We start from the raw sequence: 131167 nt of genomic DNA, 5'->3' as shown, positions 1-131167 counted from the left end.
GAGCGAGGGCGATTTGGCCCCGCCTCCAGAACACGATCGATATATGCAGAATTTGTGGGATCAAAAAGCCTTCCACGCCCACTTTTTCTCGGGCCAATGGGGAGCGAGGTGAACAGGTCAAAGGGAGTGGGGTCAAAGGCGAAGCTACCGGGGGGGGGATAAAAGAGACGGTGTTCGTCAGTCCAGCAGGAACTGGGAGAACGAGGATCCAGGAAACGAGAACGAATAAATCCAGAACGAGAACGAGAACCGAGAACGAGAACCGGGCAGAACGAGAACGAGAACGAGAACGAGAACGAGAACGAGAACGAGAACGAGAACGAGAACGAGAACGGAGGGGACGAGGTGTGGAAGTCTGGAGCTCCGAAGCCTTCCGCAGTAGCTGGGAGGAAGCTGAAGAGAGCCTCGAACCGGAGGAGAGCCCAAAGAAGAGTCCGGAGGGTGGAGAGTCCAGAGGCGGAGGGAGGCGGCAGCGTGGCGAAGGCAGACGAGGGGGTGCTCAAGTGCGGTCGGTGCCGGGAGCTGCATCGCCTTCTGGTGAGGGAGGCCGGCAGCGCGATCCTGGTCCGAGGTGGGAGACGCACACCAGGGATAATAAAGATCCTCTATAGCCCCGAGCATCAGCAACCCCTCTTCCTGTTTCCCCCGCGCTGAGATAGTGCGACCAAGGGGAGTCCCCGTTCCCACCCCCTGCCTGACACTGTCCGCGAGGCCCGCTGAGTGAGGCGCCATCGCCGCTCCGCGTCTCATCACCAGACGGGTAGGCGCGACCCGGTCTCGGCCTCAGGCCCGCCTCATCCTTGAGGGTATTTCTTTTCCTTGGTTTTGGGTATGTGTTGTCGGCGCCGTCTGTGAAGTAGAACGTATAAGTGTTGCCGTGTGCTCGGTAGTCGGTATTAGCTCTGCACTGTGTTTTCACTTTTATATTTGCTTTTTGTGTAAATGGAATTGTGTTTTCTTTTTTGTGTGCTTTTGGTGGAATTGTATTTGTGTGCTTCCCGTGTGCCGCGAATAAATGTGCTTTATTGTTGAACTGTTCTCCCGCTTCGCTTCGTCTTTTCCCCATTGAACCCTCATCTTGCTTCACGTAAAGGGTTGGTAGTGGGCTGAATACGCCCGATAATTAATCGAACCGTCGAGGTCGACGATAACACCGCCGGTTATTCTGATAGTACGGAACGGGTCGCTTAAGTGGCCCGTGTCCGAAGTCGACCTGCGGCGAGGTGCGATCGCCCGGTCTACCCTCCGCGTGGGTACTTAGGTAGGTCAGTTTGGCGAGCAACCCTATCCCACGCGGGGCTGATTGGCTCGATCGCGGTGAGACCGAAAGGTCCACCCGTGACTGGTTCCCCGGCGTTAGTCCGAGAGGGTCACGACTGGATTGTCCGTCCGGTGGGCGACGTGCCGCGATTCGAGTTACGTGGCCGTCGCACGCCGGCGGGCGCGAATACCGCAACAATACGTTAACATCTCGCTTACCTGCTCAGCCACCTCCATCAATACTGTGGACGTCCACGGGACTTGAACAGTCCCGCCAACATAGAATGAGCCGAAACCATGGGAGGCGGTTTATTTTTTTATAACCCAAAGATGGCGGTTTTAATCGCTCTACAGCAAACGGGACGAGGAAGGTGGCACGAGTCGCTTTTCACTGAGTTAATGTTTGTTTTTCTAACCAGAACAATAATAAGAGGAGTGATCCAGGGGCGGTCGACGGGATGGTGGTGTGGGTTCGGGCGTGGGGGAAAACACAAACAATTCCAATGGATCTACAAATCTCAAACCCTCTAAGGCGTAAGGTATATACACACACACACACACACACACACACACACACACACACACACACACACACACACACACACACACACACACACACACACACACACACAGTAGCTAGTGGTCAGGCTTGCCCGTGGTGTCGACGTAACAGTCACTGGATTGGTGCCGGACGAGCTGGCGTTGCGCCCGTCAGGGGCAGGAGACACGGTGGTGCTGAGGTTCCGTCAGCCCTTCCACGCACAACTGCGGTTTCTGAACTGTGAGCTCCAACCAGCCACCGTGGTGCTGTTCCTGGTGGTGTCGACCTCCTGGTGTAGGCCCAACTCCGCTCACAGCCGCGAGGGAGCCAGTTCTAGCGCCAAGATGCGAGCAGGAGAGGGAGGCAGGTCCGCCCGCCGTTCGGTCCCGCACTCCGAGCCAGCAGAACTCCAGAGCCAACCGAGGTGAGGCAACTGAGGCACAGCAAGGCCACGAGACACACGGCCGAATCGAGGAACGAACCAGCGCAACGAGAGAGCGCGCTCAGAGACAAACAGCCTCGACGAGACCCTTTCTTTTTATGACTCTTTTTCCTCTTCTCCCTTTTTATACTCGAGTTCTCGTCACTTCCAATCGAGCCCTTTTATTGGCCCTCTGCCGTCGCCTTCCGCCAATCGTGATCAAGGGGGCGGAGCCATCCGCATCACCGCCCTGTTACGTCACGGCAAGCCAACAGAAAATACTAAAAGGGAATACGCATAAACACTTACCCTAACCCGTCTCCCTATCTAATTACGTGACAATTATCATTTCCCCCCTTAAAGAAATGAACATTTACAAGACAATTTATCACCACTGAATTGTTACTTATTACATCGAGATCCTGGTACAACTCGAACAGCATGGCATACCAAATTAAACATCCTAATTACCCTTTGAATGCATACCACCCCCTCCCCCCCAGACATAACAATACTCTCGCGTGCATATTATCTGGACCCGGAGCCTAATCTTCTCTTAAATTACCTCGCTGTTCCTTTACTTCCTCCACTCCAACCTGGATATTCTGTAAAAGCCCTTCCTCACCTCCTTGATAAATACTCTCAGCTATTGGCAATTCTCCTGACTGTTCTTGTATAAAAGTGGAAGAAAAATACCTGTTTAATAAGCCTGCCATCTCACCTTCATCACTCCCGGTGCTATTTCTCAATAGGGCCACACTGGTCCTCACCTGTTCCTTTCCCCTGATATTCTAAAAGAAAGCCTTGTTATTATGTTTAATATTTTTAGCCACGTCCTTCTCATACTCTCTCTTTGGCTTGCTGAGTTATTTTCTTAACTTGCCTCTGTTTACTCCGATAATGATATAAATCGAACTCCAGTCCTGTTATTTTTAACCTAATAAATGCCTTCTGCTTCTCCTTAATAGTGTTCCTTATCTCGCTGCTCAACCACCCTGGTCTCTTTCTACTTTTAGTTTTACACCTCATTAGAATGTACACACTCTGCACTCTGCACATTTGATCCTTGCACAACCTTTAACTCTTCCTTGTAAACTGCATGAACTCTGTCGATGATGAAATCAGATTAATTTGTTCTCCCAAATAGAATATACATTTTAATCTTTGTTTACAAACCTGGGGAGACCATTGTGGGTGATCAGAAGCCCACCCTGACAGGACACCAGAGGGTATGTGGAATAACAGGTCTTTTGAGAGATCACAACATATCGCTTGAAAGACATGACATCAAACTTTACATTACATCTTATCTCATGACAGCTTCAGTTATAACTCTCTTGGAGTATTGATCAGTCTCTCTCTCTCTCTCTCTATCGAGTGCAGCCTGTGGCTGCTGGTTGCCTCATTGGTTGGGACGTGGCTATGCCGCTGATGCAATGTCCCCTTACCAGTACACTGGTACTCATTTTGCCGACCTCGGAAGGATGACAGGCTGAGTCAACCTCCTGCTGTATATTAATTCAGCGGCCAACGGGGCTTGAACTCAGGACCCTAGGATCCCAAGCCGCCACCCTGACCACTAAACCAACACCAGGCTTTATTGATCAGTAGGAAAGTATGATGAACTTTTGGGAAGAAGTTGAGAGAATGACAGCAGATGGGAATGTGGACAGGAATTTAATGCAGTTCATCAGAACCACAAAGGGGACTGGATTCGTCCTTTCATTACTGCGCTGGATCTCATCTTAACGGTGAAGATGAACCTAAAAATCACATCAGTACAAAGCTTTAGCACCGAGTTCCGGGCAACTTGGTTTTGAGAATTTGGAATTCCATTACAATGGCTGAAAACAAGCACACTTTGTGAGTTCAAATGATTTTGTTTTCCTAAAAGCAATGATTAATACCTATGGGGTTGTTGAGGTTTATCATCCGAGATCTTGTTCATGTTCAACAAGTGCTTCAAAATGAGAACCCTGAACATGTGTTTCATGTTGAACTAGATGGTATTCATGGAACACATACCCTGCGCAGTGTTGAGAAGAACTTGGTGTGAGCAAACTCTTGTTTTATTCAGGTTTTTTTTTTTCTTTGATCCAATATGGCTGCCAGAACAAGTGACCGATGAGGTCATCTTTATCAAGCCATATTTCCCATGGGAAGTTGATCAGTTCGTTAAATCTTGCATTGATTGGTTTAATACATTTAGAAATCGAATAATAGTATGAATTTTTTAAAAAAAATCCAATACCCCTGAGAATACAGAAGTGGGTCAAACTGACCCGGCCTGATCTTTTTTTTTCGCTGTAACTGTTGTCAAATTCTTCTATGCATGGCTTTTCATGAATACTTCAAATCAATACACACAGTACCTAGAGGGGGAGCACTCGGGAGAGTGCAAAACCTCCGCTGCCAATACTGCTGGGTCACTCAAGTGAACCTTATATCTTATTCATTAAATATGATGTCAACAGTGCTGACAGAATTATAGTTCTTTTCTCCAACATTTTTTTTTGGGGGGGGGGGTTGGAAATCACTTAAAACATGTAAAATGGGAAAAAATTTTCTCAAACAATTTTTTTGGGGGGTTGGAAATTACTTAAAATATGTAGAAATGCAAAAAAAAAAAAGTTTTTCTCTAACAATTTTTTTTGGGGGGTAACAATTTTTTGGGGGTTGGAAATCACTTAAAACATGTAGAAATGCAAAAAAAATTCTTTTTGGGGTGGGGGTAATTTTTTTTGGGGGGTTGGAAATCACTTAAAACATGTAGAAATGCAAAAAAAAATTTCTCTAAATTTTTTTTTTGGGGGGGGGTAACAAATTTTTTTGGGTGGGGGTGGAAATCACTTAAAACATGTACAAATGGAAAAAAATTCTCTATTTTTGGGGGGGGTAAAAAAAATTTTGGAGGGGGGGGGTTGGAAATCACTTAAAACATGTAGAAATGCAAAAAAAATTTTCTTTCTCGAACAATTTTTTTTTGGGGGGTGGGGGGGGGGAACAAGTCCAAAATTTAATGGAATGATCCTTGGACCATACCTAACGCCCCCACCAAGTTTCGCAGAAATCCGTCCAGGAGTTTTTCCGTAATACTGTTCACAAACAAACAAACAAACAAACAAACAGAAAAGGGTGAAAACAGTAACCTCCATCCATCTTCGAAGATGGCGGAGGTTAATAAGTATTAACCTTTATGAGAGCATATATGATAGGTCATGCATGAAAATGCTTTGTTATTGTGAAACAAACAATCATTCTTCGCCCGGGTAAATAGAACCCACTTCTGCATGAGCGCAAAGTTGTTTTTTAATGACATTTTTCTCGTGATTCTGAAAGACCCGAGAGACAAAAAAAACAGAACACACACAAAGGAAAAAACTATTACTCTTTGTTTGAAGCATATATGAAAGGTCGTGGATGGAAAAAAAATTCTGTCAAAGTTGTGGCAAAACAAAAATCATGGTGGGTCCAAAAAGACCCAGGAATGCATTCATTGTGGGGTGTCGCGGAGAGAGCAAGATAAGGAGAAAATTATACATTAAAAATAAAAAAACCATACATCTCAAAGAAAGCAGCAATAAAGATAATTACATTTGGTTGTTTTTGGTTTTGTAAAAGTAACACCTGACAAATCTGTCCCGTCTTCCGTGAGTTTGCGAAGTCATAAATTCTGCATCGTAGGGTTATAATCAATGGTTTCTTTGAAATTATACTTGGTAGCTGTCTGGGTAGCTGACATGCAATTACAGAATCACAGAATAACAGAAAGCACAAAATCACTTCAGAACTGGTCTCCTCTATATACTGTCCCCCCCCCCCCCCCCCCAAGTATCAAATCAGCCTGGGAATTCTTCCAGAGAAACCTGCTCTCTCTCGTATGCACAGATCCATCGCATCTCATCTTCAGGTATCCTACAAGTAAAAAGGAAACATTTTTACCCTGTCCCGGCAAGGCGAAAAGCGGGGTTAAGCGATCGGTTACATACGTACGTACTTATGTCGTACGTGTCTGCGTTTTGTTAAGAGCATTCATCAAAAGTGGAGGAAATTGAAACTTTACCACACATGATATGTGACTTGGGCATATAGCGGACACTCTTTTGAGGTCAACATGAACCAGTTTTCTAAAAATCCTCAATTTTAATCCGATTGACTAGAAATTTGAAGATGATTTGCAGATCAAGTCCCTAAATTCAACCAACAACTATGTTTGAGGTCAACATAAGGCAAAGGATCAACATTGGCCGAAGTTTCTAAAATTGTCAATTTTCATCTGAATGACTTTAAATTTGAAGAGGATTTGCATATCAGGTCACTGAGTTCAACCACCAACTATTTTTGAGGTCAACATAGGGCAAAGGATCAACATTGGCCGAAGTTTCTAAAATTGTCAATTTTCATCTGAATGACTTTAAATTTGAAGAGGATTTGCATATCAGGTCACTGAGTTCAACCACCAACTATTTTTGAGGTCAACATAGGGCAAAGGGTCAACATTGGCCGAAGTTTCTAAAATTGTCAATTTTCATCCGAATGACTTGAAATTTCAAGAGGATTTGTATATCAGGTCATTACATTCAACCACCTATTAATTTTCAGGTCACCATAGGCCAAAAGGTCAACATATGCTAAATTTAATTTTTGTAATTACCAATTTACCTACAGAAGAGTTGGCTCACACCAAGTCCTTCTCAAGACTGTGCGGGGTATTCTATGAATACCATTTAGTGTCATAATATTTACAAGTTAGGGATGATCACAAGAGATTGTCATTTGAAACCATCCCAACATCTTACTTTGAACAATGGTTGATGCTTGTCCATCCCTCCATCCATTTGCATGATAGTACATGTTGATTGTCTCCATGTAAAAATTTAACCAGTGATTCATTAAATAGTTCGCACGCACACACACACACACACACACACACACACACACACACACACACACACACACACACACACACACACACACACACACACACACACACACACACACACACACACACACACACCTATTTTGTTTATGGTAATGGAGATACTGTATTGTGTAATTATACATACTGTATAATATCCTACATACGTACATGGTATTATTGATGCTCATCATATAATTGCACTAGCAAGGTACCCGTGCTATGCATAGGAGGTGGCTGGACAGCCGCTCGACAGCGGTTCGTGAAGGACTTGGGCAAAAAACTGACTGCAGCTGACCCCAAGAGAAGTAAAGTGGGTAATATTTCTATGATGTCACAATGGCAAAACTACAAATTCCGAATCCGCAAATGTCATGGGTTGAAACCCTAACACAATTTCCACATTCTGCTTTAAACTAAATCACTCTATATGTTCATTCCAAACAGCATCATTCAAATCACAAATTAATACTACACCGTTAATATAACAAAATACAATATTACAAACACTCATGAGGCAAACGAAGAGAAACACCGTTCTGACGTTACATCTGGGCAGGGAGCAGCTTCATATGGATCGAAAGTGAAAATCACAATTGTATTGAGGTATTTATGAAACCTTTCACCCACCTTCGGACACCGGCTGGGACCCCAAAACATTCCACAGGTTTGAGGGGCTAACCCCAAAAATGAGGGAGTAGTTTGGAGATGGACAGACAGACAAACAGACAGACACTCCTACTTTATAATATAGATACATGCAGACATGGTATTATTGCTGCCTATTATATAAGAGCATATTATGCGCATGCACAGGTGTATGTACGGTTGTGTCCGTGCCGTCCATACATAGTTCTCCACCATCCTCATATTTAGTAATATGCCTGGTGTTGGCTTAATAGTTAGGGTGGTGGGCTTTGGATCCGAGGATCATGAGTTCAAATCTCGCTCAGCTGTTGAATTAATACCAGGTGGGGTTAACTCGGCTTGTCATCATTCCGAGGTCAGCAAAATGAGTGCCAGCATGCTGGTATACTGTGTCAGAGTGGCGACCCATCCAGGATTGTGCCCAATAGCCAATGAGACTGCTTAAGCAGCACCAATGCTCTGCACAGAGTATGGTCCCAATCTCCTCCTCCTCCTCCTCCTCCTCCTCCTCCTCCTCATATTTAGGACCAATATGTGGCTGGCTAAAGATGTTATAGAGTTTTGAGTTTGAGCCCCTGTTGTGCAATAGAAATAACACCAGGTGGGGTGACGCAGGCTGTCATACCTTCGAGGTCAGCAAATTGGGTACCGGCTGACTGGGAACAGGTGCACTGCATTAGCAGCACAGCAGCGCTTCCAGAAATGATGCAACCAGCAGCCACACTCAGCATACGATACAGCAACAGTGCGTAGAGACCTGGGTTTGCTTACTTTTCGTGGAATCCTTTCAAGTTATGAAAATTTAAAATAATCAAGGAACTTCCCACTATAAAATATTGCCTCAATTCTGTGGTTGCTTCTTGTGCCCCAAACCCCTCGCTCTCTGTACCCAACCTCTCCAGTCACATCCAACTGTTCCTGGACTCCGTGCTTTTCACCTGTGAAGGTAGAGAGGTTTCTGGCACCCTGCTTTGCTGCTCTTCCACATCCTCTTTCTGCTCTTTTCACTCCATCAGTTGCCATAGGTTATGTTTCCTCTGCTTGGAAATCAGTCAACATCACTGCGTTACATAAACTAAAACAGAACTCAGTTGAGCACATACCTCTGCCCAGCTGAACAGTTGATATTTTGTATCCCACTGGAAGGCTTGGTGTTAGCTTAGTGGTTAGGGTGGCTGGGTTGGGTTCTTAAGGTCCTGAGTTTGACTCCTGTTAGCTGATGAATTCACACCAGGTGTAGTTGACTCATCCTGTCATCCTTCTGAGGTTGGATAAATGAGTACCAGTGTACTGGTAGAGGGGCACAACATCAGTGGCACAGCCACGCTTCCAAGAAATGATATATACCTGGCAACTGAGCTGCCATACTGAGCTGCCGTGACGTTTTTAAAATTAATTATTATTCAAATGAATTCAGAAAGGGATTCAAGTAAGTTCAAGTCAAATCAAAGGGAAGATGAAATAGGTACAGTACTGCATTGGAGTATTCAGAAGGAACCCAAACAAACAAATAAAAAACCAATGTCACCAGCAGGGTGACCCGTATCTTGCCAAAAGGTGACCACGTGTGACTTCTTTAAGGTCACACCGAGGTGAACAGAGTTGCTATCCACCAGGAGCGACTCCTTGAGGAATATCTGCCTACGAGAGATTCCGATGAGAATCGTTCTACAGAGTAACCATGAAAAATATGCGTTTTCCTCATAACGTCACCAAATGACGTCATAATGTCTCAAGCTTGACATATCTAGAAAGCACTCATCGAGGTGTTCAATTAGAGGTATAACATGATATGTTACCTAAGATTTCAAAATTTTACCTTAGGGTCAAAATATTTCGACCTTAGGCGCTAACCATGAAGGTCAAGGCCAATCGCCACCAAAAACTAATCAGCTGAGCGCCAGACCATATACTACATTCCCATAAAGTTTGGAGATGATTCGATTAAAATTACTCAAAAATAAGGGTTTCGTCGACCTCCATGATTTACTGCAAAGTGACCTTGACCTTTGACCTTGACCTTTATGTGTGCTGAAGGGTATTGTAATAATACTACGATATGTGTACCCACAAGAGTTTCCGATGAGAATTGTGCTCTATAAAGTGATATAAAGAGGAAAAATCCAATGATTACAGACAAACAAACAAAAAAACTTACCAAGTAACAGATCTTGCAAAAACGTTGTTTTGGCAAGATAAAAAAAAACCAGATGAAGTCATCAGGAGGAACCTTGATTGGATTCAGGTTTCAGATGCTTCTTCTCTACCCTCAAACCCAGACCGTCATACGTGTAAAGTTTCGCCTCGATCTGTTTGGCCACTTCAGAGAAGAAGATTTTTTTAAGATTGTTTAAAAAACAAAAAAACAATATGGCTGCGGAATCACGTGACCGATGACCTCATGATTTTTTTTTCTGTGGACCATTTTATCCCGAGATGACTCAAAAATTTTCATACTGTTCGGATGGGGCGTTCTACATATGCAATTATGACGTCATAACAAGGGCACCGATGATGGAATATAAAATCAAACTCATTTAATTCCCCATGAGGAAGGAGTACTTGCTATTTGCCAAGTTTCAATTTTTCCCTTGGTGCGGTTTCAGATACAGAGGTCCAACGTTTTTATAATGTGGTTGCCACACCACGTGACCTGTGATGTTATAATTATCATTAAAACATTCTACAAGAGTCATTGCACCAATCGTGAAAATTTCCTCTCGATTCGACAAGCGGTTGCGGAGAAAAACGCAAAAGTTCTGTGCGGACAGACACAGGCAGAGAGACAGACAGACAAACAGACAAACAGAAACACAGACAGATAGAAACACAGACAGACAGAAATAGACAGACAACCAAACGGAACAAAATGCAATATCCTCTCCTTTAGACTCGATGTATTTCTGAAAATTGTGCATCCTAGAAGCATTTTTTAGTAAAACTTGGGAACATGACTTTTTAACATAATTAAGGTATGCTGAATTCGATGAGCCCTGTTCCCAAGCTGAATTTTGAGTTTTTGACCATCTAATTAGCATAAACAAAATGGCTGCCAAATTGACAATTTTGGGCACTTTCTTGGGACAGGCACTACTACACCATTTAAATAAATGAACATTGTTCACATGTACGCATCCTAGAAATGTCCCTTGAGCAAAAGATCAAAGCTACAGGCTAATAAAATTCGTAACATGCCAAAAATCTATTATTACGCTAATTAGCTACTGCCATTACCAAAAAAAAATCAATTTTCTGCTGTAACTTTGTTACTATGCATGCAAACCTGACAAATGAGATGTCTAGACCTAAGTTGCTGGCATGCACACATTGATGTGCATCGTAATCCTGAATTCCGGCATGTGCAGCGTCGAGTCTTGCATTCTTTCTGACATGCACAGGCGACCATCTCGAGGCAACTGTCTGGAATGGGACTCAATGCCAACAATATGGGTTGCAGTCTTGATTCCCCAAGTCTCCATCCTATTTCAGAGGGTGCAGGGATCTCAGGTGTGGGGCAGTGGGAATTTCTCCATATCATCGCTTGATAGTGTACTCTCATCAAATGGAAACGGAGCGCATCACTTGTTTGGAGCCATGGTTTTCTGGTTTCCCCGTCTTGGAGAACAATAAATGCCGTGCTGCATCAACAGAGTCTGTTGTGTGCACATTGTATATTCTGAGGACAAAGGTTTCTGAAGATTCGATGGTTTCCTCTGTGAGTTCACCAATGCCCAAGTTCTTTAGCAATTCATGGTGCTCTTTGAAGACCTTCCATGATGCTCTTCGAAGACTTTCCATGATGATCGTTTGGTGTGATTCGCGATGTAGGAGGTGGTGTCACACCCAGTCAATGCGTGATATGCTAGCAAGGATGCTGCTAAGCATCTTGGTAGTTTGTTGAAAACTGCATCAATGGGTATATACCGCCGTTTCTTAGATGTGCCCGACATCATCCAGAGATGCTCACATTGCATACGTCGAAAGTGGGATACCAGAAGCAGGAGAACATCAGTGTCCCTGGAAGACACAACAACTGTATTAAACCGGCTGTGGACGGCATGCAGCACCAATCTTGTGTCCGCTTCTTCATGTGTGGATTTCAGAGGTGTCAAATCAGTTGTACCTTTTGATGACTTGACCTCTAGTTCCTCTCTAAATCCCCCGGCAACTACAATTTCTTTATCCTTAGGCGCCTGCGAACACGGTTCCTCAGACAAGAAATGTGCTAGATCTGCTTTATTATCAGCTCGTGGCAGAAAAATTGACCAGTTCTTTGGAAGAGGTACATCAGGACCTTCCACAAGCCGTGTGATTGGCCATGCTGCTTTACTGCACCGCGTTCTGGTTGTACCCTTGATTGTTTCTTCCCTGTATCTGTCGAACACAATATCAATTCTTTGATATTTGGAACCTGCTTTCAGCACAGTTTTCACGTACGTGTCGGCCAGATCTCCAAAGGTTACAGCATCATCAGGCTTTCCAAGAGCTACTACCAATGCTTGTCCATCAATGATAAGGCAAGTTGACGTGTCATGAATTTGAATTGTCTCAGGACAGTCTATTAGTTGGGCTCAAAACGCTGAATCAGTGGGAAATGGTGTCCACTTTTTTTTGAAGACGGATTCTAGGGTAAAATTTATCGCTGAGTACTATGATGATGCCGAGCGATTTTTTTTTTTTAAAGGTGCCCAAAACCGGTTTTTGGGCATTTTGGCCAAGTTTATGGACAGGACAATAGTTTTTTCTTCATAAAAAGGTTGATTTAGACCTATGATATATGTGTTATGAATTTAAACTCATGAAATAGCCCAGGGCCCATTAATTGGCAAAAAAGGGCCCATTGGCCCATTATGTGTAAATAGGCATGGGTGCAGGTGTTTATCCAATTTAAGAGTCTTATCAAGACAAATTTGGACCATATCTCTCACGCTGTGTACATGAAGTGGGCCTTGCTTGAAAAACGGATATTCAGATTGTGGGCCAGGTGCCCATGTTGGGCAATAAGACCAATTTTCAATATAAAATGGGTTTATAATTTAGGTTTTGATCTTCAAATTGAGCCAGATTACAAGTGAATTAGAACAATGAACCTACTATATTCTATTCCATCACCTGGGCACTTAAATGGGTGGGCTAAAGCGCCCACTTAAGTGAGCCAAAGTGCCACCAAAGGACGTAAAAAGGGCCCATGTTATAACTCTATGTAATCAACGGTTTTCTGCTTAATGCTATCCATTTTCAAAGGATAGGAAACTGGGAAGGTTTTCTTGAAATTATTGATCTCTTTCTACCGTGGTGTTTCGGACTAAACCACCAGAATTATGCAAGAAGTATGAGCTATTTCTATGTCGACATGCAGAACCTGACGGAGAGGAATCCCAATGCGTACGCATACTTGTCGAGTGGGGGCTTCACTGGATCCTTGTCTGGCAGAAAGCACACGAAAATCCCGATGGATTAAATAATGGAGATGACAATAAACAGACTATCAAAGGACACGGGAGGACTGTCCGGAATGACTGAAAATGTTGGCGCTGGTGAGCGTTGGATGTGAATCAATCACTGCTTGACAGCCCTGCAACACCATCTAGATACGAAGCTTGGAAGGTATGCTTCGTATTGCCATGAAGAGTTTGGAAACAAGAGAAAGGAAAGGGATGACAACAATGTATCAAGAGTTGTTGATGGTCTGAATACATGGGTTCTGACTTTGTGGGATCCTTCTCAACCTCTTGTGCATCTCAGTACTGGTGAAGTAGTGCCGGATTCAATGTTGAGAAACGTCTCATCCACGAAAGAACGTGGATAAGAAGCCAAAAGAGAATTCCTTAAACGTTTCTCAAAGAGTAAGCAAGATTATACCGCCACAAGAACAAAAACAGAATCACCTGCCAGTGAGAAGTCTGATTTCACGACACAAGACACGAGCTCTACGCCTGAAAAGGGACGATCGAAATACACTGACCCCATTAAACGGCAAGAAGTGATATCTTTCGATAAACTGAAATGCAAAATTCTGAAAGTGTCGGTTGTTGAGGCCAAAGGAAAGTCTTTTGCTGCCATATTGACAGAATATGATAGAAATCAGCTCAATCTGAGATCAATAATGGAATGGCCCATTACCAGTAAACCCTGGGCTATTTGCAATGAGCAAGGTACCAGTAGAGCTTCTTCGAAATCCCTCTTCCGAAACAACTTGCAAAAACTATCACCACAACCGGCGATGTCCAAGCCTCCAGAGGATATAGAATGTTGTGTCGTCGACGCAATGAGAGTTGTTCAGATAATCCCCATCACAGGACTAGAACCACAAACTTTCTTTTCATGGGCAGTTCGCATCGTAAACTACCTGAAGTCTCTTCCAGGGAATACTTTGCATCTGGAGTTTGACGACTACAGAGCAGTTCCAGGTCAGACTTACCTTTCTAAAGGTCATCCAAACAAAGGCAGAGAAAGAAGAATATCTGATCTGTGTCAACAGCTTCCAAAAACTGGCTATTGGAATGGTTTCCTCACCAATTATAGGAACAAACTTCAGCTTTCCAATCTTCTCGCAGATTTCATCATGTCAGAGAAATCCAGTATCCAGAAGGATGCATTTGTCACGAAAAGTGAACAGTGTCTCTTTTTGGCAAGCGATTCGTCTCGCCCTTCAACGCAAATTGAAGAACTGAGATCTTCCCATAGAGAGGCTGATCCCTGAATCGCACACCATGCCGTCTTTGCAGCAAAAAAACACAGTGAAACGTGTAGTTGCAGATGACATGGATGTGTATGTTCTGTTGTTGTTCTGCGCTGAACAGTGTGAAGGCAATGTCTATTTTCAGCAAGGTACGTCATCGTCTCGGGAAGGAATAACATATCACAATATTGTTGCGAATTTGCGCCCGCCGGCGTGCGATCGGCCGCTCGACTCGAATGGCGGCTGCCTCGCCCACCGCAACGGACAATTCTGTCATGACCCTCTCGGAACAACGCCGGGAGCTAGTCACGGGTGGGGGTTTAACCCTACCACGACCATGCCAATTGCCCACCCATGCAGGATAGGGTTGCTCGCCAAATTCGATCTCCCTAAGTACCTGCGCGGATGGTCGACTGGGCGATCGTACCTCGCCGCAAGCTGACTCCGGACACGAACCGCTTAAGCGGTCCGTTCCGTGCTATCGGGATAAGCGAGTGGTGTTATTGTCGGCCTCGATGGTTCCGATTAATTATCGGGCATTTTAAGCCCACTACGAGCCCTTTTACGTGAAGTAGGATGGAGGGTCAATAAAGAAAAGACGAAGCGAAAGGGGAAAACAGTTTACACAATGCACATTTATTACGCGACACACGGAAAGCACACATATACAGCCAAACAAACAGTCAGAATGCACCTATATCAGGAAAACAAAAGAAACAACGACGCAGAGTTACAACCGAATACGCGTACACACGGCAACACTTACACAGTTCTACTTTACAAGACACGGCGCAAAGACACATTCACTCAAAAGCAAAGGGAAGAAGCCACCCTCATAGACAAGGGGGCAGACGGGCCTGTAGGCCAATATGTGCACGGGACCTGAAGGAACGGCCAGGTCCGCGAGACCGGGTGGGTCCTACCCGCGTCCTCTTGATGCGTTGGCGGACGAGCCGCAGACGTGGCCGCGTGGCTGTGCCCCGACTCCGTGCTCCTTCGCGGGTTTTGTTGGCACGACGTTTGGAGTGGGGTGGGAACGGGGCCTCCTTTGTAGCACTGTCTCAGCGCAGGGGAAAAAAGGGGAATTGTTGATGCTCTGGGGGAGGGAGAATGGCTGGCTGGCTTAGGTCCCGCGACGAGCGATCTCCCACCACGACCTCGTCGCCGACCGCCGTCCTTCTCGCCTCGGACCCGAGCTCCTTGGCCTCTTCCCCCAACTCTCCTCAGCCGACTGCAGAACCCAACTCGGTGCCTTCGCCACCCGACTCCACTCTCTGCCACACTCCGCCGCTGCCACACTCCGCCGCTGCCACACTCCGCCCGATGACTCTCTTACCAAAACTCTCACTCTCTGCCACCAAAACTGACTCTGCCATGATTCGCCTTGCGCTCGGTGTTTTATAGGCCGGCAGGAGAACCAATATGCAAATTTCCGGATCAGGATGAGCTCGGGGGCGGAGCCACGCTCGCCCATTGGACGGAGGAAAAGTGGGCGTGAACCTCCCCTGATCCTAGAATTTGCATATTTCGATTTCACACGGACGCGCCTGGAGGCGGGGCCAAGCCGCTCCGCGCTTGCTGATTGGACGGATCAGAAGTGGGCGTGTAGCATTCTTGATCCGAATTCTCCCTTGGAAAGACCGCTATTTGCATTCGCGGCTCGGTGCGTATCGCTTGAACGAGCCCAAGACAGCCCGACGCTCAGTGTTCACAGGTGGTGCGGGAATGGCCGTAGAAGGAGAGAGGTGAGGGTGGTGGAGGGTTTTTGGTGGTGGTTTGATGGTCATGGCAGATGAGACGTGGTTGGTTCAAAATAAAGATAGAACAGAAAAACGGCTATCTCAAAGCGTTGCAGCCCGAAAGAATCACATAAATACCCTCTAAACAACGGGTTTGGGACTAACTTCACATGTACTTAAAGTTATCTCACCTACGGGACCTGAATGGTGGTTTGCGAATTTCCACAGCCGTAACAATATCAAGAGCCCCGCGTCACATCTCGGCAAGGACGTTTGTGGAGCTCTTCCGGCTTTTCATGCCTTGACAGGGAGCGACTATACCCAGCCATTCTATGGGCGTTCAAAGTTCAAAAGCTTTGAAAAAAATGAGACAGAATCCTGAATCAATCAGGCTCTTAAGCAGCCTTTCAACACAGACCGCTGATGTTGATCAAGTTGCCGACTTTGTGTTGCGTACCATATACCCAAGACGTACCATCGACCCAAGAAGGAGCGGACCCCTGGGGAAAGCAGGTATTCGAGGTTGATTTCTGGAAAGGGACACACCAGAAAATTCACTTCATTAAAAAGACTGCCTCCAGATTCTAATTCCTTGGGATTTCACATCAAGTGTGACAACTTCGTTATCTACGGGATGGCGAATTGCCTCACTGGCTCATTTGAGCAACCACATCCCCTTAACTATGGCTGGAAATTCGAAGATGGTGTCCTTGTTCCTATCTGGTACGAAGGGGATCGTGTGCCACAAACAGACCAGCTGCAAAATAAGCCCGCGCCACAAGTACTCGACTTCACAAATGAACACTGTAACAAAGAGATTGTTAACCTACAGCCCTGTGAAAACGAATCCACGAGGAAGGAGACATCGCAACACATGAAGAATCAGATGTAGCAGAAAGTGACTGCAGCTCTGAAAACGAAGATGAATTCCCTGAATGAGGATTTTTTCAGTTCACTTCCCTGATAGACAAAAGATACACAAGGTAATTTACCAAACAATAGAGAAGTTTTAAGAGTAAATTGTCCATTAATTCATTATGACATTTTTTTCTTTATTGCTATGTTTCAAATTTTTCTTGACCTTTTTATTCATATATGTTAATTCTTTATTTTCATTGTTATTTTCAGGCAGCAGATAGCGCAGCACATACCGGATTGCAGCCAACATGAGCAATTGATCGGGACAAACTTCTACACGACTCCTTATGATGCGCCTGATTAACGAACGTAGTTGACAAATATTGTGCCTCGAAGACTTTAAACCTAAATGGTATGAAAATTATATTACGAGAGAGGCCTGGTTACAATGGCTGTTTGCTTGCTCTGTTCGCAACTTACCCACGTAATGTGACAAATGAGGCGACGTAATTACAATGAGTGTTCGTAAATGTATTGTACTGCTGAAAAAGTTCATCGACATTTCTCGTTGTAGAGTTAAAAGAATAGGACCTTAAATATGAGCTTGCAAATATTTTTTTTATCTCTCCAATTTCAGCCCATGCTGTTGATGATAATGGTGAACTGTTGTTGCAATATAATTGTGCTCTGGTGAAAAAAAGAGCCTCACATGAGACGATGAGATTTAACGTAAGTAGTTTAGGTAATTATATATATATATATATATATATATATATATATATATATATATATATATATATATTCAATGTTACAGTTGATTTAAGGTAAGAAAAACATTGACATTATATGTACTGTAAATCAAAATGAAAGTTCTGTTTCTAAATAACCCATTCTTTAGTTTGAGATCAATTTCAATGAAATCAGCACCCCTCAAAACCTATAATTCAATCTTTGTTTTGGGAAAAAAAACAGTTGATTACTTGCATTTTAATCATGTGCCCATTTTAGGCCTTTTGCTGGCACTTTGGGCCACGTTGGCCCATCCTGCGTGCCCAGTGGACAGAATATTACAACACCTGTTTATAGTGCGTTAACGGATGTAATTGATTGGTAATCTGGCTCACTTTGAAGATCATAACTGAAATTATTAGCCAATTTTTATTAACATGTGGGCACCTGGCCCACAATATGCAGATGTATTTTTCAAGCAAGGTCCACTTCATGTACACCGGGTCAACAGATATGGCCCAATTTTTTCTTTATAAGGCTATTAAATTGGATAAATACCTGCACCCATGCTGATTTACACATAATGGGCCAATGGGTCCTTTTTTGCCAATTATCGGGCCCTGGGCTATTTTATGAGTTTAAATTCATAACACATATATCATAGGTCTAAATCAACGTTTTTATGAAGAAAAAACTATCGTCCTGTTGATAAACTTGGCCAAAATGCCCAAAAAACGGTTTTGGGCACCATTAAGGTCCAAAATGGGCACTTAAAAAAAAAAAAAATCGGTCGGCACCATAGTACTCAGCGTCAAATTTTACCCTAGAATCCGTCTTCAAAAAAAAAGTGGACACCATTTCCCACTGATTCAGCGTTTTGAGCCCAACTATACTCGTATGTCTTTTGTTATCACATAAGCAAGTAACGACTTGTTTCCAGTGCGTAGTGTACCATTCATTTCGGCAAGGGATACAGGGACCGGAAGAAGCTCATGTTTGAGTACAGATGGCAAATGAACTGGCCGACCCGCCTCATCTGCAGTAATTAGACGTTGGAGGACATTTCTGTCTGTCTTCAGAACAGTTTTCTTGTCTTTGTCCTTTGTGCGTTTATCCACTTCGTATAAAGTGGCAAATGTTGGGGCGTTATTCTTGTGCAGATGGTTCTGGATTGAAACATGTGGCTTATCACATTGCTCAGCCACGATCAACCTGTCCTGAACAAATTTCTTGACTTCTTCTTGTCCAAGTTCCTTGGCACGTAGTAGTGATTCTTGAGTTGACTCTGTTGCTCGGTCTTTCGGAGCAAGGTTTTGCAACGTACCTGGATGTGATACAGATGAGAACACACTGAATCCCTGGAAAGTGGAAAGTAAGGAATTATCGTCATCATTGTCTCTCCTTTGTCGTGATTTGGTTGCTTCGTTGTGAAGGTCTGTACTCCCACGGTGGAGAATGTACATTCCATGGGTTTGTTCTGCTGTGTGAGATCTCAGGTTAAAGCAGAGTGTCCACCGACACAGAGCTGATGTCGTCTTGGTGATAGCAATGATACCACCTCCTTTCTTGCAGGTGCCATTTATCCATTCCATGGCATGGTCAGGATCTACTTGGCTGAACTTGTGAGCAGATCTCTTGACTACGAAATTGCCTCTTTGGAACTCTGTTAAAACAGGTTCTGGAAGCTTATGCATCTCCACTAGATACACTGGACCCCATTGTGCATAGTTCAGGTGGTCATACCACTTGAAGTAGGGAAACATCAGACTGAAAGAGTAAAGATAGAGATCCCAGATGCCATCACACTGAGCTCGAGTCTATTGCAGCAGTAAAGTGACCATGTCCATATATTGCCACCAGAAGCTGAAGTTCCCATCATCAGATCTACTCTCAATAAAACCATCCAGGAGCTTCCTGAACTTTTTCTGATCCAGAAATGTTATCAGTTCTGGAATCTTCTGCGGGTCATCATCAGAAGCCATCCTGGAAATGCAAGCATAGCAATCCTCATCTGCCTCTGCAACAAAGGAGAGAAGGCTTGGCATAAAGAGACGCCACAGAGCTTGCAAAGTCAGTTCGTGTGCCCTCATAGCTTTGTTGTATGTCTTTCCTGCCAGAACACGTTCTACAGTGCCTTGCCCGAGCAGTCCCCTCTCCACCCACACTTGAGCTTGTCCGGAACCATTCATATGATCTCCTATGGCCTTGAGGAAGTTCATCGATACGTGAAGGCCACCTAGGTGAGGTATTAACTTATCCTGCTATTCTGGAGCAGACCACTTTAGCTCCATAAGTCTGCAGTGCAGCGCTTGGTTGACTGTGAGGACTGTATGTTCTTGTCCAAAATGTGAAGATATTGCCATGCATCTCTTCACGGCGGTATTCAAAGTATCCAACTCATGAGCGGAGCAAGGATTATAGGCAAATATCCTACTGCTGTCTGTTCTGGTTCCTCTGATGGCAATGACTGATTGAAAAGTGTCCAAGAAGGTTTTATCTCTGAATTTTGACGGCGCAAGAAGAAAGCTCAGTCTGTAGCTTTTGCTTGTCTTGCATACTCATTGTCCTCCTCAGATTTGCTGAAGCAGGCTTCGTCGACAGGTGCTGTGGATACTGGCTTGCATTTTCCACGAGTTATACTGACAGGATTCAGCTCCTCCAGGCCATTTGGCACAATTAAAGTATGTCTTGCGGATCACTCGAGATTTTTAAGAGAAGCATCAGTTGTTTGGCCTCGTTGCCATGCTGCCATTTGAGTTGCATGGAAGGTATTCTTTCCATCAAGTGTTTCATCAAGGATGTCAATGTTATCACAGGTGTAGTGGATGAATTTATTTGCTGCAATGTTTGGTGGAATGATGGCACCAGTTGCTTTGTCTAATGATTTGAGAGTGCTCTCAGCCAAGGAAGTGTCTACTTGCAACACCTGTTTGTAAAGGCCCGGTCACACCTTGACGTTTTCGCCAGCGATGGCAACGTATTAAAATGTATGTAAAACGCTGGCTTACGTTGAACTTTTGATGTTTTTTTTTTTAAGATTCGGACGTATTCATCGCGACTTGGTCTTATGTATAACGCATTGGTAACGGACACAGAACGTTTCGTTGTGTTATAGATAACTTATACCAACGAATGCTGAACCTGTTGTTGGCCTACACAACCGATGCCCAACGATAGTCTAACTTAGGCATAGCGCGTTGCACGCATCGCCGACGATGTCGTGACGTAGCCTATTAAAAGGCTGACGCACAACGATTCGAATCATAACTGCCGTAGAAATGGAAGTGTCAACATCGTGGTCACACCTTGGCGATCTTGCCAGCGTATGCCGACCTAAGAAAAATGTGTCTAAAACGTTGGGGCACGTCAAATACGGTATGAGTAAGTTTGGTATACGTGAGTACAACGCTAAAGTACGCTATCATACGTCGTAGTAAGTAGAGGTCGTCAAGAAATTTTAAACATGTTCAAAATTTTACGACGTACTCAGCGTATGACACACGTTCCGCATACGATGGGGATAGGTTGTACACACGATATGTGGACGCTTACACACGTCCACAAAGGCTACTTATAAGCTAGTCATAAGTCGAAACACGTCGCGGTAATGTCTTTTTTACGCGAAACTTATTTCTAACTTTATTATGTTTGACGTGCTTTGAACCAATTCTTTACGTAGTCCCAACACACATCGACGTATGTAGACGTATTCCAATGACGTCTTCCGGTCGACAAAAAAAAAAAAATTAACGTGTTTCTAGCTTACAACTGCCATATAAAGACGTGTTCCCAGCGGTTTTGGGAATTGGTATATAAAAATGCTGCTCATAAAAGGGGAACCCAACAGTGTTTGAGTCCTTTTTGAGTCGATGTCCATGTCAGCAGTAACAGTATCAGTATCAGTATCAGTATTAGTATTAGTATTAGTTTGTTCATGTTGGCAGTAGTAGGTGAGTGTGAGGGGGAGGGTGTGGGTTATGATGGATCGTCCTTGCGTTTAACGATTTAACGATTTCAATGATAAACTCAACGATTTAAATGGCTGCATCTCCACTATTGAAAGTAGACGCTTGCGCTCAACAATTGGATTTTTTTTACACTCAACGACTTTTAAACGGTACCACTCAACTAGTTTCATTGTTTACAATGAACGATTTAAATTGCTGTCACTCGCCTTTGTTTTTTGACGCTGGGGTTTGGAAATTTGAAGCGTTTCTTCTGAACGTGTTAAAACGCTCAAACTCGACTATTTTAAATAGACGCTGCCGATGGACAATTGGAATCATAGCCAAGCTAGACATCGAAGTGTGAACATCCTCGTCATGCCCAAGAAAAGTTTGAAGAATGCTGCAAATAAGTGTCCTGGCCGTGGCCGTGGACGCTGACGCAAGGACGATCCATTATACCGACGTCTTTCAGCCTATGAGTAACTTAAAAGTAACGTCTGTCGATGTGTGGCAACGATCGCGTAACGTGCCAACAACACGTTAATCATAGGTTAGAAATAAGTTTCGGGTACGCTAAACATTACCTCGGCGTGTCTCAACTTATGATTAACTTACAAGTAGCATGTGGTGACGTCTGTCAACGATCGCAGACCGTGCATACAACTTGTGGCTAGCGTAGCGGAACGTGTGAGTCATACGCCGGCATACGTCGTGAAATTTCAAGCATGAAAAAATTTGAGGACAACCAAAAAGTACAACGTTTAAAGCCAAAGTACAACGACGTATGGCAGTGTTTTTCAGCGTGCTCTCAATGTTATCAAAACTTACCCATAACGTATTCAACGTGTGCCAGCGTTTTAGAAAAAAAATTCAAAAATCGGCATACGTTGGCTAAAACGTCAAGGTGTGACCGGGCCTTAACTTAGGCAATGCCCGGCCTTGTTGAACAATCGTACTAGGTCTTTTGACTGTGTAGCTTCATGAAGAGTACTTGCAAGACCAACATGTTTTGGAGTCCATTTTTTGCCACCACTGACGCAGTGGACAAGATCTTGTGCCACACTCAGAACTCTGCTCCGGACATGTTCTTCATTGTTCCCAGGGCCATCATCTTCAAGGGATGCCTGGCCACCGACGATCAGTCTCAGTAGTATATATAAACTCTTGGGAATGCATGCTATAGCATCTTCTTCACTGACAGAGAACCCTTTGTGTTCTGGAGTTTCCATCATGTCTCCACGGATTTTCATAGCCACATGAACACGTGAAAGGAAAATGTCATCCTGGGGCTCATACTTAGGAAAGGCTAACTTTTCCTCACTCTCCTCTGTGTCTGCTTTCATCTGCAAAACTGCTGTTGGCTGGTACTTCATGGGAATCAATACGGTTTTTCGTTCTGATCTACAACTGTCAAGAGGTTGAAAGAAATTGAAAATGTCCCCAAGCTGTGACTGCAACTTTTCCTTGAATGTTCCTCTTCTGCTTTGATAGGATGGCTGAATCATGGTTGAAGATTCCTCAGCTAGCTCCTTATACCTTTCCCATACATCATCCAGAAGAATCACATGTCCTTTGTCAGCTGATTGATGGAGCTCTTGGCAAAGCCATATCATAGCAAGGTCAGTATTTGCTGACTCCTGCTTTGTTTTGGAGGTAGACCTGTTAAATGCGCTAAGACAAGGAAGATGATATTTGGCTTCAGCTGCAATTCGGTCAATCACTCCTGCCAGTCGAAGGCTAACTTTGTAGTCAAGATGTGAGGCTTGAATTATTTGATCACTCATTTGCTTAGTCATGACGGAGATCAGTCGTGCCTTCTTATTTGCAGTTTGACAGAAAATGCAAAGGCTCCAGTTGACTGTCTGCACACTTTTTCGCAATGAACGCCTGTTACCACCTGGAACACCTGAACTGCAACCTGCCCCTCTGTTGAATACTCTGTCTGAGTCCTCTGAAGACGTTCTATTTTACTCTTGTCCGTGAAGTGGGCATAGCACATTCTGTGCCACACAAGAGATACGGCTGTGGCAGAATCTAATGCTTCTCAAGACGATCAATTAAGTTTATATTTTTGGAGTCCCTCAGATTCTTTCTGCTGCAGGCTGCATTTCTGAGTGTTGTGAGTCCATGTTCAGTTGCTTCACTCTGGTTTTTTCTGACTTTATGCGTTTGGCAGAAAATGCACAGGCTGTAGTCTACAGGTGACGGCCTCTTCAAGCTAATCACGGGATCCATTGTAGCCTGCAAACAAGAATGAATCATTAGTATAGGCCTACACAAGCCCTTAACGACTTCACAGTTAACTTAACAACTTAACAGTTGTTCACAAGTAAAACAGATTAGCATTGTGCTGGTACAGTAGTGTCTGTCCCAAGAAAGTCCCCAAAATTGTCAATTTGGCAGCCATTTTGTTTATGCAAAATAGATGGTCAAAAACTCGAAATTCAGTTTGGGAACAGGGCTAGTCAAATTCAGCATTCCTTAATTATGTTAAAAAGTCATGTTCCCAACATTTACTAAAAAATGCTTCTCGGATGCACATTTCTCAGAAATACGTCTCGTCCAAAGGAGAGGATATTGCATTGGAATTAGTTCCGTTTGATCCAACACTGATCTCGCTTTAAAACAAAATCATTTTTTGTTAGAAATTGAAGTTGGAAGTAAAATAATTGGTCTCCTCATGGGGGGGGGTGAGCCCTGTGTGGGAATACTTTGAAAAATTACCGAGCTTGAACCATTGCGTATTTTCGGAACCTGCGTAAAAAAAATTTTTTTAAGCTTTAAAATATCGATTATACCGGTATGAACCCACTGGTATATCAATATCGAAAAAAATATTGCTAAATAAAAAAATAAAAATAAAAAGCGGAATAAAAATTAACTTTCACCCTTTAAAAATGGTGTGAATCAATGATTGACATAGCTGCCTTTTTTGTATCTTTTTCTTATCTGTGTTGCAAATTGAGTGACCTGCCTTTATGATACTTTAAAAGGCAGTGGATAATCGGAGTTTTCTGAATCTAATCGACATGAGAAATGGGATTGAATGAGACTCATCATTATTATAAGTGAAGAAGAAGATGGAGGAGCAAGAGATTTTGTTTTAATGTAAATTGAAACCGGCCCAACTCTCCTCACCTTACTCAACTGTATCGTACTGTTTGTAGGTTGATAAAAACTATGGCGATCAAAGTGCATGTAGGGGGTAGCGTTATTGCTTCATTCGTGGTATCCCCGAAAGGACAATTGTTGCTGGCCAGATGTGGGCAGAGAGGGGCAGATATAGGAACATGATGACTGAGCTCCTTTTATGCTATTGAGAACTTGGCGATACATAACAAAAGTGCCCTTGCTTTCAATCTGAACACATTGATTGGACTATGTTTCAGGCCCCATGCCGCCTGTGCTTGGCCCTGCGGTACCACGGGAGGTGCCTCGCCCGCTGAAAATGTGAAATTTTATTTTTTTACACGACATCGCTTTGTTTAACCTTTTTGTGCGATCTGCTTTCATTACCCACCCTTCACTTCGACATCGATCCATATAATATAAAAATAGACCTCGTGTTCAGAGTTCCTCCATGTTGGCTCGAGCTTTGAAAAGCATAGACTGACATTTTGTGTTCTATCAGTCTGTGGCTTGATTTATTTTTGAATTGAATATGTCTAATTTCCCACTTGTATTCCTCTTTCAAAGAACTCTGTTTAAAGGTAAATGTCTGTGTTTGTCGTTTTTATGTACTGTGTGTGGATGGATGTATGTATATGTGGAAATATGTATTATCACAACAGAACTTGGAACAGGCCACAGCGTGTGTGTGTGTGTGTGTGTGTGTGTGTGTGTGTGTGTGTGTGTGTGTGTGTGTGTGTGTGTGTGTGTGTGTGTGTGTGTGTGTGTGTGTGTGTGTGTGTGTGTGTATGTTTGCATACAAGTTGCTGTTGATGGCTGTTATCTCCACACATGGGTGGGTTTCAGGAGATTGAACGGAGTTGAGCATAACATGTCATTTTCTTTGCTAACCCCACCTCTTCCCCTCACATCTTTCTATCCCCCCCCCTTTCCCCAGCTCTGTCCCCTCCTTGCTACCTATCCTCTCCTAATAAAATGTGTCACTCTGCTCTCACACCTCCACCCCTCTCTTTCTCTCCCTCCCTCTCCTTCCCCTTCCCCATCTGTGAAATGTGGAAAATGAAATTATGTTGATGGTAACTGCAGAAAATATTTAAATCCTGTTCATTCTTATTGGTTAATATAATAGGGGGTGAAACATGACCACTTAATTGTATAAGACATAGAAGGAGCATAGCCATTAACACACAGACCACCGTAGTGTTTGTGCGAATGTTTCTGAATCGGAAACCTTTCATGTGTAAATATAACTCTCTCCTTTTCAAAATAAAGTTCGAGATCAAATACTGTGCATTTGGAAGCGTGAATAACTCGGTCCGTTTTCATGAAACTTTCGATGCCTACAATGTACCTGAGCCACAGGGCAGGATTTGGCCCAACATATTATTTAAAATCCTGAGGGGGGGATGAGAGGGGGAATTTGATGTGTGTGCATTTTCAGGGGTCCCTCGAGGTGTTCTGAATTAAATTGAGAAAAATCTAGAAAAGGAACATTTTCAAAAAAAAAATCTGTGGCAAAATGAATAGGTCCTGCTGCTGTTTTTTTAAAGATGCACGCATACTATACCGGACCTCTTTGAGAGCTATTCCTGGCTGCGGGGGGAGGAGAGAGAGAGAGAGAGAGAGAGAAGGAAGGGAAGAGTGTGGAGGGAGAGAGAGAGGGAGAGAGGGAGAGAGGGAGAGAGGGAGAGAGAGAGAGAGAGAGAGGGAGAGAGGGAGAGAGGGAGAGAGGGAGAGAGGGAGAGAGGGAGAGAGGGAGAGAGGGAGAGAGGGAGAGAGAGAGAGAGAGAGAGAGAGAGAGAGAGAGAGAGAGAGAGAGAGAGAGAGAGAGAGAGAGAGAGAGAGAGAGAGAGAGAGAGAGAGAGAGAGAGAGAGAGAGAGAGAGAGAGAGATAGTTTTATTGACATAATATATGTCAACCTGATATGTAAACATATATGTGCCGTGGGGTGTTCTGGTTGAAAACAATTTCGGAGTCCTGGTGCCAGGTATTAGCTGAAGTGATTTTATTCAACAATTTTAGACCAAATAAATGAATGGAAATAGAACCGTGCAACACGCAGAGTATAAACACACTATAAGTACTTTTCATCTCGTGGATATTTCACCTGAATCATAACTACAATTTTCTTCCCCATGCAAATACATTCATACTGTTCACCCAGTCTGGAGAATGAAGAAAATGTACACTTCACATTATATTTGACACGTTCAAGAAAAAAAATCCTTTTTCTCTCCCATTGGTTCTTTGCTGCCAAAATATGACACTTTTTTAGATCCTCGTGGAGGATCTCCAAGTCTTACTCACGTTGTTGTTCTTGTGGACTTTTTTGTTTCACAGCCTCCAGTTTTTATCGAAACTTCCTGAAACTTGGCGTGTATATGTAAAAATACCCTGTGCAGACAGTAACCATCTCCGATTTTGAAAATTCCTCCTAGAAAAAAAGCTATGACGTCAAAATATCTCCGCTAATGGAAATCGCCGAAAAAATTATTTCCGAAACGAGGCAAGCTTTTTGAATTCTGTTTGCGGGAATCGCACAGGGCATTAGCAGCGATGAATTACCGCACGTATGATACATTACATCACTATGACGTCATATCAATTTTTATGACGTCATTCCTATTTTTTGACATTTTTTGTTTCGCAACCCAGAGTTTTCATCGGATCTTCGTGAAACTTGCCATGTATATGCATAAAGCCCATGCGCAGGCAGTAACCATCTCCGATTTTGGAAATTCTTCCGAGAAAAAAAAAGTTAACGTCATAATATCGCCGCTAATGGAATCGCCTGTACCATTATCTCCGAACCTGATATGTTTCACAGCCTTCAGTTTTCATCGAAACCTCCTGAAACTTGGCATATATATGTAAAAATACCCTGTGCAGACTAACGATCTCCGATTTTGAAAATTCTTCTGAGAAAAAAGTTATGACGTCAAAATATCTCCGCTAATGGAAATCGTCGAAAAAATTATCTCCGAAACTAGGCAAGCTTTTTGAATTATGTTTGCAGGAATCAAGCCGGGCATTAGCACAGATAATTTATCGCAAACCTGATACATCACAATGACGTCAAATTCGTTTTTATGACGTCATCATTAAGAGGACGAGGATCTTAGCTCATTCGAGCTTGTTTTTTTGCAGTTTGAACTTTGTTAATTAACTCTTAATCAGTGTACATAATGGTTTTTTTTATGTTGTTATTCGCTAACTTGCCCTCACTTTCAAATCAATGCTACTTTGCCTTCAAAGTGTGTGTCGCGTCTCACTCAACAAGGAGCTTTAGAGGCAGAGCAGAAAGGATGTTAAAGGGGATGCTATGAAACAAGACTATTTATTATTAAACAAAACCATACTTGAAAACTGCAAGTTCTGGCAAACCAACTTATCCACAGCCTGGATGGATTATAATAAAAGCCTTCGACAGTGTCCCACATTGATGGATTATAAAATGGATGCAAGTATACAACATTGACCCCCAGATAGTCACACTAATTGAGAAAGCAATGATGCTCTGGAACACAACTCTGATACTACCATACGTGGAAGGAAAGATTGAAATCCCAGGAGTAAAGATTTGACATGGTATCTTACAAGGTGACAGCCTTTCCTCCCACCCCCTCCCCCCCACCCTCCAGTTTCGTCTGGCTCTGGACCCACTGAGTAACCTCATCAATGAACAAGGACATGGGTATAGTTTGACATGCAACAGAAAAATGACCAAAGAAAAAAGAAAAGTAACACACCCACTGTGCATCGATGATCTAAAACTCTTCTCTTCAAATGTTAAGAAATTGGCAGATCCACTGATACGAGTAAAGCAGTACTCGGACATCCGAATGGAGGTTGACCTTGATAAATGTGCCAAATGCACATTTGTACAAGGAAAAACAAAAAGAACAGACACCATCTCAATCGATCAAGTACAATACAGGAACGAGTAAACGAAGCATCCTACAAATACCTCGGAATAGAAGAAGGCCCCCAGGTACAACACAAAAAAATGTGTAAAATAATCAGCAAGAGTACCTATGGAGAACAACACTAATTCTGAAGTCATCCCACTCTCTAAGAAACAAAACCAAAGCTATAAACCAACTTGCAGTGCCGGTATTTCAATATAGCTGTACAATTATAAATTGTCCATAATTGGAGATCAACAATTTAGACACCAAAACAAGGAAACTTCTAACTATTCACAAGATATTCTACAAACACCAATGCATACCGAGGTTGTACTGACCGAGATGAGGAGGAGGAGGTGGTTTAATGGAGCTTAACCAAATGTAAACAATGTCATGTGTAGGACGAGTGTAGTACTGTATGTGAAGAGCGCAACAGACTATCGGATGAGCTTTGTAATTGAGCAAGAAAACAACAGACCAGAAAAGGGATCCTTCATCCATTTAGCAACAAACTTCCGAAGACAGCTGCAAGTTATAGAATACCACACAGGAAAATAATCCACAGGCACATCTAAAAACATTTCAACATCCCAGTCCCAGAACAATCATGAAAACACAAACAAAATCCAATCCTTGAAAATGAACATATAATGCTCACGTATGACAAGATGATCCCGTCAAGTGTGGACATTGCAAACAAAGCATTGCATCCAGACATGGTGCTCAAACACAAAAGAGGAAAAGTCAGCATTGTTGATCGAGGTTTCAGTTCCCAATGACTTTGGACGAGGTGCGACAGACATCAGGAAAATGACCAAACACCAGGATCTGAAAAATGAGGTCAAAAGGACTTGGAAATTGAAGAAAGCTGAAATTGTACCATTGGTAGTCAGAGCTAGAGTAATGATAAAGAAAACCCTGACTGAGTGCTTAAAAATCATTCCAGGGACGATCACTCCAAACGAGCTACAAGTGGAGGCTGTCAGAGGTTCATTGAAGATTTTGAAAAGAGCCCTTGGGAAGAGGCTATGAGAACGAAACTTCACAGTCCAGTTCATGAATCATGTTCCTTTACAAGAAATAGGAGGTGGAGATTTCGAATTCTGGGGGAACTTCCTCCCACTTCCTGAAACTCACAAATGGAGAGAACAACCAACATGAGAAATTAGTGTTTGTTCAACTTCATGGATAATTTGATATTGCATGTTCAAGTGAACTGGACATTGGTGCTGCTCTTGGAAAAGCTCTTGCTTGGAAAATCATCAAGGGTGGGATTCTTAGAAGAAGCCCAAAAGAACAGTGCCACATTTCTTAAGAAAAGACTCCTTGAACATAAAAAGACAGGAAGCTTCTGGGATTCCGATGCTCACACAAAGACAAAAACATTTGCAACTATGAGAAGGAATGTGACTTCCATCAAGGCTGCAAAGTTCTTGGTCGACCCTGAAGTCCTCTTCCACCGGATATCAGCAGTGTCAAAGCAGAGAGATAATCTGCAGGATGTCCTCAGCCATGAACTTGCTTCTGCACCACAGGCCCTCTTCCACAGTGATGGAACCATGCAAAAATTACCAAAGCTGAGCCAAAAAAAAATTAGCAAAAATCTCACTTCTAAACATTTGACGGCCTTGGGCATATGTTGTTGCAAAAGATCTTGGTTCTTCTTTTGGGCCCATTGGATATTTACATTGGTATTTGATCATGATGACAATGCACAGCTTTTCCTTCATTGGCCCAGCATGGTGCACACATTTGTGAAGCCAAGAAATTGTGTGTGTGTGTGTGTGTGGGTGTGTGTGTGTGTGTGTGTGTGTGTGTGTGTGTGTGTGGGTGTGTGTGTGTGTGTGTGTGTGTGTGTGTGTGTGTGTGTGTGTGTGTTTTAACCAAACCCGCAGTTATCAAATTGTGTTCCCTGGAAATTAGGGGAACCCAATTCCTATCATGCAAGGAAATTTCTCATGTTCTTATACAGTATTCTCATGAGTCCAATTTGCATTCAGGAACAGAGCAATTGATTAATTTAGATGTAATGACCACTGGTTTGCCACATTATGCAACAAAATTATGACGGCACTCTTCAAAATCCACTCGTAGTTTAATTTTGGAAGAATAGAGGACACCGCATGAAATTAAAGTTGAGAAACTCAGAGGAACAACAGATAATTTACAATAATCTTTCCAACTTGATAACCGACAAAGACTTTAACTTGAAGGACATCCTCTAACTCGCTGCGATGTGAAGCCTGCTGTCTGTCAGCAAGACAGGAGAGAGAACACCCACCATCTTCGTCATGCGTCAGCGAGACTGATGCCGGGGATCTTTCAAGAGCGACCATAATGTTGCTAATGCCTGACTTAATGAGCATTCCAAAGTGACCTTCAAAATGAAAGAGGGGATGGTCACCTTGCAGGTAGGGGTCTAACCAGAGTGGCCTCAAAATGAACGTCTCAGGTTAGATCTCTACCTGTAGGGTGACCATCCACACCAGATGATCCACCCCATACACGGGTGAAGTACACAATGGCCGTGCAGACCTTATCTTACTGCTTAACCCTCCGGGGATCTTTGCCTGGCTGAGGGTTAACCATAACCATCACCGCCGCGCCTCAGCCGAGAGCGCCATTTCCTGTGTGTTTTATATTTCACGGCGATGGCCCCGCTTCACACAGGAGCGACAAAAGGCTTCATTGGCTGGAACCATGACTTCAACTAGAATGGGGGGATGGCCAACTTAACTATCACACTGACTGGGAAATCTCAGGTACAAGAGGGTGGTAAAATCTGAAAAACTGAACCCAAAACATTTTACCAAAATAAAGCAAACTTTTGGCACAAAACTTGAAGACCTGGAATGAAGAGCACAAGCCAACAGAATCTGGAAGAAGATTCTTACAGTTAGAGAAAAATTGGAGGAAGATCAAAGGTAAACGTTATGCTTATACTTGGGAGGGTTAAGTTGGTTGGGGAGGGAGGGTCACATTTAGGAGATATATATCTGAAGAATGTCAGTCAGCATGCATCATGGCAGTAATCAAATAATTATCTGGAAAAGAACAGACAGGAAAGTAAGAAGATTAGATGATTCATTGATTGGAGTTCAATGTCAGCAGCATAGAGTTGGTTGTTGGAAACACCTGGAAAGTAAATGAGACGTTTCTTGTGTTGTTGTTCTTGTTGAGACCAGAGGAGAGAACCTCACACACTGGAGGAGTTTCCTGTTAAGGGGACAGGTATGGGCCGGTTATGAGAAGGGACGAGGTTAGGAGGAAAGAGTATGAGACGTTTCTTCACCTGAAGAGAGAACCTCACACACTGGAGGAGTTTTCTATTAAGGGGACAGGTATGGGCCGGTTATGAGATGGGACGAGGTGAGGAGGAAAGAGTATGAGACGTTTCTTCACCTGAAGAGAGAACCTCACACACTGGAGGAGTTTTCTATTAAGGGGACAGGTATGGGCCGGTTATGAGATGGGACGAGGTGAGGAGGAAAGAGTATGAGACGTTTCTTCACCTGAAGAGAGAACCTCACACACTGGAGGAGTTTTCTGTTAAGGGGACAGGGATGGGCCGGTTTTGAGAAAGGATTTGGGTTCAGGCTCAGATTAAGTGCCCAAATGTACCTCAGAATTTTGCTACAGTCACCATGACCTGTTGTTGAGGGTTGCGTTCCATCACTGTTGACCGGGTTGATTTACAGATGGAGCTTTCTCAACTTTCTTCGAATCGGTCCCGTGGCCCCGGTTGAGCCCTTTGGATGGGATTCCATCTGCCCCCATGGTCCACGATGAGTTTCCAAAACGGATTATGCCAGGGGCTGGGCATGTCTACTGATGCAAAGAAACAAACTTTTTGGAGCAAGACCATTTCTTCATTCTCTGTTCATTTCAGGCAGATCATGTCCTCACAACAGAAGTCATCTGAAAGGAGTAGATCAAAAATATTTTAAAAAACAAAACATGGAGACAGATTGTGATTGTTCAGATTTTTACAATTTTGAGTTCAATGATTTCTATCATATTTCAAAACACATCATCATCAGCTCACCTGTGCCGTAAGAGACCACGCCTCTTCTTCATTACATTTCTGCCTCGAAGCAAGTTGGTAATCGAGTGAAACTGCACAGATCGAACAGAGACATACAACAATGGCAAGGCAGTGAGATTTTCATTTTAGAGAAAACATGAATAGTGGATAAATTATATATTTGTTTTTGAAGATTTGAATGTTTTATTGTTAAAATAAACACAAAACGATAAGGATAAATTTTGCTTGCAAAAATCAAAGGTTATGCAAGAGCAAGGTGACAGAGGGCCACAAGCAAGGGAGGGAATGAAGAGGAAGAGAGGGAGAGAGAGAGGGTGGGGGGAAGAGAGAGAGAGAGAGGGGGGAGGGATAAAGAGGGGCGGGGGGGAGAGTGAGGGAGGGAGAGACTTTTGCATACCTTCATTCATACAAGCTAAGAAAACAAGTTCCACATAACATTCAACACGAATCATAAAAAGAAGGTCAAGTACACAGTTAAAATGAACGAATGAAATCATTATGGTCTACTTTACACAATGTATGCCTGTGACACCATTTCTGCTTAAACAGTTCTAAATTATTTAAGTTTTGATGAAATAAAATTCTGCACGTAGTCTGGCGATGGCAAGGGCCTGAAAACTGTTGAAACATTGGAGTCAGCATCAGAGTTTGCAAGAAGTTTAGCTTTCCTTGTTTTATAAATTGCTCGTTTCCCTTCGGCTTTTAGAAAATTAGTGAGAGCAGATTCGATAGGATTTTTGGAAATTGGTGGCAATCCGAAAATAAAAGTACGCAAAGAAAAGAAAATGTTCACGTGACGGCACAATTGTGGTGATAAAGTGAAAAGTGGCGTCAGTATTGCACAGTCGACATAGGCGTGATATCAATCTTCAGGAGGCCATACAGAAGTGGCACGAGACGGTATTGAAACACTAAAATGGTGTAATAGAATATCGGTGGGTAAAATCAAATGTTCAATTCTCCAAGAGATAGCCCCAGTCCAGTTTACAAGAGGCAGGACATACATGGCAGCCATTGTGGGCAGGGGGAGACCCCATAGACAGCATCCCCTTCCATCAGGATCCAACCTGTCTTTGCACACATAAGGATGCCCTGTCATAACACATATGTGGTACAGGCACTTTTTAGCAACACCAGGAAGTGGAGAGGAAGACAGGATCACCGTTTCTGTTAACGCCGCTGATGTTACGTGGAACTGCGGAATGAAGGGACAGGGACAATGTTGTTGGCATCAAAATGGAGTCCCAAACTTCTAAAGGTATGCAGAACTTCCTGGATGAGCTGGGAGGCGGTTCTTAAAGAGTGTATTCCAGCAGGAGTCGCAATTTTCCCGACTCAGTGCCATGTTTCGTACTTGTTCAGCAGGTCTCGTGTGGCATGTACACCAGAGCTTATGAAGCATTGCACGTAAGCACGTGATCGAGGTATATGAGGAAAAAGTGCATTGTAGAAGATAGGCTCATCGAGAAAGTTGTTGGTGTTATAATGAGCCGTGTGTTGGTGTACCACAAGAGGCTGCCAGACTTGCAACAGGTCTTGGTGGAGCAAAGGCAATGGACAGATGTCCACATGTTGCAGGTCCATGAGAAAAAGTTCCTCATTGAAATCAAGCATGCCAGCCATTTTCAGCAAAATAGTTGGCAGTGGGCTGCGATCGTGGTGATGTGGAAAAAAGAAAGTGACAGACATTGATGACTCCAAAGGCCATTAATCGGCTGACAATGTCAATGAGACCGTGGCCACCTTCGACCAATGGAAGTTAAAGGACTTCAGGCTTGACTCAATGTTCGCCACCCCAGAAAAAAAATCAAGCAGATGTTTCTGGATTGTCGCCAGCAGTGCACCAGGAGGGTGCAAGGCGATCATATTTTGCCACAAGGAAGCCACCAGATTATGAATCACCAGGGCACGACCTCTGTATGACAATTTAAGTACTATTGCTCTCCACTTTTCTCGACGATTACCAATTTTGTTAACTGCATTTAACCAGTTCTTAGCCAAAAAAGCAAGAGTGCCAATGCATACACCTAGGTAATGGATGCTTTCCTTCTCCCACTGCAAGCCTCTGTAAAGATGAGGCAAACCAACAGCCAGGGTATGGCCAATCCATGGAGCTTCACATTTACTCCAATTTATTACAGTTGTGCATGCCGAAGATAATTTTTCCAATTCATTTTGGAGCATGGTGACATCATCACCATTACACACCACAACACACACATCATCAGCAAATGCTCAGATGACAATTCGCCTTTCAGTTGGCATCAAGGGAAACCCTGGTAAACAAGCATGAAGGCGAATTAGAAGGGGTTCAATGCAGAGAGAGTGGAGAATGCTCGATAACGGACACCCATGGTGGACTCCTCTTCCAACCATCAATGGTGCACACAGGCTATTATTAACTTTCATGATTCTAAAACCATGATTGTAAAACAATGAGACATGGGAAACTAGAAGGGCACTCATTAGAGCACACACCTCCACCAGACAATGCCTGATCCACAAGAACATATCTGGAACATTACATTTTTGAGATGTGCTAAATATCGGTTTTGGAACTATCTCTTTTTCGTGAAGAATCACTTTAAAAATTCTAGCAGTTGGATCCGGGTTTTCACCAAAATCGAATCCATTTGTCGTGGTCACACACCCAACCAGTCCACCAAGTTTCATCTGAATCCATCCACAACTTTTTGAGATATCAACGTTTTTCACCCCATCTCTCAATAGTGAAGAATCAGTTAAAAATTAAATAATTCTTGTACTCCTCAGCTTCCTTCTCATCCTTAAAATTGCCAGCATCCAGCCTCAGCGAGGATGGTACCATTCTCCCGGATTTAAGTTGCAACTTCAGAGTTGCTACAACAAGCCTATGGTCGGTATTGAGGAACTGAGCACTCCGGTAGACTGGATCATACTCCAGCAACCATCAACGAGAAAGTCGTCAATCTCCTTTGCCACACCACCTGCGTTGGAATACCAAGTCCAGCGATGAGCCTGTGGGTGCTGAAATCATGAATCAGCCACCTTAAGTCCATGACTTCCAGCAAAATCAAGGAACTTGATCAAGGAATCAACAAAATCAAGGAATCAAGGAAAATCAAGTGCTATTGTGGCTCACAGTTCCAGACGTATGGGGACCAGCACATGTCTCATAACCATCTCTATCAGTTCCAGTCGATGCAACGAAATCCCCCAAGACGAAGAGTATCTCAACTCGGGCACTGATCAACCACAGACTCAAGAGCGGCATAGAATGAGTCCTTCACGGTGAGATCACTCGCCTCAGTTGCACCATATACGGAGACGAGGGAAACGACACCCAAGGAGTGACGAATCCTGAGTCTTATAATACGCTCATTGACTGGTGTTATCTCAATGATTATTGGAGTCAGCTTATTGGTCACAGCTGCAGCAACTCCTTGGGCATGGTAACCGTCAGAGCGACCAGACCAATAGTAGGTAACCACCCGCCATGATCTCGCCATTATCTGGTCTCCGAACCTCAAACGCTTGAGCTCAGATGATAACAGAGATAAGTGATGGTCACGTTTGAACATGGTCACGATGCCGCATAGCCAGTTTGGTATGGCTCCAGTTATCTGTTTCTAAGCCCGAGATCTGAAATAGTTTCTACGATCGCTTGCCCACTCTGCACAAGAAGGACACGGTGAGATGTTTAACATCCACTTATGCCAGTAGACTGGAATCCCAATTTCACGTCAGTCCGAGGGACCGCACACACATTTGTGAATCACCATGCCTCTGAGAAATCAGGATGACAATTTGTGATTGGATTGAGATTCAAACCCAGGCTTAATGGCTCAGGGGCAAGTGCGCATACCTCTCGAGTCGAGACAATCCTGTGAGCCTGTGACAACACTGTCAATGACTTTTTGATTCAATTTTTAAAAGTAGCCCAGGAATTATTAATTCCTCTCATTTTTCTCTTGCCAATGAAGCTTTTTGATCACACATATGATTAATTTGGGACTTAATTGAGCACATTTAATTTGGACACAATGTCAGTCACTGTATTCAGCATGTAAGTCAAAGGTCTGGTGGTCATTCAAACACATGACAATAATTGTCAAACTCATGCACAAAGGCCAAATTGGAACGTTCTACGAGGGATACGCACCGTTTCTGATTGATGACTTCATTGGCAGGAGAAAATCATGAAGAATCTGAAACTTATGAAAAGTAACAAAAATACTCTTTGGAAAAGACAGGGATATTATCAAAGAATAAATGTAGTTCAAGTCATCAAAAACATCATATCATTTATTTTCTTCAGCCCCCTGGTATCTGTAGTCCCACGTTTGATTATGATGACTTACCTTTTGGCAGGTCTCATCCGGATTCTGTTTCTGCCTCCATTGCTGCTCATTGTGCTGTTGCCGTTGCCGTTGCCGTTACCCCTGGAACTGTTGTCACTCTTCCTGGAACTAACGTTGTTGCTCCTGGAAATGTGGTGGTTTCTCCGGGAACTGTCGCCACTGCTCCTGTTACTGCAGACAGGTCAGGTCAGGTCAGGTATGGCCGCATCAAGACAGACCAGGGAAATGACACCCAAGGAGTCACGAATCCTTAGTCTCATAATTAATACGCTCGTTGACTGGTGTTACCTCAATTATCAATGGAGTCAGCTTATTGGACACAGCCACAGCAACTCCTTGGGCATGGTAACCATCAGAGCGACCAGACCAATAGCAGGTGTAACCACCCGCCATGATCTCGCCGCAATCCGGTCTCCGAACCACAAAGAGAGCTGCAATACCGATGTCCAGACGCTTGAGCTCAGATGATAACAGAGACAGGTGATCGTCCTCTCTTAGGGATAGGACATTCCAGGCACCCACCCGAATGGACAGCCTCAGGTTAACCCAAGGAGACCGCATTCTGGTAGACGACACCTCAGCACCACTCCGACACACTCTCCCGCAATCTGACCCGGGAATGTTGCCCATGGTTTCCCTCCAATCATCAAGAATTGGGGGTCCCGAAGGCTATTAGGGAAGCTGCACAGAAGGTACTGTCACGGAGGGGGTTTTCAGATTTTTTTATGCTTTGAGAATGTTTTGTGGAATGAAGGGTTTTACAGTGGTCAGAGTGCAAATCCTGCCACCAACCTCCTAATAAGAAGTAACCCAACTGTAGGAGGACGTCTGCAGACACAGTTGGGCACTAGATATGGATGCGCGTTGGCTCACAAGGAGCTCCTCCGCCCTTTGACAGGTTTTGTTTTTAATCTTGCTGGGTGTTCATATCCAAGCACCCTCCTCACCAGGAAACCTGGTGGGGGAGACGGTTTGATCTCCAACAACCCGACTATGGAACAGGTAAGTACAGGTTTACATGATACCTGTTGCATGTCACAGATCTGATCTGGCCTGACCTGACAATAGGACAAGTTTACAGTTAAAAGTAAAATAGTACCTGCGAAATAATGTTAAAAGTTAAATCGTACCAGAATAGCACTAAGAGTGGCTTCGCTGCTCCTGGAACTTTTTTCACTGCTCCTGGAACTGTCGGCGCTGCTCCTGGAACTGTCGGCGCCGCTCCTGGAACTGTCAGCGCTGCTCCTGGAACTGTCGGCGCTGCTCCTGGAACTGTCGGCGCCGCTCCTGGAACTGTCAGCGCTGCTCCTGGAACTGTCAGCGCTGCTCCTGGAACTGTCGGCGCTGCTCCTGGAACTGTCGGCGCTGCTCCTGGAACTGTTTTCGCTGCTCCTGGAACTGTTGGTGCTGCTCCTGGAACTGTCGGCACTGCTCCTGGAACTGTTTTCGCTGCTCCTGGAACTGTCGGCGCTGCTACTGGAACTGTCGGCGCTGCTACTGGAACTGTCGGCGCTGCTCCTGGAACTGTCGGCGCTGCTCCTGGAACTGTTTTTGCTGCTCCTGGAACTCTCGGCGCTGCAATTGGAATTGTCGGCGCTGCTCCTGGAACTGTCGTCGCTGCTCCTCGAGCTATTTTTGCTGCTCCTGGAGCTGTTTTCGCTGCTCCTGGAACTGTTCTCAATGCCGATAAGGTGCACAAAAGGTTTGTCAGAGTCTCTGAAAGTCCCTGATTTTTCAATGTGACTTCATCAATCTGTTTGTCCTTCACTTTCACCTGTTGGAAGAGTTGTGCGATCTGTGTGGAAGAAACACGACAGTGTTATTGACGGTAAAGTTTGTTTTCTGTTCCACAGAACCAGAAAGAAAGAAAGAAAGTGACATGTGGCGAGCTCAACACTTCATTTAGTGTAATATTTTCAAGCACCACTTTTCCACAGAAGTGAACTTCATTTGTAAATGTCTCATGAGCAGCATAACCTGCAAGGTGTTAAAAGTTAAAACCCATCAAAACATGTGGAGGTGAACATGATCTTCACCCCCCCCCTTGTCATCTGCAGTCCCACATGCATAATAATGATTGCTTACTTGCTGGCAGTTCTCAACATGATTCTGTTGCTGCCTCTGTCGCTCCTCCTCATGCTGTTGTCGCTGTTCCTGGAGCTGACGTTCCATGTCTGACAGCTTGCTCACAACATTTCTTTGATTTTCTGAAAGTCCTTCATTTTTTAATGTAATCACATTGATTCGTTCGTCGTTTACTTTGATTTGTTGTGACACTTGTTCGACCTGTGTGGCAGAAACAAGACAGTGTCATTGACAATAATGTTTCTGTTTTCTGATGCACAAATCAGAAAGAAAGAAAGTGACCTGTTTGGGCATAACAAAAGCCCGCAAACGTTCAGAGACAGAGAGAGAGAGAGAGAGAGAGAGAGACAGAGAGGGGGAGAGAGAGGGAGAGGGGAGCGAAGTGGAAGAGGAGGTAGGGGAGGGGTTCTGGCAGATGTGACGTGCAGTTCAACGGCACACACATTGATGGATCACCCTGCATGTGAAACAATGAGATGACAGTTTATAGCTGGATTGGGATTTAAACCCAGGTTGACAGCTTCGAGCGAGTGTGCGAACCTCTCGGCTATGGTGCTGTGAAGTCAACAAAATGTTTCCTTTTTTTATACTTGTATTCAACCATGTCGAAATGACCGCAGAACAATGCGGGGCCATCACAGGCGAGTGGCCTCTGAACATTCTTAACGTCGAGTGATGCAGAGTATTCAGTAACAGTGTGAATATTGAAGAGCGCTCGCCAAGTGCCTTAAGCACCCAAGGAAGCATTCAAACTAAATGGTTGAGAAGGAAGAGCTCACTTGGCACGTGATTAGCAATCACCGAACTGTCACATTAAACACACATCTCCGGAGATGGCAAAAATATCAAATATGTCCGAATTGGAGAAATGAACACTTTTTTAACAGTCAGAACAGCTGCTAAGTTCACTTTCTCGAACTTAAATGTTGTAATATGCCTTAGTTGAAGAGATTCTAGAGGTTATTGCATGTGCAGGAAATGAGATAAGGCACGAACGCTGGCATCTCCAGGGGTTTATAAGCATTGCAATGTATCTCGCAATTCGTAGGTATGATGATCAGGCAGCCCGTGATATGAGTGAGGAAAGTGAGAAAAAAAATTGTCATGGAGAAATTGTTGTGGCCTGTTCCAAGTCAAGGCATTGTTGAGCAGGCCAAAAAAAAATGGCGAATCAAGACCCCATCGACAGAGAGCAAGGTGTCCAAAGATGTGCCTGACATAGGATATAATTAAATAAGGCAGCAAATTATCTTCAAAAGGGGTGTTTTAATTAACCCAAACACACAATATTCACTCCTTCACTTCCTTTGCATGCAAAGTTTCAGGGTACTCGGTTTCATGGTTTTGGAGGAGGCACACACACACACACACACACACACACACACACACACACACACGTAGAAACATATGTCGAAATATTTATGTAAAAATATATATGTACACATTTTTTGTGTGTATATATATATATATATATATATATATATATATATATATATATATATACATATATATATATATATATATATATATATATATATATATATATATATATATATATATATATATATATATATATATATATAGTGCCGATAAAAAGTCGACACCCCCTTTCCAGGGGTTTCCTTATTTCTTGGAGTAGGAGGCTACCATTAAAAAGTAGCAGGTAACCATCACCGCGAGCAAAGAGAGCGCAGCTGTATGGCCGGTGTTCAGGGCCCACTTAGGGCCCTGGAAGCCGGAAGATCCTAGATGGCTGGAGATGCATTCTCGCATGATTTCTGACGTGAAATAGTTCTCATATTATCATGCTGTTGGGGTGGAAAACTCCACAAAAACAAGTGGTTAGGCCTGTACTGGATGTAGTTGCATTAACATAATGACTGACTGACTGGTTGACTGAAATTCAGCTATACTGTATAGTTCGTTCAAGGAGCTTTTAAACAGGGTTCATTAATTTAAGGCCATGGTTTAGGGCACAACAAGGTGTCTGGAAGATGGAGTATCTGAGCACTTTTAGAGTCATTTTAGCAACATTTGGGCCATACCTTAGTTCTTAATAGGGAGATGACACTGCACATGGTGGAGTACAGTGAGCAATCTGAAGTAAGTGTGTTACATAATAATAGTGTAGATGAACTATCATTCATTAAGGAAACCATATTCCATTTCTCGGATGTCAAAACAGGGGGATGTAGAGATTTCGTGGTGACAAAAAAATTAAAAAAAAATCGAAAAATTGCCTCTGAAGTAAGTCGGCGGCGACCTTTGACATTTTTTCTCTGAGGAGACGGCTGCGGGTCACCGGTAACCGGCTTCTAAGGAAACGCCTGCCTTTCAAAATTTTCACCTTTTGTTGCCTTTCAGCCTTGAATTAAATTGCTTTCAGTCAAACACAAACACCCACACATCGGCAGTAGAAAATAATGAAGAATCTGAAACTTACGAAAAGCAATAAAAATACTGTTTGGGAAAAGATAAAAAATATTATCAAAGTTGTATAAATGTACTTCAAGTCATGGAAGTTCAACAGACAATGTAAATGGAACACACCGACGTGTGGTGAGCTCAACACTTCATTTAGTGCAATATTTTCAAGCATCACTTCTCCACCGAAGTAAACTTCATTTGTAAATGTCTCATGACATTTACATAACCAGCTCCGATAACCATAACCATTTACATAACCATAACCATGACAGCATAACCTGCAAGGTGTTAAAAATTAAAACCCATCAGAACATGCGGAGCTGAACATGATCTTCACCCTCTTGTCTTCTGTAATCCCATATGTTTGATAATGATTGCTTACTTGTTGGCAGTTCTCAACGTGATTCTGTTGCTGCCTCTGTCGCTCCTCCTCCTGCTGTTGGCGCTGTTCCTGGAACTGATGTTCCATGTCTGACAGCTTGCTCACAACGTTTGTTTGACTCTCTGAAAGTCCTTCATTTTTCAATGTAATCACATCGATTCGTTTGTCGTATAGTTTCAATTGTTGCGACACTTGCTCAATCTGTGCGGCAAGAAACACGAGTGTCATTGACAATAAAGTTTCTGTTTTCTGTTGCACATAATCAGAAAGAAAGAAAGTGACATGTTTGAAAATATATTAAAAACCACACAGTTCACCACTGAGCACCGCTTCTATCCGATCCCTCAATGAATAAACATCAGGAATTCATGGAGGTATCTCTCTCAAGCACAAACTGGGATCAATGCTGGTCAAAGGTGCAAAGTTGACAAGGAATTTCACAAAGTCTAATTAACACCAGTTCCAGACACGGTAGTTCTTTCTATCCCGAGAATTACTAATTTGCTCCTCCTCTTTTCTTTTATTCAGTTCGCTCGCCTTTTGTAACAAAAACCCACGCAACCAATCTACTTTCGTCTTTTCCCCATGTTGCTCCTCGACTTTCTGGCCAAGTCCTCTTCCAGCTCCAGAATTTGTTCCTGTGCATCGGCCAATCGTTGTGATTCCGTGTGCACATAATCCTCATGAACCCAGTCTGCGTTGGATAAGTCCTTTTCCAACCCCCAAACTCGCTCCTGTGCCTCGTCCATTTCAATCCGCAATTCTTCTATATAGTTATCAGCACACTCCCACTGGTCCAAGGCATCCGACAAGTGTCCATGAAGCTCATGCATGTATGCGTTGGCGTCCTCATTCGTCTGCCCCGGCGTATATCGTGTCCACGTGGCCCACCGGCCTAAACCGGTGGGCGGGAGTGCTTTCGCCGTGCCTTGCGGCTCGTTGTGCTATTAATAGCAACCCGCTCACGCCTCGTGCCGCGCTGAGGTACGGCCGCGCCGCCATTTTTCGACTCCGTTTTTGGTTGCCGGTAAAGTTCGTGCACAGGCCGCTCCCACTGACGACAATCTGTGGTGCGATTATAATAAAACGAACCCCCCCGGGCCATTAACTCTACATCCACCTCACTACCCACCTGGCTCAGCTCGCTTTGGCTGAACATTTTGCGTGCTGGGAATAAAATTTATAACACTCGTAATTTGGGGACACAGGGGGGTTTGCTCCGTATACCCCTGATCCGACTATGAATTTTGCTACGGAGGCGGAGGGGGCCGAATCGCACTCCCAACAACCACCGTTGCGGTGCTGGGGGTCGGCCGCGAGCCGACCGCTCTGACGGAGCCACAAGTCGAGTCGGCCTGACCGATTGCCCGGAATATAGATTGCCGCCCGGATAAGTCCGAGTCGACGGGTCCTTGTACAAGAACCGAAATACGCCAATGGGCAGACCACGTGGGATAGGGTCGATTGCCAATCTTCAATTTACCTAAATACCCATGTGATCCAACTTCCAGGGTATTCCACCCTCGACGGAACTCATACGGAACAAGCCGCTGAGGCGAGCCTGTCCCGTGCGTGATTCCGAGCGGCTTCATCACCGAGAACCGTTGGTCCAAATGTCCCCCTTTTACGGCAAACCAACGGCTTTCTAACTCCCAATACACGAAATGCTCAGTCAATGAAAGAATCGACGCGATGAGCTGAAAACATAAAACAATTGAGGTATTTATTAATAATAATGGGGAACTAGGGAAGCACGTAAGAGCAGAACTATACAGACTATACAAAATGCAATGCAAACATTTACAGCACACAAAGCACTGAACAATTTCCTACTTATTCGACGGGCCCACGGACACACGTACGCACACACACCCCCAAGAAATGGTGGCTGAGGCCTTTAATAACGGGCTCCAGCTCAGAGAACAGGTGAACTGAAACCCAGGACCTATCCTGAACCTCTCCACCTCGTGTGGTCTTCAAGTTGTTCAGATCGGACTCCAACGAGAGCGAGCTGGACCCAATCGCCGTGAGCCACGATCCTTCCCAAGCTCCAGGGAATCCTCTCGCGCTTCCGAACATGTGCTGGTGAGACGAGGCGCCGATCCTTCCCGTCGATGCGTCGCTATCTCGAAGAACCACCTCCTAGATGAGGCCGATGATTCGCACCAAGCGGAGAACAAAGAGCTCCACGAACCAAGAAGAGCCAGCCGAGCAACCAACTCAACTCTCTTCCGATGAACAAAGCCTCTCACAACACGGACTAAGAACTCCGAGCCAAGCAACCAGCTTAACTCTCTTCCGATGAGCAAAGCCTCTCACAACACGAGCCAAGTCAGAGCCCAAAGGCCTGCTAAAAGCCAAACCAAAGCAAAAAAAGCTTACGAAAAGCCAAGCCAAAGCAGAAAGCCTTCAAAAAACCTCGGCCCACACCCAAGCCAAGACAAAGCAGAAGCCGAAGCTCGACTGAAAGCCCACCCGAACAAAGCAGAGTATCCATTTTTTATTTCTATTCGCCCCCTCCCTCGCTCCCGGCGTGACTCATGTCCTCGTGATCCATCCCCCGCTGAATCACGGGTGGGAGGGAGTTGTTGACGTCATGAATAACGGGACGGGAGGGCTCTTCTTCCTCTTCGCAGAAGAGGGGGAGGGGCATCTCCATTGTGTTATGATCGCTCCCGAACTATTAAATTGAATCTCGCAGTGCGCTTAATCGATTTCTGCCCATTAAACAATGGAAGGTGAACTATCAAGGGTACATGCACTTATCGGCAAAACTGACTAAAGGAACCTGAATGTTGTGTGCAATCGAATTCCTAGATTCGTAACAATATATTGGTAGAAATGGGAATTCAGTGTGCAGATATCGGAGTGGGTGGAGATGACAACCTCCACAACCTCGTTCCATTTTACCACTGAGGATTTCCAATCCATGCTTGTTGTACCTCCAAAGTACTGCTTGGGAGTGAGGGGGATTTGACGAAAGTTTGGCTGGGAAACGGATTAGGCATGGTTTGGATCACCGAAGTTCTCTCCACACCAACCGATGAACAACCACCCCTTTCTCTGTACTCCCGATAGTTTTGCTTTCGGAAATCTCCATTCGGTATATCTCACAGTATTTCATTCTGTTTTCCTATCCAATGATCCACAGATCAGTCGTTTCAGTTTCACTTTGGGATATTAGTTTCATTAGTCATCGCAACTTGTGATGTGACATGTATGGTGCACCAAAAATGTTGTCAAAAGCGATTTTTGGAGCAACTTTTTTCCATTTTCCGAAGGGGTCTAACGTGGCTTCGTGCCTTGAAAGGTTAAAAGGGGTCGAGAGGTCTGAGGGGTAGAAGGGATCTAATCTGCACAAAGAGTCGAAGGTGTTCAAGTGTTTTAATGGTCATAAAGGGGTCCAAAGTGTTTAAAGGTTCTAAAAAAGAACCTGACGGGTCTAAAGGGGTCGAAAGGCCAAACAACAAAAGGGATCAAAAGTATCCAAAGGGTTGTAAAGTACCAAGGGTCATAAATTGTCCAAAGGGTCTGAAAAAATCTGAGATAGAGAGATGAGATGGGATTTATCTGTGATAGACAGATGAGATGGGATTTATCTGTGAGAGACAGATGAGATGGGATTTATCTGTGATAGATAGATGAGATGGGATTTACCTGTGATAGATAGATGAGATGTGATTTATCTGTGATAGACAGATGAGATGGGATTTATCTGTGATAGATAGATGAGATGTGATTTATCTGTGATAGACAGATGAGATGGGATTTATCTGTGATAGACAGATGAGATGGGATTTACCTGTGATAGATAGATGAGATGTGATTTATCTGTGATCGACAGATGAGATGTGATTTATCTGTGATAGACAGATGAGATGTGATTTATCTGTGATAGACAGATGAGATGGGATATATCTGTGATAGATAGATGAAATGTGATTTATCTGTGACAGACAGATGAGATGGGATTTATCTGTGACAGACAGATGAGATGGGATTTTTCTGTGATAGACAGATGAGATGTGATTTATCTGTGACAGACAGATGAGATGGGATTTATCTGTGATAGATAGATGAGATGTGATTTATCTGTGACAGACAGATGAGATGGGATTTATCTGTCACAGACAGATGAGATGGGATTTATCTGTGAGAGACAGATGAGATGGGATTTTTCTGTGATAGATAGATGAGATGGGAATTATCTGTGAAAGACAGATGAGATGGCATTTATCTGTGATAGACAGATGAGATGGGATTTATCTGTCATAGACAGAAGAGATGGATTTATCGGTGATGGATCGAAGACATGGGATTTATTTGTGATAGATAGATGAGATGGGATTTATCTGTGATAGATAGATAAGATGGGATTTATTTGTGATAGATAGATGAGATGGGATTTATCTGTGATAGATAGATGAGACCGGATTTATCTGTGATGGATCGATGACATGGGATTTATTTGTGAAAGACAGATGAGATGGGATTTATCTGTGATGGATAGATGAGATGGGATATATTTGTGATCGAGAGATGAGATGGGATTTATCTGTGATATATAGATGAGATGGGATTTATATGTGATATTTTGATGAGATGGGATTTATCTGTGATAGATAGATGAGTATTTTTTCTCTATACATTATTTATAAAGCAACTGATCAAATCCGATGAAGCATGACTTCCGAATATAGAAATGTTTTATTTGGCATTTGAATTGAAGTTCTGTTCTCACTTTGAAAATAAATATTCAATATTTGTAAAATAATTAAACTTTTCTTCATGAAACCAAATTAAATCACCAAGCCTGTAATTTGAATATTTTCAACAACTATGTTGTGATGGTGGTGAAGCTCTTGGTCTCATCATTCTTTAGTATTTCCCCCACACCCTTTCAAATTTTTAAAAGTAGCCTGAGAAGGATTAATTCCTTTGTATTTTTTCTTGCCAATGAAGCCTTTCGATCATACACATGATCAATTTGGGGATGTTGAATGAGCATATTAAATTTCGGCACAGCAGTTGTCACTGCATCCAGCATGTGATCAGAAGGTCTGGTGGTCATGAAAAGGTGTTATAGTATTTGTCAAACTCAGGCACAAAGGCCAAATTGGACCGTCCTACGAAGGAGAAGGACCATTTATGATTGATGGCTTCATCAGCAGGTAAAAATAAGCAGCTGCAAGGTGTTAAAACACATCAGAACATGAGGAGGTGAACATGATCTTCACCCTCTTGTCATCTGCAGTCCCATATGTTTGACAATGATTGCTTACTTGTTGGCAGTTCTCAACGTGATTATGTTGCTGCCTCTGTCGCTCTTCCTCCTGCAGTTGGCACTGTTCCTGGAACTGATGTTCCATGTCTGACAGCTTGCTCACAACGTTTGTTAGACTCTCTGAAAGTCCCTCATTTTTCAATGTAATCACATCGATTCGTTTATCGTTTCCTTTCAATTGTTGCGACACCTGTTCAACCTGTGCGGCAGAAACATGAGTGTCATTGACAATAAAGTTTCTGTTTTCTGTTGCACATAATCAGAAAGAAAGAAAGTGAGGTGTTTGAAAATATATTAAAAACCACACATCTCACCACTGAGCACCACTTCTATCCCATCCCTCAATGAATAAACACCAGGAATTCATGGAGGTATCTCTCTCAAGCACAAAATGGGATTAACACTGGAAAAAGGTACAAAGTTGACAAGGAATTTCACAAAGTCTAATTAACACCATTTCCAGACACCAATCTTTCCTCGTTGGAATACCTTTTGGAAAAAGGACAATCGAACACTGCTGGCAGAGTTTAACAAACATGCACAGCAGTCTGAACTCCAAGACAATGTAATCGACACCTTTAGAATCCATGAATTCGGTTACACGACGGGTGAGCGCAACGAATGATCAGAAATAGGATTGGGGTTGGGGGGCAACCCACCCCCGTAATGACCAAATCTCTGCCAAAGAACCCATGTATGTTGTCAAACGACAACGAAAGCATTTGGGAAACTAATATACACCTGTGCTGGCAGGGAAACCCGTACTGACAGGTTCGGAGATGTCTCACCTCAAATAAGTATGTATTGGTAGAAATGGGAATTTAGTGTGCACATTTTGCAGTGGGTGGAGATGACAAACTCCACAACATCGTTCCATTCTACCACTGAGGATTTCCAATCCATGCTGGTTATACCTCCAAAGTACTGCTTGGAAGTGAGGGTGATTTGACGAAAGTTCGGCTGGGAAACGGATTCGGCATGGTTTGGATCTTCGAAGTTCTCTCCACGCCAACCGATGACCAACCACCCCTTTCTCTGTACTCCCGATAGTTTTGCTTTCGGAAATTTCCATTCGGTATATCTGACAGTATTTCATTCTGTTTTCCTATCCGATGATCCATAGATCAGTCGTTTAAGTTTCACTTTGGGATATTAGTTTCATTAGTCATCACAACTTGTGATGTGACGTGTATGGTGCACCAAAAATGTTGTCAAAAGCGATTTTTGGAGCAACTTTTTTTCCATTTTCCAAAGGGGTCGAACGTGGCTTCGTGCCTTGAAAGGTTAAAAGGGGTCGAGAGGTCTGAGGGGTCGAAGGGATCTAATCTGCTCAAACAGTTGAAGGTGCTCAAGTGTTTTAAGGGTCATAAAGGGGTGTAAAGTGTTTAAAGCTTCTAAAAAGAGCCTGACGGGTCTAAAGGGAACAAAAGGCCAAAGAACAAAAGGAATCAAAAGTATCCAAAGGGTTGTAAAGTGCCAAGGGTCTTAAATTGTCCAAAGGGTCTGAAAAAATCTGTGCTAGATCGATGAGATGGGATTTATCTGTGATAGAGAGATTATATGGCATTCATCTGTAATGGATAGATAAGATGGGATTTATCTATGATAGACAGATGAGATGGGATTTATCTGTGATAGATATACGAGATGGCATTTATCTGTGATCGATAGATGAGATGGGATTCATTTGTGATCGATAGATGAGATGGGATTTATCTGTGATAGACAGATGAGATGGGATTTATCTGTGATAGATATACGAGATGGCATTTATCTGTGATCGATAGATGAGATGGGATTCATTTGTGATCGATAGATGAGATGGGATTTATCTGTGATAGACAGATGAGATGGGATTTATCTGTGATAGATAGATGAGATGGCATTTATCTGTGATGGATAGATGAGATGGGATTCATTTGTGATCGATAGATGAGATGGGATTTATCTGTGATAGAGAGATGAGATGGCATTCATCTGTAATGGATAGATGGGATGGGATTTATCTATGATAGACAGATGAGATGGGATTTATCTGTGATGGATAGATGAGATGGGATTTATCTGTGATGGACAGATGAGATGGGATTCATTTGTGATAGACAGATGAGAAGGGATTTATCTGTGATAGACAGATGAGATGGGATTTATCTGTGATCGACAGATGAGATGGGATTTATCTGTGATAGACAGATGAGATGGGATTTATCTGTGATCGACAGATGAGATGGGATTTATCTGTGATCGACAGATGAGATGGGATTTATCTGTGATCGACAGATGAGATGGGATTTATCTGTGATAGACAGATGAGATGGGATTTATCTGTGATCGACAGATGAGATGGGATTTATCTGTGATAGACAGATGAGATGGGATTTATCTGTGATAGACAGATGAGATGGGATTTATCTGTGATAGACCGATGAGATGGGATTTATCTGTGATAGACATATGACATGGCATTTATTTGTGATAGACAGATGAGAAGGGATTTATCTGTGATGGATCGATGAGATGGGATTTATCTGTGATAGATAAATGAGATGGGATTTATTTGTGATCGACAGATGAAATGTGATTTATCTGTGATAGACAGATGAGATGGGATTTATTTGTGATAGATAGATGAGATGGGGTTTATTTGTGATAGATAGATGAGATGGGATTTATTTGTGATAGATAGATGAGATGGGATTTATCTGTGATAGACATATGACATGGCATTTATTTGTGATAGACAGATGAGAAGGGATTTATCTGTGATGGATCGATGAGATGGGATTTATTTGTGATATATAGATGAGATGGGATTTATTTGTGAGAGATAGATGAGATGGGATTTATCTGTGATAGACAGATGAGATGGGATTTATGTATGATAAACAGATGAGATGGGATTTATCTGTGATTGACAGATGAGATGGGATTTATCAGTGATAGACAGATGAGATGGGATTTATCTGTAATAGACAGATGACATGGGATTTATTTGTGATAGACAGATGAGATGTGATTTATCTGTGATAGACAGATGAGATGGGATTTATTTGTGCTCAATAGATGAGATGGGATTTATTTGTGATAGATAGATGAGATGGGATATATTTGTGATATATAGATGAGCTGGGATTTATCTGTGATGTACAGATGAGATGGGAGTTATGTATGATAGACATGAGATGTGATTTATCTGTGATAGACAGATGAGAAGGGATTTATTTATGATAGATAGATGAGATGGGATTTATCTGTGATTGACAGATGAGATGGGATTTATCTGTGACAGACAGATGAGATGGGATTTATCTGTGATAGATAGATGAGATGGGATTTATCTGTGATGGATAGATGAGATGGGATTTATCTGTGATAGACAGATGAGGTGGGATTTATTTGTGAAAGATAGACGAGATAGGATTTATCTGTGATAGGTCGATGAGATGGGATTTATCTGTGATAGACAGATGAGGTGGGATTTATCTGTGATGGATGGATGAGATGGGATTTATCTGTGATAGACAGATGAGATGGGATTTATCTGTGATAGATAGAAGAGATGGGATTTATCTGTGAAAGATAGATTTTTTCTCTAAACCTTATTCATAAAGCAACTGATCAAATCCGATGAAGCATGACTTACGAATATAGAAATGTTTCATTTGCCATTTGAATTGAAGTTCTGTTCTCACTTTGAAAATAAATATTCAATATATGTAAAATAATCATACTTTTCTTCATGAAATCGAATTAAATCCAGAAGTCTGTAATTTGAATATTTTTCAACACCTATGTTGTGATGGTGGTGATGCTTTCGGTCTCATCATTCTTGAGTATTCCCCGCCCATCCCACCCACCCCCCACCCAAATTTTAAAAGTAGCCTGAGAAGGATTAATTCCTTTGGATTTTCTCTTGCCAATGAAGCCTTTCGATCATACACATGATCAATTTGGGGATGTTGTCTGAGCACATTAAATTTCGGCACAGCATTGTCACTGCATCCAGCATGTGATCAAAAGGTCTGGTGGTTGTTCAAATGCGTTATAGTATTTGTCAAACTCAGGCACAAAGGTTAAATTGTGCCGTCCTACGAAGGATGAGGACCATTTATGAATGAGAGCTTCATCAGCAGGTGAAAATAAGCAGCTGCAAGGTGTTAAAACACATCAGAACATATGGAGGTGAACATGATCTTCACCCTCTTGTCATCCACCATCCCATATGTTTGATAATGATTGCTTACTTGTTGGCAGTTCTCAACGTGATTCTGTTGCTGCCTCTGTCGCTCCTCCTCCTGCTGTTGGTGCTGTTCCTGGAACTGATGTTCCATGTCTGACAGCTTGCTCAGAACGTTTGTTAGACTCTCTGAAAGTCCTTCATTTTTCAATGTAATCACATCGATTCGTTTGTCATTTCTTTTCAATTGTTGCGACACTTGTTCAATCTGTGCGGCAGAAACACGAGTGTCATTGACAATAAAGTTACTGTTTTCTGTTGCACATTATCAGAAAGAAGGAAAGTGACATGTTTGAAAATATATTAAAAACCACACATCTCACCACTGAGCAACACTTCTATCCCATCCCTCAATAAATAAACATCAGGAATTCATGGAGGTATCTCTCTCAAGCACAAACTGGGATCAAGACTGGTAAAGGTGCAAAGTTCACAAGAAATTTCAGAAAGGTTCGAAAAACCAATGTTTCCTCGTTGGGAGAACTTTTGGTAAAAGGATAATCGAACACTGCTGGCAGAGTTTAACAAACATGCACAGCAGTCTGAACACCAAGACAATGGAATCCACACATTTAGAATCTATGAATTTGGTTACACGACGGGTGGGCGCAACGTATGATCAGAAATAGGATTGTGGTTGTTGGGCAGCCCACCTCCAAAAGGACCAAATCTCTGCCAAACAACCCATGTATGTTGTCAAACGAAAACGAAAGCATTTGGGAAGCTAATATACACCTGTGCTGGCAGGGAACACCGTACTGACGGGTTCGGAGAAGTCTCACCTCAAATAAGTATATATTGGTAGATATGGGAATTCAGTGTGCAGATATCGCAGTGGATGGAGATGACAACCTCCACAACCTCGTTCCATTCTTCCACTGAGGATTTCCAATCCATGCTGGTTATACCTCTAAAGTACTACTTGGGAGTGAGGGCGATTTGACGAATGTTCGGATGGGAAACGGATTAGACATGGTTTGGATCACCGAAGTTCTCGCCAAGCCAACGGATGAACAACAGGCATCTGTCCCTCTCCACATCGCTTCTTCAGTCCGCAACCAGCCCCTTTCTCTGGACTCCCCATTGTTTTGCTTTCGGAAATTTCCATTCGGTATATCTCACAGTATTTCATTCTGTTTTCCTATCCAATGATCCATAGATCAGTCTTTTCAGTTTCACTTTGGGATATTAGTTTCATTAGTCATCGCAATTTGTGATGTGATGTGAATGGTGCACCAAAAACGTTGTCAAAAGCGATTTTTGTAGCATATTTTTCCCCATTTTCTGAAGGGGTCTAACGTGGCTTCGTACGTTGAAAGGTTAAAAGGGGTCGAGAGGTATGAGGGGTCGAAGGGATCTAATCTGCACAAAGAGTCGAAGGTGCTCAAGTGTTTTAAGGGTCTGAAGGGGTCTAAAGTGTTTAAAGGTTCTAAAAAGAGCCTGATGAGGGTAAAGGGGTCGAAGGGCCAAAGAATAAAAGGGATCAAATGGATCCAAAGGGTTGTAAAGTGCCAAGGGTCTCAAATTGTCCAAAGGGTCTGAAAAAATCTGTGATAGATAGATGAGATGTGATTTTTCTGTGATAGACAGATGATATGTGATTTATCTGTGATAGACAGATGAGATGGGATTTATCTGTGATAGACAGATGAGATGGGATTTATCTGTGATAGACAGATGAGATGGGATTTATCTGTGATGGATAGATGAGATGGGATTTATCTGTGACAGATAGATGAGATGGGATTTATTTGTGATAGATAGATGAAATGGGATTTATTTGTGATAGATAGATGAGATGGGATTTATCTGTGATAGATAGATGAGATGGGATTTATCTGTGATAGATAGATGAGGTGGGATATGTTTGTGATGGATGGATGAGATGGGATTTATCTGTGATGGATAGATGAGATGGGATTTATCTGTGATAGATAGATGAGATGGGATTTATTTGTGATAGAAAGATGAGATGTGATTTATCTGTGATCGACAGATGAGATGGGATTTATCTGTGATGGATGGATGAGATGGGATTTCTCTGTGAAAGAGAGATGAGATGGGATTTATTTGTGATAGAAGAGATGTGATTTATCTGTGATAGACAGATGAAATGGGATTTATTTGTGATAGAAAGATGAGATGGGATTTATCTGTGATAGATAGATGAGATGGGATTTATCTGTGATAGATAGATGAGATGGGATTTATCTGTGATAGACAGATGAGATGGGATTTATCTGTGATGGAATGATGAGATGGGATTGATTTGTGATTGATAGATGAGATGGGATTTATCTGTGATGGAAAGATGAGATGGGATTTATCTGTGATAGTTAGATTAGATGAGATTTATCTGTGATAGATAGATGAGATGTGATTTATCTGTGATAGATAGATGAGATGGGATTAATTTTTCGATAGATAGATGAGATGGGATTTATCTGTGATAGATAGATGAGATGGGATTAATTTGTGATAGATAGATGAGATGGGATTTGTTTGTGATAGATAGATGAGATGTGATTTATCTGTGATAGATAGATGAGATGGGATTAATTTCTGATAGATAGATGAGATGGGATTTAATTGTGATAGATAGATGAGATGGGATTTATCTGTGATAGATAGATGAGATGTGATTTAATTGTGATAGATAGATGAGATGGGATTTATCTGTGATAGATTGTTGAGATGTGATTTATTTGTGATAGATAGATGAGATGGGATTTAATTGTGATAGATAGATGAGATGGGATTTATCTGTGATAGATACATGAGATGGGATTTATTTGTGATAGATAGATGAGATGTGATTTTTCTGTGATAGACAGATGAGATGGGATTTATCTGATAGACAGATGAGATGGGATTGATCTGTGATCGATCGATGAAATGAGATTGATTTGTGATAGACGGATGAGATGGGATTTTACTGTGATGGATAGATGAGATGGGATTTATTTGTGACAGATAGATGAGATGGGATTTATCTGTGACAGAATGATGAGATGGGATTTATCTGTGACAGATAGATGAGATGTGATTTATCTGTGATAGAGAGATGAGATGGGATTTATCTGATAGACAGATGAGATGGGATTGATCTGTGATCGATCGATGAAATGAGATTGATTTGTGATAGACGGATGAGATGGGATTTTACTGTGATGGATAGATGAGATGGGATTTATTTGTGACAGATAGATGAGATGGGATTTATCTGTGATCGATAGATGAGTTGGGATTTATTTGTGATGGATAAATGAGATGGGATTTGTCTGTGACATATTGATGAGATCGGATTTATTTGTGATAGATCGATGATTTGGGATTTATCTGTGATAGATAGATGAGTATTCTTTCTCGAAATATTATTTATAAAGCAACAGATCAAATCCGATGAAGCATGACTTTTGAATAAAGCAACGTTTTATTCGCCATTTGAATTGAAATTCTCTTCTCACTTTGAAAATAAATATTCAATATTTGTAAAATAATCAAACTATTCTTCATGAAACCAAATTAAATCCCAAAGCCTGTAATTTTAATATTTTTCAACAACTGTGTTGTGATGGTGGTGATGCTCTCGGTCTCATCATTCTTGAGTATTCCCCGCCCATCGCCCCCCCCCCCCTAAAATTTTTTAAAAGTAGCCTGAGAAGGATTCATTCCTTTGGATTTCCTCTTTCCAATGAAGCCTTTCGATCATACACATGATCAATTTGGGGATGTTGTCTGAGCATATTAAATTTCGGCACAGCAGTTGTCACTGCATCCAGCACGTGATCAGAAGGTCTGGTGGTCATTCAAAGGTGTTATAGTATTTGTCAAACTCAGGCACAAAGGCCAAATTGTTCCGTTCTACGAAGGATAAGGACCATTTATGATTGATGGCTTCATCAGCAGGTGAAAACAAGCAGCTGCAAGGTGTTAAAACACATCAGAACATGTGGAGGTGAACATGATCTTCACCCTCTTGTCATCTGCAGTCCCATATGTTTGATAATGATTGCTTACTTGTTGGCAGTTCTCAACGTGATGATGTTGCTGCCTCTGTCGCTCCTCCTCATGCTGTTGTCGCTCCTCCTCCTGCTGTTGGCACTGTTCCTGCAACTGCTGTTCCATGTCTGACAGCTTGCTCACAACGTTTGTTAGACTCTCTGAAAGTCCCTCATTTTTCAATGTAATCACATCGATTCGTTTGTCGTTTCCTTTCAATTGTTGCAACACTTGCTCAACCTGTGCGGCAGAAACATGAGTGTCATTGACAATAAAGTTTCTGTTTTCTGTTGCACATAATCAGAAAGAAAGAAAGTGAGGTGTTTGAAAGTATATTAAAAACCACACATCTCACCACTGAGCACCATATCTATCCCATCCCTCAATGAATAAACATCAGCAATTCTTGGAGGTATCTCTCTCAAGCACACACTGGGATCAATACTGGTAAAAGGTGCAAAGTTCATGAGGAATTTTACAAAGTATAATCAACACCAGTTCTGGACCCCAATCTTTCCTCGTCGGAATACCTTTTGGAAAAAGGTTTATGGAACACTGCTGGCAGAGTTTAACAAACATGCACAGCAGTCTGAACACCAAGGCAATGTAATCCACACCTTTAGAATCCATGAATTTGGTTACACGACGGCTGAGCGCAACGAATGACCAGAAATAGGATTGGGGTTGGGGGGCAGCCCACCCACATCATGACCAAATCTCTGCCAAAGAACCCATGTATGTTGTCAAACTACAACGAAAGCATTTGGGAAGCTAATATACACCTGTGCTGGCAGGTAACACTGTACTGATGGGTTCAGAGACGTCTCACCTCAAATAAGTATATCTTGGTAGAAATGGGAATTCAGTGTGCAGATATCGCAGTGGGTGGATATGACAACCTCCACAACCACGTTCCATTCTACCACTGAGGATTTCCTATCCATGCTGGTTATATCTCCAAAGTACTGCTTGGGAGTGAGGGCGATTTGACGAAAATTCGGCTGGGAAACGGATTAGGCATGGTTTGGATCACCGAAGTTCTCTCCACGCCAACCGATGACCAACAGGCATCTGTCCCTCTCCACATCGCTTCTTCAGTCTGCAACCACCCCTTTCTCTGTACTCCCCATTGTTTTGCTTTCGGAAATTTCCATTCGGTATATCTGACAGTATTTCATTCTGCTTTCCTATCCAATGATCCACAGATCAGTCGTTTCAGTTTCACTTTGGGATATTAGTTTCATTTGTCATCACAACTTGTGATGTGACGTGTATGGTGCACCAAAAAGGTTGTCAAAAGCGATTTTTGGAGCAACGTTTTTTCCCATTTTCCTAAGGGGTCAAACGTGGCTTTGTGCCTTGAAAGGTTAAAAGGGGTCGAGAGGTCTGAGGGGTCGAAGGGATCTAATCTGCACAAAGGGTCATAGGTGCTAAAGTGTTTTATGGATCATAAAGGTGTCTAAAGTGTTTAAAGGTTCTAAAAAGAGCCTGACGGGTCTTAAGGGGCCAAAAGGCCAAAGAACACAATTACCCCTGTGTGAGGGTGACGGTCATCTCTATAATACCACAAGTTCTCAATGTTCAGTTATGACTGAAGACTACTGCTCTGTTCTACTGTGCAGCTCGACTATGCAGTTCCACTGCGCAGCTCGAACTGCGCAGTTTGGTTAAAGATGACTCGGCATTTTGGCGCGCACGCACAAAATTATATTTTGAAAATAAATGCCGACGTTTACATTCCAAGTTTTGAAACTTTTGCACCTTCGGCGGAAAATGTATAAATATAAAAGGCTAAAAATGTGTTTTATATTTATATTTCATTTCTTCTTCATTCCTTCTTTGCGAATCGCATCGTCGTTTTTGGTCATCTTCCAGATCACGTGACAATCAAACGGGAAGGAAATTCAAAAATCTGTTCGGTTTGAGACAAGATAATATTTTTTACTATCATAATCAATAAACAGTTGCCGAATATCTTGTAGAATTGCAGACAAGATAGGTTTTGAAAATGGTGATTTTTATAAATTATGTGACCTCGTGAACTTGACCCTGACATTGAACCCAGACAAAAGTTATATTGTTGTGCAACACTCATCGTCCTCTGCCCACATACGAAGTTTCATCAAGATCGGAAAGAAAAATTGTTGATGGACGAACGGACGGATGGACGTACGGACGTACGGACGGAAGGACGGAAGGACAGACATTTGGTCCGGCTTTATTAGGTCATCTCGGTAGAGATGACCAAAAAAGGGATCTAAAGTATCCAAAGGGTGGTAAAGTGCCAAGGGTCTTAAATTGTCCAAGAGTCTGAAAAAATCTGTGATAGATAGATGAGATGGGATTTATCTGTGATAGACAGATGAGATGTGATTTATCTGTGATAGACAGATGAGATGGGATTTATCAATGATAAACAGATGAGATGTGATTTATCTGTGATAGACAGATGAGATGTGATTTATCTGTGATCGAGATGACATGGGATTTATCTGTGATGGATAGATGATGGGATTTATTTGTGATAGACAGATGAGATGGGATTTATCTGTGATAGACAGATGAGATGTGATTTATCTGTGATGAACAGATGAGATGGGATTTATCTGTGATGGATGGATGACATGGGATTTCTCTGTGATAGACAGATGAGATGGGATTTATTTGTGCTACATCGATGAGATTGGATTTATCTGTGGTAGATAGATGAGATGGGATTTATTTGTGATAGACAGATGAGATGGGATTTATCTGTGATAGATAGATGAGATGGGATTTATCTGTGATAGACAGATGTGATGGGATTTATCTGTGATGGAATGATGAGATGGGATTGATTAGTGATTGATAGATGAGATGGGATTTATCTGCGCTAGATAGATGAGATCGGATATATTTGTGATAGATAGATGAGATGTGATTTATCTGTGATAGATAGATGAGATGTGATTTATCTGTGATAGATAGATGAGATGGGATTAATTTTTCGATAGATAGATGAGATGGGATTAATTTTTCGATAGATAGATGAGATGGGATTTAATTGTGATAGATAGATGAGATGGGATTTATATGTGACAGATAGATGAGATGGGATTTATTTGTGATAGATAGATGAGATGGGAATTATCTGTGATAGATAGATGAGATGGGATTAATTTGTGATAGATAGATGAGATGGGATTTGTTTGTGATAGATAGATGAGATGTGATTTATCTGTGATAGATAGATGAGATGGGATTAATTTCTGATAGATAGATGAGATGGGATTTATTTGTGATAGATAGATGAGATGGGATTTAATAGTGATAGATAGATGAGATGTGATTTTTCTGTGATAGATAGATGAGATGGGATTTATTTGTGATGGATAAATGAGATGGGATTTATCTGTGACATATAGATGAGATCGGATTTATTTGTGATAGATAGATGATTTTGGGATTTATCTGTGATAGATAGATGAGTATTCTTTCTCGAAATATTATTTATAAAGCAACAGATCAAATCCGATGAAGCATGACTTTTGAATAAAGAAACGTTTTATTTGCCATTTGAATTGAAATTCTGTTCTCACTTTTAAAATAAATATTCAATTTTTATAAAATAATCAAACTTTTCTTCATGAAACCAAATTAAATCCCAAAGCCTGTAATTTTAATATTTTTCAACAACTGTGTTGTGATGGTGGTGATGCTCTCGGTCTCATCATTCTTGAGTATTCCCCGCCCATCCCCCCCTCAAATTTTTAAAAGTAGCCCGAGAAGGATTCATTCCTTTGGATTTCCTCTTTCCAATGAAGCCTTTCGATCATACACATGATCAATTTGGGGATGTTGTCTGAGCATATTAAATTTCGGCACAGCAGTTGTCACTGCATCCAGCACGTGATCAGAAGGTCTGGTGGTCATTCAAAGGTGTTATAGTATTTGTCAAACTCAGGCACAAAGGCCAAATTGTTCCGTTCTACGAAGGATAAGGACCATTTATGATTGATGGCTTCATCAGCAGGTGAAAATAAGCAGCTGCAAGGTGTTAAAACACATCAGAACATGAGGAGGTGAACATGACCTTCACCCTCTTGTCATCTGCAGTCCCATATGTTTGATAATGATTGCTTACTTGTTGGCAGTTCTCAACGTGATTATGGTGCTGCCTCTGTCGCTCCTCCTCATGCTGTTCTCGCTCCTCCTCCTGCTGTTGGCACTGTTCCTGCAACTGCTGTTCCATGTCTGACAGCTTGCTCACAACGTTTGTTAGACTCTCTGAAAGTCCCTCATTTTTCAATGTAATCACATCGATTCGTTTGTCGTTTCCTTTCAATTGTTGCAACACTTGCTTAACCTGTGCGGCAGAAACATGAGTGTCATTGACAATAAAGTTTCTGTTTTCTGTTGCACATAATCAGAAAGAAAGAAAGTGAGGTGTTTGAAAGTATATTAAAAACCACACATCTCACCACTGAGCACCATATCTATCCCATCCCTCAATGAATAAACATCAGGAATTCTTGGAGGTATCTCTCTCAAGCACACACTGGGATCAATACTGGTAAAAGGTGCAAAGTTCATGAGGAATTTTACAAAGTATAATCAACACCAGTTCTGGACCCCAATCTTTCCTCGTCGGAATACCTTTTGGAAAAAGGTTTATGGAACATTGCTGGCAGAATTTAACAAACATGCACAGCAGTCTGAACACCAAGGCAATGTAATCCACACCTTTAGAATCCATGAATTTGGTGACACGACGGCTGAGCGCAACGAATGATCAAAAATAGGATTGGGGTTGGGGGGCAACCCACCCACATCATGACCAAATCTCTGCCAAAGAACCCATGTATGTTGTCAAACTACAACGAAAGCATTTGGGAAGCTAATATACACCTGTGCTGGCAGGTAACACTGTACTGATGGGTTCGGAGACGTCTCACCTCAAATAAGTATATCTTGGTAGAAATGGGAATTCAGTGTGCAGATATCGCAGTAGGTGGAGATGACAACCTCCACAACCACGTTCCATTCTACCACTGAGGATTTCCTATCCATGCTGGTTATATCTCCAAAGTACTGCTTGGGAGTGAGGGCGATTTGACGAAAATTCGGCTGGGAAACGGATTAGGCATGGTTTGGATCACCGAAGTTCTCTCCACGCCAACCGATGACCAACAGGCATCTGTCCCTCTCCACATCGCTTCTTCAGTCTGCAACCACCCCTTTCTCTGTACTCCCCATTGTTTTGCTTTCGGAAATTTCCATTCGGTATATCTCACAGTATTTCATTCTGCTTTCCTATCCAATGATCCACAGATCAGTCGTTTCAGTTTCACTTTTGGATATTAGTTTCATTTGTCATCACAACTTGTGATGTGACGTGTATGGTGCACCAAAAAGGTTGTCAAAAGCGATTTTTGGAGCAACGTTTTTTCCCATTTTCCTAAGGGGTCAAACGTGGCTTTGTGCCTTGAAAGGTTAAAAGGGGTCGAGAGGTCTGAGGGGTCGAAGGGATCTAATCTGCACAAAGGGTCATAGGTGCTAAAGTGTTTTATGGATCATAAAGGTGTCTAACGTGTTTAAAGGTTCTAAAAAGAGCCTGACGGGTCTTAAGGGGCCAAAAGGCCAAAGAACACAATTACCCCTGTGTGAGGGTGACGGTCATCTCTATAATACCACAAGTTCTCAATGTTCAGTTATGACTGAAGACTACTGCTCTGTTCTACTGTGCAGCTCGAACTGCGCAGTTTGGTTAAAGATGACTCGGCATTTTGGCGCGCACGCACAAAATTATATTTTGAAAATAAATGCCGACGTTTACATTCCAGGTTTTGAAACTTTTGCACCTTCGGCGGAAAATGTATAAATATAAAAGGCTAAAAATGTGTTTTATATTTATATTTCATTTCTTCTTCATTCCTTCTTTGCGAATCGCATCGTCGTTTTTGGCCATCTTCCAGATCACGTGACAATCAAACGGGAAGGAAATTCAAAAATCTGTTCGGTTTGAGACAAGATAATATTTTTTACTATCATAATCAATAAACAGTTGCCGAATATCTGTAGAATTGCAGACAAGATAGGTTTTGAAAATGGTGATTTTTATAAATTATGTGACCTCGTGAACTTGACCCTGACATTGAACCCAGACAAAAGTTATTGTTGTGCAACACTCATCGTCCTCTGCCCACATACGAAGTTTCATCAAGATCGGAAAGAAAAATTGTTGATGGACGAACGGACGGATGGACGTACGGACGTACGGACGGAAGGACGGAAGGACGGAAGGACGGACATTTGGTCCGGCTTTATTAGGTCATCTCGGTAGAGATGACCAAAAAAGGGATCTAAAGTATCCAAAGGGTGGTAAAGTGCCAAGGGTTTTAAATTGTCCAAGAGTCTGAAAAAAATCTGTGATAGATAGATGAGATGGGATTTATCTGTGATAGACAGATGAGAGGGGATTTATCTGTGATAGACAGATGAGATGGAATTTATCTGTGATGGATTGATGAGATGGGATTTATCTGTGATAGACAGATGAGATGGGACTTATCTGTGATAGAAAGATGAGATGTGATTTATCTGTGATGGATAGATGATGGGATTTATTTGTGATAGACAGATGAGATGGGATTTATCTGTGATAAACAGATGAGATGTGATTTATCTGTGATCGACAGATGAGATGGGATTTATCTGTGATGGATAGATGAGATGGGATTTATCTGTGATGGATAGATGAGATGGGATTTATCTGTGATGGATAGATGAGATGGGATTTATCTGTGATGGATAGATGAGATGGGATTTATCTGTGATGGATAGATGAGATGGGATTTATTTGTGATAGACAGATGAGATGTGTTTTATCTGTGATAGACAGATGAGATGTGATTTATCTGTGATAGACAGATGAGAGGGGATTTATCTGTGATGGATTGATGAGATGGGATTTATCTGTGATAGACAGATGAGATGGGATTTATCTGTGATGGATTGATGAGATGGGATTTATCTGTGATAGACAGATGAGATGGGATTTATCTGTGATAGAAAGATGAGATGTGATTGATCTGTGATGGATCGATGAGATGTGATTTATCTATGATAGACAGATGAGATGTGATTTATCTGTGATAGACAGATGAGATGGGATTTATCTGTGAAAGACACATGAGATGGGATGTATCTGTGATGGAACGACGAGATTGGATTTATTTGTGAAAGATAGATGAGATGGGATTTATCTGCGATAGATAGATGAGATCGGATTTATTTGTGATAGATAGATGAGATGGGATTTATTTGTGTGAGATAGATGAGATCTGATTGATTTGTGATGGATAGATGAGATGGGATTTATCTGTGATAGATTGATGAGATGGGATTTCTCTGTGATAGACAGATGAGATGGAATTTATCTGTGATGGATTGATGAGATGGGATTTATCTGTGATAGAAAGATGAGATGTGATTGATCTGTGATGGATCGATGAGATGTGATTTATCTATGATAGACAGATGAGATGTGATTTATCTGTGATAGACAGATGAGATGGGATTTATCTGTGAAAGACACATGAGATGGGATGTATCTGTGATGGAACGACGAGATTGGATTTATTTGTGAAAGATAGATGAGATGGGATTTATCTGCGATAGATAGATGAGATCGGATTTATTTGTGATAGATAGATGAGATGGGATTTATTTGTGTGAGATAGATGAGATCTGATTGATTTGTGATGGATAGATGAGATGGGATTTATCTGTGATAGATTGATGAGATGGGATTTCTCTGTGATAGATAGATGAGATGGGATTTATTTGTGATAGATAGATGAGATGGGATTCATTCGTGATAGATCAATGAGATGTCATTTATCTGTGATAGATAGATGAGATGGGATTTATCTGTAATCGATCGATGAGATGGGATTGATTTGTGATCGATAGATGAGATGGGATTTATCTGTGATAGAGAGATGAGATGGGATATATCTGCGATAGATAGATGAGATCGGATTTATTTGTGATAGATAGATGAGATGGGATTTATTTGTGAGAGATAGATGAGATCGCATTGATTTTTGAAAGATAGATGAGATGGGATTTATCTGTGATAGATTGATGAGATGTCATTTATCTGTGATAGACAGATGAGATGGGATTTATCTGTGATCGATCGAAGACCCGGGATTTATCTGTGATGGATGAATGAGATGGGATTTATCTGTGATAGACAGAGGAGATGGGATTTTTCTGTGATGGATAGATGAGATGGGATTGATTTGTGATAGATAGATGAGATGGGATTTATCTGTGATAGAGAGATGAGATGGGATATATCTGCGATAGATAGATGAGATGGGAATTAGTTGTGATAGATAGATGAGATGGGATTTATTTGTGAGAGATAGATGAGATCGGATTCATTTGTGATCGATAGATGAGATGGGATTTATTTGTGAGAGATAGATGAGATCGGATTGATTTGTGATAGATAGATGAGATGGGATTTATCTGTGATAGATAGATGAGATGGGATTTATCTGTGATAGAGAGATGAGATGGGATATATCTGCGATAGATAGATGAGATGGGATTTATTTGTGAAAGATAGATAAGATGGGATTTATTTGTGAGAGATAGATGAGATGGGATTTATTTGTGATAGATCGATGAGATGGGATTTATTTGTGATAGATAGATGAGATGGGATTTATTTGTGATATATCGATGAGATGTCATTTATCTGTGATAGACAGATGAGATGGGATTTATCTGTGATCGATCGATGACCCGGGATTTATCTTTGATGGATAAATGAGATGGGATTTATTTGTGATAGACAGAGGAGATGGGATTTTTCTGTGATAGATAGATGAGATGGGATTTATTTGTGATACCTAGATGAGATGGGATTTATCTGTGATAGATCGATGAGATGGGATTTATCTGTGATAGATCGATGAGATGGGATTTATTTGTGAGAGATAGGAGAGATGGGATTTATCCGTGATGGATAGATGGGATGGGATTTATCTGTGATCGATCGATGACCCGGGATTTATCTTTGATGGATAAATGAGATGGGATTTATTTGTGATAGACAGAGGAGATGGGATTTTTCTGTGATGGATAGATGAGATGGGATTTATCTGTGATAGATCGATGAGATGGGATTTATCTGTGATAGATCGATGAGATGGGATTTATTTGTGAGAGATAGGAGAGATGGGATTTATCCGTGATGGATAGATGAGATGGGATTTATTTGTGAGAGATAGATGAGATCGGATTGATTTGTGATAGATAGATGAGATGGGATTCATCTGTGATAGATTGATGAGATGGGATTTATCTGTGATAGATAGATGAGATGGGATTTATTTGTGATAGATAGATGAGATGGGATTTATTTGTGATAGATAGATGAGATGGGCTTGATTTGTGATAGATAGATGAGATGGGATTTATTTGTGATAGATCGATGAGATGGGATTTATCTGTCATAGATAGTTGAGATATGATTTATTTGTGATCGAAAGATGAGATGGGATTTATCTGTGATCGATCGAAGACCCGGGATTTATCTGTGATGGATGAATGAGATGGGATTTATCTGTGATAGACAGAGGAGATGGGATTTTTCTGTGATGGATAGATGAGATGGGATTGATTTGTGATAGATAGATGAGATGGGATTTATCTGTGATAGAGAGATGAGATGGGATATATCTGCGATAGATAGATGAGATGGGATTTATTTGTGAAAGATAGATAAGATGGGATTTATTTGTGAGAGATAGATGAGATCGGATTGATTTGTGATAGATAGATGAGATGGGATTTATTTGTGATAGATAGATGAGATGGGATTTATTTGTGATAGATAGATGAGATGGGATTTATTTGTGATACATAGATGAGATGGGATTTATCTGTGATAGATCGATGAGATGGGATTTATCTGTGATAGATCGATGAGATGGGATTTATTTGTGAGAGATAGGAGAGATGGGATTTATCCGTGATGGATAGATGGGATGGGATTTATTTGTGATAGATAGATGAGATCGGATTGATTTGTGATAGATAGATGAGATGGGATTTATCTGTGATAGATTGATGAGATGGGATTTATCTGTGATAGATAGATGAGATGGGATTTATTTGTGATAGATAGATGAGATGGGATTTATTTGTGATAGATGGATGAGATGGGATTTATTTGTGATATATCGATGAGATGTCAGTTATCTGTGATAGACAGATGAGATGGGATTTATCTGTGATCGATCGATGACCCGGGATTTATCTTTGATGGATAAATGAGATGGGATTTATTTGTGATAGACAGAGGAGATGGGATTTTTCTGTGATGGATAGATGAGATGGGATTTATTTGTGATACATAGATGAGATGGGCTTTATTTGTGATAGATCGATGAGATGGGATTTATCTGTGATAGATCGATGAGATGGGATTTATCCGTGATGGAGAGATGGGATGGGATTTATTTGTGATAGATACATGAGATGGGATTTAACTGTGATCGATAGATGAGATGGGATTTTTTTGTGATAGATAAATGAGATGTGATTTACCTGTGATCGATAGATGAGATGGGATTTTTCTGTGATAGATAGATGAGATGGGCTTTATTTGTGACAGATAGATGAGATGTGATTTATCTGTTATAGATAGATGAGATGGGCTTGATTTGTGATAGATAGATGAGATGGGATTTATTTGTGATAGATCGATGAGATGGGATTTATCTGTCATAGATAGTTGAGATATGATTTATTTGTGATCGAAAGATGAGATGGGATTTGGGAGAGATAGAAGAGATGGGATTTATCTGTGATGGATAGATGAGATGTGTTTTATCTGTGATAGACAGATGAGATGGGATTTATCTGTGATGGATAGATGAGATGTGTTTTATCTGTGATAGACAGATGAGATGTGATTTATCTGTGATAGACCGATGAGAGGGGATTTATCTGTGATTGAGAGATGAGATGGGATTTATCTGTGATAGACAGATGAGATGGTATTTATCTGTGATAGATAGATGAGATGGGATTTATCTGTGATGGATAGATGAGATGTGTTTTATCTGTGATAGACAGATGAGATGTGATTTCTCTGTGATAGACACATGAGATGGGATTTATCTGTGATGGAAAGATAAGATTGGATTTATTTGTGAAAGATAGATGAGATGGGATTTACCTGTGATGGATAGATGAGATGGGATTGATTTGTGATAGATAGATGAGATGGGATTTATCTGTGATAGAGAGATGAGATGGGATATATCTGCAATAGATAGATGAGATTGGAGTCATTTGTGATAGATAGATGAGATGGGATTTATTTGTGAGAGATAGATGAGATCGGATTGATTTGTGATAGATAGATGAGATGGGATTTATCTGTGATAGATTGATGAGATGGGATTTATCTGTGATAGATGGATGAGATGGGATTTATTTGTGATAGATAGATGAGATGGGATATATTTGTGATAGACAGATGAGATGGAAAGCCTGGTGTTGGCTTAGTGGTTCGGGTGGTGGCTTGGGATCCCAGGGTCCTGAGTTCAAGCCCCATTGGCTGCTGAATTAACACCAGGGGGTTGACTCAGCCTGTCATCCTTCCGAGGTCGGTGAAATGAGTACCAGTGTACTGGTCCCGGTGTATGCCCCGGTAAGAATAGGTGTACCATATCCCTGTGTTTCGTAAGAGGCGACCAGGGTTGGCGTCAGGAAGGGCATCCGGCCATAAAACATTGCCTCAAGAAAAAGCCCAACCCCTGCACAGCAGGGAAAATGGCTGTAAAAACGGTCATTTTTTTTTTATAGACAGATGAGATGGGATTTATCTGTGATAGATCGATGAGATGGGATTTATTTGTGATTAATAGATGAGATATCATTTATCTGTGATAGACAGATGAGATGGGATTTATTTGTGATCGATCGATGAGATGGGATTTATTTGTGATAGATAGATAAGATGTGATTTATCTGTGATAGATAGATGAGATGGTATTTATCTGTGATAGCTAGATGAGATGGGCTTTATTTGTGATGGATAGATGAGATGGGATTTATTTGTGATGGATAGATGAGATGGGATTTATTTGTGATGGATAGATGAGATGTGATTTACCTGTAATAGATAGATGAGATGGGATTTATTTGTGATAGACAGATGAGATGGGATTTATCTGTGATAGAGAGATGAGATGGGATTTATTTGTGATAGATAGATGAGATGGGATTTATCTGTGATGGATAGATGAGATGGGATTTATCTGTGATGGATAGATGAGATGGGATTTATTTGTGATAGACACATGAGGTGGGATATAACTGTGATCGATAGATGAGATGGGATTTATTTGTGATAGATAGATGAGATGGGATTTATCTGTGATGGATAGATGAGATGGGATTTATTTGTGATGGATAGATGAGATGTGATTTACCTGTAATAGATAGATGAGATGGGATTTATTTGTGATAGACAGATGAGATGGGATTTATCTGTGATAGAGAGATGAGATGGGATTTATTTGTGATAGATAGATGAGATGTGATTTACCTGTGATAGATAGATGAGATGGGATTTATCTGTGATGGATGGATGAGATGGGATTTATTTGTGATAGATAGATGAGGTGGGATTTATCTGTGATAGATAGGAGAGATGGGATTTATCTGTGATGGATAGATGGGATGGGATTTATTTGTGATAGATACATGAGATGGGATTTATTTGTGATAGATGGATGAGATGGGCTTTATTTGTGATAGATAGATGAGATCGGATTTATTTGTGATAGATAGATGAGATGGGATTTATTTGTGAGAGATAGGAGAGATGGGATTTATCTGTGATGGATACATGAGATGGGATTTTACTGTGATAGTTAGATGAGATCGGATTTATTTGTGATAGATAGATGAGATGGGATTTATTTGTGATAGATGGATGAGATGGGATTTATCTGTGATAGATACATGAGATGGGATTTTACTGTGATAGTTAGATGAGATCGGATTTATTTGTGATAGATCGATGAGATGGGAATTATCTGTGATAGATAGTTGAGATGTGATTTATTTGTGATCGAAAGATGAGATGGGATTTATCTGTGATAGACAGATGAGATGGGATTTATCTGTGATGGATGGATGAGATGGGATTTATTTGTGATAGATAGATGAGATGGGATTTATTTGTGACAGAGAGATGAGATGGGCTTGATTTGTGAGAGATAGGAGAGATGGGATTTATCTGTGATGGATAGATGGATGGGATTTATTTGTGATAGATACATGAGATGGGATTTATTTGTGATAGATGGATGAGATGGGATTTATCTGTGATAGATACATGAGATGGGATTTAACTGTGATAGATAGATGAGATGGGATTTATTTGTGATAGATACATGAGATGGGATTTAACTGTGATAGACAGATGAGATGGGATTTATCAATGATAAACAGATGAGATGTGATTTATCTGTGATGGATAGATGATGGGATTTATTTGTGATAGACAGATGAGATGGGATTTATCTGTGATCGAGATGAGATGGGATTTATCTGTGATGGATAGATGATGGGATTTATTTGTGATAGACAGATGAGATGTGATTTATCTGTGATCGAGATGAGATGGGATTTATCTGTGATGGATAGATGATGGGATTTATTTGTGATAGACAGATGAGATGGGATTTATCTGTGATAGACAGATGAGATGTGATTTATCTGTGATGAACAGATGAGATGGGATTTATCTGTGATGGATGGATGACATGGGATTTCTCTGTGATAGACAGATGAGATGGGATTTATTTGTGCTACATCGATGAGATTGGATTTATCTGTGGTAGATAGATGAGATGGGATTTATTTGTGATAGACAGATGAGATGGGATTTATCTGTGATAGATAGATGAGATGGGATTTATCTGTGATAGACAGATGTGATGGGATTTATCTGTGATGGAATGATGAGATGGGATTGATTAGTGATTGATAGATGAGATGGGATTTATCCGTGATGGAAAGGTGAGATGTGATTTATCTGTGATCGTTGGATGAGATGGGATTTATCTGTGATAGATAGATGAGATGTGATTTATCTGTGATAGATAGATGAGATGGGATTAATTTTTCGATAGATAGATGAGATGGGATTTAATTGTGATAGATAGATGAGATGGGATTTATATGTGACAGATAGATGAGATGGGATTTATTTGTGATAGATAGATGAGATGGGATTAATTTGTGATAGATAGATGAGATGGGATTTATCTGTGATAGATAGATGAGATGGGATTAATTTGTGATAGAGAGATGAGATGGGATTTGTTTGTGATCGATAGATGAGATGTGATTTATCTGTGATAGATTGATGAGATGGGATTAATTTCTGATAGATAGATGAGATCGGATTTAATTGTGATAGATAGATGAGATGGGATTTATCTGTGATAGATACATGAGATGGGATTTATTTGTGATAGATAGATGAGATGTGATTTAATTGTGATAGATAGATGAGATGGGATTTATCTGTGATAGATTGTTGAGATGTGATTTATTTGTGATAGATAGATGAGATGGGATTTAATTGTGATAGATAGATGAGATGGGATTTATCTGTGATAGATAGATGAGATGTGATTTTTCTGTGATAGATAGATGAGATGGGATTTACTTGTGATAGATACATGAGATGGGATTTATTTGTGAGAGATAGATGAGATGGGATTTATCTGTGATAGATTGTTGAGATGTGATTTATTTGTGACAGATAGATGAGATGGGATTTAATTGTGATAGATAGATGAGATGGGATTTATTTGTGATAGATAGATGAGATGGGATTTATTTGTGATCGATAGATGAGATGTGATTTATCTGATAGACAGATGAGATGGGATTGATCTGTGATCGATCGATGAAATGAGATTTATTTGTGATGGATAAATGAGATGGGATTTATCTGTGACATATAGATGAGATCGGATTTATTTGTGATAGATAGATGATTTGGGATTTATCTGTGATAGATAGATGAGTATTCTTTCTCGAAATATTATTTATAAAGCAACAGATCAAATCCGATGAAGCATGACTTTTGAATAAAGAAACGTTTTATTTGCCATTTGAATTGAAATTCTGTTCTCACTTTGAAAATAAATATTCAATATTTGTAAAATAATCAAACTTTTCTTCATGAAACCAAATTAAATCCCAAAGCCTGTAATTTTAATATTTTTCAACAACTGTGTTGTGATGGTGGTGATGCTCTCGGTCTCATCATTCTTGAGTATTCCCCACCCATCGCCCCCCCCCTAAAATTTTTAAAAGTAGCCCGAGAAGGATTCATTCCTTTGGATTTCCTCTTTCCAATGAAGCCTTTCGATCATACACATGATCAATTTGGGGATGTTGTCTGAGCATATTAAATTTCGGCACAGCAGTTGTCACTGCATCCAGCACGTGATCAGAAGGTCTGGTGGTCATTCAAAGGTGTTATAGTATTTGTCAAACTCAGGCACAAAGGCCAAGTTGTTCCGTTCTACGAAGGATAAGGACCATTTATGATTGATGGCTTCATCAGCAGGTGAAAATAAGCAGCTGCAAGGTGTTAAAACACATCAGAACATGAGGAGGTGAACATGACCTTCACCCTCTTGTCATCTGCAGTCCCATATGTTTGATAATGATTGCTTACTTGTTGGCAGTTCTCAACGTGATTATGGTGCTGCCTCTGTCGCTCCTCCTCATGCTGTTCTCGCTCCTCCTCTTGCTGTTGGCACTGTTCCTGCAACTGCTGTTCCATGTCTGACAGCTTGCTCACAACGTTTGTTAGACTCTCTGAAAGTCCCTCATTTTTCAATGTAATCACATCGATTCGTTTGTCGTTTCCTTTCAATTGTTGCAACACTTGCTTAACCTGTGCGGCAGAAACATGAGTGTCATTGACAATAAAGTTTCTGTTTTCTGTTGCACATAATCAGAAAGAAAGAAAGTGAGGTGTTTGAAAGTATATTAAAAACCACACATCTCACCACTGAGCACCATATCTATCCCATCCCTCAATGAATAAACATCAGGAATTCTTGGAGGTATCTCTCTCAAGCACACACTGGGATCAATACTGGTAAAAGGTGCAAAGTTCATGAGGAATTTTACAAAGTATAATCAACACCAGTTCTGGACCCCAATCTTTCCTCGTCGGAATACCTTTTGGAAAAAGGTTTATGGAACATTGCTGGCAGAATTTAACAAACATGCACAGCAGTCTGAACACCAAGGCAATGTAATCCACACCTTTAGAATCCATGAATTTGGTGACACGACGGCTGAGCGCAACGAATGATCAAAAATAGGATTGGGGTTGGGGGGCAACCCACCCACATCATGACCAAATCTCTGCCAAAGAACCCATGTATGTTGTCAAACTACAACGAAAGCATTTGTGAAGCTAATATACACCTGTGCTGGCAGGTAACACTGTACTGACGGGTTCGGAGATGTCTCACCTCAAATAAGTATGTATTGGTAGAAATGGGAATTTAGTGTGCACATTTTGCAGTGGGTGGAGATGACAACCTCCACAACCACGTTCCATTCTACCACTGAGGATTTCCTATCCATGCTGGTTATATCTCCAAAGTACTGCTTGGGAGTGAGGGTGATTTGACGAAAATTCGGCTGGGAAACGGATTAGGCATGGTTTGGATCACCGAAGTTCTCTCCACGCCAACCGATGACCAACAGGCATCTGTCCCTCTCCACATCGCTTCTTCAGTCTGCAACCACCCCTTTCTCTGTACTCCCCATTGTTTTGCTTTCGGAAATTTCCATTCGGTATATCTGACAGTATTTCATTCTGTTTTCCTATCCAATGATCCACAGATCAGTCGTTTCAGTTTCACTTTGGGATATTAGTTTCATTAGTCATCACAACTTGTGATGTGACGTGTATGGTGCACCAAAAAGGTTGTCAAAAGCGATTTTTGGAGCAACTTTTTTTCCCATTTTCCTAAGGGGTCGAACGTGGCTTTGTGCCTTGAAAGGTTAAAAGGGGTCGAGAGGTCTGAGGGGTCGAAGGGATCTAATCTGCACAAAGGGTCATAGGTGCTAAAGTGTTTTATGGATCATAAAGGTGTCTAAAGTGTTTAAAGGTTCTAAAAAGAGCCTGACGGGTCTTAAGGGGCCAAAAGGCCAAAGAACACAATTACCCCTGTGTGAGGGTGACGGTCATCTCTATAATACCACAAGTTCTCAATGTTCAGTTATGACTGAAGACTACTGCTCTGTTCTACTGTGCAGCTCGAACTGCGCAGTTTGGTTAAAGATGACTCGGCATTTTGGCGCGCACGCACAAAATTATATTTTGAAAATAAATGCCGACGTTTACATTCCAGGTTTTGAAACTTTTGCACCTTCGGCGGAAAATGTATAAATATAAAAGGCTAAAAATGTGTTTTATATTTATATTTCATTTCTTCTTCATTCCTTCTTTGCGAATCGCATCGGCGTTTTTGGCCATCTTCCAGATCACGTGACAATCAAACGGGAAGGAAATTCAAAAATCTGTTCGGTTTGAGACAAGATAATATTTTTTACGATCATAATCAATAAACAGTTGCCGAATATCTTGTAGAATTGCAGACAAGATAGGTTTTGAAAATGGTGATTTTTATAACTTACGTGACCTCGTCAACTTGACCCTGACATTGAACCCAGACAAAAGTTATATTGTTGTGCAACACTCATCGTCCTCTACCCACATACGAAGTTTCATCAAGATCGGAAAGAAAAATTGTTGACGGACGAACGGACGGATGGACGTACGGACGTACGGACGGAAAGACGGACATTTGGTCCGGCTTTATTAAGTCATCTCGGTAGAGATGACCCAAAAAGGGATCTAAAGTATCCAAAGGGTGGTAAAGTGCCAAGGGTCTTAAATTGTCCAAGAGTCTGAAAAAATCTGTGATAGATAGATGAGATGGGATTTATCTGTGATAGACAGATGAGATGTGATTTATCTGTGATAGACAGATGAGATGGGATTTATCAATGATAAACAGATGAGATGTGATTTATCTGTGATAGACAGATGAGATGTGATTTATCTGTGATCGACAGATGAGATGTGATTTATCTGTGATGGATAGATGATGGGATTTATTTGTGATAGACAGATGAGATGGGATTTATCTGTGATAAACAGATGAGATGTGATTTATCTGTGATCGACAGATGAGATGGGATTTATCTGTGATGGATAGATGAGATGGGATTTATCTGTGATGGATAGATGAGATGGGATTTATCTGTGATGGATAGATGAGATGGGATTTATCTGTGATGGATAGATGAGATGGGATTTATCTGTGATGGATAGATGAGATGGGATTTATTTGTGATAGACAGATGAGATGTGTTTTATCTGTGATAGACAGATGAGATGTGATTTATCTGTGATAGACAGATGAGAGGGGATTTATCTGTGATGGATTGATGAGATGGGATTTATCTGTGATAGACAGATGAGATGGGATTTATCTGTGATGGATTGATGAGATGGGATTTATCTGTGATAGACAGATGAGATGGGATTTATCTGTGATAGAAAGATGAGATGTGATTGATCTGTGATGGATCGATGAGATGTGATTTATCTATGATAGACAGATGAGATGTGATTTATCTGTGATAGACAGATGAGATGGGATTTATCTGTGAAAGACACATGAGATGGGATGTATCTGTGATGGAACGACGAGATTGGATTTATTTGTGAAAGATAGATGAGATGGGATTTATCTGCGATAGATAGATGAGATCGGATTTATTTGTGATAGATAGATGAGATGGGATTTATTTGTGTGAGATAGATGAGATCTGATTGATTTGTGATGGATAGATGAGATGGGATTTATCTGTGATAGATTGATGAGATGGGATTTCTCTGTGATAGACAGATGAGATGGAATTTATCTGTGATGGATTGATGAGATGGGATTTATCTGTGATAGAAAGATGAGATGTGATTGATCTGTGATGGATCGATGAGATGTGATTTATCTATGATAGACAGATGAGATGTGATTTATCTGTGATAGACAGATGAGATGGGATTTATCTGTGAAAGACACATGAGATGGGATGTATCTGTGATGGAACGACGAGATTGGATTTATTTGTGAAAGATAGATGAGATGGGATTTATCTGCGATAGATAGATGAGATCGGATTTATTTGTGATAGATAGATGAGATGGGATTTATTTGTGTGAGATAGATGAGATCTGATTGATTTGTGATGGATAGATGAGATGGGATTTCTCTGTGATAGATAGATGAGATGGGATTTATTTGTGATAGATAGATGAGATGGGATTCATTCGTGATAGATCAATGAGATGTCATTTATCTGTGATAGATAGATGAGATGGGATTTATCTGTAATCGATCGATGAGATGGGATTGATTTGTGATCGATAGATGAGATGGGATTTATCTGTGATAGAGAGATGAGATGGGATATATCTGCGATAGATAGATGAGATCGGATTTATTTGTGATAGATAGATGAGATGGGATTTATTTGTGAGAGATAGATGAGATCGCATTGATTTTTGAAAGATAGATGAGATGGGATTTATCTGTGATAGATTGATGAGATGTCATTTATCTGTGATAGACAGATGAGATGGGATTTATCTGTGATCGATCGAAGACCCGGGATTTATCTGTGATGGATGAATGAGATGGGATTTATCTGTGATAGACAGAGGAGATGGGATTTTTCTGTGATGGATAGATGAGATGGGATTGATTTGTGATAGATAGATGAGATGGGATTTATCTGTGATAGAGAGATGAGATGGGATATATCTGCGATAGATAGATGAGATGGGATTTAGTTGTGATAGATAGATGAGATGGGATTTATTTGTGAGAGATAGATGAGATCGGATTCATTTGTGATCGATAGATGAGATGGGATTTATTTGTGAGAGATAGATGAGATCGGATTGATTTGTGATAGATAGATGAGATGGGATTTATCTGTGATAGATTGATGAGATGGGATTTATCTGTGATAGATAGATGAGATGGGATTTATCTGTGATAGATAGATGAGATGGGATTTATTTGTGATAGATAGATAGATGAGATGGGATTTATTTGTGATAGATAGATGAGATGGGATTTATTTGTGATATATCGATGAGATGTCATTTATCTGTGATAGACAGATGAGATGGGATTTATCTGTGATCGATCGATGACCCGGGATTTATCTTTGATGGATAAATGAGATGGGATTTATTTGTGATAGACAGAGGAGATGGGATTTTTCTGTGATACATAGATGAGATGGGATTTATTTGTGATACATAGATGAGATGGGATTTATCTGTGATAGATAGATGAGATGGGCTTTATTTGTGATAGATCGATGAGATGGGATTTATCTGTGATAGATCGATGAGATGGGATTTATTTGTGAGAGATAGGAGAGATGGGATTTATCCGTGATGGATAGATGGGATGGGATTTATTTGTGGTAGATACATGAGATGGGATTTAACTGTGATCGATAGATGAGATGGGATTTTTCTGTGATAGAGAGATGAGATGGGATATATCTGCGATAGATAGATGAGATGGGATTTATTTGTGATAGATAGATGAGATGGGATTTATTTGTGAGAGATAGATGAGATCGGATTCATTTGTGATAGATAGATGAGATGGGATTTATTTGTGAGAGATAGATGAGATCGGATTGATTTGTGATAGATAGATGAGATGGGATTTATCAGTGATAGATTGATGAGATGGGATTTATCTGTGATAGATTGATGAGATGGGATTTATCTGTGATAGATAGATGAGATGGGATTTATTTGTGATCGATAGATGAGATGGGATTTGTTTGTGATAGATAGATGAGATGGGATTTATTTGTGATATATCGATGAGATGTCATTTATCTGTGATAGACAGATGAGATGGGATTTATCTGTGATCGATCGATGACCCGGGATTTATCTTTGATGGATAAATGAGATGGGATTTTTCTGTGATAGATAGATGAGATGGGATTTATTTGTGATACATAGATGAGATGGGATTTATCTGTGATAGATCGATGAGATGGGATTTATCTGTGATAGATCGATGAGATGGGATTTATTTGTGAGAAATAGGAGAGATGGGATTTATCCGTGATGGATAGATGGGATGGGATTTATTTGTGATACATAGATGAGATGGGCTTTATTTGTGATAGATCGATGAGATGGGATTTATCTGTGATAGATCGATGAGATGGGATTTATTTGTGAGAGATAGGAGAGATGGGATTTATCCGTGATGGAGAGATGGGATGGGATTTATTTGTGATAGATACATGAGATGGGATTTAACTGTGATCGATAGATGATATGGGATTTATTTGTGATAGATAAATGAGATGTGATTTACCTGTGATCGATAGATGAGATGGGATTTTTCTGTGATAGATAGATGAGATGGGCGTTATTTGTGATAGATAGATGAGATGTGATTTATCTGTGATAGATAGATGAGATGGGCTTGATTTGTGATAGATAGATGAGATGGGATTTATTTGTGATGGATCGATGAGATGGGATTTATCTGTCATAGATAGTTGAGATATGATTTATTTGTGATCGAAAGATGAGATGGGATTTGGGAGAGATAGAAGAGATGGGATTTATCAGTGATAGACAGATGAGATGGGATTTATCTGTGATGGATAGATGAGATGTGTTTTATCTGTGATAGACAGATGAGATGTGATTTATCTGTGATAGACCGATGAGAGGGGATTTATCTGTGATTGAGAGATGAGATGGGATTTATCTGTGATAGACAGATGAGATGGTATTTATCTGTGATAGATAGCTGAGATGTGATTGATCTGTAATGGATCGATGAGATGTGATTTATCGATGATAGACAGATGAGTTGTGATTTCTCTGTGATAGACACATGAGATGGGATTTATCTGTGATAGACACATGAGATGGGATTTATCTGTGATGGAAAGATAAGATTGGATTTATTTGTGAAAGATCGATGAGATGGGATTTACCTGTGATGGATAGATGAGATGGGATTGATTTGTGATAGATAGATGAGATGGGATTTATCTGTGATAGAGAGATGAGATGGGATATATCTGCAATAGATAGATGAGATTGGAGTCATTTGTGATAGATAGATGAGATGGGATTTATTTGTGAGAGACAGATGAGATCGGATTGATTTGTGATAGATTGATGAGATGGGATTTATCTGTGATAGATTGATGAGATGGGATTTATCTGTGATAGATAGATGAGATGGGATTTATTTGTGATAGATAGATGAGATGGGATATATTTGTGATAGACAGATGAGATGGAAAGCCTGGTGTTGGCTTAGTGGTTAGGGTGGTGGCTTGGGATCCCAGGGTCCTGAGTTCAAGCCCCATTGGCTGCTGAATTAACACCAGGGGGTTGACTCAGCCTGTCATCCTTCCGAGGTCGGTGAAATGAGTACCAGTGTACTGGTCCCGGTGTATGCCCCGGTAAGAATAGGTGTACCATATCCCTGTGTTTCGTAAGAGGCGACCAGGGTTGGCGTCAGGAAGGGCATCCGGCCATAAAACATTGCCTCAAGAAAAAGCCCAACCCCTGCACAGCAGGGAAAAATGGCTGTAAAAACGGTCATTTTTTTTTTATAGACAGATGAGATGGGATTTATCTGTGATAGATAGATGAGATGGGATTTATTTGTGATAGATCGATGAGATGGGATTTATCTGTCATAGATAGTTGAGATATGATTTATTTGTGATCGAAAGATGAGATGGGATTTATTTGTGAGAGATAGATGAGATCGGATTCATTTGTGATAGAGAGATGAGATGGGATTTATTTGTGAGAGATAGATGAGATCGGATTGATTTGTGATAGATAGAAGAGATGGGATTTATCTGTGATAGATTGATGAGATGGGATTTATCTGTGATAGATAGATGAGATGGGATTATTTGTGATAGATAGATGAGATGGGATTTATTTGTGATAGATAGATGAGATGGGATTTATTTGTGATATATCGATGAGATGTCATTTATCTGTGATAGACAGATGAGATGGGATTTATCTGTGATCGATCGATGACCCGGGATTTATCTTTGATGGATAAATGAGATGGGATTTATTTGTGATAGACAGAGGAGATGGGATTTTTCTGTGATGGATAGATGAGATGGGATTTATTTGTGATACATAGATGAGATGGGCTTTATTTGTGATAGATCGATGAGATGGGATTTATCTGTGATAGATCGATGAGATGGGATTTATTTGTGAGAGATAGGAGAGATGGGATTTATCCGTGATGGATAGATGGGATGGGATTTATTTGTGATAGATACCTGAGATGGGATTTAACTGTGATCGATAGATGAGATGGGATTTATTTGTGAGAGATAGATGAGATCGGATTGATTTGTGATAGATAGATGAGATGGGATTTATCTGTGATAGATTGATGAGATGGGATTTATCTGTGATAGATAGATGAGATGGGATTTATTTGTGATAGATAGATGAGATGGGATTTATTTGTGATATATCGATGAGATGTCATTTATCTGTGATAGACAGATGAGATGGGATTTATCTGTGATCGATCGATGACCCGGGATTAATCTTTGATGGATAAATGAGATGGGATTTATTTGTGACAGACAGAGGAGGTGGGATTTATCTGTGAAAGACACATGAGATGGGATGTATCTGTGATGGAACGACGAGATTGGATTTATTTGTGAAAGATCGATGAGATGGGATTTATCTGTCATAGATAGTTGAGATATGATTTATTTGTGATCGAAAGATGAGATGGGATTTATCTGTGATCGATCGAAGACCCGGGATTTATCTGTGATAGACAGAGGAGATGGGATTTTTCTGTGATGGATAGATGAGATGGGATTGATTTGTGATAGATAGATGAGATGGGATTTATCTGTGATAGAGAGATGAGATGGGATATATCTGCGATAGATAGATGAGATGGGATTTATTTGTGATAGATAGATGAGATGGGATTTATTTGTGAGAGATAGATGAGATCGGATTGATTTGTGATAGATAGATGAGATGGGATTTATTTGTGATAGATAGATGAGATGGGATTTATTTGTGATATATCGATGAGATGTCATTTATCTGTGATAGACAGATGAGATGGGATTTATCTGTGATCGATCGATGACCCGGCATTTATCTTTGATGGATAAATGAGATGGGATTTATTTGTGATAGACAGAGGAGATGGGATTTTTCTGTGATGGATAGATGAGATGGGATTTATCTGCGATAGATAGATGAGATCGGATTTATTTGTGATAGATAGATGAGATGGGATTTATTTGTGTGAGATAGATGAGATCTGATTGATTTGTGATGGATAGATGAGATGGGATTTATCTATGATAGACAGATGAGATGGGATTTATTTGTGATAGATAGATGAGATGGGATTCATTCGTGATAGATCAATGAGATGTCATTTATCTGTGATAGATAGATGAGATGGGATTTATCTGTAATCGATCGATGAGATGGGATTGATTTGTGATCGATAGATGAGATGGGATTTATCTGTGATAGAGAGATGAGATGGGATATATCTGCGATAGATAGATGAGATGGGATTTATTTGTGAGAGATAGATGAGATCGCATTGATTTTTGAAAGATAGATGAGATGGGATTTATCTGTGATAGATTGATGAGATGTCATTTATCTGTGATAGACAGATGAGATGGGATTTATCTGTGATCGATCGAAGACCCGGGATTTATCTGTGATGGATGAATGAGATGGGATTTATCTGTGATCGACAGAGGAGATGGGATTTTTCTGTGATGGATAGATGAGATGGGATTGATTTGTGATAGATAGATGAGATGGGATTTATCTGTGATAGAGAGATGAAATGGAATATATCTGCGATAGATAGATGAGATGGGATTTATTTGTGATAGATAGATGAGATGGGATTTATTTGTGAGAGATAGATGAGATCGGATTCATTTGTGATAGATAGATGAGATCGGATTGATTTGTGATAGATAGATGAGATGGGATTTATCTGTGATAGATTGATGAGATGGGATTTATTTGTTATAGACAGAGGAGATGGGATTTTTCTGTGATAGATAGATGAGATGGGCTTTATTTGTGATAGATCGATGAGATGGGATTTATCTGTGATAGATCGATGAGATGGGATTTATTTGTGAGAGATAGGAGAGATGGGATTTATCCGTGATGGATAGATGGGATGGGATTTATTTGTGATCGATACATGAGATGGGATTTAACTGTGATCGATAGATGAGATGGGATTTATTTGTGATAGATAAATGAGATGTGATTTACCTGTGATCGATAGATGAGATGGGATTTTTCTGTGATAGATAGATGAGATGGGCTTCATTTGTGATAGATAGATGAGATGTGATTTATCTGTGATAGAGAGATGAGATGGGCTTGATTTGTGATAGATAGATGAGATGGGATTTATTTGTGATAGATCGATGAGATGGGATTTATCTGTCATAGATAGTTGAGATATGATTTATTTGTGATCGAAAGATGAGATGGGATTTATCTGTGATCGATCGAAGACCCGGGATTTATCTGTGATGGATGAATGAGATGGGATTTATCTGTGATAGACAGAGGAGATGGGATTTTTCTGTGATGAATAGATGAGATGGGATTGATTTGTGATAGATAGATGAGATGGGATTTATCTGTGATAGAGAGATGAGATGGGATATATCTGCGATAGATAGATGAGATGGGATTTATTTGTGATAGATAGATGAGATGGGATTTATTTGTGAGAGATAGATGAGATCGGATTGATTTGTGATAGATAGATGAGATGGGATTTATCAGTGATAGATTGATGAGATGGGATTTATCTGTGATAGATTGATGAGATGGGATTTATCTGTGATAGATAGATGAGATGGGATTTATTTGTGATAGATAGATGAGATGGGATTTGTTTGTGATAGATAGATGAGATGGGATTTATTTGTGATATATCGATGAGATGTCATTTATCTGTGATAGACAGATGAGATGGGATTTATCTGTGATCGATCGATGACCCGGGATTTATCTTTGATGGATAAATGAGATGGGATTTATTTGTGATAGACAGAGGAGATGGGATTTTTCTGTGATAGATAGATGAGATGGGATTTATTTGTGATACATAGATGAGATGGGATTTATCTGTGATAGATCGATGAGATGGGATTTATCTGTGATAGATCGATGAGATGGGATTTATTTGTGAGAGATAGGAGAGATGGGATTTATCCGTGATGGATAGATGGGATGGGATTTATTTGTGATAGATACATGAGATGGGATTTAACTGTGATCGATAGATAAGATGGGATTTATTTGTGAGAGATAGATGAGATCGGATTGATTTGTGATAGATAGATGAGATGGGATTTATCTGTGATAGATTGATGAGATGGGATTTATTTGTGATAGATAGATGAGATGGGATTTATTTGTGATAGATAGATGAGATGGGATTTATTTGTGATATATCGATGAGATGTCATTTATCTGTGATAGACAGATGAGATGGGATTTATCTGTGATCGATCGATGACCCGGCATTTATCTTTGATGGATAAATGAGATGGGATTTATTTGTGATAGACAGAGGAGATGGGATTTTTCTGTGATGGATAGATGAGATGGGATTTATTTGTGATACATAGATGAGATGGGCTTTATTTGTGATAGATCGATGAGATGGGATTTATCTGTGATAGATCGATGAGATGGGATTTATTTGTGAGAGATAGGAGAGATGGGATTTTTCTGTGATGGATAGATGAGATGGGATTTATTTGTGAGAGATAGGAGAGATGGGATTTATCTGTGATGGATAGATGGGATGGGATTTATTTGTGATAGATACATGAGATGGGATTTTACTGTGATCGATAGATGAGATGGGATTTATTTGTGAGAGATAGATGAGATCGGATTGATTTGTGATAGATAGATGAGATGGGATTTATCTGTGATAGATTGATGAGATGGGATTTATCTGTGATAGATAGATGAGATGGGATTTATTTGTGATAGATAGATGAGATGGGATTTATTTGTGATAGATAGATGAGATGGGATTTATTTGTGATATATCGATGAGATGTCATTTATCTGTGATAGACAGATGAGATGGGATTTATCTGTGATCGATCGATGACCCGGGATTAATCTTTGATGGATAAATGAGATGGGATTTATCTGTGAAAGACACATGAGATGGGATGTATCTGTGATGGAACGACGAGATTGGATTTATTTGTGAAAGATAGATGAGATCGGATTTATTTGTGATAGATAGATGAGATGGGATTTATCTGCGATAGATAGATGAGATCGGATTTATTTGTGATAGATAGATGAGATGGGATTTATTTGTGTGAGATAGATGAGATCTGATTGATTTGTGATGGATAGATGAGATGGGATTTATCTATGATAGACAGATGAGATGTGATTTATCTGTGATAGACAGATGAGATGGGATTTATTTGTGATAGATAGATGAGATGGGATTCATTCGTGATAGATCAATGAGTTGTCATTTATCTGTGATAGATAGATGAGATGGGATTTATCTGTAATCGATCGATGAGATGGGATTGATTTGTGATCGATAGATGAGATGGGATTTATCTGTGATAGAGAGATGAGATGGGATATATCTGCGATAGATAGATGAGATCGGATTTATTTGTGATAGATAGATGAGATGGGATTTATTTGTGAGAGATAGATGAGATCGCATTGATTTTTGAAAGATAGATGAGATGGGATTTATCTGTGATAGATTGATGAGATGTCATTTATCTGTGATAGACAGATGAGATGGGATTTATCTGTGATCGATCGAAGACCCGGGATTTATCTGTGATGGATGAATGAGATGGGATTTATCTGTGATAGACAGAGGAGATGGGATTTTTCTGTGATGGATAGATGAGATGGGATTGATTTATGATAGATAGATGAGATGGGATTTATCTGTGATAGAGAGATGAGATGGAATATATCTGCGATAGATAGATGAGATGGGATTTATTTGTGATAGATAGATGAGATGGGATTTATTTGTGAGAGATAGATGAGATCGGATTGATTTGTGATAGATAGATGAGATGGGATTTATTTGTGATAGATAGATGAGATGGGATTTATTTGTGATATATCGATGAGATGTCATTTATCTGTGATAGACAGATGAGATGGGATTTATCTGTGATCGATCGATGACCCGGGATTAATCTTTGATGGATAAATGAGATGGGATTTATTTGTGATAGACAGAGGAGGTGGGATTTATCTGTGAAAGACACATGAGATGGGATGTATCTGTGATGGAACGACGAGATTGGATTTATTTGTGAAAGATAGATGAGATGGGATTTATCTGCGATAGATAGATGAGATCGGATTTATTTGTGATAGATAGATGAGATGGGATTTATTTGTGTGAGATAGATGAGATCTGATTGATTTGTGATGGATAGATGAGATGGGATTTATCTATGATAGACAGATGAGATGGGATTTATTTGTGATAGATAGATGAGATGGGATTCATTCGTGATAGATCAATGAGATGTCATTTATCTGTGATAGATAGATGAGATGGGATTTATCTGTAATCGATCGATGAGATGGGATTGATTTGTGATCGATAGATGAGATGGGATTTATCTGTGATAGAGAGATGAGATGGGATATATCTGCGATAGATAGATGAGATGGGATTTATTTGTGAGAGATAGATGAGATCGCATTGATTTTTGAAAGATAGATGAGATGGGATTTATCTGTGATAGATTGATGAGATGTCATTTATCTGTGATAGACAGATGAGATGGGATTTATCTGTGATCGATCGAAGACCCGGGATTTATCTGTGATGGATGAATGAGATGGGATTTATCTGTGATCGACAGAGGAGATGGGATTTTTCTGTGATGGATAGATGAGATGGGATTGATTTGTGATAGATAGATGAGATGGGATTTATCTGTGATAGAGAGATGAAATGGAATATATCTGCGATAGATAGATGAGATGGGATTTATTTGTGATAGATAGATGAGATGGGATTTATTTGTGAGAGATAGATGAGATCGGATTCATTTGTGATAGATAGATGAGATGGGATTGATTTGTGATAGATTGATGAGATGGGATTTATTTGTTATAGACAGAGGAGATGGGATTTTTCTGTGATGGATAGATGAGATGGGATTTATTTGTGATACATAGATGAGATGGGATTTATCTGTGATAGATAGATGAGATGGGCTTTATTTGTGATAGATCGATGAGATGGGATTTATCTGTGATAGATCGATGAGATGGGATTTATTTGTGAGAGATAGGAGAGATGGGATTTATCCGTGATGGATAGATGGGATGGGATTTATTTGTGATCGATACATGAGATGGGATTTAACTGTGATCGATAGATGAGATGGGATTTATTTGTGATAGATAAATGAGATGTGATTTACCTGTGATCGATAGATGAGATGGGATTTTTCTGTGATAGATAGATGAGATGGGCTTCATTTGTGATAGATAGATGAGATGTGATTTATCTGTGATAGAGAGATGAGATGGGCTTGATTTGTGATAGATAGATGAGATGGGATTTATTTGTGATAGATCGATGAGATGGGATTTATCTGTCATAGATAGTTGAGATATGATTTATTTGTGATCGATAGATGAGATGGGATTTATCTGTGATCGATCGAAGACCCGGGATTTATCTGTGATGGATGAATGAGATGGGATTTATCTGTGATAGACAGAGGAGATGGGATTTATCCGTGATGGATAGATGGGATGGGATTTATTTGTGATAGATACATGAGATGGGATTTAACTATGATCGATAGATAAGATGGGATTTATTTGTGAGAGATAGATGAGATCGGATTGATTTGTGATAGATAGATGAGATGGGATTTATCTGTGATAGATTGATGAGATGGGATTTATTTGTGATAGATAGATGAGATGGGATTTATTTGTGATAGATAGATGAGATGGGATTTATTTGTGATATATCGATGAGATGTCATTTATCTGTGATAGACAGATGAGATGGGATTTATTTGTGATAGATAGATGAGATGGGATTCATTCGTGATAGATCAATGAGTTGTCATTTATCTGTGATAGATAGATGAGATGGGATTTATCTGTAATCGATCGATGAGATGGGATTGATTTGTGATCGATAGATGAGATGGGATTTATCTGTGATAGAGAGATGAGATGGGATATATCTGCGATAGATAGATGAGATCGGATTTATTTGTGATAGATAGATGAGATGGGATTTATTTGTGAGAGATAGATGAGATCGCATTGATTTTTGAAAGATAGATGAGATGGGATTTATCTGTGATAGATTGATGAGATGTCATTTATCTGTGATAGACAGATGAGATGGGATTTATCTGTGATCGATCGAAGACCCGGGATTTATCTGTGATGGATGAATGAGATGGGATTTATCTGTGATAGACAGAGGAGATGGGATTTTTCTGTGATGGATAGATGAGATGGGATTGATTTGTGATAGATAGATGAGATGGAATATATCTGCGATAGATAGATGAGATGGGATTTATTTGTGATAGATAGATGAGATGGGATTTATTTGTGAGAGATAGATGAGATCGGATTGATTTGTGATAGATAGATGAGATGGGATTTATTTGTGATAGATAGATGAGATGGGATTTATTTGTGATATATCGATGAGATGTCATTTATCTGTGATAGACAGATGAGATGGGATTTATCTGTGATCGATCGATGACCCGGGATTAATCTTTGATGGATAAATGAGATGGGATTTATTTGTGATAGACAGAGGAGGTGGGATTTATCTGTGAAAGACACATGAGATGGGATGTATCTGTGATGGAACGACGAGATTGGATTTATTTGTGAAAGACAGATGAGATGGGATTTATCTGCGATAGATAGATGAGATCGGATTTATTTGTGATAGATAGATGAGATGGGATTTATTTGTGTGAGATAGATGAGATCTGATTGATTTGTGATGGATAGATGAGATGGGATTTATCTATGATAGACAGATGAGATGGGATTTATTTGTGATAGATAGATGAGATGGGATTCATTCGTGATAGATCAATGAGATGTCATTTATCTGTGATAGATAGATGAGATGGGATTTATCTGTAATCGATCGATGAGATGGGATTGATTTGTGATCGATAGATGAGATGGGATTTATCTGTGATAGAGAGATGAGATGGGATATATCTGCGATAGATAGATGAGATGGGATTTATTTGTGAGAGATAGATGAGATCGCATTGATTTTTGAAAGATAGATGAGATGGGATTTATCTGTGATAGATTGATGAGATGTCATTTATCTGTGATAGACAGATGAGATGGGATTTATCTGTGATCGATCGAAGACCCGGGATTTATCTGTGATGGATGAATGAGATGGGATTTATCTGTGATCGACAGAGGAGATGGGATTTTTCTGTGATGGATAGATGAGATGGGATTGATTTGTGATAGATAGATGAGATGGGATTTATCTGTGATAGAGAGATGAAATGGAATATATCTGCGATAGATAGATGAGATGGGATTTATTTGTGATAGATAGATGAGATGGGATTTATTTGTGAGAGATAGATGAGATCGGATTCATTTGTGATAGATAGATGAGATCGGATTGATTTGTGATAGATAGATGAGATGGGATTTATCTGTGATAGATTGATGAGATGGGATTTATTTGTTATAGACAGAGGAGATGGGATTTTTCTGTGATGGATAGATGAGATGGGATTTATTTGTGATACATAGATGAGATGGGATTTATCTGTGATAGATAGATGAGATGGGCTTTATTTGTGATAGATCGATGAGATGGGATTTATCTGTGATAGATCGATGAGATGGGATTTATTTGTGAGAGATAGGAGAGATGGGATTTATCCGTGATGGATAGATGGGATGGGATTTATTTGTGATCGATACATGAGATGGGATTTAACTGTGATCGATAGATGAGATGGGATTTATTTGTGATAGATAAATGAGATGTGATTTACCTGTGATCGATAGATGAGATGGGATTTTTCTGTGATAGATAGATGAGATGGGCTTCATTTGTGATAGATAGATGAGATGTGATTTATCTGTGATAGAGAGATGAGATGGGCTTGATTTGTGATAGATAGATGAGATGGGATTAATTTGTGATAGATCGATGAGATGGGATTTATCTGTGATAGATAGATGAGATGGGATTTATTTGTGATAGATAGATGAGATGGGATTTGTTTGTGATAGATAGATGAGATGGGATTTATTTGTGATATATCGATGAGATGTCATTTATCTGTGATAGACAGATGAGATGGGATTTATCTGTGATCGATCGATGACCCGGGATTTATCTTTGATGGATAAATGAGATGGGATTTATTTGTGATAGACAGAGGAGATGGGATTTTTCTGTGATGGATAGATGAGATGGGATTTATTTGTGATACATAGATGAGATGGGCTTTATTTGTGATAGATCGATGAGATGGGATTTATCTGTGATAGATCGATGAGATGGGATTTATTTGTGAGAGATAGGAGAGATGGGATTTTTCTGTGATGGATAGATGAGATGGGATTTATTTGTGAGAGATAGGAGAGATGGGATTTATCCGTGATGGATAGATGGGATGGGATTTATTTGTGATAGATACATGAGATGGGATTTTACTGTGATCGATAGATGAGATGGGATTTATTTGTGAGAGATAGATGAGATCAGATTGATTTGTGATAGATAGATGAGATGGGATTTATCTGTGATAGATTGATGAGATGGGATTTATCTGTGATAGATCGATGAGATGGGATTTATTTGTGATACATAGATGAGATGGGATTTATCTGTGATAGATCGATGAGATGGGATTTATCTGTGATAGATCGATGAGATGGGATTTATTTGTGAGAGATAGGAGAGATGGGATTTATCCGTGATGGATAGATGGGATGGGATTTATTTGTGATAGATACATGAGATGGGATTTAACTGTGATCGATAGATAAGATGGGATTTATTTGTGAGAGATAGATGAGATCGGATTGATTTGTGATAGATAGATGAGATGGGATTTATCTGTGATAGATTGATGAGATGGGATTTATTTGTGATAGATAGATGAGATGGGATTTATTTGTGATAGATAGATGAGATGGGATTTATTTGTGATATATCGATGAGATGTCATTTATCTGTGATAGACAGATGAGATGGGATTTATCTGTGATCGATCGATGACCCGGCATTTATCTTTGATGGATAAATGAGATGGGATTTATTTGTGATAGACAGAGGAGATGGGATTTTTCTGTGATGGATAGATGAGATGGGATTTATTTGTGATACATAGATGAGATGGGCTTTATTTGTGATAGATCGATGAGATGGGATTTATCTGTGATAGATCGATGAGATGGGATTTATTTGTGAGAGATAGGAGAGATGGGATTTTTCTGTGATGGATAGATGAGATGGGATTTATTTGTGAGAGATAGGAGAGATGGGATTTATCCGTGATGGATAGATGGGATGGGATTTATTTGTGATAGATACATGAGATGGGATTTTACTGTGATCGATAGATGAGATGGGATTTATTTGTGAGAGATAGATGAGATCGGATTGATTTGTGATAGATAGATGAGATGGGATTTATCTGTGATAGATTGATGAGATGGGATTTATCTGTGATAGATAGATGAGATGGGATTTATTTGTGATAGATAGATGAGATGGGATTTATTTGTGATAGATAGATGAGATGGGATTTATTTGTGATATATCGATGAGATGTCATTTATCTGTGATAGACAGATGAGATGGGATTTATCTGTGATCGATCGATGACCCGGGATTAATCTTTGATGGATAAATGAGATGGGATTTATTTGTGATAGACAGAGGAGGTGGGATTTATCTGTGAAAGACACATGAGATGGGATGTATCTGTGATGGAACGACGAGATTGGATTTATTTGTGAAAGATAGATGAGATCGGATTTATTTGTGATAGATAGATGAGATGGGATTTATCTGCGATAGATAGATGAGATCGGATTTATTTGTGATAGATAGATGAGATAGGATTTATTTGTGTGAGATAGATGAGATCTGATTGATTTGTGATGGATAGATGAGATGGGATTTATCTATGATAGACAGATGAGATGGGATTTATTTGTGATAGATAGATGAGATGGGATTCATTCGTGATAGATCAATGAGTTGTCATTTATCTGTGATAGATAGATGAGATGGGATTTATCTGTAATCGATCGATGAGATGGGATTGATTTGTGATCGATAGATGAGATGGGATTTATCTGTGATAGAGAGATGAGATGGGATATATCTGCGATAGATAGATGAGATCGGATTTATTTGTGATAGATAGATGAGATGGGATTTATTTGTGAGAGATAGATGAGATCGCATTGATTTTTGAAAGATAGATGAGATGGGATTTATCTGTGATAGATTGATGAGATGTCATTTATCTGTGATAGACAGATGAGATGGGATTTATCTGTGATCGATCGAAGACCCGGGATTTATCTGTGATGGATGAATGAGATGGGATTTATCTGTGATAGACAGAGGAGATGGGATTTTTCTGTGATGGATAGATGAGATGGGATTGATTTGTGATAGATAGATGAGATGGGATTTATCTGTGATAGAGAGATGAGATGGAATATATCTGCGATAGATAGATGAGATGGGATTTATTTGTGATAGATAGATGAGATGGGATTTATTTGTGAGAGATAGATGAGATCGGATTGATTTGTGATAGATAGATGAGATGGGATTTATTTGTGATAGATAGATGAGATGGGATTTATTTGTGATATATCGATGAGATGTCATTTATCTGTGATAGACAGATGAGATGGGATTTATCTGTGATCGATCGATGACCCGGGATTAATCTTTGATGGATAAATGAGATGGGATTTATTTGTGATAGACAGAGGAGGTGGGATTTATCTGTGAAAGACACATGAGATGGGATGTATCTGTGATGGAACGACGAGATTGGATTTATTTGTGAAAGATAGATGAGATGGGATTTATCTGCGATAGATAGATGAGATCGGATTTATTTGTGATAGATAGATGAGATGGGATTTATTTGTGTGAGATAGATGAGATCTGATTGATTTGTGATGGATAGATGAGATGGGATTTATCTATGATAGACAGATGAGATGGGATTTATTTGTGATAGATAGATGAGATGGGATTCATTCGTGATAGATCAATGAGATGTCATTTATCTGTGATAGATAGATGAGATGGGATTTATCTGTAATCGATCGATGAGATGGGATTGATTTGTGATCGATAGATGAGATGGGATTTATCTGTGATAGAGAGATGAGATGGGATATATCTGCGATAGATAGATGAGATGGGATTTATTTGTGAGAGATAGATGAGATCGCATTGATTTTTGAAAGATAGATGAGATGGGATTTATCTGTGATAGATTGATGAGATGTCATTTATCTGTGATAGACAGATGAGATGGGATTTATCTGTGATCGATCGAAGACCCGGGATTTATCTGTGATGGATGAATGAGATGGGATTTATCTGTGATCGACAGAGGAGATGGGATTTTTCTGTGATGGATAGATGAGATGGGATTGATTTGTGATAGATAGATGAGATGGGATTTATCTGTGATAGAGAGATGAAATGGAATATATCTGCGATAGATAGATGAGATGGGATTTATTTGTGATAGATAGATGAGATGGGATTTATTTGTGAGAGATAGATGAGATCGGATTCATTTGTGATAGATAGATGAGATCGGATTGATTTGTGATAGATAGATGAGATGGGATTTATCTGTGATAGATTGATGAGATGGGATTTATTTGTTATAGACAGAGGAGATGGGATTTTTCTGTGATGGATAGATGAGATGGGATTTATTTGTGATACATAGATGAGATGGGATTTATCTGTGATAGATAGATGAGATGGGCTTTATTTGTGATAGATCGATGAGATGGGATTTATCTGTGATAGATCGATGAGATGGGATTTATTTGTGAGAGATAGGAGAGATGGGATTTATCCGTGATGGATAGATGGGATGGGATTTATTTGTGATCGATACATGAGATGGGATTTAACTGTGATCGATAGATGAGATGGGATTTATTTGTGATAGATAAATGAGATGTGATTTACCTGTGATCGATAGATGAGATGGGATTTTTCTGTGATAGATAGATGAGATGGGCTTCATTTGTGATAGATAGATGAGATGTGATTTATCTGTGATAGAGAGATGAGATGGGCTTGATTTGTGATAGATAGATGAGATGGGATTTATTTGTGATAGATCGATGAGATGGGATTTATCTGTCATAGATAGTTGAGATATGATTTATTTGTGATCGAAAGATGAGATGGGATTTATCTGTGATCGATCGAAGACCCGGGATTTATCTGTGATGGATGAATGAGATGGGATTTATCTGTGATAGACAGAGGAGATGGGATTTTTCTGTGATGAATAGATGAGATGGGATTGATTTGTGATAGATAGATGAGATGGGATTTATCTGTGATAGAGAGATGAGATGGGATATATCTGCGATAGATAGATGAGATGGGATTTATTTGTGATAGATAGATGAGATGGGATTTATTTGTGAGAGATAGATGAGATCGGATTGATTTGTGATAGATAGATGAGATGGGATTTATCAGTGATAGATTGATGAGATGGGATTTATCTGTGATAGATTGATGAGATGGGATTTATCTGTGATAGATAGATGAGATGGGATTTATTTGTGATAGATAGATGAGATGGGATTTGTTTGTGATAGATAGATGAGATGGGATTTATTTGTGATATATCGATGAGATGTCATTTATCTGTGATAGACAGATGAGATGGGATTTATCTGTGATCGATCGATGACCCGGGATTTATCTTTGATGGATAAATGAGATGGGATTTATTTGTGATAGACAGAGGAGATGGGATTTTTCTGTGATAGATAGATGAGATGGGATTTATTTGTGATACATAGATGAGATGGGATTTATCTGTGATAGATCGATGAGATGGGATTTATTTGTGAGAGATAGGAGAGATGGGATTTATCCGTGATGGATAGATGGGATGGGATTTATTTGTGATAGATACATGAGATGGGATTTAACTGTGATCGATAGATAAGATGGGATTTATTTGTGAGAGATAGATGAGATCGGATTGATTTGTGATAGATAGATGAGATGGGATTTATCTGTGATAGATTGATGAGATGGGATTTATTTGTGATAGATAGATGAGATGGGATTTATTTGTGATAGATAGATGAGATGGGATTTATTTGTGATATATCGATGAGATGTCATTTATCTGTGATAGACAGATGAGATGGGATTTATCTGTGATCGATCGATGACCCGGCATTTATCTTTGATGGATAAATGAGATGGGATTTATTTGTGATAGACAGAGGAGATGGGATTTTTCTGTGATGGATAGATGAGATGGGATTTATTTGTGATACATAGATGAGATGGGCTTTATTTGTGATAGATCGATGAGATGGGATTTATCTGTGATAGATCGATGAGATGGGATTTATTTGTGAGAGATAGGAGAGATGGGATTTATCCGTGATGGATAGATGGGATGGGATTTATTTGTGATCGATACATGAGATGGGATTTAACTGTGATCGATAGATGAGATGGGATTTATTTGTGATAGATAAATGAGATGTGATTTACCTGTGATCGATAGATGAGATGGGATTTTTCTGTGATAGATAGATGAGATGGGCTTTATTTGTGATAGATAGATGAGATGTGATTTATCTGTGATAGAGAGATGAGATGGGCTTGATTTGTGATAGATAGATGAGATGGGATTTATTTGTGATAGATCGATGAGATGGGATTTATCTGTCATAGATAGTTGAGATATGATTTATTTGTGATCGAAAGATGAGATGGGATTTATCTGTGATCGATCGAAGACCCGGGATTTATCTGTGATGGATGAATGAGATGGGATTTATCTGTGATAGACAGAGGAGATGGGATTTTTCTGTGATGGATAGATGAGATGGGATTGATTTGTGATAGATAGATGAGATGGGATTTATCTGTGATAGAGAGATGAGATGGGATATATCTGCGATAGATATATGAGATGGGATTTATTTGTGATAGATAGATGAGATGGGATTTATTTGTGATAGATATATGAGATGGGATTTATTTGTGAGAGATAGATGAGATCGGATTCATTTGTGATAGATAGATGAGATGGGATTTATTTGTGAGAGATAGATGAGATCGGATTGATTTGTGATAGATAGATGAGATGGGATTTATCAGTGATAGATTGATGAGATGGGATTTATCTGTGATAGATTGATGAGATGGGATTTATCTGTGATAGATAGATGAGATGGGATTTATTTGTGATAGATAGATGAGATGGGATTTGTTTGTGATAGATAGATGAGATGGGATTTATTTGTGATATATCGATGAGATGTCATTTATCTGTGATAGACAGATGAGATGGGATTTATCTGTGATCGATCGATGACCCGGGATTTATCTTTGATGGATAAATGAGATGGGATTTATTTGTGATAGACAGAGGAGATGGGATTTTTCTGTGATAGATAGATGAGATGGGATTTATTTGTGATACATAGATGAGATGGGATTTATCTGTGATAGATCGATGAGATGGGATTTATCTGTGATAGATCGATGAGATGGGATTTATTTGTGAGAGATAGGAGAGATGGGATTTATCCGTGATGGATAGATGGGATGGGATTTATTTGTGATAGATACATGAGATGGGATTTAACTGTGATCGATAGATAAGATGGGATTTATTTGTGAGAGATAGATGAGATCGGATTGATTTGTGATAGATAGATGAGATGGGATTTATCTGTGATAGATTGATGAGATGGGATTTATTTGTGATAGATAGATGAGATGGGATTTATTTGTGATAGATAGATGAGATGGGATTTATTTGTGATATATCGATGAGATGTCATTTATCTGTGATAGACAGATGAGATGGGATTTATCTGTGATCGATCGATGACCCGGCATTTATCTTTGATGGATAAATGAGATGGGATTTATTTGTGATAGACAGAGGAGAAGGGATTTTTCTGTGATGGATAGATGAGATGGGATTTATTTGTGATACATAGATGAGATGGGCTTTATTTGTGATAGATCGATGAGATGGGATTTATCTGTGATAGATCGATGAGATGGGATTTATTTGTGAGAGATAGGAGAGATGGGATTTATCCGTGATGGATAGATGGGATGGGATTTATTTGTGATAGATACCTGAGATGGGATTTAACTGTGATCGATAGATGAGATGGGATTTATTTGTGAGAGATAGATGAGATCGGATTGATTTGTGATAGATAGATGAGATGGGATTTATCTGTGATAGATTGATGAGATGGGATTTATCTGTGATAGATAGATGAGATGGGATTTATTTGTGATAGATAGATGAGATGGGATTTATTTGTGATATATCGATGAGATGTCATTTATCTGTGATAGACAGATGAGATGGGATTTATCTGTGATCGATCGATGACCCGGGATTAATCTTTGATGGATAAATGAGATGGGATTTATTTGTGATAGACAGAGGAGGTGGGATTTATCTGTGAAAGACACATGAGATGGGATGTATCTGTGATGGAACGACGAGATTGGATTTATTTGTGAAAGATCGATGAGATGGGATTTATCTGTCATAGATAGTTGAGATATGATTTATTTGTGATCGAAAGATGAGATGGGATTTATCTGTGATCGATCGAAGACCCGGGATTTATCTGTGATGGATGAATGAGATGGGATTTATCTGTGATAGACAGAGGAGATGGGATTTTTCTGTGATGGATAGATGAGATGGGATTGATTTGTGATAGATAGATGAGATGGGATTTATCTGTGATAGAGAGATGAGATGGGATATATCTGCGATAGATAGATGAGATGGGATTTATTTGTGATAGATAGATGAGATGGGATTTATTTGTGAGAGATAGATGAGATCGGATTCATTTGTGATAGATAGATGAGATGGGATTTATTTGTGAGAGATAGATGAGATCGGATTGATTTGTGATAGATAGATGAGATGGGATTTATTTGTGATAGATAGATGAGATGGGATTTATTTGTGATATATCGATGAGATGTCATTTATCTGTGATAGACAGATGAGATGGGATTTATCTGTGATCGATCGATGACCCGGGATTAATCTTTGATGGATAAATGAGATGGGATTTATTTGTGATAGACAGAGGAGGTGGGATTTATCTGTGAAAGACACATGAGATGGGATGTATCTGTGATGGAACGACGAGATTGGATTTATTTGTGAAAGATAGATGAGATGGGATTTATCTGCGATAGATAGATGAGATCGGATTTATTTGTGATAGATAGATGAGATGGGATTTATTTGTGTGAGATAGATGAGATCTGATTGATTTGTGATGGATAGATGAGATGGGATTTATCTGTGATAGATTGATGAGATGGGATTTCTCTGTGATAGACAGATGAGATGGAATTTATCTGTGATGGATTGATGAGATGGGATTTATCTGTGATAGAAAGATGAGATGTGATTGATCTGTGATGGATCGATGAGATGTGATTTATCTATGATAGACAGATGAGATGTGATTTATCTATGATAGACAGATGAGATGGGATTTATCTGTGAAAGACACATGAGATGGGATGTATCTGTGATGGAACAACGAGATTGGATTTATTTGTGAAAGATAGATGAGATGGGATTTATCTGCGATAGATAGATGAGATCGGATTTATTTGTGATAGATAGATGAGATGGGATTTATTTGTGTGAGATAGATGAGATCTGATTGATTTGTGATGGATAGATGAGATGGGATTTATCTGTGATAGATTGATGAGATGGGATTTCTCTGTGATAGATAGATGAGATGGGATTTATTTGTGATAGATAGATGAGATGGGATTCATTCGTGATAGATCAATGAGATGTCATTTATCTGTGATAGATAGATGAGATGGGATTTATCTGTAATCGATCGATGAGATGGGATTGATTTGTGATCGATAGATGAGATGGGATTTATCTGTGATAGAGAGATGAGATGGGATATATCTGCGATAGATAGATGAGATCGGATTTATTTGTGATAGATAGATGAGATGGGATTTATTTGTGAGAGATAGATGAGATCGCATTGATTTTTGAAAGATAGATGAGATGGGATTTATCTGTGATAGATTGATGAGATGTCATTTATCTGTGATAGACAGATGAGATGGGATTTATCTGTGATCGATCGAAGACCCGGGATTTATCTGTGATGGATGAATGAGATGGGATTTATCTGTGATAGACAGAGGAGATGGGATTTTTCTGTGATGGATAGATGAGATGGGATTGATTTGTGATAGATAGATGAGATGGGATTTATCTGTGATAGAGAGATGAGATGGGATATATCTGCGATAGATAGATGAGATGGGATTTAGTTGTGATAGATAGATGAGATGGGATTTATTTGTGAGAGATAGATGAGATCGGATTCATTTGTGATCGATAGATGAGATGGGATTTATTTGTGAGAGATAGATGAGATCGGATTGATTTGTGATAGATAGATGAGATGGGATTTATCTGTGATAGATTGATGAGATGGGATTTATCTGTGATAGATAGATGAGATGGGATTTATTTGTGATAGATAGATAGATGAGATGGGATTTATTTGTGATAGATAGATGAGATGGGATTTATTTGTGATATATCGATGAGATGTCATTTATCTGTGATAGACAGATGAGATGGGATTTATCTGTGATCGATCGATGACCCGGGATTTATCTTTGATGGATAAATGAGATGGGATTTATTTGTGATAGACAGAGGAGATGGGATTTTTCTGTGATGGATAGATGAGATGGGATTTATTTGTGATACATAGATGAGATGGGATTTATCTGTGATAGATAGATGAGATGGGCTTTATTTGTGATAGATCGATGAGATGGGATTTATCTGTGATAGATCGATGAGATGGGATTTATTTGTGAGAGATAGGAGAGATGGGATTTATCCGTGATGGATAGATGGGATGGGATTTATTTGTGGTAGATACATGAGATGGGATTTAATTGTGATCGATAGATGAGATGGGATTTTTCTGTGATAGATAGATGAGATGGGCTTTATTTGTGATAGATAGATGAGATGTGATTTATCTGTGATAGAGAGATGAGATGGGCTTGATTTGTGATAGATAGATGAGATGGGATTTATTTGTGATAGATCGATGAGATGGGATTTATCTGTCATAGATAGTTGAGATATGATTTATTTGTGATCGAAAGATGAGATGGGATTTATCTGTGATCGATCGAAGACCCGGGATTTATCTGTGATGGATGAATGAGATGGGATTTATCTGTGATAGACAGAGGAGATGGGATTTATCCGTGATGGATAGATGGGATGGGATTTATTTGTGATAGATACATGAGATGGGATTTAACTATGATCGATAGATAAGATGGGATTTATTTGTGAGAGATAGATGAGATCGGATTGATTTGTGATAGATAGATGAGATGGGATTTATCTGTGATAGATTGATGAGATGGGATTTATTTGTGATAGATAGATGAGATGGGATTTATTTGTGATAGATAGATGAGATGGGATTTATTTGTGATATATCGATGAGATGTCATTTATCTGTGATAGACAGATGAGATGGGATTTATCTGTGATCGATCGATGACCCGGCATTTATCTTTGATGGATAAATGAGATGGGATTTATTTGTGATAGACAGAGGAGATGGGATTTTTCTGTGATGGATAGATGAGATGGGATTTATTTGTGATACATAGATGAGATGGGCTTTATTTGTGATAGATCGATGAGATGGGATTTATCTGTGATAGATCGATGAGATGGGATTTATTTGTGAGAGATAGGAGAGATGGGATTTATCCGTGATGGATAGATGGGATGGGATTTATTTGTGATAGATACCTGAGATGGGATTTAACTGTGATCGATAGATGAGATGGGATTTATTTGTGAGAGATAGATGAGATCGGATTGATTTGTGATAGATAGATGAGATGGGATTTATCTGTGATAGATTGATGAGATGGGATTTATCTGTGATAGATAGATGAGATGGGATTTATTTGTGATAGATAGATGAGATGGGATTTATTTGTGATATATCGATGAGATGTCATTTATCTGTGATAGACAGATGAGATGGGATTTATCTGTGATCGATCGATGACCCGGGATTAATCTTTGATGGATAAATGAGATGGGATTTATTTGTGATAGACAGAGGAGGTGGGATTTATCTGTGAAAGACACATGAGATGGGATGTATCTGTGATGGAACGACGAGATTGGATTTATTTGTGAAAGATCGATGAGATGGGATTTATCTGTCATAGATAGTTGAGATATGATTTATTTGTGATCGAAAGATGAGATGGGATTTATCTGTGATCGATCGAAGACCCGGGATTTATCTGTGATGGATGAATGAGATGGGATTTATCTGTGATAGACAGAGGAGATGGGATTTTTCTGTGATGGATAGATGAGATGGGATTGATTTGTGATAGATAGATGAGATGGGATTTATTTGTGATAGATAGATGAGATGGGATTTATTTGTGAGAGATAGATGAGATCGGATTCATTTGTGATAGATAGATGAGATGGGATTTATTTGTGAGAGATAGATGAGATCGGATTGATTTGTGATAGATAGATGAGATGGGATTTATTTGTGATAGATAGATGAGATGGGATTTATTTGTGATATATCGATGAGATGTCATTTATCTGTGATAGACAGATGAGATGGGATTTATCTGTGATAGATAGATGAGATGGGATTTATCTATGATAGACAGATGAGATGTGATTTATCTGTGATAGACAGATGAGATGTGATTTATCTATGATAGACAGATGAGATGTGATTTATCTATGATAGATAGATGAGATGGGATTTATTTGTGATAGATAGATGAGATGGGATTCATTCGTGATAGATCAATGAGATGTCATTTATCTGTGATAGATAGATGAGATGGGATTTATCTGTAATCGATCGATGAGATGGGATTGATTTGTGATCGATAGATGAGATGGGATTTATCTGTGATAGAGAGATGAGATGGGATATATCTGCGATAGATAGATGAGATCGGATTTATTTGTGATAGATAGATGAGATGGGATTTATTTGTGAGAGATAGATGAGATCGCATTGATTTTTGAAAGATAGATGAGATGGGATTTATCTGTGATAGATTGATGAGATGTCATTTATCTGTGATAGACAGATGAGATGGGATTTATCTGTGATCGATCGAAGACCCGGGATTTATCTGTGATGGATGAATGAGATGGGATTTATCTGTGATAGACAGAGGAGATGGGATTTTTCTGTGATGGATAGATGAGATGGGATTGATTTGTGATAGATAGATGAGATGGGATTTATCTGTGATAGAGAGATGAGATGGAATATATCTGCGATAGATAGATGAGATGGGATTTATTTGTGATAGATAGATGAGATGGGATTTATTTGTGAGAGATAGATGAGATCGGATTCATTTGTGATAGATAGATGAGATGGGATTTATTTGTGAGAGATAGATGAGATCGGATTGATTTGTGATAGATAGATGAGATGGGATTTATCTGTGATAGATTGATGAGATGGGATTTATTTGTGATAGACAGAGGAGATGGGATTTTTCTGTGATGGATAGATGAGATGGGATTTATTTGTGATACATAGATGAGATGGGATTTATCTGTGATAGATAGATGAGATGGGCTTTATTTGTGATAGATCGATGAGATGGGATTTATCTGTGATAGATCGATGAGATGGGATTTATTTGTGAGAGATAGGAGAGATGGGATTTATCCGTGATGGATAGATGGGATGGGATTTATTTGTGATCGATACATGAGATGGGATTTAACTGTGATCGATAGATGAGATGGGATTTATTTGTGATAGATAAATGAGATGTGATTTACCTGTGATCGATAGATGAGATGGGATTTTTCTGTGATAGATAGATGAGATGGGCTTTATTTGTGATAGATAGATGAGATGTGATTTATCTGTGATAGAGAGATGAGATGGGCTTGATTTGTGATAGATAGATGAGATGGGATTTATTTGTGATAGATCGATGAGATGGGATTTATCTGTCATAGATAGTTGAGATATGATTTATTTGTGATCGAAAGATGAGATGGGATTTATCTGTGATCGATCGAAGACCCGGGATTTATCTGTGATGGATGAATGAGATGGGATTTATCTGTGATAGACAGAGGAGATGGGATTTTTCTGTGATGGATAGATGAGATGGGATTGATTTGTGATAGATAGATGAGATGGGATTTATCTGTGATAGAGAGATGAGATGGGATATATCTGCGATAGATAGATGAGATGGGATTTATTTGTGATAGATAGATGAGATGGGATTTATTTGTGAGAGATAGATGAGATCGGATTCATTTGTGATAGATAGATGAGATGGGATTTATTTGTGAGAGATAGATGAGATCGGATTGATTTGTGATAGATAGATGAGATGGGATTTATCAGTGATAGATTGATGAGATGGGATTTATCTGTGATAGATTGATGAGATGGGATTTATCTGTGATAGATAGATGAGATGGGATTTATTTGTGATAGATAGATGAGATGGGATTTATCTGTGATAGAGAGATGAGATGGGATATATCTGCGATGGATAGATGAGATGGGATTTATTTGTGATAGATAGATGAGATGGGATTTATTTGTGAGAGATATATGAGATCGGATTCATTTGTGATAGATAGATGAGATGGGATTTATTTGTGAGAGATAGATGAGATCGGATTGATTTGTGATAGATAGATGAGATGGGATTTATCAGTGATAGATTGATGAGATGGGATTTATCTGTGATAGATTGATGAGATGGGATTTATCTGTGATAGATAGATGAGATGGGATTTATTTGTGATAGATAGATGAGATGGGATTTATTTGTGATAGATAGATGAGATGGGATTTATTTGTGATAGATCGATGAGATGGGATTTATCTGTCATAGATAGTTGAGATATGATTAATTTGTGATCGAAAGATGAGATGGGATTTATCTGTGATCGATCGAAGACCCGGGATTTATCTGTGATGGATGAATGAGATGGGATTTATCTGTGATAGACAGAGGAGATGGGATTTTTCTGTGATGGATAGATGAGATGGGATTGATTTGTGATAGACAGATGAGATGGGATTTATCTGTGATAGAGAGATGAGATGGGATATATCTGCGATAGATAGATGAGATGGGATTTATTTGTGATAGATAGATGAGATGGGATTTATTTGTGAGAGATAGATGAGATCGGATTCATTTGTGATAGATAGATGAGATGGGATTTATTTGTGAGAGATAGATGAGATCGGATTGATTTGTGATAGATAGATAAGATGGGATTTATCAGTGATAGATTGATGAGATGGGATTTATCTGTGATAGATTGATGAGATGGGATTTATCTGTGATAGATAGATGAGATGGGATTTATTTGTGATAGATAGATGAGATGGGATTTATTTGTGATAGATAGATGAGATGGGATTTATTTGTGATATATCGATGAGATGTCATTTATCTGTGATAGACAGATGAGATGGGATTTATCTGTGATCGATCGATGACCCGGGATTTATCTTTGATGGATAAATGAGATGGGATTTATTTGTGATAGACAGAGGAGATGGGATTTTTCTGTGATGGATAGATGAGATGGGATTTATTTGTGATACATAGATGAGATGGGATTTATCTGTGATAGATCGATGAGATGGGATTTATTTGTGAGAGATAGATGAGATCGGATTGATTTGTGATAGATAGATGAGATGGGATTTATCTGTGATAGATTGATGAGATGGGATTTATCTGTGATAGATAGATGAGATGGGATTTATTTGTGATAGATAGATGAGATGGGATTTATTTGTGATAGATAGATGAGATGGGATTTATTTGTGATAGATAGATGAGATGGGATTTATTTGTGATAGATCGATGAGATGGGATTTATCTGTCATAGATAGTTGAGATATGATTAATTTGTGATCGAAAGATGAGATGGGATTTATCTGTGATCGATCGAAGACCCGGGATTTATCTGTGATGGATGAATGAGATGGGATTTATCTGTGATAGACAGAGGAGATGGGATTTTTCTGTGATGGATAGATGAGATGGGATTGATTTGTGATAGATAGATGAGATGGGATTTATCTGTGATAGAGAGATGAGATGGGATATATCTGCGATAGATAGATGAGATGGGATTTATTTGTGATAGATAGATGAGATGGGATTTATTTGTGAGAGATAGATGAGATCGGATTCATTTGTGATAGATAGATGAGATGGGATTTATTTGTGAGAGATAGATGAGATCGGATTGATTTGTGATAGATAGATGAGATGGGATTTATCAGTGATAGATTGATGAGATGGGATTTATCTGTGATAGATTGATGAGATGGGATTTATCTGTGATAGATAGATGAGATGGGATTTATTTGTGATAGATAGATGAGATGGGATTTATTTGTGATAGATAGATGAGATGGGATTTATTTGTGATATATCGATGAGATGTCATTTATCTGTGATAGTCAGATGAGATGGGATTTATCTGTGATCGATCGATGACCCGGGATTTATCTTTGATGGATAAATGAGATGGGATTTATTTGTGATAGACAGAGGAGATGGGATTTTTCTGTGATGGATAGATGAGATGGGATTTATTTGTGATACATAGATGAGATGGGATTTATCTGTGATAGATCGATGAGATGGGATTTATTTGTGAGAGATAGATGAGATCGGATTGATTTGTGATAGATAGATGAGATGGGATTTATCTGTGATAGATTGATGAGATGGGATTTATCTGTGATAGATAGATGAGATGGGATTTATTTGTGATAGATAGATGAGATGGGATTTATTTGTGATAGATAGATGAGATGGGATTTATTTGTGATAGATACATGAGATGGGATTTAACTGTGATCGATAGATGAGATGGGATTTATTTGTGATAGATAGATGAGATGGGATTTATTTGTGAGAGATAGGAGAGATGGGATTTATCCGTGATGGAGAGATGGGATGGGATTTATTTGTGATAGATACATGAGATGGGATTTAACTGTGATCGATAGATGAGATGGGATTTATTTGTGATAGATAAATGAGATGTGATTTACCTGTGATCGATAGATGAGATGGGATTTTTCTGTGATGGATAGATGAGATGGGCTTTATTTGTGATAGATAGATGAGATGGGATTTATTTGTGATAGATCGATGAGATGGGATTTATCTGTGATAGACAGAGGAGATGGGATTTTTCTGTGATGGATAGATGAGATGGGATTGATTTGTGATAGAGAGATGAGATGGGATATATCTGCGATAGATAGATGAGATGGGATTTATTTGTGATAGATAGATGAGATGGAATTTATTTGTGAGAGATAGATGAGATCGGATTCATTTGTGATAGATAGATGAGATGGGATTTATTTGTGAGAGATAGATGAGATCGGATTGATTTGTGATAGATAGATGAGATGGGATTTATTTGTGATAGATAGATGAGATGGGATTTATTTGTGATATATCGATGAGATGTCATTTATCTGTGATAGACAGATGAGATGGGATTTATCTGTGATCGATCGATGACCCGGGATTAATCTTTGATGGATAAATGAGATGGGATTTATTTGTGATAGACAGAGGAGGTGGGATTTATCTGTGAAAGACACATGAGATGGGATGTATCTGTGATGGAACGACGAGATTGGATTTATTTGTGAAAGCTAGATGAGATGGGATTTATCTGCGATAGATAGATGAGATCGGATTTATTTGTGATAGATAGATGAGATGGGATTTATTTGTGTGAGATAGATGAGATCTGATTGATTTGTGATGGATAGATGAGATGGGATTTATCTATGATAGACAGATGAGATGTGATTTATCTGTGATAGACAGATGAGATGGGATTTATTTGTGATAGATAGATGAGATGGGATTCATTCGTGATAGATCAATGAGATGTCATTTATCTGTGATAGATAGATGAGATGGGATTTATCTGTAATCGATCGATGAGATGGGATTGATTTGTGATCGATAGATGAGATGGGATTTATCTGTGATAGAGAGATGAGATGGGATATATCTGCGATAGATAGATGAGATCGGATTTATTTGTGATAGATAGATGAGATGGGATTTATTTGTGAGAGATAGATGAGATCGCATTGATTTTTGAAAGATAGATGAGATGGGATTTATCTGTGATAGATTGATGAGATGTCATTTATCTGTGATAGACAGATGAGATGGGATTTATCTGTGATCGATCGAAGACCCGGGATTTATCTGTGATGGATGAATGAGATGGGATTTATCTGTGATAGACAGAGGAGATGGGATTTTTCTGTGATGGATAGATGAGATGGGATTGATTTGTGATAGATAGATGAGATGGGATTTATCTGTGATAGAGAGATGAGATGGAATATATCTGCGATAGATAGATGAGATGGGATTTATTTGTGATAGATAGATGAGATGGGATTTATTTGTGAGAGATAGATGAGATCGGATTGATTTGTGATAGATAGATGAGATGGGATTTATCTGTGATAGATTGATGAGATGGGATTTATTTGTGATAGACAGAGGAGATGGGATTTTTCTGTGATGGATAGATGAGATGGGATTTATTTGTGATACATAGATGAGATGGGATTTATCTGTGATAGATAGATGAGATGGGCTTTATTTGTGATAGATCGATGAGATGGGATTTATCTGTGATAGATCGATGAGATGGGATTTATTTGTGAGAGATAGGAGAGATGGGATTTATCCGTGATGGATAGATGGGATGGGATTTATTTGTGATCGATACATGAGATGGGATTTAACTGTGATCGATAGATGAGATGGGATTTATTTGTGATAGATAAATGAGATGTGATTTACCTGTGATCGATAGATGAGATGGGATTTTTCTGTGATAGATAGATGAGATGGGCTTTATTTGTGATAGATAGATGAGATGTGATTTATCTGTGATAGAGAGATGAGATGGGCTTGATTTGTGATAGATAGATGAGATGGGATTTATTTGTGATAGATCGATGAGATGGGATTTATCTGTGATAGATTGATGAGATGGGATTTATCTGTGATAGATAGATGAGATGGGATTTATTTGTGATAGATAGATGAGATGGGATTTATTTGTGATAGATAGATGAGATGGGATTTATTTGTGATAGATCGATGAGATGGGATTTATCTGTCATAGATAGTTGAGATATGATTAATTTGTGATCGAAAGATGAGATGGGATTTATCTGTGATCGATCGAAGACCCGGGATTTATCTGTGATGGATGAATGAGATGGGATTTATCTGTGATAGACAGAGGAGATGGGATTTTTCTGTGATGGATAGATGAGATGGGATTGATTTGTGATAGACAGATGAGATGGGATTTATCTGTGATAGAGAGATGAGATGGGATATATCTGCGATAGATAGATGAGATGGGATTTATTTGTGATAGATAGATGAGATGGGATTTATTTGTGAGAGATAGATGAGATCGGATTCATTTGTGATAGATAGATGAGATGGGATTTATTTGTGAGAGATAGATGAGATCGGATTGATTTGTGATAGATAGATGAGATGGGATTTATCAGTGATAGATTGATGAGATGGGATTTATCTGTGATAGATTGATGAGATGGGATTTATCTGTGATAGATAGATGAGATGGGATTTATTTGTGATAGATAGATGAGATGGGATTTATTTGTGATAGATAGATGAGATGGGATTTATTTGTGATATATCGATGAGATGTCATTTATCTGTGATAGACAGATGAGATGGGATTTATCTGTGATCGATCGATGACCCGGGATTTATCTTTGATGGATAAATGAGATGGGATTTATTTGTGATAGACAGAGGAGATGGGATTTTTCTGTGATGGATAGATGAGATGGGATTTATTTGTGATACATAGATGAGATGGGATTTATCTGTGATAGATCGATGAGATGGGATTTATTTGTGAGAGATAGATGAGATCGGATTGATTTGTGATAGATAGATGAGATGGGATTTATCTGTGATAGATTGATGAGATGGGATTTATCTGTGATAGATAGATGAGATGGGATTTATTTGTGATAGATAGATGAGATGGGATTTATTTGTGATAGATAGATGAGATGGGATTTATTTGTGATAGATAGATGAGATGGGATTTATTTGTGATAGATCGATGAGATGGGATTTATCTGTCATAGATAGTTGAGATATGATTAATTTGTGATCGAAAGATGAGATGGGATTTATCTGTGATCGATCGAAGACCCGGGATTTATCTGTGATGGATGAATGAGATGGGATTTATCTGTGATAGACAGAGGAGATGGGATTTTTCTGTGATGGATAGATGAGATGGGATTGATTTGTGATAGATAGATGAGATGGGATTTATCTGTGATAGAGAGATGAGATGGGATATATCTGCGATAGATAGATGAGATGGGATTTATTTGTGATAGATAGATGAGATGGGATTTATTTGTGAGAGATAGATGAGATCGGATTCATTTGTGATAGATAGATGAGATGGGATTTATTTGTGAGAGATAGATGAGATCGGATTGATTTGTGATAGATAGATGAGATGGGATTTATCAGTGATAGATTGATGAGATGGGATTTATCTGTGATAGATTGATGAGATGGGATTTATCTGTGATAGATAGATGAGATGGGATTTATTTGTGATAGATAGATGAGATGGGATTTATTTGTGATAGATAGATGAGATGGGATTTATTTGTGATATATCGATGAGATGTCATTTATCTGTGATAGTCAGATGAGATGGGATTTATCTGTGATCGATCGATGACCCGGGATTTATCTTTGATGGATAAATGAGATGGGATTTATTTGTGATAGACAGAGGAGATGGGATTTTTCTGTGATGGATAGATGAGATGGGATTTATTTGTGATACATAGATGAGATGGGATTTATCTGTGATAGATCGATGAGATGGGATTTATTTGTGAGAGATAGATGAGATCGGATTGATTTGTGATAGATAGATGAGATGGGATTTATCTGTGATAGATTGATGAGATGGGATTTATCTGTGATAGATAGATGAGATGGGATTTATTTGTGATAGATAGATGAGATGGGATTTATTTGTGATAGATAGATGAGATGGGATTTATTTGTGATAGATACATGAGATGGGATTTAACTGTGATCGATAGATGAGATGGGATTTATTTGTGATAGATAAATGAGATGTGATTTACCTGTGATCGATAGATGAGATGGGATTTTTCTGTGATGGATAGATGAGATGGGCTTTATTTGTGATAGATAGATGAGATGTGATTTATCTGTGATAGATAGATGAGATGGGATTTATTTGTGAGAGATAGGAGAGATGGGATTTATCCGTGATGGAGAGATGGGATGGGATTTATTTGTGATAGATACATGAGATGGGATTTAACTGTGATCGATAGATGAGATGGGATTTATTTGTGATAGATAAATGAGATGTGATTTACCTGTGATCGATAGATGAGATGGGATTTTTCTGTGATGGATAGATGAGATGGGCTTTATTTGTGATAGATAGATGAGATGGGATTTATTTGTGATAGATCGATGAGATGGGATTTATCTGTGATAGACAGAGGAGATGGGATTTTTCTGTGATGGATAGATGAGATGGGATTGATTTGTGATAGATAGATGAGATGGGATTTATCTGTGATAGAGAGATGAGATGGGATATATCTGCGATAGATAGATGAGATGGGATTTATTTGTGATAGATAGATGAGATGGAATTTATTTGTGAGAGATAGATGAGATCGGATTCATTTGTGATAGATAGATGAGATGGGATTTATTTGTGAGAGATAGATGAGATCGGATTGATTTGTGATAGATAGATGAGATGGGATTTATTTGTGATAGATAGATGAGATGGGATTTATTTGTGATATATCGATGAGATGTCATTTATCTGTGATAGACAGATGAGATGGGATTTATCTGTGATCGATCGATGACCCGGGATTAATCTTTGATGGATAAATGAGATGGGATTTATTTGTGATAGACAGAGGAGGTGGGATTTATCTGTGAAAGACACATGAGATGGGATGTATCTGTGATGGAACGACGAGATTGGATTTATTTGTGAAAGATAGATGAGATGGGATTTATCTGCGATAGATAGATGAGATCGGATTTATTTGTGATAGATAGATGAGATGGGATTTATTTGTGTGAGATAGATGAGATCTGATTGATTTGTGATGGATAGATGAGATGGGATTTATCTATGATAGACAGATGAGATGTGATTTATCTGTGATAGACAGATGAGATGGGATTTATTTGTGATAGATAGATGAGATGGGATTCATTCGTGATAGATCAATGAGATGTCATTTATCTGTGATAGATAGATGAGATGGGATTTATCTGTAATCGATCGATGAGATGGGATTGATTTGTGATCGATAGATGAGATGGGATTTATCTGTGATAGAGAGATGAGATGGGATATATCTGCGATAGATAGATGAGATGGGATTTATTTGTGATAGATAGATGAGATCGCATTGATTTTTGAAAGATAGATGAGATGGGATTTATCTGTGATAGATTGATGAGATGTCATTTATCTGTGATAGACAGATGAGATGGGATTTATCTGTGATCGATCGAAGACCCGGGATTTATCTGTGATGGATGAATGAGATGGGATTTATCTGTGATAGACAGAGGAGATGGGATTTTTCTGTGATGGATAGATGAGATGGGATTGATTTGTGATAGATAGATGAGATGGGATTTATCTGTGATAGAGAGATGAGATGGAATATATCTGCGATAGATAGATGAGATGGGATTTATTTGTGATAGATAGATGAGATGGGATTTATTTGTGAGAGATAGATGAGATCGGCTTCATTTGTGATAGATAGATGAGATGGGATTTATTTGTGAGAGATAGATGAGATCGGATTGATTTGTGATAGATAGATGAGATGGGATTTATCTGTGATAGATTGATGAGATGGGATTTATTTGTGATAGACAGAGGAGATGGGATTTTTCTGTGATGGATAGATGAGATGGGATTTATTTGTGATACATAGATGAGATGGGATTTATCTGTGATAGATAGATGAGATGGGCTTTATTTGTGATAGATCGATGAGATGGGATTTATCTGTGATAGATCGATGAGATGGGATTTATTTGTGAGAGATAGGAGAGATGGGATTTATCCGTGATGGATAGATGGGATGGGATTTATTTGTGATCGATACATGAGATGGGATTTAACTGTGATCGATAGATGAGATGGGATTTATTTGTGATAGATAAATGAGATGTGATTTACCTGTGATCGATAGATGAGATGGGATTTTTCGGTGATAGATAGATGAGATGGGCTTTATTTGTGATAGATAGATGAGATGTGATTTATCTGTGATAGAGAGATGAGATGGGCTTGATTTGTGATAGATAGATGAGATGGGATTTATTTGTGATAGATCGATGAGATGGGATTTATCTGTCATAGATAGTTGAGATATGATTTATTTGTGATCGAAAGATGAGATGGGATTTATCTGTGATCGATCGAAGACCCGGGATTTATCTGTGATGGATGAATGAGATGGGATTTATCTGTGATAGACAGAGGAGATGGGATTTTTCTGTGATGGATAGATGAGATGGGATTGATTTGTGATAGATAGATGAGATGGGATTTATCTGTGATAGAGAGATGAGATGGGATATATCTGCGATAGATAGATGAGATGGGATTTATTTGTGATAGATAGATGAGATGGGATTTATTTGTGAGAGATAGATGAGATCGGATTCATTTGTGATAGATAGATGAGATGGGATTTATTTGTGAGAGATAGATGAGATCGGATTGATTTGTGATAGATAGATGAGATGGGATTTATCAGTGATAGATTGATGAGATGGGATTTATCTGTGATAGATTGATGAGATGGGATTTATCTGTGATAGATAGATGAGATGGGATTTATTTGTGATAGATAGATGAGATGGGATTTATCTGTGATAGAGAGATGAGATGGGATATATCTGCGATGGATAGATGAGATGGGATTTATTTGTGATAGATAGATGAGATGGGATTTATTTGTGAGAGATAGATGAGATCGGATTCATTTGTGATAGATAGATGAGATGGGATTTATTTGTGAGAGATAGATGAGATCGGATTGATTTGTGATAGATAGATGAGATGGGATTTATCAGTGATAGATTGATGAGATGGGATTTATCTGTGATAGATTGATGAGATGGGATTTATCTGTGATAGATAGATGAGATGGGATTTATTTGTGATAGATAGATGAGATGGGATTTATTTGTGATAGATAGATGAGATGGGATTTATTTGTGATAGATCGATGAGATGGGATTTATCTGTCATAGATAGTTGAGATATGATTAATTTGTGATCGAAAGATGAGATGGGATTTATCTGTGATCGATCGAAGACCCGGGATTTATCTGTGATGGATGAATGAGATGGGATTTATCTGTGATAGACAGAGGAGATGGGATTTTTCTGTGATGGATAGATGAGATGGGATTGATTTGTGATAGATAGATGAGATGGGATTTATCTGTGATAGAGAGATGAGATGGGATATATCTGCGATAGATAGATGAGATGGGATTTATTTGTGATAGATAGATGAGATGGGATTTATTTGTGAGAGATAGATGAGATCGGATTCATTTGTGATAGATAGATGAGATGGGATTTATTTGTGAGAGATAGATGAGATCGGATTGTTTTGTGATAGATAGATGAGATGGGATTTATCAGTGATAGATTGATGAGATGGGATTTATCTGTGATAGATTGATGAGATGGGATTTATCTGTGATAGATAGATGAGATGGGATTTATTTGTGATAGATAGATGAGATGGGATTTATTTGTGATAGATAGATGAGATGGGATTTATTTGTGATATATCGATGAGATGTCATTTATCTGTGATAGACAGATGAGATGGGATTTATCTGTGATCGATCGATGACCCGGGATTTATCTTTGATGGATAAATGAGATGGGATTTATTTGTGATAGACAGAGGAGATGGGATTTTCTGTGATGGATAGATGAGATGGGATTTATTTGTGATACATAGATGAGATGGGATTTATCTGTGATAGATCGATGAGATGGGATTTATTTGTGAGAGATAGATGAGATGGGATTTATTTGTGATAGATAGATGAGATGGGATTTATCTGTGATAGATTGATGAGATGTGATTTATCTGTGATAGATAGATGAGATGGGATTTATTTGTGAGAGATAGGAGAGATGGGATTTATCCGTGATGGAGAGATGGGATGGGATTTATTTGTGATAGATACATGAGATGGGATTTAACTGTGATCGATAGATGAGATGGGATTTATTTGTGATAGATAAATGAGATGTGATTTACCTGTGATCGATAGATGAGATGGGATTTTTCTGTGATGGATAGATGAGATGGGCTTTATTTGTGATAGATAGATGAGATGTGATTTATCTGTGATAGATAGATGAGATGGGATTTATTTGTGATAGATCGATGAGATGGGATTTATCTGTGATAGACAGAGGAGATGGGATTTTTCTGTGATAGATTGATGAGATGGGATTTATCTGTGAGAGATAGATGAGATGGGATTGATTTGTGATAGATAGATGAGATGGGATTTATCTGTGATAGAGAGATGAGATGGGATATATCTGCGATAGATAGATGAGATGGGATTTATTTGTGATAGATAGATGAGATGGAATTTATTTGTGAGAGATAGATGAGATCGGATTCATTTGTGATAGATAGATGAGATGGGATTTATTTGTGAGAGATAGATGAGATCGGATTGATTTGTGATAGATAGATGAGATGGGATTTATCTGTGATAGATTGATGAGATGGGATTTATCTGTGATAGATAGATGAGATGGGATTTATTTGTGATAGATAGATGAGATGGGATTTATTTGTGATAGATAGATGAGATGGGATTTATTTGTGATAGATAGATGAGATGGGATTTATTTGTGATATATCGATGAGATGTCATTTATCTGTGATCGACAGATGAGATGGGATTTATCTGTGATCGATCGATGACCCGGGATTTATCTTTGATGGATAAATGAGATGGGATTTATTTGTGATAGACAGAGGAGATGGGATTTTTCTGTGATGGATAGATGAGATGGGATTTATTTGTGATACATAGATGAGATGGGATTTATCTGTGATAGATAGATGAGATGGGCTTTATTTGTGATAGATCGATGAGATGGGATTTATCTGTGATAGATCGATGAGATGGGATTTATTTGTGAGAGATAGGAGAGATGGGATTTATCCGTGATGGATAGATGGGATGGGATTTATTTGTGATAGATACATGAGATGGGATTTAACTGTGATCGATAGATGAGATGGGATTTATTTGTGATAGATAAATGAGATGTGATTTACCTGTGATCGATAGATGAGATGGGATTTTTCTGTGATAGATAGATGAGATGGGCTTTATTTGTGATAGATAGATGAGATGTGATTTATCTGTGATAGAGAGATGAGATGGGCTTGATTTGTGAGAGATAGATGAGATGGGATTTATTTGTGATAGATCGATGAGATGGGATTTATCTGTCATAGATAGTTGAGATATGATTTATTTGTGATCGAAAGATGAGATGGGATTTATCTGTGATCAATCGAAGACCCGGGATTTATCTGTGATGGATGAATGAGATGGGATTTATCTGTGATAGACAGAGGAGATGGGATTTTTCTGTGATGGATAGATGAGATGGGATTGATTTGTGATAGATAGATGAGATGGGATATATCTGCGATAGATAGATGAGATGGGATTTATTTGTGATAGATAGATGAGATGGGATTTATTTGTGAGAGATAGATGAGATGGGATTCATTTGTGATAGATAGATGAGATGGGATTTATTTGTGAGAGATAGATGAGATCGGATTGATTTGTGATAGATAGATGAGATGGGATTTATCAGTGATAGATTGATGAGATGGGATTTATCTGTGATAGATTGATGAGATGGGATTTATCTGTGATAGATAGATGAGATGGGATTTATTTGTGATAGATAGATGAGATGGGATTTATTTGTGATAGATAGATGAGATGGGATTTATTTGTGATATATCGATGAGATGTCATTTATCTGTGATAGACAGATGAGATGGGATTTATCTGTGATCGATCGATGACCCGGGATTAATCTTTGATGGATAAATGAGATGGGATTTATTTGTGATGGATAGATGAGATGGGATTTATCCGTGATGGATAGATGGGATGGGATTTATTTGTGATAGATACCTGAGATGGGATTTAACTGTGATCGATAGATGAGATGGGATTTATTTGTGAGAGATAGATGAGATCGGATTGATTTGTGATAGATAGATGAGATGGGATTTATCTGTGATAGATTGATGAGATGGGATTTATCTGTGATCGATAGATGAGATGGGATTTATTTGTGATAGATAGATGAGATGGGATTTATTTGTGATATATCGATGAGATGTCATTTATCTGTGATAGATGGATGAGATGGGATTTATTTGTGATATATCGATGAGATGTCAGTTATCTGTGATAGACAGATGAGATGGGATTTATCTGTGATCGATCGATGACCCGGGATTTATCTTTGATGGATAAATGAGATGGGATTTATTTGTGATAGACAGAGGAGATGGGATTTATCTGTGAAAGACACATGAGATGGGATGTATCTGTGATGGAACGACGAGATTGGATTTATTTGTGAAAGATAGATGAGATGGGATTTATCTGCGATAGATAGATGAGATCGGATTTATTTGTGATAGATAGATGAGATGGGATTTATTTGTGAGAGATAGATGAGATCGGATTCATTTGTGATAGATAGATGAGATGGGATTTATTTGTGAGAGATAGATGAGATCGGATTGATTTGTGATAGATAGATGAGATGGGATTTATCAGTGATAGATTGATGAGATGGGATTTATCTGTGATAGATTGATGAGATGGGATTTATCTGTGATAGATAGATGAGATGGGATTTATTTGTGATAGATAGATGAGATGGGATTTATTTGTGATAGATAGATGAGATGGGATTTATTTGTGATAGATAGATGAGATGGGATTTATTTGTGATATATCGATGAGATGTCATTTATCTGTGATCGACAGATGAGATGGGATTTATCTTTGATCGATCGATGACCCGGGATTTATCTTTGATGGATAAATGAGATGGGATTTATTTGTGATAGACAGAGGAGATGGGATTTTTCTGTGATGGATAGATGAGATGGGATTTATTTGTGATACATAGATGAGATGGGATTTATCTGTGATAGATAGATGAGATGGGCTTTATTTGTGATAGATCGATGAGATGGGATTTATCTGTGATAGATCGATGAGATGGGATTTATTTGTGAGAGATAGGAGAGATGGGATTTATCCGTGATGGATAGATGGGATGGGATTTATTTGTGATAGATACATGAGATGGGATTTAACTGTGATCGATAGATGAGATGGGATTTATTTGTGATAGATAAATGAGATGTGATTTACCTGTGATCGATAGATGAGATGGGATTTTTCTGTGATAGATAGATGAGATGGGCTTTATTTGTGATAGATAGATGAGATGTGATTTATCTGTGATAGAGAGATGAGATGGGCTTGATTTGTGAGAGATAGATGAGATGGGATTTATTTGTGATAGATCGATGAGATGGGATTTATCTGTCATAGATAGTTGAGATATGATTTATTTGTGATCGAAAGATGAGATGGGATTTATCTGTGATCGATCGAAGACCCGGGATTTATCTGTGATGGATGAATGAGATGGGATTTATCTGTGATAGACAGAGGAGATGGGATTTTTCTGTGATGGATAGATGAGATGGGATTGATTTGTGATAGATAGATGAGATGGGATTTATCTGTGATAGAGAGATGAGATGGGATATATCTGCGATAGATAGATGAGATGGGATTTATTTGTGATAGATAGATGAGATGGGATTTATTTGTGAGAGATAGATGAGATGGGATTCATTTGTGATAGATAGATGAGATGGGATTTATTTGTGAGAGATAGATGAGATCGGATTGATTTGTGATAGATAGATGAGATGGGATTTATCAGTGATAGATTGATGAGATGGGATTTATCTGTGATAGATTGATGAGATGGGATTTATCTGTGATAGATAGATGAGATGGGATTTATTTGTGATAGATAGATGAGATGGGATTTATTTGTGATAGATAGATGAGATGGGATTTATTTGTGATATATCGATGAGATGTCATTTATCTGTGATAGACAGATGAGATGGGATTTATCTGTGATCGATCGATGACCCGGGATTAATCTTTGATGGATAAATGAGATGGGATTTATTTGTGATGGATAGATGAGATGGGATTTATCCGTGATGGATAGATGGGATGGGATTTATTTGTGATAGATACCTGAGATGGGATTTAACTGTGATCGATAGATGAGATGGGATTGATTTGTGATAGATAGATGAGATGGGATTTATCTGTGATAGATTGATGAGATGGGATTTATCTGTGATCGATAGATGAGATGGGATTTATTTGTGATAGATAGATGAGATGGGATTTATTTGTGATATATCGATGAGATGTCATTTATCTGTGATAGACAGATGAGATGGGATTTATCTGTGATCGATCGATGACCCGGGATTTATCTTTGATGGATAAATGAGATGGGATTTATTTGTGATAGACAGAGGAGATGGGATTTATCTGTGAAAGACACATGAGATGGGATGTATCTGTGATGGAACGACGAGATTGGATTTATTTGTGAAAGATAGATGAGATGGGATTTATCTGCGATAGATAGATGAGATCGGATTTATTTGTGATAGATAGATGAGATGGGATTTATTTGTGTGAGATAGATGAGATCTGATTGATTTGTGATGGATCGATGAGATGGGATTTATCTGTGATAGATTGATGAGATGGGATTTCTCTGTGATAGATAGATGAGATGGGATTTATTTGTGATAGATAGATGAGATGGGATTCATTCGTGATAGATCAATGAGATGTCATTTATCTGTGATAGATAGATGAGATGGGATTTATCTGTAATCGATCGATGAGATGGGATTGATTTGTGATCGATAGATGAGATGGGATTTATCTGTGATAGAGAGATGAGATGGGATATATCTGCGATAGATAGATGAGATCGGATTTATTTGTGATAGATAGATGAGATGGGATTTATTTGTGAGAGATAGATGAGATCGCATTGATTTTTGAAAGATAGATGAGATGGGATTTATCTGTGATAGATTGATGAGATGTCATTTATCTGTGATGGACAGATGAGATGGGATTTATCTGTGATCGATCGAAGACCCGGGATTTATCTGTGATGGATGAATGAGATGGGATTTATCTGTGATAGACAGAGGAGATGGGATTTTTCTGTGATGGATAGATGAGATGGGATTGATTTGTGATAGATAGATGAGATGGGATTTATCTGTGATAGAGAGATGAGATGGGATATATCTGCGATAGATAGATGAGATGGGATTTATTTGTGATAGATAGATGAGATGGGATTTATTTGTGAGAGATAGATGAGATCGGATTCATTTGTGATAGAAAGATGAGATGGGATTTATTTGTGAGAGATAGATGAGATGGGATTGATTTGTGATAGATAGATGAGATGGGATTTATCAGTGATAGATTGATGAGATGGGATTTATCTGTGATAGATTGATGAGATGGGATTTATCTGTGATAGATAGATGAGATGGGATTTATTTGTGATAGATAGATGAGATGGGATTTGTTTGTGATAGATAGATGAGATGGGATTTATTTGTGATATATCGATGAGATGTCATTTATCTGTGACAGACAGATGAGATGGGATTTATCTGTGATCGATCGATGACCCGGGATTTATCTTTGATGGATAAATGAGATGGGATTTATTTGTGATAGACAGAGGAGATGGGATTTTTCTGTGATAGATAGATGAGATGGGATTTATTTGTGATACATAGATGAGATGGGATTTATCTGTGATAGATCGATGAGATGGGATTTATCTGTGATAGATCGATGAGATGGGATTTATTTGTGAGAGATAGGAGAGATGGGATTTATCCGTGATGGATAGATGGGATGGGATTTATTTGTGATAGATACATGAGATGGGATCTAACTGTGATCGATAGATGAGATGGGATTTATTTGTGAGAGATAGATGAGATCGGATTGATTTGTGATAGATAGATGAGATGGGATTTATCTGTGATAGATTGATGAGATGGGATTTATCTGTGATAGAGAGATGAGATGGGCTTGATTTGTGATCGATAGATGAGATGGGATTTATTTGTGATAGATCGATGAGATGGGATTTATCTGTCATAGATAGTTGAGATATGATTTATTTGTGATCGAAAGATTAGATGGGATTTATCTGTGATCGATCGAAGACCCGGGATTTATCTGTGATGGATGAATGAGATGGGATTTATCTGTGATAGACAGAGGAGATGGGATTTTTCTGTGATAGATAGATGAGATGGGATTTATCTGTGATAGAGAGATGAGATGGGATATATCTGCGATAGATAGATGAGATGGGATTTATTTGTGATAGATAGATGAGATGGGATTTATTTGTGAGAGATAGATGAGATGGGATTCATTTGTGATAGATAGATGAGATGGGATTTATTTGTGAGAGATAGATGAGATCGGATTGATTTGTGATAGATAGATGAGATGGGATTTATCAGTGATAGATTGATGAGATGGGATTTATCTGTGATAGATTGATGAGATGGGATTTATCTGTGATAGATAGATGAGATGGGATTTATTTGTTATAGATAGATGAGATGGGATTTATTTGTGATAGATAGATGAGATGTCATTTATCTGTGATAGACAGATGAGATGGGATTTATCTGTGATCGATCGATTACCCGGGATTTATCTTTGATGGATAAATGAGATGGGATTTATTTGTGATAGACAGAGGAGATGGGATTTTTCTGTGATGGATAGATGAGATGGGATTTATTTGTGATACATAGATGAGATGGGATTTATCTGTGATAGATCGATGAGATGGGATTTATCTGTGATAGATCGATGAGATGGGATTTATTTGTGAGAGATAGATGAGATGGGATTTATCTGTGATAGATTGATGAGATGGGATTTATCTGTGAGAGATAGATGAGATGGGATTTATTTGTGATAGATAGATGAGATGGGATTTATTTGTGATATATCGATGAGATGTCATTTATCTGTGATAGACAGATGAGATGGGATTTATCTGTGATCGATCGATGACCCGGGATTTATCTTTGATGGATAAATGAGATGGGATTTATTTGTGATAGACAGAGGAGATGGGATTTATCTGTGAAAGACACATGAGATGGGATGTATCTGTGATGGAACGACGAGATTGGATTTATTTGTGAAAGATAGATGAGATGGGATTTATCTGCGATAGATAGATGAGATGGGATTTATTTGTGTGAGATAGATGAGATCTGATTGATATGTGATGGATAGATGAGATGGGATTTATCTATGATAGACAGATGAGATGTGATTTATCTGTGATAGACAGATGAGATGGGATTTATCTGTGAATGACACATGAGATGGGATGTATCTGTGATGGAACGACGAGATTGGATTTATTTGTGAAAGATAGATGAGATGGGATATATCTGCGATAGATAGATGAGATCGGATTTATTTGTGATAGATAGATGAGATGGGATTTATTTGTGTGAGATAGATGAGATCTGATTGATTTGTGATGGATAGATGAGATGGGATTTCTCTGTGATAGATAGATGAGATGGGATTTATTTGTGATAGATCAATGAGATGTCATTTATCTGTGATAGATAGATGAGATGGGATTTATCTGTAATCGATCGATGAGATGGGATTGATTTGTGATGGATAGATGAGATGGGATTTATCTGTGATAGAGAGATGAGATGGGATATATCTGCGATAGATAGATGAGATCGGATTTATTTGTGATAGATAGATGAGATGGGATTTATTTGTGAGAGATAGATGAGATCGCATTGATTTTTGAAAGATAGATGAGATGGGATTTATCTGTGATAGATTGATGAGATGTCATTTATCTGTGATAGACAGATGAGATGGGATTTATCTGTGATCGATCGAAGACCCGGGATTTATCTGTGATGGATGAATGAGATGGGATTTATCTGTGATAGATCGATGAGATGGGATTTATTTGTGAGAGATAGGAGAGATGGGATTTATCCGTGATGGATAGATGGGATGGGATTTATTTGTGATAGATACATGAGATGGGATTTAACTGTGATCGATAGATAAGATGGGATTTATTTGTGAGAGATAGATGAGATCGGATTGATTTGTGATCGATAGATGAGATGGGATTTATCTGTGATAGATTGATGAGATGGGATTTATCTGTGATAGATAGATGAGATGGGATTTATTTGTGATAGATAGATGAGATGGGATTTATTTGTGATAGATAGATGAGATGGGATTTATTTGTGATATATCGATGAGATGTCATTTATCTGTGATAGACAGATGAGATGGGATTTATCTGTGATCGATCGATGACCCGGGATTTATCTTTGATGGATAAATGAGATGGGATTTATTTGTGATAGACAGAGTAGATGGGATTTTTCTGTGATGGATAGATGAGATGGGATTTATTTGTGATACATAGATGAGATGGGCTTTATTTGTGATAGATCGATGAGATGGGATTTATCTGTGATAGATCGATGAGATGGGATTTATTTGTGAGAGATACATGAGATGGGATTTAACTGTGATCGATAGATGAGATGGGATTTATTTGTGATAGATAGATGAGATATGATTTATCTGTGATAGATAGATGAGATGGGATTTATTTGTGATAGATCGATGAGATGGGATTTATCTGTCATAGATAGTTGAGATATGATTTATTTGTGATCGAAAGATGAGATGGGATTTATCTGTGATCGATCGAAGACCCGGGATTTATCTGTGATGGATGAATGAGATGGGATTTATCTGTGATAGACAGAGGAGATGGGATTTTTCTGTGATGGATAGATGAGATGGGATTGATTTGTGATAGATAGATGAGATGGGATTTATCTGTGATAGAGAGATGAGATGGGATATATCTGCGATAGATAGATGAGATGGGATTTATTTGTGATAGATAGATGAGATGGGATTTATTTGTGAGAGATAGATGAGATCGGATTCATTTGTGATAGATAGATGAGATGGGATTTATTTGTGAGAGATAGATGAGATCGGATTGATTTGTGATAGAAAGATGAGATGGGATTTATCAGTGATAGATTGATGAGATGGGATTTATCTGTCATAGATAGATGAGATGGGATTTATTTGTGATAGATAGATGAGATGGGATTTATTTGTGATAGATAGATGAGATGGGATTTATTTGTGATATATCGATGAGATGTCATTTATCTGTGATAGACAGATGAGATGGGATTTATCTGTGATCGATCGATGACCCGGGATTTAACTTTGATGGATAAATGAGATGGGATTTATTTGTGATAGACAGAGGAGATGGGATTTTTCTGTGATGGATAGATGAGATGGGATTTATTTGTGATACATAGATGAGATGGGATTTATCTGTGATAGATCGATGAGATGGGATTTATCTGTGATAGATCGATGAGATGGGATTTATTTGTGAGAGATAGGAGAGATGGGATTTATCCGTGATGGATAGATGGGATGGGATTTATTTGTGATAGATACATGAGATGGGATTTAACTGTGATCGATAGATGAGATGGGATTTATTTGTGAGAGATAGATGAGATCGGATTGATTTGTGATAGATAGATGAGATGGGATTTATCTGTGATAGATTGATGAGATGGGATTTATCTGTGATAGATAGATGAGATGGGATTTATTTGTGATAGATAGATGAGATGGGATTTATTTGTGATAGATAGATGAGATGGGATTTATTTGTGATATATCGATGAGATGTCATTTATCTGTGATAGACAGATGAGATGGGATTTATCTGTGATCGATCGATGACCCGGGATTTATCTTTGATGGATAAATGAGATGGGATTTATTTGTGATAGACAGAGGAGATGGGATTTTTCTGTGATGGATAGATGAGATGGGATTTATTTGTGATACATAGATGAGATGGGCTTTATTTGTGATAGATCGATGAGATGGGATTTATCTGTGATAGATCGATGAGATGGTATTTATTTGTGAGAGATAGGAGAGATGGGATTTATCCGTGATGGAGAGATGGGATGGGATTTATTTGTGATAGATACATGAGATGGGATTTAACTGTGATCGATAGATGAGATGGGATTTATTTGTGATAGATAAATGAGATGTGATTTACCTGTGATCGATAGATGAGATGGGATTTTTCTGTGATGGATAGATGAGATGGGCTTTATTTGTGATAGATAGATGAGATGTGATTTATCTGTGATAGATAGATGAGATGGGCTTGATTTGTCATAGATAGATGAGATGGGATTTATTTGTGATAGATCGATGAGATGGGATTTATCTTTCATAGATAGTTGAGATATGATTTATTTGTGATCGAAAGATGAGATGGGATTTGGGAGAGATAGAAGAGATGGGATTTATCAGTGATAGACAGATGAGATGGGATTTATCTGTGATGGATAGATGAGATGTGTTTTATCTGTGATAGACAGATGAGATGTGATTTATCTGTGATAGACAGATGAGATGTGATTTATCTGTGATAGACCGATGAGAGGGGATTTATCTGTGATTGAGAGATGAGATGGGATTTATCTGTGATAGACAGATGCGATGGTATTTATCTGTGATAGATAGATGAGATGTGATTGATCTGTAATGGATCGATGAGATGTGATTTATCGATGATAGACAGATGAGTTGTGATTTCTCTGTGATAGACACATGAGATGGGATTTATCTGTGATAGACACATGAGATGGGATTTATCTGTGATGGAAAGATAAGATTGGATTTATTTGTGAAAGATAGATGAGATGGGATTTACCTGTGATGGATAGATGAGATGGGATTGATTTGTGATAGATAGATGAGATGGGATTTATCTGTGATAGAGAGATGAGATGGGATTTATCTGTGATAGATAGATGAGATGGGATTTATCTGTGATAGAGAGATGAGATGGGATATATCTGCAATAGATAGATGAGATGGGATTTATTTGTGAGAGACAGATGAGATCGGATTGATTTGTGTTAGATAGATGAGATGGGATATATCTGTGATAGATTGATGAGATGGGATTTATCTGTGATAGATAGATGAGATGGGATATATTTGTGATAGACAGATGAGATGGAAAGCCTGGTGTTGGCTTAGTGGTTTGGGTGGTGGCTTGGGATCCCAGGGTCCTGAGTTCAAGCCCCATTGGCTGCTGAATTAACACCAGGGGGTTGACTCAGCCTGTCATCCTTCCGAGGTCGGTGAAATGAGTACCAGTGTACTGGTCCCGGTGTATGCCCCGGTAAGAATAGGTGTACCATATCCCTGTGTTTCGTTAGAGGCGACCAGGGTTGGCGTCAGGAAGCGCATCCGGCCATAAAACATTGCCTCAAGAAAAAGCCCAACCCCTGCACAGCAGGGAAAAATGGCTGTAAAAACGGTCATTTTTTTTTTTATAGACAGATGAGATGGGATTTATCTGTGATAGATAGATGAGATGGGATTTATTTGTGATAGATAGATGAGATATGATTTATCTGTGATAGATAGATGAGATGGGATTTATTTGTGATCGATCGATGAGATGGGATTTATTTGTGATAGATAGATGAGATGTGATTTAACTGTGATAGATAGATGAGATGGTATTTATCTGTGATAGATAGATGAGATGGGCTTTATTTGTGAGAGACAGATGAGATGGGATTTATCTGTGATGGATAGATGAGATGGGATTTATTTGTGATGGACACATGAGGTGGGATTTAACTGTGATCGATAGATGAGATGGGATTTATTTGTGATAGATAGATGAGATGGGATTTATCTGTGATGGATAGATGAGATGGGATTTATTTGTGATGGATAGATGAGATGTGATTTACCTGTAATAGATAGATGAGATGGAATTTATTTGTGATAGACAGATGAGATGGGATTTATCTGTGATAGATAGATGAGATGGGATTTATTTGTGATAGATCGATGAGATGTGATTTACCTGTGATAGATAGATGAGATGGGATTTATCTGTGATGGATGGATGAGATGGGATTTATTTGTGATAGAGAGATGAGATGGGATTTATTTGTGAGAGATAGGAGAGATGGGATTTATCTGTGATGGATAGATGGGATGGGATTTATTTGTGATAGATGGATGAGATGGGCTTTATTTGTGATAGATAGATGAGATCGGATTTATTTGTGATAGATAGATGAGATGGGATTTATTTGTGATAGAGAGATGAGATGGGATTTATTTGTGAGAGATAGGACAGATGGGATTTATCTGTGATGGATAGATGAGATGGGATTTATCTGTGATAGATACATGAGATGGGATTTATTTGTGATAGATGGATGAGATGGGATTTATCTGTGATAGATACATGAGATGGGATTTAACTGTGATAGATAGATGAGATCGGATTTATTTGTGATAGATCGATGAGATGGGAATTATCTGTGATAGATAGTTGAGATGTGATTTATTTGTGATCGAAAGATGAGATGGGATTTATCTGTGATGGATAGATGAGATGGGATTTATTTGTTAAGAGAGAGAAGAGATGGGATTTATCTGTGATAGATAGATGAGATGGGATTTATCTGTGATGGATGGATGAGATGGGATTTATTTGTGATAGATAGATGAGATGGGATTTATTTGTGATAGAGAGATGAGATGGGATTTATTTGTGAGAGATAGGAGAGATGGGATTTATCTGTGATGGATAGATGGGATGGGATTTATTTGTGATAGATACATGAGATGGGATTTATTTGTGATAGATGGATGAGATGGGATTTATCTGTGATAGATACATGAGATGGGATTTAACTGTGATAGATAGATGAGATGGGATTTATTTGTGATAGATACATGAGATGGGATTTAACTGTGATAGATAGATGAGATGGGATTTATTTGTGATAGATCGATGAGATGGGATTTATCTGTGATGGTTCGATGAGATGGGATTTATCTGTGATAGATACATGAGATGGGATTTAACTGTGACAGAAAGATGAGATGGGATTCATCTGTGATAGACAGATGAGATGGGATTGATCTGTGATGGATCGATGATATGTGATTTATTTGTGATCGATTGATGAGATGGGATTTATTTGTGACAGAAAGATGAGATGGGATTTATCTGTGATAGACAGATGAGATGGGATTTATCTGTGATAGACAGATGACGTGGGATTTATCTGTGATGGATAGATGAGATGGGATTTATTTGCGATAGATGCATGACATGGGATTTAACTGTGATAGATACATGAGATATGATTTATTTGTGATAGATAGATGAGATGGGATTTATCTGTGACATAAAGATGAGATGGGATTTATTTGTGATAGATAAATGATTTGGGATTTATCTGTGATAGATTGATGAGTATTCTTTCTCGAAATATTATTTATAAAGCAACAGATCAAATCCGATGAAGCATGACTTTTGAATAAAGAAACGTTTTATTTGTCATTTGAGTTGAAGTTCTGTTCTCACTTTGAAAATAAATATTCAATATGTGTAAAATAATCATACTTTTCTTCATGAAACCAAATTAAATCCCCAAGCCTGTAATTTGAATATTTTTCAACAACTGTGTTGTGATGGTGGTGATGCTCTCGGTCTCATCATTCTTGAGTATTCTCCGCCCATCCCCCCCCCCTCAAATTTTAAAAAGTAGCCTGAGAAGGATTCATTCCTTTGGATTTTCTCTTTCCAATGAAGCCTTTCGATCATACACATGATCAATTTGGGGATGTTGTCTGAGCACATTAAATTTCGGCACAGCAGTTGTCACTGCATCCAGCACGTGATCAGAAGGTCTGGTGGTCATTCAAAGGTGTTATAGTATTTGTCAAACTCAGGCACAAAGGCCAAATTGTACCGTCCTATGAAGGATAAGGACCATTTATGATTGATGGCTTCATCAGCAGGTGAAAAAAAGCAGCTGCAAGGTGTTAAAACACATCAGAACATGTGGAGGTGAACATGATCTTCACCGTCGTCATCTGCAGTCCCATATGTTTGGTAATGATTGCTTACTTGTTGGCAGTTCTCAACGTGATGATGTTGCTGCCTCTGTCGCTCCTCCTCATGCTGTTGTCGCTCCTCCTCCTGCTGTTGGCACTGTTCCTGCAACTGCTGTTCCATGTCTGACAGCTTGCTCACAACGTTTGTTAGACTCTCTGAAAGTCCCTCATTTTTCACTGTAATCACATCGATTCGTTTGTCGTTTCCTTTCAATTGTTGCAACACTTGCTCAACCTGTGCGGCAGAAACACGAGTGTCATTGACAATAAAGTTTCTGTTTTCTGTTGCACATAATCAGAAAGAAAGAAAGTGACATGTTTGAAAATATATTAAAAACCACACATCTCACCACTGAGCACCACTTCTCTCCCATCCCTCAATGAATAAGCATCAGGAATTCATGGAGGAATCTCTCGCAAGCACAAACTGGGATCAATACTGGTAAAAGGTGCAAAGTTCACGAGGAATTTTACAAAATATATTCAACACCAGTTCTGGACCCCAATCTTTCCTCGTCGGAATACCTTTTGGAAAAAGGATAATTGAACACTGCTGGCAGATTTTAACAAACATGCACAGCAGTCTGAACACCAAGACAATGTAATCCACACCTTTAGAATCCATGAATTTGGTTACACGACGGGTGAGCACAACGAATGATCAGAAATAGGATTGGGGTTGGGGGGCAGCCCACCCCCATCATGACCAAATCTCTGCCAAAGAACCCATGTATGTTGTCAAACTACAAGGAAAGCATTTGGGAAGCTAATATACACCTGTTCGTGCAGGTAACACTGTACTGACGGGTTCGGAGACGTCTCACCTCAAATAAATATATATTGGTAGAAATGGGAATTCAGTGTGCAGATATCGCAGTGGGTGGAGATGGTCACCTCAACAACCTCGTTCCATTCTACTACTGAGGATTTCGAATCCAAGCTTGTTGTACTGCTTGGGAGTGAGAGTGATTTGACAAAAGTTTGGCTGGGAAACGGATTTAGGATTTAGGCATTTTTTGGATTATCGAAGTTCTCCTCACGCCAACCGATGACCAACAAGCACCTATCCTTCTCCACATCACTACTTCAGTCTGCAACTGGCCCCTTTCTCTATCCTCCCCATAGCTTTACTTTCAGAAATTTACATTTGGTGAATCTCACAGAATTTCATTCTGGCTTCCTATCTGATGATCCAGAGATCAGTAGTTTAAATTTCACTTTCCAACATAAATTTCGCTTTGGGATATTAGTTTTGATTAGTCATTGCAACTTGTGATGCCACGTGAATGGTGTATGAAGAAGTTTGTCAACAACGATTTTTGGTGCAATTTTTATTTTCAATTTTTGAAGGGGTCTCAAGTGGCAAAGCATCTAATTAAGTCATGAGGGGTCAAAAGGTTTTAAGGGTCGAAGGGTTCTAAGCAGCACAAAGGTCAAAGGTGCTAAAGTGTTTTAAGGGACATAAAGGGGTCAAAAGTGTTTAAAGTGTCAAAAAGAGCCCGACAGGTCGAACAGTGTCGAAAGGCAAAAGAACAAAACTATCCAAAGGGTTGTAAAGTGCCAAGTGGTCTTAAAAAAAAAACATCTACAAGTCTGGAAAGGGTCGAATAAGGTGCATATGTCACAAAAGGGTCTAAATGGGTGTGAAGAGGTCGAAAGGGTCAAAGAGGTTTCAATGACCTAATGGGATCTAAAGGGTGTAAAGGATTGATATTGTTACGGGGCCGATTATCGGTGGCGATAAACGGCCACTCGGTGGAGCAGTGGAGTCGTCTCCCACCGAACATCCGGAATTTAGGCCGTGACTCTTGGATAAGTCCGAAAGGCACGGGTCCCTTACTGGACCATGAGTCGCCAATAATTTGACCGCGTGGGGTAGGGTCAATTGCCAAACTTCAATCTATCTATAATTCTCGCAGTGGGTTTGTGTGTGTGTGTGTGTGTGTGTGTGTGTGTGTGTGTGTGTGTGTGTGTGTGTGTGTGTGTGTGTGTGTGTGTGTGTGTGTCTGTGTGTGTGTGTGTATGTCTGTATGCGACCGCCATTTCTCGACGACCGCCGGTCCAATCTGATTGAAACTTGCCAGGAATATTGCCGTGGTGCGCGGATGTGCCTTTTCAAGGTTTGATATTAATCGGACGAGCGGTTCCCAAGTTATGGCCATTTATCTGTCAACCAATGACAGGACACGGTGCGATGACGTCACAATTAATGTTTATTTATTTATTTATTTATTTTTGCACGATTGACGTCACAATTCTTCTTCTTCTTCGTTTGGTATGACGTCACATTCGATGCTGGGGACCGGAGTATGTGCCTTTTCAAGGTTTGATATTAATCGGACAAGCGGTTCCCAAGTTACGGCCATTTATCTGTCAACCAATGACAGGACACGGTGCTATGACATCACGAGTGACGTCACAAATAATGTTTCTCAACAACCACTGGGCCGATCTGATTGAAACTTGCCAGGAATATTGCTGGGGCCCTGCGGATGTGCCTTTTCAAGGTATGATATTAATCGGACGAGCGGTTCCCAAGTTACGGCCATTTATCTGTCAACCAATGACAGGACACTGTGCTATGACATCACAATTAATGTTTATTTATTTATTTATTTATTGGGTTTTTTTGCATGATTGACGTCACAATTCTTCTTCTTCTTCGTTTGATATGACGTCACAATTGACGCTGGGGACCTGAGTACGTTTCCCAGGTGTTTCCCAAATTATGGCCATTTATGATACGGTTGGTCCGATCTAATTGAAACAATGGCCCAATCCAGTCGTCGTTTACGAGAGCGAAGGAACAAAGCTGCACATAATGGCACGCACCTACGGGCACGCACCTACGGGCAGGCACCTACGGGCCCGCACTCATATACCTAATTATCCACGTGGGCAAAGATACCGGGGAATACACACCCTCGAGGGACCTCAAGCGGACCGAGCCGTCACCGTGCCTGAACCGTGTGTAACCCGAGCGGAGGTTACCATGGCCCGTCGGTCCAAACAAACAATTTTACAGCACAAACAGCCTCGCTATTTCTCAATACACACCGTGCCAAGCCAATGAAAGAAACACAGAAACGATCTGGAACATTTAACAAAAGAGATATTTATTTATAATGGAGCAGGGAAGCACGCAAGAAGGCAGAGTTAACCGAATAAAAGGAATGCAATTTACACACATGGCACTTAAGCGTTTTCACTTAAAAGACGGACCCACACACAGACACACAACCCCCAAAAACAAATGGTGGCCGCGGCCTTTATTGATACCCCCAGCTCGGAGGGAAGGTGAGCTGGAGGTAAGAGATTGGCTTGGACCTTCCCGCTTCGTGCGGTTCTCTACGATCTGGCCCGGCGGGACTCGAACCCGCAACACGATGCCACTCCAAGCACCAGGTACGGAGGGTAGCGTCGGGCGCTGGCACGCTCCACCGGAAAATACAGGCGACGGGGCAGGCAAAGCAAGTCAGGTAGGCAGGCAGGCAAGCGATTCTCCTCCGGCTCGCAGGCAGGCGATTCAGGGCGGGAAAATTCTCTCAGTGGGTCGCCCCCACACAATTATCCCTTTTTGTTGACAGGTGGGAGGGATCCATCTCGTCTCATTCCCCTCCTCATTGGACAGGCGTGTCGAGCGATCTCCGGGACGCCCGAGATTGGTCGGGGGGGGGGGGGTGGATGCTCATGTCTCCAGCCCTCGACCAGGAAGTCGAGCAGCAATATGTTGCGTTGGCTCCCCATTGGCCGAGGAGTGGCAGACATGCTAGCACCCCTCCGATTGGCTGAGAGGGGCACTATGCCCATATTTGGAGCGAAATCCAAGACGCCAACGTCCAAAGAAACCCCGCCTGGCACATTGGACTCTGCCCACGGCTGTGCTTGACACACATGCGTGTGGGAAAAGCCGATGGTGAAGAAGTGAAGATGGACGTTGTTGTTGTTGTTGTTGTTGTTGTTGAAGTTTAAAATGTAAAAATCCGAACTATAAAATAACTCACAGCGCATGTACAATTAATCACCCATTAAACATAGGACGGGACCCTAACGAGGAACACATTCTTACCAATGTAGCTCATCTGCAGGACCTGGCTGTTGTGTGCAGTAAGTTTCCAAATTCGCAACACTGCCTTTTTTACAGACTCGTCCTGAGTCGTCAAATTTGCGTGTGACCAGCATGTGTAAGTTTTCCCCTCGTACGATTTACCTACGGATCCCCGAGTGCGACATTTTTTCATACATGTCCCAAAAATAAATTACCTAGTGCGCTGCGTAACTAAACTATCAGACTCAAACAGATGACTTAACTCCATTGCCGGCGCTAAGACAAACAACAGGTGGGTCAATAACTTACTT

General features: G+C 39.6%; 2 protein-coding genes and 2 pseudogenes across 2 annotated transcripts in view; all 4 read right to left on the bottom strand.

Moving 5' to 3' along the window:
* Positions 1–11032: 11032 nt before the first annotated feature.
* Positions 11033–13758, bottom strand: LOC147033427 (uncharacterized; annotated as a pseudogene).
* A 6733-nt stretch (positions 13759–20491) lies between these two features.
* Positions 20492–24941, bottom strand: LOC147033426 (uncharacterized; annotated as a pseudogene).
* A 5609-nt stretch (positions 24942–30550) lies between these two features.
* LOC147033425 (uncharacterized) lies at positions 30551–71581 on the bottom strand. The gene is made up of 11 exons (XM_085871614.1): positions 71362–71581; positions 59707–59928; positions 55602–55823; positions 51589–51789; positions 47343–47543; positions 42061–42261; positions 39252–39452; positions 38297–38961; positions 37167–37337; positions 32827–32897; positions 30551–32699 (listed from the first exon to the last, which is right to left on the bottom strand). Exons 1-10 carry the CDS (start codon positions 71467–71469, stop codon positions 32858–32860), a joined length of 2232 nt encoding a protein of 743 aa, XP_085727740.1. The 5' UTR covers positions 71470–71581; the 3' UTR covers positions 30551–32699; positions 32827–32857.
* A 54670-nt stretch (positions 71582–126251) lies between these two features.
* LOC147033424 (uncharacterized) overlaps positions 126252–131167 on the bottom strand; it is a 38830-nt gene continuing 33914 nt past the window's right edge. Inside the window, exon 4 of the mRNA XM_085859315.1 lies at positions 126252–127043. Within this exon, the coding sequence (XP_085715441.1) occupies positions 126747–127043 (297 nt within the window). The 3' untranslated portion in view covers positions 126252–126746. The remainder of the gene's footprint in view (positions 127044–131167) is intronic.

The sequence above is a fragment of the Eptatretus burgeri genome, chromosome 2 (assembly GCF_056783735.1).
Source record: "Eptatretus burgeri isolate ZD-2024b chromosome 2, Ebu_testis_v1, whole genome shotgun sequence".
NCBI lineage: Eukaryota > Metazoa > Chordata > Myxini > Myxiniformes > Myxinidae > Eptatretus > Eptatretus burgeri.
Note: the sequence above shows the minus strand (reverse complement) of the source record. Positions and strands in the feature narration are given on the sequence as shown.

Bases quoted from the DNA above. Each gene is read 5' to 3' on its own strand.
- LOC147033425 (XM_085871614.1), bottom strand. From the start codon at position 71,469: ATGGAACAGCAGTTGCAGGAACAGTGCCAACAGCAAGAGGAGGAGCGA. The intron at 42,262-47,342 runs GTAAGCAATCAT...CTTGCCGCACAG, and splicing joins ACGTTGAGAACTGCCAACAA to ATTGAGCAAGTGTCGCAACA. The intron at 37,338-38,296 runs GTACGATTTAAC...ACCTGTCTGCAG, and splicing joins CCACTCTTAGTGCTATTCTG to TAACAGGAGCAGTGGCGACA.